A 118,578-nucleotide genomic window follows, 5' to 3' on the forward strand; every position below is an offset into this window, starting at 1 on the left:
ACTATCCCTGTTATAACTTGCGGCTTTTCGTCTGGTTTAAGCTCTAATTCACTGCATAACAAAAGGAGTGATACTCATCACACATCCCAGAAACAATAAAAAGCATGTGTTAAGAATATTCCATGATTTATATTGCCAAATCTGTTCGAGGGAAAACACATTGCAGATTTATGGATAAGAACAAAAGTAGAAATAATACTAATCATAGGGAATTTAATCCAAACCATCCTGATATTAAAAGTGGTTGACAAGTTTTTGAGTCAATGCCCATTTCCATGTCATAAAAATCACGAGAACTTTCCTAATGGCCAAAAGCTCGGTGCATTAGAATCCCCTACCCCGATTACCTTGGAGAATAAGGACTGTGTATGGCCATTTCATCCCTTAAGGATTCCTCCGATCCTTGCTTCCCTCGGATATCATTGGTCTGCCTCCTCCGGCGACCAATGATATTGTTGATGCTCTAGCGAAAATCAATGTAGACAAAACTGAAGATTTGCTTATTGTGTTTAACTGATGGTGCACACATCATTATGGGACTGGATAAACCAACTGTAATCTCAGATTACAGTTCTGGGTTGGGTCAGATTTATTGTTGGATGAATGGCTCTGGAAACCAGTAAAAGCTGGTGCGTAAGGGATTAAGGGAGTTCAAGTACAGTTAACTGAGCTTTCTAAGTTAGAAACCTGGGTACATTGCCCGAGTGATTGAGATAGCTTCAGGAGTGTTGTTTTCAAGCCACAGGGTTGACCATGCATCGCTGCTTCAAGATATGTGGCAGTTTGTTATGGCCAATGGGCTATTGACTACACTGCGTAATGCCCAGACTTGGTGTTTTATGTATTTTTTACCTCGTATCAGTAAAATACATGATACTTTAAAAAAAAAAAACAGAGAGAATTGATTAAAGTTTTGAAAAAATTTTACTTATTTTGTAAATTATTTTTGTTATAAAATAAAACTATACAAAAAAAATAACAACAAGATCATAGTAAAATGATTAAAAAACGTCATTTCAAAATAATAATTTCACACGAATTATACTTTTGGGTGCCTATCGAAATCAAATTTTTGGTTTTTACAAAAATTTATTGTTCTTGTATTAAAATAAACTTATTTAGTTTTTATTTTTAAAATATAAAATAAAAAGAAGCAGAAATAATAATGAAATAAAGTAGACACTAATGAATACTATTTAACATTTTAATGGATAAATTATAGTAATGAAATACATGTTAATGTAGCATTTTTGTTACTCAGTGACTTTTCTAAGTGTTTCAATTGCGTTCATTAGTCAATTTAAAATTCAATCTTCCTTTCCCACAAAATTTCAGCAAATGAACAAAAAGCGTAAGAAAAAATAATGGAAAAACCAGAAAGAAAATTTTGAACATAAAGAATGAATAAGGAGGGAGAGAACCTGATAAAAGGAAACAGCGGGACCATTTGCGGGTCCCATCTCACGCGCACTACATTCCCATTACCTTTTACCGCTTTCCTTCTATTAAAATTTAAAACCCCATACCCCGAGCTATGATTAATCCGATCAGACGCGTACATTCAAATTCAACTGGGCTCATGGCTTCAGACACCAAACTGTATCTAACGGTGATCGCCCTCCTCATCACCACCGTTGCCGCTGCAACCGGATACACTAACCACACTGTCGGCGGTGGCGCCGGCTGGTTCTTCGATTCCAACACTAATAAATCCGCCGTCGATTACTCGTCTTGGGCTGCTAATCGAACTTTCAATCTTGGTGACTATCTCGGTACGCCCATTAACTTTAATATCCTTTTCTTTTTCTGGTACAACGTATTGTAGTAGAACCCTTTTGATTCTTTTTTCTCATTCATCTTTTATCTTCTTTAAATTTTTACATAGTATTTAGGACTAGTACAAATCAGACGGTGATCCAGACCTACAATGAGACGACGTACCAGAGCTGCACGATGGACGATGCTTCAGATACTGATACCTTCCAGTACAACGGAGGCAACACAGACTTCGATCAATTGTTGACCATCACAGTGCCGTTGACCATTGAAGGCACAAACTACTACTTCTCCGACGCCGACGATGGTGTCCAGTGCCAGCGTGGCATGGCATTCGAGATCCTCGTCAATCACGGCATCGGGTTGCCCCCCAGCCTCAACCAGCCGCCCCCTCCGCCATACGTCGAGCCGCCTGGAGCTGACTCGGCCCAGTCTCCACCTGTCACTATTTCTGGTGTATCGCCATCGTTGAATAACGGTGCGGTGGGGGTCGGCGCAGGAATAATGCTGTGTTCGCTTCTCTTTGCAGTTGCAGGAATGTTGATGTTCTAAAGTGTTAATTCGGCACGGTCGTCGGCCGGCCAAGATTTATTCCGACGTGTTTGAGGTTTAGGGAAATATTTATCCATATACTTTGTTGCTTTTGTTGATTGATAATTTTGAAACAGCAATGAATCATATACCTTTGCTAAATATTTGATTTTTCAAATTCCATAATTTTGAATAAAAACAATATTTTTTAGGCACAAAGCACAAAGACAAAATTAGTTGGCATTGAAAGGATTAAATCCCACTACTTATATTTAAGTGGTGGATTAATATGGTTAGTCATATCTTTTCCCTTACTTAACGGTTTAGGCACAGTTTTAATTTTTGTGTGGCTTTGCAGGCACTTTTTGTTCATACCTTTTTTTGAGTGGGGTTGACGAAAACCGTTACGCAATCAATTCATTATATATGTCTTTTATAATTTTAATTTTTTTAACTAATATCATTTTTTTTCTAGATTAACTATTTTTAAATAAGTTTGGTTTTCAAATTACTTTTAAACGTAAACAAATAGTCTAACTTTTGAATAAAAAATATTTTTGATAATTTTATTCAAAAAATAAAGATGTAAATATTTTAGGAATATAAGATATAGATAAAGATTATTGGGACACACCTTATACGATATTAGGAGGACACTACCGTAAATTTTCAAGTGGCTTTCTACGTATCTCGAAAACCCCTTTACATTACTATGGGGAGAGTCTTTTCTATTTAGTGCTAAAGCAGACTTTAAGTTAGTTAATTCTATTTATAACAATATTTATGTATTAAATATAGTAATAGAAATTAATGTGATAAATTTTAATATATTGAGAGAAGATATTATTTTTTTATTTAAAAATTTTAAACTCGTTAGCAAAATATTTTTATTTGTACAAAATGAACATAATTATTTTTCTCACCCAATAATATGCTTAAATCTTATAAGTAATTATTTTGGTAAGAGAAGAAAGGGATGAAAGAACAATATTAGTACTTCACTTTTAATGATTAATTTTGAAGATTAATATTTTATATTACAATTTAAGAATCATTACATAAAAAAATTTACAAGTGCTTGCATCATAAATTTTCACTCTTTTAACACTAGCTAATATAAGAAAAAAAAAACAAATTGCGAAAGACTTACCTCATAATTTCTTATAATCACACTATAAAGTCCAAATTAAACTAAATTTCAAACAAAAACTCATAAAAAAAAAGATCCGATCCTCTAATCGTAACTCTCTCATCCGAGTGTCACATTAAGTGCTTCAAAAATTGTAGTAAAAGAAGTATTTTAATCTCGCACAAGTAGAGAGATTTTAAAAATTTTATAAATACGAGTTTTATATATTTTATTAAATTATCTTTTTAATAAAATAATTATTTTATAATAAAATGACATCAAAACGGAAGCGATCTCATGTCACTGACAGCAAATATCTTTGGAGTGTAGACAAGCAACGACTAGGGGAGCATCGCCGAGCTTAAAAAAAAGGTGGACAAGCTGTTTTAATCTCGGGTCGGGCTTGGACAGGTGGGGGATTTTGGAAAGGTCTTTACCAAATTCAAAAGTAGAGAAAATTACAAGGCAAAAGTACAAAATCTCCTTTTGTGGACCTCACGCCCCCTTAAAAGATTTTCATATTAATTTATTTCTTTATTGAATCGCCGATAGAAACAAAACTGACAGGCGCGTAATTAAAAAAAAAAAAAGGAAAATTGAATGCGGAAGATTTAAAGGCACAGACGAGAAAGAAAGAAAGGAAGAGGCTCGCTCTCTCTCTCTCTCTTCTCTTCCTCCTCCAGGCCTGGCCTACCTCACTTGAATGCTTCTTTTCATTGTTCTTTCGAGGGCCAACGCCCACATCCAACTCTCTTGATAAAGACGTTTTTGTTTCTGGAGCAAACTTAAAACTGATAAGTAGGGCGAGATTGATTCACTGAAATAATTTTGGAGTGAGAAAGTTTATAGAAACCAAAGTGTTTTAAACGTAAATTCCTTTTTCTTATTTTATTTTATTTTATTTTGGTTTTCTCTCTTATCCGATCCCCAATTTCTTCTCTGAGTTTTCAATTGCAACTGTAGCTCTTTTTTTCTGTCTTTCTCCTTTTTCTTGCCTCTACGCCTACTTCTTTATTTGTGTTTCTCGGAACTCGTTTTTGTTTGTTGCTTTATTTGTTTATTTTTTCGAGATATTTCTGTTTGGTTTCCAGGAAAATGGGGCTGATTTCGGGGATTTTGATGGGGATGATCTTCGGTATTTCATTGATGGCTGGCTGGCGTCATATGATGAGGTACCGAAGCACTAAGCGAATCGCGAAGGTACTTTCGTTTCCATAATTTTTTTTTAAAGAAAAATTTCGGTTTATCATGTTCTTAATCTGCTTAGGTTTCTTTGATTAGTTCCGATTCTTATTCCTTCGTTGAATTAATGGTATTTCGTTAAACTTCCAGTTAATTCGGTATTTTGATTGATTGATGAATTTAGTTAAGGAGAATTTTAAATAGTTGTCGAAAACTGGTTGAGTAAATTCATTTTAATTTCTCTTGTATTAGCCGCCTGCAGTACCCATGGTTTCTACTGTTTGCCTTGATTTGTGGTTTGAACTGTCCAATATTTCGAGTTTTAGATAGTGGACTTGAAGTTTCTAGTATAGCAATTTGACAGATAAGAGTCGCCTGAATAGATATGGAAAATTTGTGCAGAACATTAGGTACTTGCTATGTTAGCAATCAAGGCCAGCGAACATCATATTTGATTCACACCTAGATCAATCTTAACATAAAGTTTCGTGTTTTGAGTTGAACTGAAGCAATAGCTTTAAGCTTAGGAAGGAATTAACTCATTAAATAATCTTTTAGTGCACTTGCAATTGTTATTCACTATGTCCAATTAAAATCTGATTAATTTGGTTGGGCAGTAATTATATAAGTGTTTTGAGGTGGTTTTACAGTATTCTCTTTTATGCTTTCTGTATGATGTTCTCATGGATTGTACTTAAATACGCTATATGTTTTGAGTGTTTGATACAATGTGGGAGAAGCATATGTCCATTGCCTTGTCAGTTAGGTAATGTATCTACTTTTTGTTCGTCTTAATGGACACTGAAGTGTTCACTAGGGTTATTTGTTGTGACTCAGTCAACTTATAAGCTTATAGATGCATTCAGCTTTTCAGATGCTCATTAATCATTATATTTGTCTTTTTTGGCAGGCAGCTGATATAAAAGTTCTTGGGTCTCTCAGCAGAGATGATCTGAAGAAAATTTGTGGTGAAAACTTTCCTGAATGGATATCTTTCCCTGTCTATGAACAGGTTGGTTTACTGGTGTCAGATTAATTAGTACTCCTGTTTGGGTACCTAAAATTAGCTTCTGATTTAATTGTTTCTTGATTTTATTGAGGGCAATATCTTCTACCAATTTGTTTGAGACAGTTGGGTTTAATATAAAATCATATTTAACTTGACTTTTAGTGCCTAAAATATACATCTTTGAAGACTAGATACATCTGCATGTTCTAGGTGTAGAAAAGATTTACTTTCACTTTTGCTATTAAGATTTGATGCAGTGTGGTTGCTTACCATCTTATGGTTGGTTGGCTGTTTTAGGTGAAATGGTTGAACAAGCAATTGAGCAAATTATGGCCTTCTGTTGCGGAGGTAAACTACTTGTTTCTTTACCTTCATTTTATTTGCAATAAGTTTCATAACAGTTACTATTTATTTCTTTCAAGAAGACTGAGAGAGATTATGCTAGTAAAGCTAAAGGAACTTAGCAGTTTGGCTTTTGTGTCACTGAGTTGTTCCACTAGATTGGGCAGCTTATTCGGCTCTTTTGATGTTTTATGAACTGGAAAATAATTGCAATTGTGTATACACATTAAGTTGGCTATCTGCTGTATTGTTCATGCCAAGCTCATATATTCTAACAGAACCGAATTTAGTTTTCCTGTTTTTGGTCAAAATGAATTTTTTTTGGTGAAGGAAGAAGGACACACGAGTGAGTGAAGAATTGGTAATAATTTAAATGGCTTCCCATAATATAATAAATATTCTATTTATAAAGTATTGAGCCAAAGGTTTTTTAATATTTATTTTCAGGCAGCATCAGCTGTAATCAAAGAATCTGTTGAACCACTCTTGGAAGAATATCGACCTCCAGGAATTACTTCACTAAAGTTTAGCAAATTGTCTCTTGGCACTGTGGCTCCCAAGATTGAAGGTATAACTCAATGGAGAGTGTGACCTCATTTTGCTTGCTTTTACTTGGTATAGCCACTGTATCTTGTAGCATGTTATATCCTCTGTAAACTATTGCTTAAGCATTTCTACCTGTGTGATTACTTATGAAATGTAGGTATTCGAGTTCAGAGCCTTAAGAAAGGTCAAATCACAATGGATATTGATCTTAGGTGGGGTGGTGATCCAAGTATAATTTTAGGTGTTGAAGCTGCACTTGTTGCTTCAATCCCAATTCAGGTTGGTGCATGAACAACCTTTCAAACCTTTTATTGATATTAAATGTAATTATGTTCAAACATGGTTTTTTTTTTTCATCTTTAGAGTTTGAATCTTATGGGATGAGATTATTGCTATACTATTAGTTTGTTGCTCTATGATGCAGTTGAAGGATCTTCAAGTTTTCACTGTTATTCGTGTCATCTTCCAACTTGCTGAAGAGATACCTTGTATTTCTGCTGTAGTCGTTGCTCTCCTTTCTGAGGTACCATTAGAGTATTATCTGAATTGCTGCAAATGTACAGGGGTTTTAGTTAAAAAAAAATATTGTGTAGGATTTTTTTTGAGAAACTGGTTAATCTGCACCATGTGACACGTGGTTTCCTATGTTGTATGATTGTCTAGAATCTGATGCAAGTTTTCATAAATTTCTGAAAAGAAGTGGTTATTTTAATGGGTATAGATGATTCCTTTTCAGGAAGATGTCATAGATGGCTGGTCACTGTATCAGGTCAATGATGCCCTAATTGAAAATTTTGCCACTCATCTGTGTAAATTTCAAAGAAGTTGGCATTGGAAATTGAGAAATGATAACTGCACAGCTCACACCATTTAGCACTTTGTTTTTTAGTTGTTTATGTTAAGAAGAATATTATTTCCAACTTTTTTAGTGTCCTTTCTGCTTTCTATAAAAAATTTTCTTATTTTTAATTAACCTTTGCTATGAAATGCTATTTGCAAATGGCTTTAATCAAATTCTGAAGAATATTAGGTAGATTATATAGTTCTGTTGCACTGATTTTCATTTTTTTTCTTAATGCAATCAGCCAAAGCCTAGAATTGATTACACTTTGAAGGCTGTTGGTGGAAGCTTAACAGCAATTCCTGGAATTTCAGATATGATTGATGTAAGTTTTCTTGGTTTTGGTTTTTTACTTCTTTAACATGTTCGCATGCTTTATTGATTTGGCATTCTTAGATAAACTCATTAATTTTGTAGATTGTTCCACCTTTGTTATATTCTGTAGGATACTGTGGACACAATCATCACAGACATGCTTCAGTGGCCACACAGAATTGTTGTTCCAATTGGTGGTATACCAGTTGATACAAGGTGATTCTGAAACTTTTGATCCTGTGCTATTCTCTGTTTGGGTGATAAGCTGCATTCCGGTAGTGCATGCAAAACTATTATTTCTTCCAAAACCAAGTTTCAGTATTTGGATTAAATTCACTGTGAGATATTTTTTTTTCAACTTTTTTTATCCATAAAGCAGCACTTATATTCCTTGACATGCTCATGCTCCTAAAGATCCATGTGGTCCAACATGATATAGAAGAAAAGGAAAAGTCATTTATCTAAATATATGGTGTTGTCTTCTCATGGTATTTGAAATTTATATTATGCAAAATTTTAAAAAGCTTAGCATTTATTTTAATTTCAATTTGGATGTCAAAGAATTCTTCGGAATGTTGGATGAATACCACTTCTCCTTTTGTTATGCAGTGAATTAGAGCTTAAACCAGAGGGAAAGCTGACAGTTACAGTAGTCAAAGCAATTGACCTAAAGAACATGGAAATGATTGGAAAATCTGATCCTTATGTGGTTGTGCACATTCGGCCTCTCTTCAAGGTTAAAACAAAAGTTATTGAGAACAACCTGAATCCTGTTTGGAATCAAACATTCGAGTTGATTGCAGAAGACAGAGAGACGCAGGCGCTTACTGTTGAGGTTTTTCTGAACCAATTTGTCTTTTCCTCTTTTTGCTTATGTTATCATACTTGCCTTTTTACTGAATATTGTGCTTCAATGTGTGAAATTTCAAAATTTTAGTTTTGTTGACAGAATGACATTTTTGTTTTTTTATTCATATTTTTTGCTAATGTTATGATATATACACACATACATATAGATACACCAATTACAATTAGTTAATGCAATGTTCATTATGGCTGGAAACAGGTTTTCGACCAGGACATTGGGCAAGACAAGAGGCTAGGAATTGCAAAATTCCGTTTGATTGACTTGGAACCGGAGACACCAAAGGAGGTTAATTTGAGCCTTTTAGCCTCACTTGATACACTTAAAGTAAAAGATAAGAAGGACAGAGGAAGTTGTGTCATTAAGGTAGATATTTGGTTTTGAAATTGCATTTGTTTATGTTTTCGTGTTCAGATGCTGGATTTTTAATAGTATTGTGGTAGCTCTTGATGTCATTAAATTTATTTACATCCTCCATTTGCTTCTAGCTTTATCTATGTGATGTCCTCTCTGATACCATTGGAATGCCAGAGATGGGTTTTTTCTCCTCATAATCACATCTAGTTATTTTCAGCATTTTGATGAATGAAGATTTCCTCCTCTTTTTTTTTCAGTCTAGTATTGGGTGTTTCTGATTAATATATTATTTATTATATACTTTCAGCTTTTGTACCATCAGTTTAGCAAGGAGGAGCAGTTGATTGCTTTAGAAGAAGAGAAGAGGATCCTAGAAGAAAGGAAGAGATTGAAAGAAGCAGGAGTTATTGGAAGCACAATGGATGCACTTGATGGAGCGGTATCACTGGTTGGATCTGGTGTTGGATTGGTGGGTACTGGAATTGGTGCTGGAGTTGGGCTTGTCGGAACTGGTGTAGGTGCTGGAGTTGGGATTGTCGGGAGTGGCCTTGGAGCTGTTGGCAGTGGCCTTAGCAAAGCAGGAAAGTTCATGGGGAGGACCATAACAGGAGGGCATTCCAGCAAAAAGAGTGGTAGCTCAACTCCAGTGAATAGCATCCAAGAAAATGGTGGTGCAAAGCCGCTCTAACTTGGGATGCTGAAGAATGTGAATTCGGCCTTCAGTTTGTAGCATGTAGTGATTAGACACAAAACAGTTCTCTGCTTTTGTTCTTTCTAGTAGTCTGGAATTTGATTGCATAAGTGTTGTTCATTCTGATTCTGTGTGTTTGTATCTAAACGTGTAATAATCGTTTGAATATCATTCAAAGTTCTGCGCATATTGACTCCTAACTAGTCTGTCGACGAGACGATGAGTTGGTTTCCAGAAAAGCAGTACTTTCAGAAATATTCCCGAAATTTTGAGGAGAAGTCAAAATACGGGATTGGATTATGACATAATATAATAATTTAATCAATTAACTTTTCCTGTGAATTCTTTAGGCCTCAGAATTTCGAGTCAAGAGTCCCTAAATTGTAATGTAATTAAATTTATAATTCTTAGCGGGAATGTACGGTGATTTCGTGATATACCAGAATTAGGAAATATCAGGAGGTCTTTTTGTTATATAAAATAAGTTGTTAGCAGTAAATCTTAAAAGAACTCGCAGAAAGAAAAAAAACAAACAAAAAGAGCTACTCTTTTTTTCTACTTCGTAATTTCTCCTATGGCAAAAGAATTTGTAGTCGTTTGGGGTTATATTGTGTGTGATTTTTAGACAAGATTTACTCAATTCAAGATCATGTTTGGATGGACACAGTTTATCAGTCTTGGCAAACTTCACTCAAAGATGAAAAAATCTATCTTTCTATTTGTTTGATGTTTTCAGAAAGTAATGACAAATGTTGTTTTAACGTTAATGCAGAAAAATTATTGATATTTTTGAGCTCAAATTGTTGGAAATCTGAGGAAGGAGGTGTTGGGTGTCACAGTCACATGAATTTTACATCAAGATAATGCTCCAAACGGGTAATGTCACGAAATCCCATATTAAAAAAAAACTCTCAATGGAGAAGTGGATGTCATGGTTTTATAAAGGTAATCGTTAAATTTTACATTAACTATGTACTAAAGTGATATTAAACATTTCAAAATTCACATCACTCTCAACTTGTGAGGTGTCAATACCTCATAAGAGTTAATGTGATCATTTTGGTTGGTTAATTATTTTCGACTTTAATCTATAAATTCAATTGTTTAATCTTTTATCGAGAGCCACTTTGATTTGAAAATTTAGAAATTCAATTGTTTAAACTTTTGTCGAGAACTTTCCCAAATTGTATTATTATGGCAATTTATGGAATGATCAATAAAAATAAGACCACTTTTCCCATATTGTATTATTATGGTCAATTTAATCCCATCTTGATTTGAAAATCTAGAAATTCCATTGTTTAATCTAGACTTTCCCCAAATTGTATTATTATGGCAATTTATGGAATGACCAATAAAAATAAAACCACCTTCCTCGTATTGTATTATTATGACAATATATGGAATGACTAATAAAGATAAGATCTTAGCCTTTGCAAAATCCAGTGATCAAGTATGCACTCAAAATTCTTCCCTTTCTCAATTGGATGATATCAATTGTTTCAATAGTCATTTATTTGCTGTTAGTATGACGGGGTAATTTCTTATATATAAGAACCTAAACGAAAACATCTCTAAAAATCATTGAATTCGTTGTATCACTACTTATAATTAATCTTGATTATAAGAAATATATTTTTAATTTGGATGATGATATTTGTATAATTATTCATGACGTTCATTGATATCAAATCCATTATGATAATGGAAATGTTTTAACAAAAAATTTTGAAATTTTAAAATTTGACATGCACATAAAGAATTGAGAGAAAATATTGTAAGCGGGTAACTACTTCTTGTTTCTTGAGAAATACTAAAAAAAATGAAGACCCTTTATATAGGAAAAGGTTTCTCACATTGGAAGACTCCAGGCATCTTAAACACTTTGTCTAAGTTTGCAATGCATCTCTTAAGAACTTCTGCAAACAATTAACTTAAAATCTAAAATGTTCTAATCCCTTCTAGAATATTGAAGCGCTTTAATTTATACACATAAGTTTTTAATTTTTTAAGGGTAAATTTTAAATTTCAATATTTTCTCCATAAATTCAATTTAACTAATGAAAAGCAAATATATAAAAGAAAACTTTTTGAAAATATCCTTGTTTCTTTTTTGTGAAACTTGAATTTTATTTTTGAAAATTTTAAAAATATTTTGCTTTTATTATATTGTGAGCTTTTTGAAAAAAAAATTAATCGTTAAATGTAGATGGATGTTTAACCTGTCCAAATAAAATGGAAACCGAACAAATGATTTATGATTAGAGTAAGAAAAATTTAATAAAATTTTATTTTTTTATGACTTTAATTTTTATTTATATTTCTGTCTCTATCTTTCAATCTTTTTACAATATTCAAATAAACTTCGATTTTAAATTTTTGAAAAAAAATTAACAAAAACATAATACTAATTAAAGAGCTTGATATTAAAATTTATTTAACATAATAAAATATGCAATATTTATGATTTTATTTAATTGATAATTTTATTATTTTTTGAAAAATTATTATAAAATAAAAATAATATCATAATTGATTAAAAATAGATAAATAACTACAATGCGATACTAGCACTCGAGTATTTATCGTATTAATTGGTACATGATTTGAATTTCTTTTCTCTCAATTATAAAAAAAAACCTATTAATATAACACTGATAATTTGTTATATTTTTTCATCTAAAATACATATCATATGTATAATGTAAAATTCATTTATTTTACTAGCATTCTTTAAATAATTTTTTTTTGTATGTTTGCTACAAAAGAAAACCGAAAAGAAAATAAAAAATAATTTAACCTCTTTCATAATAATTTGTATAGTATATTTCACTTCATAAATGCTGCGTCCTATATTTCAATTTCAGTATTCTTTCCATAATTAATATCTTTCATTTTCTTCACTTAGAAGCAAAGATTAAAATTTTTAAATCATGTAAAAAAGAAAAAACACAAAGATTAAAACTTTTGCTACAAGCAGAATAAATAAAGGAAATAATTTTTTTTAAAGAAAAACTGCTTGGAGATATCATTTAACCACCTATCTTCCTTCCTTTGTTTTTGACTGGGCAACCATATGGGGGCCTATTGCTAATTACTTGCTAAATCCACCTTCTGTCTCGCGCCCATTTCGCAATCTCTCGTCTTCTCCGATTCTCTCTTTCTCATTTCTGTAAAGAACTTTTCCTTTTTGTTCTCTAATTTTCTTTACTTTCTCGATTTATTTATATATTTAACAGGAAACTTCAAAGTTGAACCGAAATGATTAATTTTCGGAGGTAAGTTCATCATCTTCTCCGTTACGAACGTCACATTTTCGTATTTTCATGAATTGTTCAAATCAATGACCGTTAAACTCTGATCTGTGTAGTAATCGCAATTATTTATACTTAAATTAGGTTGGGTCGTTCTGTTCTTGTTTAATTATATCTTTCGTTAATATTAATTTGCTAATTCCAATGCCAATTGATCGATTCTGTTATGTGAGAAGAGATCATTCTTTTTCTCATATAATTAGGGAAAGTTGCATTCGTATTTGTAATTTTGAATGTCTACACGCTTCATGAGCTAGATCCGCGACTTTTCGTTAAATCTTACTCTTTGATTCAAATTTGAATTTTCTTTATCTGCGAGATTTGAGTCAGTTGCACTCAAGAGGGGGAAATAATTTTATATTCTGTATCTAGTTTCCTAACTATTAATGTTGAAAGTCAAGGATAGGGTTCTGTTTGGCTTAGTTCATGAAGGAATGTTTACAAATTTAGACGAGTTTCATGATTCTTCTTTGTTTTATGCTGAAAGAGTAATTTCGCTTGGTTGTCTATATTTTAACTGTGAGATTCATAGTGGTTTAAGAATTGATTGGAGTGGCTGTTTGTTCTCATTCTTTTTGATTTTTCGTTTTTGCAGGTGGATATTAGTGTAAATAAGTCAAATGAATATCTGCTAGGTCTGTAAAGTAATAATACAATGGAAGAAGAAGAAGAAAAGAAGTTTGGTGAAACTTCTGTAAGGGGTTCGGATACTCCTGAAGTAGCTTCTGTTGTGGAGGATAGGATAGGAAGATCTTATCAGCAGAATGTTAATGTTACAGATGGTGAGGAAGCTATTGTACGAAATGATAATGCAGTTTCACAAGGGGCTCATTCTGGATCTCTGATTGGGGATGAGGACCAATTTGAGCCTGTATCTTTAGAAAATCAAGATAAAGCTGCCGGGGAGTCTCATGGTGGTCATGTGGATTCGAATCGATCCTCAAATTCAGACTATGAGAGAGGCTCATCTGGCGGGGTTGAGGAATACTCTGAACATCTAACAAGGACATATGGGAAGGAGTATGATTCTTCCTCAATGCCTGAACCATGGCATGATCGTTCTACTTCAAGCCCTGGACCTGAAAGACAAACAGATTATACCATTAAGCAGTCAAGCTCGGCAACTAGTCTTGATTCTGCCTTTTATGCAGATTCTGTATACTCTCCCCTTGGTTCACCAATAATTCCTAAGGCAAAAGCTGCTATGCCAAATGTGTCTCCTGAGTTATTGCATTTAGTAGATTCTGCCATTATGGGGAAGCCTGAAAGCTTGGACAAGCTGAAGAATATTGTAAGTGGGGCTGAGACTTTTGGAAGCGGGGAGGATATGGAGAGTATTCCTTTCTTGGTTGTTGATTCACTTATTGCCACAATGGGTGGAGTTGAAAGTTTTGAAGAGGATGAGGACAACAATCCTCCTAGTGTGATGCTAAACTCTCGGGCTGCAATCGTGGCAGGCGAGCTTATTCCTTGGCTTCCCTGGGAAGGAGATAGTGACATTCTCATGTCTGCCAGGACACGGATGGTTAGAGGCTTGCTTGCTATATTACGAGCCTGTACGAGAAACAGGGCAATGTGCTCTATGGCTGGTTTACTAGGAGTTCTTTTAAGGTCAGCTGAGAATATTTTTGCTCAGGATGTTGGCTCAACGGAGCAGATGAAATGGGATGGAACTCCCTTATGCTATTGCATCCAACATTTGGCAGGGCATTCACTTAGTGTCATTGATTTACATAAATGGTTTCAGGTCATTACAGGAACACTTACTACTGCTTGGTCGCCACGCTTAATGCTTGCATTTGAGAAGGCAGTGAGTGGGAGAGAGTCGAAGGGACCAGCTTGCACTTTTGAATTTGATGGTGAAAGCTCTGGTTTGCTTGGTCCTGGGGAAAGTCGTTGGCCATTTAGCAATGGATATGCCTTTGCAACGTGGATCTACATTGAATCATTTGCAGATACATTAAATGCAGCAACTGCTGCCGCTGCAATTGCTGTTGCCGCAGCAGCCAAGTCGGGAAAATCATCAGCTATGTCTGCTGCTGCTGCTGCAAGTGCACTTGCTGGTGAAGGCACTGCACACATGCCTCGTTTATTTAGTTTCTTATCTGCTGATAATCAGGGGATAGAGGCTTATTTTCATGCACAGTTTTTAGTGGTTGAAAGTGGGAGTGGAAAAGGAAAGAAGGCTTCTTTACATTTTACTCATGCATTCAAGCCTCAATGCTGGTATTTTATTGGTTTGGAGCATGTATGCAGGCAGGGACTTATTGGGAAAGCAGAGAGTGAATTGAGATTATATATTGATGGATCATTGTATGAAAGTCGTCCTTTTGAGTTTCCTCGCATCTCCAAGCCGCTTGCATTTTGTTGCATTGGGACAAACCCCCCTCCTACAATGGCTGGGTTACAACGCCGTCGTCGTCAGTGCCCTTTATTTGCTGAAATGGGCCCAGTATATATATTTAAGGAACCAATTGGGCCAGAAAGAATGGCACGTATGGCTTCTAGGGGAGGAGATGTGCTGCCTTCTTTCGGTAATGGTGCAGGACTTCCTTGGCTAGCCACTAACGATTATGTGCAAAGAATGGCAGAGGAAAGTTCTCTATTGGATGCAGAAATTGGAGGTTGCATTCACCTACTCTACCACCCCTGCCTGCTTAGTGGGCGATTCTGCCCAGATGCTTCTCCATCTGGTGCTGCAGGTGAATAAATTCATCTTTAATTTCAGTATTTACATAACTTTATAGCAAATGATTTTTGGATAGTAGACTCCAATAAAATGTCTGTGCATGTCAAGAAGATTGTGTGAGCGTACTTGTTTCATATGCTTTTTTTTTTTTTTTTAATTATCCATTTTCCTGAATCAGAGTATGGTTTATGAGATTGAGCAGAGAAGGGAGATGGTCTTAATCTCAATGTCATTTTCCTTTCTCTCCCTCTGTCTGTGTGCTGTTTTAAAGTGGTGTTGCTTGCAGAATGCTTCTGCTTTTATGGGTATGCTTGTTTGTTTTCTATATTTGTTTCCCCCCCTCTCTCTCAGTGCATGCGTGAGTGTTGGAGAAGGGTTGGTGGGTGGATGGCATGTCAGTTTACTTGGCTGTGCATGTAAATTCATCTGCTGCTGTGGGCATACCCCTTTCATTTCTTACATTGGTTTACTTGATGTTCTTTCTTGTTCTTTTTTTTTTGGGTTAGCTCACTTCGAGACATAGCAGTATATTTTCAAGATGAGTGGAGAAAGACCTGTCCATGTTTATATTAGTGTCTTCAATTATGGTTATCATTTTTGTTTTCTTTCATATTTGACTTTTGTGTTATATTTTAAGTTGGAATTGGTTGCCCCCCTTTTGTTTTCTATGTGTAAAGAATTTGTCTGTTCTTGCTTAAATTACCTATCTATGGTGATTTAGGTATGCTGCGCAGACCTGCTGAGGTTCTTGGGCAAGTCCATGTTGCAACACGGATGAGACCTGTGGAGGCTCTCTGGGCTTTAGCTTATGGAGGTCCGATGTCTTTACTTCCTCTGGCAGTCAGCAATGTGCGTAAAGATAGCCTGGAACCTGAACAGGGTAGTCTTCCGTTGTCTTTGGCTACAGCTACTCTTGCTGCGCCAATATTCAGAATTATTTCATTTGCTATCCATCACCCTGGGAACAATGAAGAGCTATGTCGTACGAGGGGACCTGAGATTCTGTCAAGAATCTTAGACTATCTTTTACAAACTTTGTCTTCTTTTGGTCCTGGAAAGCATAATGGCGTGGGAGATGAGGAGCTTGTTGCAGCTGTTGTTTCCTTATGTCAATCTCAGAAGCATGATCATGCACTTAAAGTTCAGCTTTTCAGTACACTGCTTTTGGATCTTAAAATTTGGAGTTTGTGCAGCTATGGGCTCCAAAAGAAACTCCTATCATCTGTTGCAGATATGGTCTTCACAGAGTCATCAGTCATGCGAGATGCCAATGCTATGCAGATGCTTCTTGATGGCTGCAGAAGGTGCTATTGGACAATTCGTGAAAAGGACTCCCTTGATACTTTTTCCCTAAATGATGATATTCGCCCAATGGGTGAAGTGAATGCTTTGGTTGATGAGCTCTTAGTTGTCATTGAACTTCTAATAGGAGCAGCACCACCTTCATTGGCTGCAGATGATGTCTGTCGTTTACTTGGATTCATGGTTGATTGCCCACAACCTAACCAGGTGAGCTCATGTTGTTTCTGATTTCCTTTCACTAGTGCCTTTGAAGATGTGTAGTTCTTTCTTTTTTTAGGTACAAGTTGATCACCATGTTGGTTTAAGAGTGTTCTATTGTATTGAAGCTTGAGTATTCTTTTGATGGTTGGCTATCTTTCTAATTAGATTAACTTGTGAAAGCACCTTAATTCCTTAAGGAATAAATGTTCTGACGATGATGTGCTTAAAATTCTTTTTGTTTCTTTGTTGGAATAAATTTTGGGTTTCTATAATTTTTATACTATTGGAGTTTCCATTGTTGGATCAGGATATGATCAGGCCCAATTGGACCATGTGGTTATATGCGTGCCTCATATTTCTGGCTGATATCAGAGGGCATCTTGTATTGTGCTCTTTTCTTATCGTTTTACTAGAAATAACTCACTAGTTTTTCGTTCAGGTTTGCAGGGTGTTACATTTGATGTACAGGCTAGTGGTTCAACCAAATACGGCCCGAGCTCAAACATTTGCAGAGGCATTCATGGGTTCTGGTGGGATAGAAACACTTCTTGTCCTCCTGCAACAAGAAGCTAAAGCCGGAGATCACCACATTCCTGAAACTAGCTCTAAGCCTGATGAAAGCTTGTCTGTTCGAAGATCTGAACCAGAACTAGATGGTGGTGGTAGGGATTCAGAAGGAATTCGGGATGGAGGATCTCCAAAGGAGAGGGATCAAATTTTGCAAAAGAAAAATTTTGAATCTCAACCTCTTGATAGTAGTAGTGGCCTTGTGGAAATTTCTCCTATAGTGAAAATGGAAAGGATGTCTTCTGTTTCTGAAAATTCTTTTATGAAGAATTTGGGTGGAATAAGTCTTTCCATTAGTGCTGACAATGCAAGGAATAATGTTTATAATGTTGACAAAAGTGATGGAATTGTTGTTGGGATCATTGGGCTTTTAGGTGCTTTAGTAGCATGTGGGCATCTGAAATTTGGTTCGCATGTGTCCTCGGAGATGACAAGCAGCCTTTTTGGTGGTGCACTAAATGATGCAGGTGGCAGTATGTTTGAAGATAAAGTTTCTCTTCTGCTTTTTGCTTTGCAGAAGGCTTTCCGGGCTGCTCCTAATAGGCTTATGACGAGCAATGTCTACACAGCTTTATTGGGGGCCTCGGTATGATAATCTTTTACTTTAATATTGTCTTGTCATTGTTCTACAATGATGTTTCTGCATATATTTCTTATAGTTTTGTCTGTTGAAAAGCTTATTGGTCTACCATAGTATTAATTTTGTAGTACTTTCTTTTATTCTTTTTTAAGTATACATCAATAAATGGTGTTTTTTCTGCTTGGCTACCATGCTTACGATATTTAGCAAAAAATATTATTTCTGCTTTGGAGCTATGCTAGCTTCTAATGTTATCTTGCTCTTGCATATAATATTGAAAGCTAAAGTCCTTTACACTTCTTTCGTCTTTTAACTTCCTCAGATCAATGCTTCTTCAACAGAGGATGGGTTGAATTTTTATGATTCTGGTCATCGTTTTGAACATTTACAACTTTTGTTGGTTTTGTTGCGTTCACTACCATGTGCATCTAGAGCTTTCCAAAGCCGGGCACTACAGGTATGCTTGTCTGAATTTATTGATCTCAAATTTTGTTTTCTCTGGTGTTTGAGTTAATAGAAAATAAGCTTGAATACTAGTATATACTTATCAAAACAAAACATAAGTTACAACCATCGTCTCTGTTTGTGTCGTGAATTCATCAACTTCATCATATCTTGGTTTGTTGCCTTTTGCTTTCACTTTTAGGTTTTCTTATTATGACTTTTTTGATTTTCCATTATAGTTTCTGAGCTACTTCTTTCTATATGATTTCAGGATCTTCTGATTTTGGCTTGCAGTCATCCAGAAAATAGAAGCAGTCTAACAAAAATGGAGGAATGGCCTGAGTGGATATTAGAGGTTCTTATCTCTAACCATGAGGTATCTTTTTCCAACTTCAAAAGGTTTTCTCTTTTCTCTATACTTGTGTGCTTCTTTCCCCTTGTCCTCTTTGATGTCCCATTGCATATAAATCTGGTAGTTGATGTTGGTTAGGATTGGAATTGTAGAGTTTTCTAACCAGTATTTGACCTTAGTGAGTAACTTTGAATATACATGTATTCCTTGTATTAAATGTTACACCTTTTTACTTGACTTTGCAGTTGGATGCAAGAAAACAGTCTAATTCAGCAAGCTTATGGGACCTAGAGGACCTCGTACACAATTTCCTGGTAATTATGTTGGAGCATTCAATGCGCCAAAAGGATGGATGGAAGGTTTGTCTATATCCATCACTTTATTGTATCTTTTCATACACATTTGTTCACCGTTTCAAGCATGTCAGTTCCATTTATTTTTTCTGGTTATTGCTTCCATTTTACAGGATATTGAAGCTACAATTCATTGTGCAGAATGGCTCTCTATCGTTGGTGGATCTAGCACTGGGGATCAGAGAGTTAGGTATTAGAATTCTGTTCCATGATTTTTATTGCTGTAATTGTCTCAAATAATATCTTGTGCCATTTGTATGTGGTTGACCTTGACTAGAACTGCTCTTTTTGTGGGCCTTCTCCCTGGAGTGCTATGTAAAAAAAGTGTATCTCTATGTGGGAACATCTTCAAGATGCACTTTTAGGGAAAATAATCAAGTTAAGGAGAAATCTAGAAGTTTGTATTTATACTGATAAAGAAGTCTTTAGTTGCTATCTTTAGAATCACTGAGTCATGGGATTTTCTGATTTTTCTGTGTTAAGGTAACAAAAGACAATGGTGTTTTGAATTTAATATTAGGTGCCAAAATATGGAAACTTTGTTTGTTTTTTCTTTTTACTTGTTGCTAAGAATTTTGATACATCATGTAAATAACAAACTGAATAATTCACATAGGATATTTAAATGGCCACAGGACTGCAGTGATGTATTTAATATTTACTCATTGATTGTTTTGCATAATATGCTCATTGGAGCCAATAAAAAGTGTTATATCTGTAGAGTTCTTGGATAATTCTATAGTAAAATACTCTTGGCAACAGTTGCTGTTCATCTTGAAAGCTTATCTGTTATATATTGACTCATTGATTGTTTTGCATAATATGCTCTTCTTGAGCCAATAAAAGGTGTTTCTTCTGTACAGTTCTTGAGTAAGTCTTTATTAAAATACTCTCGGCAAGTTGGCAACAGTTGTTCATCCTGAAAACTTATCAGTTAGTATTTTTTTTGGAGAAATAAGTATAGTCATTAATTAATTGTTGACACCTATGGGGTTGTTTTCTGAAGGCGTGAAGAATCTTTGCCAATATTCAAGAGAAGGCTCTTGGGTGGTTTGCTGGACTTTGCTGCCAGAGAACTGCAGGCTCAGGTAACGTTTAGTTGTTATCAGTTGCAGGTTTTTTTTCCTGCTCTTTACTGATTCTAATAGTGATACAATAGCTTCTTCTTTTTACTAATCAACAGAGTTTCCTAGCGAATTCATATAGTAAAAAATTGATCCTCTTGGAATTTTGTTTAACCTTTTCTCTTTTTACTCTTCTTGCTACTAGCTGCTCTCTCTTTGCTTAGTTAGTGTCATCGTTGTTATTCTATTAAGTTTCTCACTACTAGAGGGAAAAAGTTTGCAGTAATCTTTAATTGAGCTTTTCTTCTGTAGCAGACTCAAGTTATTGCTGCTGCTGCCGCTGGGGTTGCAGCAGAAGGTTTGTCCCCAAAGGATGCTAAGGTAGAAGCAGAGAATGCTGCACAGCTTTCCGTGTTTTTGGTAGAGAATGCAATTGTCATTTTAATGCTTGTTGAAGATCATTTACGGTTACAAAGTAAACTTTCTTGTGCATCACACAAAGCTGAAGGCAAAGCATCTCCTCTTTCTCTTGCATCTCCCCTAAATACTCACTCAAATTCAACGGCATCAATTGGTAGAGAATCATTTGAAGCAGTGGATGATAGCGGATCTGGCAATTCTGGCGGACTCGCTCTGGATGTACGTATATTCTCATCAGAATGAAACATGTATATGCATAGTTTAGTGATTTATGTTTTTATGTAGTTCTTCATCTGTTAAACTTCTTTATCATCTATTATTTCCCTCGTTTGCTAGAATGTCTACTTAGGTTTTATAACTTGTAGCATTGGACATGTGACTGTTCTTCTTAGGCCTGATTGTTAGGTTTTTTTTAAACATTAAAGTTGAATATTGCTTTGACTTCCTTTCCACTATGCCTTTTTCTAATATTTGTTATCCACACCCCCCCCCCCCCCCCCCCCCCCTTTTCATGTTCTGTTTTCAAAATAAGGTCCTTGCTTCAATGGCTGATGCAAATGGGCAGATTTCTGCAACAGTTATGGAACGGCTTACTGCTGCTGCTGCTGCTGAGCCTTATGATTCTGTTTCCTCTGCTTTTGTGTCATACGGGAGTTGTGCTATGGATATAGCTGAGGGTTGGAAATACAGGAGCCGGTTATGGTACGGTGTTGGCCTTCCTTCAAAATCAGCTTGCATTGGTGGTGGTGGCAGTGGCTGGGAGTCATGGAATGCTGCTTTGCAAAAAGATGCTAATGGAAACTGGATTGAACTTCCTCTAGTGAAGAAGTCTGTAAGCATGCTCCAAGCTTTATTGTTAGATGATTCTGGACTTGGTGGCGGTCTTGGTATTGGTGGTGGATCAGGTACTGGGATGGGAGGAATGGCAGCACTTTACCAGTTACTGGACAGTGACCAACCATTTTTATGCATGCTTCGCATGGTACTTCTTTCAATGAGGGAAGAAGATAATGGAGAAGACAGTATGCTCATGAGGAATGTAGGCATAGACGATGGAATGTCGGAAGGATTGTATCGCCAAGGAGGCAACATCATATCCTTAGATAACAGTGCTAGAATGGCAGTGAGAAAACCACGGTCAGCTTTGTTGTGGAGGTAAATTGAGCAGTGGACTATCATAACCAATAACCACATGACACATAAATATACATATCTATGCACCAATGCTACTCTTTCTCTCTCCCTCTCTCTACATTTTAACAATTACATAGATTGAGTTTGATTATCTTTCAATGTAGTTCTACATCTCTTTACTTTTCCTATAATGTGCTTCTGTTTATATCTTTCTTGTTCCCTATATGCATAAGCACATTGTAACAGATATGGTTTGGTGCTCTGACTGTGTAGTCCAGTCGGACTGTTTCTGCTTCACTTGCAAGATTCATACACAAGGAGTTTTTGAACTTATTCATTTTAATTATGTGCAGTGTGCTTTCTCCTATTCTGAACATGCCAATTTCTGATTCGAAGAGACAAAGAGTTTTGGTAGCATCTTGTGTTCTCTATTCTGAGGTTAGTTCTAAGTGAATCAGCTTAGTATGCAATAGTAGCAAATTATTTACCTGATTAGTTTTTATGGTTTACTTCTTCTTTATCAACTTTCTGTGGCATGGCAATGTGTTGTCTTCTTTGCTTAGTTCTCATCTATTAACGTATTCATTCTATCATGATATTATAATTGAACGTTTATTTAGTTTCGTTTTGCCCTTCCTACTTTATCTATGATTATCTGGGTTGTTGATTGATGTTTTTGCAGTGACCTAATTGAGGTATATGCTGCAGGTATGGCATGCTGTTGGGAGGGACAGAAAGCCACTTCGTAAACAGTATCTTGAGGCCATTGTACCACCTTTTGTTGCTGTTTTGAGGCGGTGGCGACCACTTTTGGCAGGAATTCATGAACTTGCTACTGCCGATGGTCTGAATCCTCTTACTGTTGATGATCGTGCATTGGCTGCTGATGCATTGCCATTAGAGGTTAATAATCGTTATCATTTTTAACTCCTTTCTTAGAACAATCCATGCTTGTAAGGTGTCAATTTTGTCTTTCCTTGTGCCAGAAGTGCTAATTGCCTTCGTCAATATGTGTATGCTTGCGTTGCATGCTTCTCTGTTTTTGCATGAATCTCTTCAGGGAGTTGACATTTCTTTTCTAGGAAATTTTTGTCGGAGTTGGTTGTTGACGATATTCTACATTTTTAATCTTCTTTTCATCTTTTTGTTATTGGTGCATTATTTAAGTTTCTCCAATTGTCTTATTTTTTTTTTTTCAGGCAGCTCTTGCAATGATCTCTCCAGCTTGGGCTGCTGCTTTTGCATCACCACCAGCTGCAATGGCATTGGCAATGATTGCTGCTGGCGCTAGTGGAGCAGAAACTCCGGCCCCCCCAACAACCACACAACTTAAACGTGACTCCTCAATGCTTGAGCGTAAAACAACTAAGTTTCAAACATTTTCAAGCTTTCAAAAACCTCTGGAGGTGCCTAACAAATCACCATCACTTCCAAAAGACAAGGCAGCTGCAAAAGCTGCTGCCTTAGCAGCTGCACGTGATCTTGAACGCAGTGCAAAGATTGGTTCTGGAAGAGGTCTCAGTGCCGTTGCAATGGCTACTTCTGCACAGCGGAGGAATGCTAGTGATATGGAGCGTGTGAAGAGATGGAATGCTTCTGAAGCCATGGGAGTTGCATGGATGGAATGTCTGCAACCAGTTGATACAAAATCTGTCTATGGGAAAGATTTTAATGCTTTGTCCTATAAATTTATTGCTGTCCTTGTTGCAAGTTTTGCTTTAGCAAGAAACATTCAGCGGTCGGAGGTTTGATTACTGCTGGCTGTCATTATTGTCACTAGTTGTTTAGGCAACAGTAAAAGTTATTGACATAGATTTATCTATTTTTGCTTTTCAGATTGATAGGCGCACACAAGTTGATTTAGTTGCACGACATCGGTTATTTACTGGGATTCGTGCATGGCGCAAACTTATCCATTGCTTAATAGAGATGAAATGTCTCTTTGGGCCATCCGGGGACCAAATTTCTAGTCAGGAACGTGTAAGTTTTGAGACTCTCTTTTCTTTTCTTCTTCTGTAGGGCAAAAGTATATGTTGCTGGATAACTGATTTTGTTTCTTCTCCCCTTGTCTAACCTTTTTTCTTTTTCCTTTTATGGTATGTGTAGATTTTCTGGAAGCTAGACTTTATGGAAAGTTCTTCGAGAATGAGACCATGTTTGAGAAGGAATTACATAGGGACTGATCATTTTGGTGCTGCTGCTAATTTTGAGGATCAAAGTGAGGTGAAAAACAATCAAGAGGATGTCATAAGCTCATCTAATGCTCCTATTCTGGCAGCAGAAGCAATCTCCACGGAATTAATGAATGAAGATGATGAACAGGCAGAAATTGATCATGTAGATAACAGAGCCTATGAAAATGACCAAAGTGGGGAAGATCAGCCAAGGCTGTCTGACATATCTGAGCAACCCTTGCAGAAATCAGTGGAATCCATTGATTCTAAACTTGCCAGTGAGCAAGACTTGGTCCAAAGTTCATCAGCAGTTGCTCCTGGGTATGTTCCTAGTGAACTTGATGAGAGAATTGTGTTTGAACTTCCTTCATCTATGGTTCGGCCACTGAAGGTTATACGAGGAACCTTTCAAGTAAGTTTCTAAAATTGCATTTAAAAAATCCTTGCAGACTATATGCACTGAGCTTGTTGCTTTACACTGGGCTTCATCATTCTTTGATTGTGATTTTCTTAACTTTAGCGCCATCAAATTCTGAAACCTAGATGATAGCTTAAAAACTTTGGATAGGATTTTCTTTAATTAGGGTGACATGTTCTGCATATAATGCATAACAGGACCAAGACAGTTGGCTGATGACAAGGACCATGCAATTTTCTGGAATCTTCACGGAAGAGTGGCTTTTTGTGATGTTAGCACTTTGTGGATTTTGGCAAAACTGCATTAATTTAAAGGAATATAATTTAAAAATTCCTTTGAATGAGGACAGCATGCTATTAGGATTAGACTGTCTCCAAAAAGGGACCTGCATGAGTTGCAAAAGCCAATTGTAAAAGGTGATAAACTATGCAGTGTAGCGGAGAACTTGTTTTATGAGATGATAATATGTATGAAAGTGAGACATAATGGAGAGATTTAACAAGGATATATAGATCCTGCCTTAGAATCTTCAGATAGGAAACTTCCCTTGGGCTATTTGATTTTAGATAGGAAACTTCCTTTGTTTAAGTTACCAATCTAATACATCTTTTTTATAACTCTTTTAGCTTTGCTACACCTCAACCTATGGGGATTCTAAAACTAAGTAGCCATTAACATTTTTCACGCTTCCAAGGCCAGAAGTATGGCCATTGAGAATACTAGCATGCATCCTTATATTATCCTGCAGTCTTTAGATATTGTAAAAGAGGGGGTTTAGGAATGAGTAAGAGAGAATCCTGATTTCACCTTCTGTCCCCTTCTGCCCATTGTAAATGACTGTGGCTGCTAGGTTTTCTATAGATTTAAGATAAAAGAGTAATTCTTTGCATTTGTGTTTTTAAAACATGACTGGAAACCATGCTTTCAAATTTAGTGTGACCTTTCACTTATCATTTAAGTATTTGTTATCTCATCCAAGAAAAAGGGTTATCAAGCGTATGAACTGTTCTCCTTTTTTCAGGTAACCACTAAGAAAATAAATTTTATAGTTGATAACACTGAAAGCAACATAACCATGGATGGTTCGGAAGGCAACTCTGAAGTGAGAAATGACGAAAAGGACCGTAGTTGGTTGATGGCATCTCTTCATCAAATGTATAGCCGAAGGTGAAGCTATAGTGAAAATGTTGTGTTAGTTTTTATTCTCATTTTTGTTCATGCTGGCTTTATAAAATTTGAGCATCCCTATCATGGTCATTGGCTTTGAGCAACAATATTTGACATTCTAAGTAGTTGTATGATCATCATTGTGAGACAAAAACTTGTCTAGATATTACCAACATTTCTTGATTTCATATTAACACGCATGCGAGCACATATTTGTAAACAAGAAGGTTGCCTAGGACATGGAATGAGAAAAAGATGTCTGCTGGCATTTTAGGGTTTTTGTAAATTGGCCTTTATTTCTGTGTCTCATTGTTCCTGTTAACAACCATAGGTTTTACCAGAAATACATCAATGTTCTAAACATGTCAATGTAAATGTCTCTACACTGTACTGCAAAAGATGGAGATGACCTGCACATTGGGATGTTGTTTGACTGTAAAAGCCACTAAAATGTAGGCTGAATTTCAGGTCTTCTCTCTGTATGTGCTTATTGCTTTTAAGTTATAATATTATAAGAAGTTTAGAGAGATGTTTGATGTTACATACTGCATAGTAATCCATAACATAATATTTCTTGTTGCTGCATTGGAAGAGTTTTAAGTCTTCATCACCTAATATTGCTTTTGCTTTAGCATCTGTTGTTGCATCTCATTTTTCTGGTTTGTTTTTGCCATAGATATCTCCTAAGAAGAAGTGCTCTTGAGCTGTTCATGGTTGACCGTTCTACCTTCTTCTTTGATTTCGGGGTATGTTCATATTGGATGCACCTTCAAAATTTATTGCTTTCTGATTAGGAGAAGTATGCTTTAGATCGTTGTTGACCTGACGCACTATATTTATCTCTTGTTTGAATTGTTGGCTCCCTCTTTTTTTACTTCTTTTCTTTTGTTTAAAAAAAATGATTGATCCAGAGTTCTGAGGGCCGAAGAAATGCCTACCGAGCTATCGTTCAAGCAAGACCTCCTCATTTGAACAACATTTATCTTGCAACTCAGGTTTGCACTTTGCCTGAAATTTTTTTACGTAGGGGGGGCTTGCATGCATGCACATACACACAAAGTGAATATCATTTGTTTTAAAAAGGAGAAGAGTAGAAAATTTATGGATATTTTATGTTCATAAAATTGGGTTCATTGCAAGGTACCCAAGGTTGTGTATGTTGACTGCTTCTTACAAGGATTCATTTTCTATTCACATTCACTTGCATATTTTGTTTTCTGCTGTAGAGACCTGAACAACTCCTGAAAAGAACTCAACTAATGGAGCGCTGGGCTAGGTGGGAGGTATGTGTTACAGTTATGTAATATATATATATATATTCACATGTAATAATGAAGCAGCATTTTCACTGACAAAATTGAAATCCTTCTGCAGATCAGCAATTTTGAATATTTAATGCAGCTAAATACATTGGCTGGGCGTAGTTATAATGACATAACTCAGGTGCGATGTTTTTGAGTGTGCATTTTGATGGCTAATCACTCCATTTTTATGGGGCACTGTTGTGCATAATATCCCTAAGCTACATTTCCTGTCTTTGTCTCCCCTTTTCTTTTTTACTTACAGTATCCAGTATTTCCATGGATTCTTTCTGACAACAGTTCAAAGAGTTTGGATCTTTCTGATCCTTCAGCTTACCGGGATCTTTCAAAGGTGGTTAGACTTCAATCTTGCTGGCACTTACTTTATATCTGCACTCTTCTTTTCTGCCATTATAACTTCATGTGTATTTGCAGCCTGTTGGGGCATTGAATCCAGATCGGCTGAAGAAATTCCAAGAGAGATATGCTAGCTTCGATGATCCAGTTATCCCCAAGTTCCATTATGGCTCACATTATTCAAGTGCTGGAACTGTAGGTTTTCTATTCTGTTTAACAGTTGTGGTTGTACTTTCATATTGGTTATTTAAATCGCTTGAGATGGGGGCACCGTTGGATGTATACATGCAATTCATGAATGGGGTCGATTTATTTAGTTTGTTTCTTCATATGTACTTGGACATTTGTATACATGTGCATGTGTGTTGCCTGTTGAGTGATTGTCTTTAAAAATTAAATTCTTGGATGTCCTTTACTATCTTCTGTTTTATTATTCTTCTGTCAGCCGTACTGATTGTGTTTTGCAAGGTAGACTAATCCCCTTTATAGAGCCAACGAGTTCTTTTTGCACCTGAAAGCTGTAGTTTATCTCCTTCAATGTAATTGGTATGAACTTTTACTGTTTTATGGTGCATCTGCCATTTCACCAGGTTGCCTGCTTCATTTCAAAAGTAGTATTTTTACTTAGTTTTCAGCATTAATATACATCTTTCCTTGGAATTATTTGCATAGATTAATTTAAAACAGTGATGGTAGCAGGGCTTTCATTGCGTCTAATTTCTTATGTTCTATTCTTTGGTTGAATTCTTTATATGTTTTCAATCCAAATTTCTAATTTTACGGCAATTAGTCAATTAGTTGAATTTTGCTATCATAGTTGAAGTCTAAATGTGGAATTAGGTGAATTTTTCTATCATAGTTTGAAGTCTAAGTGCTGATTCTTTGTTATAACTTTCTGTTTATCTGGTGTTTTCTTGCAGGTGTTGTATTATCTTGTTAGAGTTGAGCCATTTACAACTCTTTCAATTCAGCTGCAAGGTGGAAAATTTGATCATGCAGACCGGATGTTTTCAGATGTTGCTGCTACTTGGAACGGAGTTCTTGAGGACATGAGTGATGTGAAGGAATTGGTATGTGTTTTTCTTTTTTCTTCTGCATGAGAACATCGAACTTCTCCTATGGAGAAAATGAAGCACATTTTAATCTTGTCTGTGATTGTTGGTTGTCTTGTCTTGCCAGATCAGTTTTGGCTGCAATTATCTGCATTTGTATTTCAAAAGATTATCAGAAGTTTTTTCTTTCATTTGCATTTTTTTATCTATTTTTTCTTAGGTTCCTGAGCTGTTTTACCTTCCTGAGATGTTAACCAATGAAAATTCAATTGATTTCGGAACAACACAATTAGGAGGAAAGCTTGGTATGTAGTATCTGTTTTCATTGTCTAATAAATGCCAGTTGCACTGAGTTCTGATTTTTATTTTTTTCAACATGCAGGTTCTGTCAAACTCCCACCATGGGCTCAAAACCCAGTTGATTTCATTCATAAACATCGGATGGCTCTTGAGAGTGAGCATGTGTCTGCGCATTTGCATGAATGGATTGACCTCATATTTGGGTATTCTTTTTTCTGTTCCCTAAGAAAAATTATTGCTTTCTCTTTTCCTTTGTAATCTTTACCATGACATTCTTTGAATAATAAATTATTCATGGAGATTCTTGTTTAAAGCAATCTTACCCCGAATTTACACGAGTGAATTGGAATGTTCAGGTATAAGCAACGAGGCAAAGAAGCTATATTGGCAAATAATATGTTCTTTTACATTACATATGAAGGGACAGTTGATATTGATAAGATCTCTGATCCAGTAAGTTTGATTTGCTATTTTTTCTAAACGTCTGCCCTATTTGGAAATTCTTCCTCATTTCTTACACATGTATATAAATAAAGGTACAACAGCGTGCTACACAAGACCAGATTGCTTATTTTGGACAAACTCCATCCCAACTTCTTACCGTCCCTCACATGAAGAAGATGCCACTTTCAGAGGTTCTTCATTTGCAGGTAGCAATTCCATTTTCAGTTCATCTTTTATGTTTTTAGCATTGATGCAGTGTTATGTATGACTTGTATCTGCAATTACTTCTCATGTGATAATAAGGTCCTCCTATCCATAAATGACAATCTTTTCTGTGAAAATCAATATGTTAAAACTGATTCTGATTAATATATAATGTCAGACAATCTTTCGGAATCCAAGAGAAATCAAACCATACGCTGTCCCAGGCCCTGAACGCTGCAATTTGCCAGCAGCAGCTATTCATGCGTCTTCAGATGCTATCATAGTAGTTGACACAAATGCGCCAGCAGCTCATATTGCACAGCACAAGTGGCAGCCAAACACTCCCGATGGCCAGGGAACACCATTTTTATTTCAACATGGAAAGTCAATAACAAGCTCTGCTGGTGGAGCACTTATAAGAATGTTCAAAGGGCCAGCTGGCCCTGGTGCTGATGAGTGGCAGTTTCCCCAGGCACTAGCATTTGCTTCTTCTGGGATCAGAAGCTCATCTATTGTTTCCATCACAAGTGATAAAGAAATTATCACAGGTAAACTATTGATTCCTACTATTGTTTTGCTGACTTAAAATTATAGTTAAATCTGATTTCTCTGGTAAACTTCTTACTCTCCCTTGTAAATCTTAAATCGGACAAAGTAATCCATCTTGTGCTTGCTGAGAGTCTGCTGCAAGTTCAGTTTTGCTAATTCTTTATCACAGTAGAATCTTTCCATTGGTCGTTGTAGTTATTATTTGGAAAGGAGGCTTAATATATGCACCACTGTCTGAACTCTGAAGATTGAAGAACACTTTATATGCTTAAATTGAACTTTTCTTGTAAACCCTTTTTCTAGTCAACTCAGTGAACTAGGATTGTAGTTAAAAATGTGCATAGTTGTCTCTAACAAATCTTGGTCCATGCCTGGGTAAATGAGGGAAATTATGGTATTGATGGCTTGGGTAAATGAAAAAGGTTGGACAGCTAGCCTGTCTAAAACTATCTTGTCTTCTCATGAACATTTTGCGCTAGTCTAATTTCTCAATTTCGTGGCAATAGAATGCTGCAGGGATAACTATGTTTTATGATGATGATAACAGTTTCAGTGCCTCATCTTCTGAACCTTTACAAGACCAGCTTATGCTGTTCAATATTTAAATATTTAGGGTGAAGAATTGGTTAAAAAAATATATCAATCACTGAAAAATCTGTTGATTAATCTCTAGTTCGGAGGCATGATCTAATATAGTATGTTAAAAGGGTTTAAGGTTTAGGGTTTAAAAATTTAAAGATTATAGCATTGATTTAAGTACTTTCAATACCCTTCTCTTGAATTTGCTATTATGGCTCCCCCCATGCCCTTATACTTTTCAATTTTGCTTGGCTGCTCGACCATTGTTGATAAAATTTGTAGCACCTGGGGACGTTTAATTTTAAATGTCAATTTTCAGTTTTATAGATAATGGTCATCAGTCATGTGCTTTTGTTGGAAGTGCTGCTTTTTTAGGCTTCCCCAGCCATTGAATCCAACTGCTGGCACTACTATCTGCATTTCTTGTGTTATAAAGTATCTCCTCATAGACTTTCTGGATTTTAACTAGGTGGACATGCGGATAACAGTATCAAGCTACTGTCATCTGATGGAGCAAAGACACTTGAAACGGCTTTTGGACACTGTGCTCCTGTCACTTGCCTTGCTCTATCATCAGATAGCAACTATCTTGTGACAGGATCCCGGGACACTACTGTATTACTATGGAGGATTCATAGGGCATTCACATCCCGCTCAAGCAGCACCTCAGAACCAACTGCTGGCACTGGCACACCAACCTCAACTAGTAGTGGTACTTTAGCTAACATCTTGGCAGACAAAAGCAGGAAGCGACGCATAGAAGGTCCCATACATGTGCTTCGGGGTCACCACAGGGAAATTCTTTGTTGCTGTGTCAGTTCAGATCTAGGTATTGTTGTTTCTTGTGGCCATTCCTCAGATGTTCTCTTGCATTCTACAAGAAGGGGTCGTTTGATGAGACAGTTTGTGGGTGTGGAAGCTGATGCTGTCTGCCTTTCATCTGAGGGAATCGTTTTAACCTGGAACCAATTTCAACATACTCTTAGCACATTCACTCTCAATGGGGTTCTGATTGCAAGAGCAGAACTTCCTTCCTTGGGTGGTGTCAGTTGCATGGAAATTTCTGTGGATGGTGAGAGTGCTTTAATTGGAATGAACTCATCTTTGGGCAGCAATGGAGTGTGCAATAGCAACCAAGACTTGAGTTTTAAAAAACCTGTGATTGATAACTTGGATCTTGAGTCAGAAGAAACCAACGAAAGCAACAGATTGGATATTCCATCACCCTCAATTTGCTTTTTGAATCTGCATACTCTGAAGGTATAAGAACCTTTTCACTGATTTATCTATTATATGCAACAAGCATGTTAGACACACGCATCATGATTCACGAATACTTTTTCATTTTGCTCAAACAGTGACCTGGTGAAAATCTTTCATTTGCAGGTGTTTCATGTGTTGAAACTGGGAGAAAGACAGGATATTACAGCTCTTGCTTTGAACAAGGATAACACGAATCTTCTAGTGTCGACTGCAGATAAGCAGTTGATAATTTTCACGGATCCAGCTGTAAGACTTTCTTTTTTCCATATCTTGGCTCTCCATCAATCATTTAGTCTAAATATTAATTATTTATCTATTAGCAGAAAATTTCTCCTATCTTGGCATTGCTTGATTGATAACATCTTGTTGATTTATTTCTCATATGACCTATTTAATTTGCCATAAATTAATCTTTGGGAAACAAGCATTATATCAAGTGTTTTGTGGACTAAATAAAGAAAAAGAAAACATACTCCAGTGGGATTACAATTTGAGACTAGGCTATTTTTCAAACTAGAATGATAACTTTAAAAAACATTTAAGTTGAAGCATAGAATAGCCTTTTTTTTTTTTTCCTTTTATCATGTGTTAATTAGATGCTACAACTATTCCATTTGTTTGAATTTGATCAATTATAAAATAGTTTTGACTAATTATTTAGATAAATGTTATAACAAGCCAAGCTTGGTCAAAACTTCAGAATCCCTACTCCTTTAGACTTCCTTGTATCAGAAAAAAAAAAAACTTAAAAACAATCCAACTTAAGGATATCTGAAATTTTCCGTGAACAATATGAAAAGCAAGCACTGAAATAACCTGTCTCACAGTTGGCTGGTCCAGATTAAAAATATGAAAATGAGCCTCCTAATGAGCGGCCTTAGAGTTGGCTGGTGGTTCTTCCTACCTGATAGAAATATATTTCCGCTTCATTGGACATTTGCTGCTAAGACTTCTACTTGGTGTGTGCTCCTTATGCTGTGGGGTACCATGAATAAACTGAGTGATACTTGTAGGAAAACTGTCTTAAGTTGAATGATTGTTAAACGGTACAACATTTTAAAGTTATGTTTTGTATTCAAAATTATTGATTATTTGCATTTATGTTGTTTTACTTGGATGTTGAACTTAATCTTATCTTGGCTTTGCTATATCCAGTTGAGCTTGAAAGTGGTGGATCAGATGCTTAAGCTTGGCTGGGAAGGTGAAGGGCTCAGCCCTCTTATAAAGTCATAGTGTTCGGCCATTGAATTTTGATTGGTTTGAGAATGACTATAGAAGATGCACCATAGACTCCACGAGGGTCGATGCTATAAAGAGCCTGGCGTCTGCCTTGAGTAAGAGAAGAATTCAAGTCAATAACATGACTAACGACGCCAGCTGCCTTCGTGTATGTAAAATATGTATGTATTCACAAGTGGGAACAACCCTATATGTGATTGACAGCGGGGTTGTTAGGCAGATTCTTTTATTTGATTAGTGGTAAGTTTCTTACCATTGAGATTGATGAACTATACTCCCGAGGCTTGAGATCTTCATTTTTGCTTTTGGATAAAATAGAGAATGAAAATAGGACAAGCTATTTTGTTTCCTATCTTTTGTGTATGTATAATTGGACTGAGCACATTAGCTCTTTCTTCCTCACTCCGTTGCCTCTCTTCTTTCACCTTTTTGCGTTTTTCCTCTTTTTGAATAACCATCCAGTCCAGTACTCCTCTCTCAAGGAAAGCACTACCATTGGAGATGCCATGTAAGCAAAATCACTTGCACATTGCACTCTCTTATGATAGTATAATTACTTGTTTAGTTACAATATTGTTTTTAAATTTCTTGTTATTTTTAATTAATTAACTTTTTTTAAGAAATCATTGCCTCCCGATTTTAATTCTACTATAAATGATATATTCTTGAATAAGATCATCTCTCACAGGAAAAAGCATAAATTATATTATAAATTTTTGAATTTTTCGAAACGCCAAACTACTTTCCGGAAAAAACTTATACTAAACAAATAATGCTCCGGCCCTAGAAAAAAATGGGTTGGGTTTTTTAGGCGGTTTCGGGTTTAATCATTTTTTAAGGAAGGGGCTTTCCTTTCCTTGGTTGTCCTCAGTCTCTCCCTCGACGTAACCGCTTCGAGAACCAGTCTGCAAGGGAGAGAGAGAGAGAGAGAGAGAGACAGAAGAATCACCAAGCCGCGGCGGCGACAAGTAGGGTACGGGTTGCATCGTTTTTACAGATTTTGGACGAGATAAAAACATGGGAGGCAAAGGAAGGAGGAGGAGAGAGAAGAACTACAGAGCTGCTCATGGTGGTCCCGCCAGACTCCCGCCGCCTCCTGATCCCTCCCAAGTCGAGGCTTTGCCTTCTAAACTCCGCAAAATCATGTCCTTCACCTCCGATTCTCTTCACGGTTCTCTTCTCTCTCCTCTCTTTTTCTTTTCTTTTTTTTTTAAATTAATTCGTTTGCTTTCCACCTATTAACGGCTTTATGTTCCATGTTTTAGGGTCTGCGAAGGTTTCAAAGGACCAAAAAGCAGCGGATGGAGATGCTGTGAAAAAGGTGAGTAATTATCATTAAATGACTGATTATTTTCTTTTTTAAGCTTAAGTCGATTGATTTAAATTCAAGTACTGTAATTCATTATGCAGAAAGACCGAGCAGCGAATCAAATTAAGTTAGAAGCTAATGAAATCAAAGATGGAAGTGATGATAAGCATTTCACCAAATCTCAATATTCAGATAGCGAGGAAGAAACTATGCAGAACAGCAAAGATGGAAAGAAAACCAAGAAAAGAAAGAGGAAGCAAGTAACCGACCTTCGGTTTGAAACAATGGTGGATAAATCAGGGGGCAGTTCCAAAAGAAAAGAGCGCAAGAAAAAGTAACTTTTCCTTCTCTTTTTTCTCTCTTAATTGGCAATTAATTGGTTTGAAGAGTGAGTACCTCTGTTGTTTTTGCACCATGGTAGTGGTAGACAATGTGACTGAACATAACCCTGTAGTGAAGTTTTAGTTTTTATCCCACATTATAGAATTATCTGCTGAATTGGGAATATGAATTCTTCTGCTTTGCAGATGCTGCATTCCTTTTCCTTTTGTGTATAGGTGACCAGGCTTTAATCTATGTAGGTATTTTGAAGCAAAGAAGAAAAAGCATAAGAATGCCAAAACAGAAGAGAACTTGGACTTCCCTGGAAGAGAGAACATAAGATTTGGAGATGTGGTTGAAGCTCCACCCAAGTTGGTTACAGTACCGAAGGTAATCATGATCTTTTGATGTTACATTAATAACGTTGTAGTAGTATTTTTTTCGCTCAAGCAAGGAGTTTCTGCTTTACAGGGTTCAAAGACCTTGCAAGATGCTTCCAAGGAGAGGCTAAGGTTACAGGCTATTGAAGCCTACAGGAGTCGTAAAGGATGGACCTCAAGACCGGGGGCAGCTCAACTACCTCCTGCGACTACATGATATTCGTAGAAGACTATTTGGACTTCAAGCGTATTCATCCATTGACATTGGCAATTAGTTTCTGCTGGCATGAACCGTACGGCGACCACTTTGTATGATTGTGATTTATCATGCTGTTGAGTGCGAGCTCAATTTTGTTGAAGAACATTGGTGTCCTTGGTTTTGTTGAATTCTGACAATAGACATCCCATACCCAATTCATAGCATACATATGGCTTTTATCTTTGTTTAAATTGAATTGAGAACATCAAGATTCATTTCATACTCATAAGATCTCAAGATGATCAAGTTTTGCATGCAAGGACATTTTTCATCTTTCTCACACCGAGAAATAAGAGGCATGGAGCTAAAGACTCTGCGAGAAGGCAGGGGAGAACTGAGTTGTTGTTTGGTAAAGTTTTGCGTTAAGGTCATCAGGACTTTCATTTTATTGGAATATTCTGCTAGAAAGGCAAGCAAGATTCCGAACTTGCAAATATTCTGGTTTGGATTATTTTAATCAACTTGCCAAATGTTGTCTCAAGTCCCAACAACTTTGGTTACACTTAACACACAGAACTGGCCTGAACTCATTTTTCAGACAAAAGTATGGTTCTAGACTCTTTGGTCAGTGAAAGTAACCATCCATCATATCGATTCCTTTCCTCCTTTTTGCTTGGTGACATCATCCTATTTATTCTTGTGCAAGGAAAGATACAAGTATATTAACAGTGTGCATTTGCCTAGTATAAAGAACTGAGCCACCAGATGAAACCCTTGGTCAAATAAGCTAGAAAGACCAAAGTTAAGTCTGACATCTGTGAAATGCGCGGACATGAAGGCCCCCATCTACATGAAGATTGATCATCGTCCTGTAGGTGACACATTTATTCTCATCACTCAGTTTGAACACAAAGCAGTACACCAGGACAGCCGAGAAGATCTTCATCTGCCTATAAGCAAATTCCTTGCCTAAACATATTCGAGGCCCTGCCTGTAAACCATTAGAAAATAAAGTTCAGTATGTTCACACCTTTAGCCGATAAAGTCACACTTGTGAAACAATATGAGAGGTTTGAACTTTCAGAAAAAGACTCAGAACCAGAATCAAATGCTGTTATACTGCCTTTTTACCCTCTTTTTTTCTATTTGAGGTTTTATTTTACACCAAGTGCCAATCAAAATAAAAATGCTTTGCCCGATCTGCAAAAGAAGCATACAACAATTTCTAATTTGCAACATGTTCTGCATACCTGGAATGCTGTAAACTTAAAAGGGCTTTCTGATTGGAACATCCCATCCTCATCAAGCCATCTCTCTGGTTTGAACTCCTCTGCATCATCACCCCAAATGAATTGCATTCTGCCCATTGCATAAGGTTGATAACAAACCATATCCCCTTTCCTCACACTGAACCCATCTGGTAGAGTATCATCAGAGAAGCATACCTTTGCATCCTGCAATCAAAGTGAAGAGATAGTGAGAACCAAAGAACAAGGAAGCTAATTTCTAGCCTTCCAGATACGCATTAAATGGATATCAGTTTATAGATGCATGTTCTTGGATGTACATTAACAAGTTCAGTTGGAGGATTCAAGATTCAAGGCAACTTTGCTTACAACTGGAACAGCGGGGTAGAGCCTTAATGTTTCAGTTATGGCTGCATGGAGATAGTGCATTTTTCCTAAAGCTTCTTCGCTCAAGATAGCAGCAAATTCAGCATAATCTTTAACATCTTTCGTGTCAGTTGCTTCCTTCACTTCTTGTGCAACCTTTTCTTGAACATCAGGATGCTTGCAGAGCATGTAAATAAACCACGACAGAGTAGCTGCCGTTGTGTCTTTCCCAGCAATTATGAAGTTAAGGATTATATCTCGCAAGTATGTTGGATCAGTGTCACTCACTTGTAGAAATCTGGATAAAATGTCTTCCTTTTTCATCTGCATAATCTGTAGAAAATAATAATTTCAATATTCCACTTCAACAGGTAATATAAGTTGTTAACTATAAGTAGCTCTACTGTTCTAGTTCACTCACTGAAGATTCATCCTTTGAGTTGCGCATTTGCTCAATCTTGTTGTGGATCAGCTTATACACAAAATTATCAACCACTTCTATACTTTTCTTCAGTGTGGCCTCTGATCCAATATTTAGAAATCTTTTGATCTTCCAGAAGATATCAACATATCGGAAGAGGATTGCTGCACTTGAATCATCAAAAGCAGCTGTAAACTGTTTGCCTTCTAAATTTGATCCACACATGCTGTCTAGTTCGACTCCAAATGCAACTTTGAATATTGAATCTAAAGTCGATTTCATAAACAAGTCCTGCACAATATATCGTTATAACAGATTCATTTTATATATCACTCTGCCATTGATCTTGCCATTAGGTGAACTTACCTGTATATCCATTATCTCATTGGAATTTGCTGCTTCAGACACTATAGTCGCAAGTTTTGCCGCATTTTCCCGAAAGACTACACTGCTGAAATCTCTCAAGACCTTGGTTGAGAATTCATAGCTTGATACTTTCCTCTGTTGACGCCACTTATCACCATCGACAGTGAAAATCCCATCGCCTAGTAAACCCTTTAGCAAGCTGTAATTGTACTCACCCTGCACAAAAAATTAAACAGATTGGAAAACCAAAACAACTCCACCATTCTGCCTTTTGGGTGGCCATATAATTATCAAAAGCCCTTTCATTCCAACTAATCACTCTGCGGCATATTAGCATCTACAATTGACTTACTTGTGGCGAGATTGAGACCCTTTTTCTTAATCTAATTACGGGTGTTTCTGTCTAAGCTACTTATACTAACCAATCACCGGGAGAGTTCAGAATTTTCTAGACCAACAAATTATTTGTGACTTTGAGGTGTGAAACGAGAGTCGGCACCATACCTTGCCATAATTGTGGAAATTTGTTTTTAGAATATACTCAACATTGTCTGGTTCCGAGGTATAAATCTCATTCCTGAAAGGGCTAAGCAGCCTGTAGGTCCTGTACTTCCCTGCAAGATCAGTCATATAGTGATGCAATCTTCTGAAGTTGAGGAGCTGGTTAAAAACCGTTCCGCCAACAGGATGGTACTTGGCCTTATTTTTCCTCTGCCTTTCTCTTAGTTTTGCTGTGAGGAACTTGACAGTGAAAAGGGCAAGGATTAGACTTAGAACCAAAGCTACCAAGGGAACTGGGTTAGACAGATCCATGGACATGGAGGTACGTTTGGGTAAGCTGGTCTATCAATGTTAGGTGAAGGCTGTATTAAACTAGAGAAGTCGGTTTTGTAATACTAATAATATCAACGGAGAGAAGTCCTTCTGCTAAGTCATTCCTCTCAACCAAACGTGTCATAACCTAATTGGACGACATTCGGACAAGCCCTAAACGTGGTTCTCTCGAATTTCACAAGGTGATCTTTTTGAAAATTGGCAAAAAATTACTAATAAACTTCACCACAACCAAGTAACAAAACAAAGGGCCATACTTGTTATTTCCTTAGTTATGATGATAAAGGACATACAAATCTCTTCTAATTGGTTATTTTATAGTTAAGTAAAGAGAATGATTTTTGAATTTAATTCTTAAATAAGAAAATACGTGTATTTATCATGTTAAATTTAATACTCAAATGAAAAATTAATTAGAATTTTATTTCGGAGCATATGATACAATCAAGTAACTTAAGTACAAAGATGATTAAGCTTGGCAAACAAGGATATGTCATGTTTCTCAATCCGAGAGATAAGAAGCACAGAGCCAAAGGCCCTGCAAAAAGGCAGGGGAGAACTGAATTGTTGTTTCCTAAAACTTTGCATTAAGATCAACATGACTTTCTAGTCATTAAATATTCTGCTAGATTTCGAACTTGCAAATATGGTCTGTTTTAATGAAATTGCAGAATGTTGTCTCACGTCTCAAGAACTTTGATTTCACTTCTTTTTCAAGGAAAAAAAAATGGTTTCACTTAGTTTGCAGAAGTGTCCTGAACTCAATTTTCAGACAAAAGTATGGTTCAAGACTCCTTGGTGAGTGAAAGTAATTCTTCATCATATTTATTCCTTTATTTTTCTTTTTGGATATCATTGTATTTATTCTTGTGCAAGGACAAGTACATGCATACTCAAACCTTGCAATTGCCCAGCATACAGAACTGAGCCAACAGATGAAACCCGTGGTAGGCAAGAAAGACTAAGTCTGACATCTGGGAAATGCGCGGACATGAAGGCCCCCATCTACGTGAAGAGTGATCATCGTCCTGTAGGTGACAGATTTATTCTCATCACTCAGTTTGAACACAAAGTAGTGCACCAGAACAGCCGAGAAGATCTTCATCTGCCTATAAGCAAATTCCTTGCCTAAACAAATTCGAGGCCCTGCCTGTAAACCATTAGAAAATAAAGTTCAGTATGTTCACATCTTTAGCCTGTGAAATCACACTTGTGAAACAATATGAGAAGTTTGAACTTTCGGAAAAAGACCCAGAACCAGAAATCAAATGCCGTTATACTGATTTTTTACCCTTTTTTCCTATTTGAGGTTTTATTTTACACCAAGTGCCAATCAGAATAATAATGCTTTGGCCGATCTGGAAACGAAGCGTACAAGAATTTCTAATTTGTAGTATGTTCTGCACACCTGGAATGCTGTAAACTTAAAAGGGCTTTCTGGTTGGAACATCCCATCCTCATCAAGCCATCTCTCTGGTCTGAACTCCTCTGCATCATCACCCCATATGAATTTCATTCTGCCCATTGCATAAGGTTGATAACAAACCATATCTCCTTTCCTCACACTGAACCCATCTGGAAGAGTATCATCAGAAAAGCATATCTTTGGATCCTGCAATCAAAGTGAAGAGGTAGTGAGAACCAAAGAAAACCCCAGAACATAGAAAGGAAGCTAATTTCTAGCCTTCCCGATACGCCTTGAATGGATATCAGTTTATAGATGCATGTTCTTTGATGTGCATTAACAAGTTCAGTTGGAGGATTCAAGATTCAAGGCAACTTTGCTTACAACTGGAACAGCGGGGTAGAGCCTTAATGTTTCAGTTAAGGCTGCATGGAGATAGTGCATTTTTCCTAGAGCTTCTTCGCTCAAGATAGCAGCAAATTCAGCAAAATCTTTAACCTCCATCGTGTCAGTTGCTTCCTTCACTTCTTGTGCAACCTTTTCTTGAACATCAGGATGCTTGCAGAGCATGTAAATAAACCACGACAGAGTAGTTGCTGTTGTGTCTTTCCCAGCAATTATGAAGTTAAGGATTATATCTCGCATGTATGTTGGGTCAGTGTCATTCAATTGCAGAAATCTGGATAAAATGTCTTCCTTTTTCATCTGCACAATCCGTAGAATACAATTATTTGAAAATTCTACATAGAAAACGTTAATTATAAGTAGCTCTATTCTTCTAGTTCACTCACAGAAGAATCGTTCGAGTTACGCATCTGCTCAATCTTGTTGTGGATCAGCTTATACACAAAATTATCAACCACTTTTGTACTTTTCTTTAGTTTTGCTTCTGATCCAATATTTAAAAATCTCTTGATCTTCCAGAAGATATCAACATATCGGAAGAGGATTGCTGCGCTTGAATCATCAAAAGCAGCTGTAAACTCTTTGCCTTCTAAATTTGATCCACACACGCTGTCTAGTTCAACTCCAAATCCAACTTTGAATATCGAATCTAAAGTCGATTTCATAAACAAGTCCTGCACAACATTTCGCTATAACAGGTTCATATTATATATCACTCCGTCATGGATCTTGCCATTAGGTGAACTTACCTGAATATCCATTATCTTGTTGGACTTCGCTGCGTCAGACACTATATTTGCAAGCTTTGCTGCATTTTTCCGGAAGACTACAGTGCTGAAATCCCTCAACACCTTCGTTGAGAATTCATAGCTTGACACTTTCCTCTGTTGACGCCACTTATCACCATCGACTGCGAAAATCCCATCACCTAGTAAACCCTTTAGCAAGCTGTAATTGTACTCACCCTGCACAGAAAATTAGACAAATTGAAAAACCAAAACGACCCCACCATTCTGCCGTAGCCATATAATTATCAAAAACTCTTTCGTTATAGCAAATAACCCTGCAGCACATTAGCATTTGTAGTTGACTTAATTGTGACTATAGATTGAGACACTCTTTCATATTCTAATTCTGGGTGTTACTGTCTAAGCTACTTCTTCCAACCAATGACAGGGGGAGTTCAAAATTTTCTAGACCAACAAATTACCTTGCCATAATTCTGGATATTTGTTTTGAGAATATATTCAACGTTGTCTGGTTCCGACGTATAAACCTCACTCCTGAAAGGGCTAAGCAGCCTGTAGGTCCTATACTTCCCTGCAAGATCAGTCATATAGTGATGCAATCGTTTGAAGTTGAGGAGCTGGCTAAAAACCGTTCCGCCAACAGGATGGTACTTGGTCTTGTTTTTTTTCTGCTTTTCTCTTAGTTTTGCTGCGAGGAACTTGACAGTGAAAAGGGTCAGGATTAGATTTAGAAACAAAGCTACCAATGTAGCTGGGTTAGACAGATCCATGGAGATGGAGGTCCTTTTTGGGTAAGCTGGTCGATCAATGTTAGCGGGTGAAGACTGAAGAAAACTAGAGGTCTTTTTATAATACTAATAATATCAACGGGGAGAAATCCTTTTGCTAAGTCATTTCTCTTAACCAGACGTGTGACTATATTCGGACAATCCGCAAACGTGTTTCTCTTAAATTTTACGTGCACATTGCTGAGAGTCCAACCATGAGAGAGATATGCACCGACTTTCCTTCGTTGTCTCCTTTTTCGTTTTTAAATTGTTATAAGTTATTAACTAATTTCACCACAACCAATTAACAAAACAAAGGGCAGGACTAGGTTTTTTTTTACTCAGTCAATATAACTATTTAGAGAAAATTGTGAAAAATAACTCATAAGGTGATTTCAAAAATAATTATCCATATAATGTTATCTGTTTTTACCAAAAAACAAACATGAGTAAACCAAAATGCTCTCAGAAACATCCTGGCAAATCAATCTCCTAATATCTCTCTCGCTGTAAAGAAAATAAATACTCAGTTATTTCAGCTCGCTCAACTCTTTCAGCTCTCTAAATTATATCAGCTTTGTCAACTCTCTGTTAAGTACCATCGTCATCAACTCTCTTAGCTATTTGAACTGTATCATCTATATGTACTTATTAAAGATATAAATTAAAGAATATAAAAGAAAACGAAGTAAATGAATAATTGAAAAGACAAGTCGAGCCACTAATTACTACAATGATCACTGTCTGATCACGACAGCTAAAGCCACTGCAATTGCTCGGCCAATAAAGTTGACAAACTTTGTTGAAATAGGACTTGCATTGAAAATCACGTCAGTTCATACTATCTTAGGATCATACGTGACCATTTTGTATAAGCTAGCTTTCTTTCAAATTATGATAACTATGCATTTAATGAATGATTTATATGATGATTAGTATGCATTCTTAGGCCTAGCTACTGTTCAAAACTTAGTTGTTAAGTTTTGTTATGTATATAAACTAAGTCAATGCATATCAGAAATATGAAACCTACTGTTACAACAAAAACTGTCTTTACTTGCTCTGTTTCATACTTATCCTACATCAACTAAAACACAACAAAACTTACTAAATAAAGCAATCTATATACCAACAATGTCTTGGAATTTAGCAAGTTTTAGTTTGTCCTCTTGGAATGACATAGAGGTCGAGGCCATGCTGGAGGGTGAAGCCACAACATGGTCCTATCGTCTGCCAAGTTGAAGCGAAAGTAGTGAATAAGGGAACTTTGTTGAGATTTTCTTCATCTGCTCAGAAGAAATTAAGAAAAAATTATATGGTGTAGATACTTGATTTTGATTTTGATTGTTAACATATTTCTTCAATATAAAGTAAAATTAATTTATAAAACATTGTATTACTATGTAAGAAGTAGTGTAGATAATTTATAATAAGTAGAAAAATCACGTCATTGTATAAACTAGTGAAAATATCTTCGAAATAAATGATGAGATTTTTAAATTAATTTTTTTAAAATGTTTTGAAGAGTTTGATTTGATAACTTAAATACATAAATGAAAATTTTCTAAATACGTATGCATAAAATCCACTATCACCATCAATGACCTAAACATTCATAAGGCGAGAACTGAATTGTTGTTTCCTAAAACTTTCCATTAAGATCAGCATGACTTTCTATTCATTAAATATTCTGCTAGATTTCGAACTTGCAAATATGGTCTGTTTTAATGAAATTGCAGAATGTTGTCTCAGGTCTCAACAACTTTGATTTCACTTCTTTTTCAAAAAAAAAAAAAAAATGGTTTCACTTTGTTTGCAGAAGTGTCCTGAACTCAATTTTCAGACAAAAGTATGGTTCAAGACTCCTTGGTGAGTGAACGTAATTCTTCATCATATTTATTCCTTTATTTTTCTTTTTGGATATCATTGTATTTATTCTTGTGCAAGGACAAGTACATGCATACTCAAACCTTGCAATTGCCCAGCATACAGAACTGAGCCAACAGATGAAACCCGTGGTCAAATAGGCAAGAAAGACTAAGTCTGACATCTGGGAAATGCGCGGACATGAAGGCCCCCATCTACATGAAGAGTGATCATCGTCCTGTAGGTGACAGATTTATTCTCATCACTCAGTTTGAACACAAAGTAGTGCACCAGAACAGCCGAGAAGATCTTCATCTGCCTATAAGCAAATTCCTTGCCTAAGCAAATTCGAGGCCCTGCCTGTCAACCATTAGAAAATAAAGTTCAGTATGTTCACATCTTTAGCCGGTGAAGTCGCACTTGTGAAACAATATGAGAAGTTCGAACTTTCAGAAAAAGACCCAGAACCAGAAATCAACTGTTGTTATACTGTTTTTTTTACCCTTTTTTCTGTTTGAGGTTTTATTTTACACCAAGTGCCAATCAGAATAAAAATGCTTTGCCCGATCTGGAAAAGAAGCATACAACAATTTCTAATTTGCAACATGTTCTGCATACCTGGAACGCTGTAAACTTAAAAGGGCTTTCTGGTTGGAACATCCCATCCTCACCAACCCATCTCTCTGGTCTGAACTCCTCTGCATCATCACCCCATATGAATTTCATTCTGCCCATTGCATAAGGTTGATAACAAACCATATCTCCTTTCCTCACACTGAACCCATCTGGAAGAGTGTCATCAGACAAGCATATCTTTGCATCCTGCAATCAAGGTGAAGAGATAGTGAGAACCAAAGAAAACCCCCAGAACATAGCAAGGAAGCTAATTTCTAGCCTTCCCGATAAGCATTGAATGGATATCAGTTTATAGGTGCATGTTCTTTGATGTGCATTAACAAGTTCAGTTGGAGGATTCAAGATTCGAGGCAACTTTGCTTACCACTGGAACAGAGGGGTAGAGCCTTAATGTTTCAGTTAAGGCTGCATGGAGATAGTGCATTTTTCCCAGAGCTTCTTCGCTCAAGATAGCAGCAAATTCAGAAAAATCTTTAACCTCCTTCGTGTCAGTTGCTTTCTTCACTTCTTGTGCAACCTTTTCTTGAACATCAGGATGCTTGCAGAGCATGTAAATAAACCACGACAGAGTAGTTGCTGTTGTGTCTTTCCCAGCAATTATGAAGTTAAGGATTATATCTCGCACGTATGTTGGGTCAGTGTCATTCAATTGCAGAAATCTGGATAAAATGTCTTCCTTTTTCATCTGCACAATCCGTAGAATACAATTATTTGAAAATTCTACATAGAAAACGTTAATTATAAGTAGCTCTATTCTTCTAGTTCACTCACAGAAGAATCGTTCGAGTTACGCATCTGCTCAATCTTGTTGTGGATCAGCTTATACACAAAATTATCAGCCACTTCTGTACTTTTCTTTAGTTTTGCTTCTGATCCAATATTTAAAAATCTCTTGATCTTCCAGAAGATATCAACATATCGGAAGAGGATTGCTGCGCTTGAATCATCAAAAGCAGCTGTAAACTCTTTGCCTTCTAAATTTGATCCACACACGCTGTCTAGTTCAACTCCAAATCCAACTTTGAATATCGAATCTAAAGTCGATTTCATAAACAAGTCCTGCACAACATTTCGCTATAACAGGTTCATATTATATATCACTCCGTCATGGATCTTGCCATTAGGTGAACTTACCTGAATATCCATTATCTTGTTGGACTTCGCTGCGTCAGACACTATATTTGCAAGCTTTGCTGCATTTTTCCGAAAGACTACAGTGCTGAAATCCCTCAACACCTTCGTTGAGAATTCATAGCTTGACACTTTCCTCTGTTGACGCCACTTATCACCATCGACTGCGAAAATCCCATCACCTAGTAAACCCTTTAGCAAGCTGTAATTGTACTCACCCTGCACAGAAAATTAGACAAATTGAAAAACCAAAACGACCCCACCACTCTGCCGTAGCCATATAATTATCAAAAACTCTTTCGTTATAGCAAATAACCCTGCAGCACATTAGCATTTGTAGTTGACTTAATTGTGACTATAGATTGAGACACTCTTTCATATTCTAATTCTGGGTGTTACTGTCTAAGCTACTTCTTCCAACCAATGACAGGGGGAGTTCAAAATTTTCTAGACCAACAAATTACCTTGCCATAATTCTGGAAATTTGTTTTGGGAATATATTCAACGTTGTCTGGTTCCGACGTATAAACCTCACTCCTGAAAGGGCTAAGCAGCCTGTAGGTCCTATACTTCCCTGCAAGATCAGTCATATAGTGATGCAATCGTTTGAAGTTGAGGAGCTGGTTAAAAACCGTTCCGCCAACAGGATGGTACTTGGTCTTGTTTTTTTTCTGCTTTTCTCTTAGTTTTGCTGCGAAGAACTTGACAGTGAAAAGGGTCAGGATTAGATTTAGAAACAAAGCTACCAATGTAGCTGGGTTAGATAGATCCATGGAGATGGAGGTACTTTTTGGGTAAGCTGGTCGATCAATGTTAGCGGGTGAAGACTGAAGAAAACTAGAGGTCTTTTTATAATACTAATAATATCAACGGGGAGAAATCCTTTTGCTCAGTCATTTCTCTTAACCAGACGTGTGACTATATTCGGACAAACCGCAAACGTGTTTCTCTTAAATTTTACGTGCACATTGCTGAGAGTCCAACCATGAGAGAGATATGCACCGACTTTCCTTCGTTGTCTCCTTTTTCGTTTTTAAATTGTTATAAGTTATTAACTAATTTCACCACAACCAATTAACAAAACAAATGGCAGGACTAGGTTTTTTTTTACTCAGTCAATATAACTATTTAGAGAAAATTGTGAAAAATAACTCATAAGGTGATTTCAAAAATAATTATCTATACAATATTATCTGTTTTTATCAAAAAACAAACATGAGTAAACCAAAATGCTTTCAGAAACATCGCAAATCAATCTCCTAATATCTCTCTCACTGTAAAGAAAATAAATACTTAGTTATTTCAGTTCGTTGAACTCTTTCAGCTCTCTAAATTATATCAGCTTTGTCAACTCTCTGTTAAGCATCATCGTCATCAACTCTCTTAGCTATTTGAACTGTATCATATATATGTACTTATTAAAGATATAAATTAAAGAATATAAAAGAAAACAAAGTAAATGAATAATTGAAAAGACAAGTCGAGCCACTGATTACTACAATGATCACTGTCTGATCATGACAGCTAAAGCCACTACAATTGCTCGGCCAATAAAGTTGACAAACTTTGTTGAAATAGGACTTGCATTGAAAATCACGTCAGTTCATTCTATCTTAGGATCATACGTGACCATTTTGTATTAAGCTACCTTTCTTTCAAATTATGATAACTATGCATTTAGTGAATGATTTATATGATGATTAGTATGTATTCTTAGGCCTAGCTACTGTTCAAAACTTACTTGTTAAGTTTTGTTATGTATATAAACTAAGTCAATGCATATCAGAAATACGAAACCTACTGTTACAACAAAAACTGTCTTTACTTGCTCTGTTTCATACTTATCCTACATCAACCAAAACACAAAAAAACTTACTAAATAAAGCAATCTATATACCAACAATGTCTTCGAATTTAGCAAGTTTTAGTTTGTCCTCTTGGAATGACATAGAGGTCGAGGCCATGCTGGAGGGTGAAGCCACAACATGGTCCAATCGTCTGCCAAGTTGAAGCGAAAGTAGTGAATAAGGGAACTTTGTTGAGATTTTCTTCATCTGCTCAGAAGAAATTAAGAAAAAATTATATGGTGTAGATACTTGATTTTGATTTTGATTGTTAACATATTTCTTCAATATAAAGTAAAATTAACTTATAAAACATTGTATTACTACGTAAGAAGCAGTGTAGATAATTTATAATAAGTAGAAAAATCACGTCATTGTATAAACTAGTGAAAATATCTTCGAAATAAATGATGAGATTTTTAAATTAATTTTTTTAAAATATTTTGAAGAGTTTGATTTGATAACTTAAATACATAAATGAAAATTTTCTAAATACGTATGCATAAAATCCACTATCACCATCAATGACCTAAACATTCATAAGGCTTTAATGCCTCAACAGTTGACATTTTCTCATTGGTTTTTTTATAAGCCATGAATAAATTTCATTAATTACAAGATTACTCAATTCCATAACCCTTCAAGATATTTTCTCATTGATTGTGTTCGATTTGATAAGGATGTTAATTTTTTTTTTTTGAATTACAAATATTTTTCATTTTTTTAAATAATTAAGTGACGCACTTCTAATGCCTCAGTAGCTGACATTAATTATCCATTGGTTGCATTCACTTTGATTCGGAGCTAATTAACAACCGAAAAGTTGGCCGATGTTTGCCGACCTGGATTTAATGGTCATATGAGTTGGTGTAACAATGTGATACCAAAAAGGTAGTAATCAATACAAATTTTGAGTAGGAAGAGTACTGCATGCAAATGAAATCAAGAAGAAGATTGTGGAGAAAACTCTCATTTAATAAAAGAACATGATTGCCAAATACAAGTACCTAAACATGGTTTGGCAATTGCCATCATCCTATGCATCCCTAGGTTACTTAACTGATTGATGTAATTCATTGAATAAAATGATTAGTTGTTATTATCATGTCATGTCATCGTCGTGATATTTCTTCCTCCTTTGTGAGTAATGAGATTTTTGAAGGATGGAGATGACTCTACCTAAATTCTTAGATTTTTTTGTTGCTTATTTTCATTGTGTTTTGAGTTCTTGACTGTGTCTAACTGTTTATCTTTTGCAAAGCCATTTTTTCACCTTAATTTCAACCCAGCATCTGTGTGTTGTCCGATGGGTTAGAAAATGGGCAAGTTTGATTGGTGGTTGATTCCTTTTCTTCAGCATTTTGGTAACTTGGGCCTATAAAATTTATTTATAGTAGACAAAAAAAAAAGAACTTTTATTAAAAAATATTATAGTAAATATTTGTTTCTTTTCGGATAATTGACTTTTATTTAGCTAAGGAATATTTTATTTGAAATATGTCCCATATATAGCACTGAAAATCCAAGGTTTTTTATGGCTATTCATTCTTAATGGCATTTCTACTAAATGCTTTCTAAGAATCAGAACGCATGGTGTATGTCCTACAATACAAATGGTGATAACTTTTGTTTTTGGTGTTACAGCCGTGGAGGAAAAGAGTGATGATATTTTATTTTCTTGTCACTTCATACGGTCCATGGAGGAAATGTGGATAGATCGAAGATAAGTAAATCAAGATTCACAGATTGTGAAAACGTATTAAAAGATGAGAATTTTTTGATTTGGATTTTTTTTAATAAAAGTTCTTTGCTTGGATTTTTTTTTTAGTAAAAATTCTTTGCTTGGATTTAAGAGATGAGATTCAAAGAACTTTTTTAAGAGATGCAGCAAACAACCTCAAAATCCAAGCTCTTTGCTTGTAAGCTTCCTAGCCACCTGTAAACGGAAAATACGGCTTCTATGGAGTCCCAATCTCCGGAAATGGTCAGGGCATATAGACCAGATGACTCGAATTGTACATATATTTTTTTCTTTTTTGGTGAAATAACTCAAATTCCATTCATCAACACACTTACAGAAAAAAGCAAATCAACACTACAGAAAAATGCAAATCGGGGCTCTTATGTACAACCAGCAAGGTTGAAGACTTGAAGTTGAACAAATTGATGACTTTGCACAGGAGGATATTTGGAAATTCATCAACTTGTCCTTGGAACAGCATAAAGATGGAGGCACTCTTTGCACAGGAAGAGAATGAGTGGTGGTAATGATATCAACAAGAAGATGGTAGAGAGAATATCCATTTTTCCTTTTTCTAATGAATACTCTGAAAGGTTATAGGTCATATATGCAGATTCTTCCATTGGGTTGCATTCATTTTTCAACCTACCAACAAAATCAAACCGTTTTCATCACCAATATGTTTCTCAACAACAAAATCATTTGTTTAATAATTATAATGTTTACACGTGTACGATTGCCATTTCATCAATTTGATTTTTCTTGTAAATTAAGTTGCTGCCACCATATCTCATGCTTCAAAAATTTTAGAGGATTGTACGGATAATCATAAATTTACAATATCAACAACTCCACAGATAATCTATTTAACTTCTAAAGTGAATTAACATATATAACTTTAATCAAGTAAGCATGAACAAAGTGTATCATTTAAGTTTGGGTCTTGTTTACGAATACTCTAAGAGCTTTTTTTTATCGTTAATTAAAATATTATAATAATATTTTTCTATTAAATGCCGTAGTTGATTGGTAGTGTGATGATTTTCATTATATCAAAAACTTTAAATAATATCATTAAAACAATAGTTAGTAAAAGGCATAATATTCAAAAAAAGCTTTTAAATTATTCAAAAAATTCAAATAAATCTTACTTTTATTATATTCAATTATGTTCTTATATTTTTATTTTAGGTCATCTAAGTCTTTTTATTTTTTTTTATTTTGAATCAAATAAATCTTTATAAGTAACGATTAATTTAGTTAAAATGTCATTTATCATTCTATACTACGTAATGCTAATGTGGTATATTAACATATCATAATTAATGATGATGTTACATGTTGATATATCATAATTGATAATAATGTGACATACTAATTTAGCCTAATACCATGATGATATTTTTCACCCTCCACATTAATACCATATTAGTGTCATATAGATATAAAATGATAAAATATATTTTGACTAATGAAAATTAGTCAATCATTAGTAATAAGGGCTTATTTGACCTAAAATAAAAATATAAAGACTTGATTAAGCATAATAAAAGAATAAAAATTTATTTAAATTTTCTTAAATAGTTTTAGAGCTTATTTGAGCATTATGTCTTAGTAGAACCATTTATGTTTTACATTTTTTTTTTGTTTTTTGCAAAGTAATTTGTCATAAACGGAATAATGACATGGCTATCGATTAAGTTAGGCTAGAAACTTATTTCAGCCTTAAATGATTAACAATGAATTAGGTGAGTCACCTCGCAAGAAACCCTTATACAATTCTTAGGATACCCCTGTTACATGATCAAGCTCTCTATTCTCTATTTATTATTACAATTGGCGACAACATTCACCTGCCAACTATCTAACTCCACAAAACCACCCTCATCATATGTTAAGTTTAACTTAAGAATAACAAGATTTGGAAGAAGATATTTAAACGGTGATGCTCATTCAATAATGCCAATCACTAATCAATTAAAATGGGAAGCCGAAAATAGATAATCCAAGGTGCAAAAAAAAAATAAGTTTGTCCTTGAAAATATTCGCCATATGAAAGGGTTGTTTGAATTTTGAGGATGCCAATTGCCCAGCATATTAGACAAAAGGTCAAGAGGCATAAATCAGTCCTATTGGCTTCTTCCACATTTCATTTTCTTGATCACTTTTGTCTTACTACTTTGCTTGATTCTTTCTTTCTACACTCTCCATTTTTAATTACATTTTATATAGTTGGGTAATAGACTTTACGCGCCATTAATCAATGAAGTATAATTATTTCAATAATAAGGAGACTTTGAAATCTTTGGATTTATTTTAATTTTATATGATTGATTGAATTATTTGTAGATAAAACAGCTTATATATGAAAATGACAAATCTATGTCATTAAGCCTAACAACATCAGAATTGCAAATTGGAAGTATTAAAAATCAATAACCCCCAAGAATTGGCATCGGTTGTGCGGTACGCAATTAGAAAAGAAAATAGATGATGTTATCGCAATTTTCTTTTTCAATATGGTTCACAGAGAGCTCAACTTGACAAAGCATTGCGATGATTAGCTAGCGAGATCGAGGTACCTCTCTGACCCTGACAACTCACTGCAAGCCAAAGGCAGTCTACAGGAGGATCCTGAATTACTGTAAGAAAAATAATGGCCCAAAACACAAGCAAAAGCGAAAGTTATCTATGGTTGGAGGTCCGCCTCCGCTATGCCACCATCAGTGTTGGCTATGGAGTTACGTTTCGACTGTTGGCCAGAAATAGTAGAAATAACAAATAATTTATCAAAAAGTGGAGTATGGGTTAAGCTTAGAATCAGAAATTTATGCAGTTTATTTATTTACCGATCTCCAATACAAGGTGAACCAAATTTCATGTTCATAATCATTAGAAAAGCAAATCGGAACTCGACATGAGACAATCAAGTTGTTATTCTGCACAAAACTAGAAAAGGAAAGCGGAAGTAATGTTATTGCAACCAGCAAGGGGTTGAGCATTTTTCCAACCGACAATCTACCATGTTTCTGGAAATTGGTTTAAGTTGTCCTAGGAACAGCATAAAGTTGAAGGCCTCCCCGCATCTGAAGAGTGAATGTTACTCTGTAGGTTGCAATTTTTGTATCATCAGCTAATTTGAAGCGGAAGTAGCGAATAAGGGCAATTGAGAATATCTTCTCTGCCAGTACGCGAATTCCTTGCCTAAACAAACTCGATGGCCCGCCTGCAGGAAGTAATGCAAAAGCCAAAAGATAAATTCTTAGTGTTTGACAACCATATATGCATACATATATATATATAATAAAAAGGTAAAAAGAGTTCAAACATGGAATGCCACGAATTTGAAAGGCGATTCGGGTTGGAAAACCCCGTCTTTAAGCCATCGTTCTGGTCGAAAAACCTCAGCGTCCTCTCCCCAAATGGAAGGCATTCTACCCATGGAATAGGCCAGACAGGTAACCTCATCTCCTTTCCTGACTTGTGTCCATCGGGGAGAATGTCATCCGCCAGTGAACACCTTCCATCCTTGATGTACAATAAAGATACCACATTTACCCACGTAAGTATGTAATTATTTATTTATGATTTTTCTTTTCATGAAGAAATGCCTATAATTAAGATATTGTAATTAATATTGTCAATCCATATATTAGAAAAACATAAATCTTAAATCTTAAACTTCAAACCTTACTATTTTCAGCAATTTTAGCATGAAATATAGCAAAAATCAATCTATGAAGATTTTCAGCAAATTTACCGGAGGGACTGTGGGGTACAGTCTTAAGGTCTCTGTTAATGCTGCATGAAGATAATGCATTTTCTCAAGAGTTGCATCGGTTATGGTTGTGATGAAGTCATCAACGCTAGCATCATTTCCTTGGCTGCAAGCGATGTCCATCACCTCTTGTGCAACTTTTTCTTGTATCAAGCGGTGCTTGCAGATCATGTAGACGAACTAGGACAAAGTGTTGGCACTAGCATCTTTGCCAGCAATCAAGAAATTCAAAATTATGTCCCTTAGATATTGATCAGTCATTGTTTCAGGATTCTTCACACTCTCGATCAAAAACCTTGAAAGTATGTCTTCTTTGACATTCTTAAATTCCCAAAAAAGAAAAAATAATCAACTTTTAGCAACAAAAAACAAAGAACTCATCTACTGTTACAAAGACTTGAAAAATACAAGAGAACATAACTATATCGGAGTTACAGCCAAACACTAGTGGACAATTACTAGATTATTAAAATTGTTTGGACAGAAATAAGGTTGATCTTATTGTGAATCCCTCCATAGGAGAGTGATAATTAGATATCGACCATAAGATGAACTCTAAGGAAATTTTATAATAACAAAAATAAAATAAGATTCTGTTAGATTAATGTATTGAGTCGTCCTAAATTGATAATACAAGTTTCATCTGGGCGCTGTATGGTGTGGAAAAGGGTCGGTGCTGTCGGGATGCTGGGCAATTAGCCCTGTGTGGTAGGAGTTTCTGGAAAACAGACTAGTGATTACTGTGTTTCCCAACTCCATCCAATATGTATCATGTTGATGCATTAATAAAGTATTGATTTAACAAAAAATATATATATATAACCACAAATTTAATTAGAGGAAAATATGACTCACACGATCTGGGTAGCAGTTTCTTCTTGGTGCTTATAACATTGTGAATAAAATTATCAATGACTTTGATATTCTTCTTGAGGGAGGCTTCAGAGCCAATATTAAGAGCCCTTTTCAGCTTCCAAAAAGGATCCATATAGCGCATGTACACCAGCTCATTGGCATCATCAAAAGCCTTCACAAAGGTAGTTCCTTCTTCACTTGACCCTTCCATGCAATTTAAATCAATTCCAAACCCAACTTTGAACATCGATTCCACTGTGTATTTCATCAACATGTCCTACACAACAAGATTACTCCATAACTTAAACACTCAAAATTTGACCTTTTGCTCTCTGTTAAAAAAAATGAAAAAGATCGAGTTACTCACTTGGAATTTCATAGCCTGACCCAACCGCGTCAGCTCTGAAACAGCTCTAACCAGTTTGACAGCATTTTTTCTGAAAACAGAGCTGCTAAAATCTCTAAGAACTCTCGTCGAGAACTCGAAGCTCGCAAGCTTACGCTGCTGCCGCCACTTGTCTCCATCCACCGCAAAAATCCCTTGTCCCCAAAGATCTCGAACAAGTTCTTGGTGATATGCACCCTTTGCATATTTGTCAAAATTTGTTTTCAAAATGTGCTCTACGTTTCGCGTATCGACGGTGAAGATTAGACTATATGCAAAATCAAGTAACCTAAAAGTGGGCAGTTTTTTGGCAATTTGGGTTTAGTAGTCGTAGAGATAGTTAAGGTATAAGAGCTGGTTGAAAACACTGCCCTTCACAGGGGCATAGTTAGGATCATTGATGGATTTTCCAGTGAAGATTCTGATCAGGACAAAAGAAAGGATTAGAAAAAGAAAGAGTAGTGGCAATGATATCAACACGAAGATGGTAGATAAAATCTCCATTATGATTTTCTGACGAATACTCTGTAAGAAAGCTGTGATCACAGCCACCTACTTATTACTTGAATCAAGGGATTCCTTCATTATTAAATAACACAGAAAAACCCAATCCTCTACATCACCAATATGTTGCCAATGTTCATGCATACGTCATTAATTGTACCAATCTGATTTTTCTACGATACAATTATTAGCCTCATCGAACCAAAGTTGATGTCACTTACCTCAAAGTTTTAAATAATACTGATACTATATGATTTTGGACAAATAATACCAACTGGATATAATTTTTAACAAAGTACCAGCCACCAACTCCACTTATATCCAATTGTTTTAAAACGAATAAACATTATTTAGACGTCATGAAAGGTTACGAAAAGAAACTTCCACTATAATGAATTTTAGCTTTAATTATATTTGTTTAGATAAGGTATCTTTTTCTATAATGAAATCTTCAATTATAGAGTTGTTTAATCTTTTAATTGTATTTTTTCACAGTTAATAACAATATCAAAAGTACCGTCTCTGTTAGTAGATACAACCTTTATAGTTACATTTTATTTATAACACTGTTAAAAAGTTTTGTAGTGCTGTCAAATTTATAAAATTAATATAAAAATTATAATCTTAAATCGAATTTATTATAGTGTTCTAGAATCAGAAGAGTACAAAAGATGGAAATATATATATATATATATATATATATATATATATATATATATATATATATATAACACGTAAAAACATTGTCCTTATTACAAGTTACAACAACAATATTGAAGGAAGGAGACAAATAAATGCAGGCAGATAAACTCACGGGTTTTGGGCACGGATCAGGTTGCTTCATTTTAGCTTGGTTCTAGATTCAGTGGTTGTATATGATGTCTTATTCAATTCTAGTTTCAGATTTATGTTGGACTAAGTTCAAAAGCCAATCACATATATTGTAGTGGGTATTCTTTGTTAATTAATTTATTATAACATTTTATTATGGAATAAGAGATATTTCTTTATCCATAAATTGCTTCATAATTAGCTACTTTAATTTATAAAGGCAAAGCCCTTGAAACAAATGTACAAGGAATTATAAGTGAGTTATAATTATAAGATCCTTATGCATCAAAGTGCTATTCTGAAATAGTTTATAACCATTGTATTATCAAAATAGGACATTGATAATACTCAAAGGCCAACACATGTTATGCTTCTTACTTGTAAAATGAGCAACTGATCTCATAAGTTGAAATATAGAAATACTTAGATCTAACATCTAGGTGCTTGTATAGAATGTAGGTTTATTGAACATGACTCACCATGAGAAATCTATTTGATAACACACAAATGTTTATGGAACACTTCTTATGAATCAGTCTTATAAGTACTCCCAAGATTTGAGATGCCAAGTTATTTTATGTGTGGAGTACTATACTTTGACTTCATCTCTCTAGGTCCTAAATAAGGATATTTAAAAAGGATGAATATTGTGTATAGTATGAAGCACATAAAAACAAATGAGTGGCCAAGAGTGGAATAATCACTCCAAGTGATTTAAAAAACATATTCTACTTGTTTTTTTATACATACTAGTCATATGAAATCTTTAGCCAAGGCAACTTAGAAATTAGGAAAGGAGTTTCCTAAGTCTTAGACAAAACTAGTGGTGAAGCTTAAAAGAACCAAAAGAAAAGGATATGAGAGTAGACACTGTACCATACTCTCGTTTCTTTTAAGATATATATGATAAGGGAATTAATTATACTGATAAATTGGACATTAAAAGGTTGTCAAAAAACCTTTTACTCTCCTTACAATTGGGTGATCATGATAGGTTCCTAGATCCCATTTATGGTCTATAATCATAAAGTAGTTGATATGATCAACGATAAATTCAAAGTAGTTTGAATTTATCTAATCATAAATTTAATTGTAGATTACATTCTAAGATCATTGTCAACATGTTATGAACCTAATGAATCACACACAATAAGTTGCAATAAGAATTAAATTGAAATTGTGATGATTTAAGTTGAACTTAAATTATACACTAAGTTTTAATTTTCAAAGATTTAATTAAAATTAGTTTAATTAAGTATAGGGTCAATATTATAAGTAGTTATAATATTGAGGCCTTCAATAAAAACCAAAGCTATCTTTTAAACTAGGTATAAAAGCTCACTTTTCATCCATTCTTCACAAGTTGTTGAACATACACAAAACCTAACTACTCTAGCCACTGACCCTTGTGAAAATTCTTAGTGAAGAGATTTTCTTGTGGCATAAGGCAAAAAGTGAGTGAGGAGTGAAAAGGACAATCCATTGTCCACATTGCTAGCACATTGATGTGGTTGAAAAAGATTTTATTGTAATAGTGTGTGCAATTATTGAAGGCCAAACAATTGAGTGGCCCGGGTTTTCTTTTTTTTTTTTGTGGTGTATCGCGAGTTCAGAAAGGAGAAAAAAGATGCCATCGTGATTACCATATCACTTAACTAGGTAATATTATTTTCAAAATATTACTTTTGTTTGATTGTGTTAAAACACCAAAAAAATTCAAGGGATATGACATAAGAAAATTCTGTTTTATTTTATTTTATTTCAATCTATTTATTCCATTGCGTATGTGCAATTCGATCACACTCTCATGCCGTTTTTCTTACAATATATATGACCGACGTGCTAAACTTAAAGGAGGCATCTCTTTGTACTAACACTTTGAAGTATTTTGGCGTAATCCAATATCTTACCTGCATGCACATGTTTCTTAGGTTAGTAACTGAATTCATTATTGGCAAGAATTGGCCTTTGACTGAAGAGAAAATAAAGTGGAAAAATGAAGGAAAATTAAGTAGGTGGTAAGGAAAGCTGAAGGGAATGGAAATACAATTGCTCAAAGAGATCCTGGAGAGAAGAACAGAATCGAAAAAGAAATGAAAGTTTAATGGGTTGCACTTTCTTTTTCCTTTTCATTTCCATTTTTCTGAAAGTTCAACGGAAGTAGACATATGCCTCACGGGCTTAACAGCATTATTTTCGGCTGAGAAAAAAGAACTATGTATATAGGAAAGTAGGCTAGAATCTAGCTCGCCTGACCCTGCCCATGAACTTCAATGTTAGGCTTCGTGTACATCAATGATCCAACCCTAAACTGAAAAGGCCCAACAAACAAGCAAAAACAAAAGTTATTTATGGTCGGAGGTCTGTCTCCGCCATGCCACCATCAGTGTTGGGGCATGGAGTTACGGCTCAACTGTTGGCCAGAAATAGTAGAAATAAATAAATAATTTGTCCTAAATGGGAAAATTAAAGAAAGATTAGAATAGGGAATTAGCCAACTATCAAAAGTGGAGTATGGGTTAAGCTTAGAATCAGAAATTAATGCATTGGATTTGTTTTACCGATCTTCAATACAAGGTGACCCAAAGTTTCATCTTCAACATCATTAGAAAAGCAAATCCGAAGTCGACTTGAAACAATCCAGTTGTTGTGCTGCACAAAACAAGAAAAGGAAAGTGGAAGTAATGTTATTGCAACCAGCAAGGGGTTGAACATTTTTCCAACCGACAAGTTATCATGTTTCTGGGAATTGGTTTAAGTTGTCCTAGGAACAGCACAAAGTTGAAGGCCTCCTCGTATCTGAAGAGTGAATGTTACTCTGTATGTTGCAATTTTTGTATCATCAGCTAATTTGAAGCGGAAGTAGCGAATAAGGGCAATTGAGAATATCTTCATCTGCCGGTACGCGAATTCCTTGCCTAAACAAATTCGAGGACCCCCTGCGGGAAGTAATGCAAAAGCCAAAACAAAAATTGACAATAAAGATACATACGTGTAGATATATTTATTAAGAAGAGAGTTCAAACATGAAATGTCACGAATTTGAAAGGCGATTCTGGTTGGAAAACTCCGTTTTTAAGCCATCTTTCAGTCGAAAGACCTCAGCGTCTTCTCCCCAAATGGAAGGTATTCTACCCATGGAATAGGGCACATAGGCAACCTCATCTCCTTTCTTGACTTTGCGTCCATCCGGGAAAATGTCATCCGCCTGTGAACACCTTGCATCCTTGATGTACAATAAAGATACCATATTACCCACGTTTGTATGTAATTATTGAAATGCTATGAAGAAATGCCTATAGTTAAGATGTTGTAATATGACCCATCCATATATTACAACAACAGAAATCTTAGATCCTAAGCTTCAAACGGTAGTATTTTCAGCACAATAAGCACGAAGCAAAAATCAATCTATGAAAATTTTCAGCAAATTTACCCGAGGGACTGGAGGGTACAGTCTTAAGGTCTCTGTTAATGCTGCATGAAGATAATGCATTTTCTCAAGAGTTGCATCGGGTATGGTTGTGATGAAGTCATCAACGCTAGCATCATTTCCGTGGCTGCAATTGATGTCTATAACTTCTTGTGCAACTTTTTCTTGTATCAAGGGGTGCTTGCAGAGCATGTAGAAGAACCAGGACAAAGCATTGGCAGTAGTGTCTCTGCCAGCAATCAAGAAATTCAAAATTATGTCCCTTAGATATTGATCAGTCATTGTTTCTGGATTCTTCTCACTCTCCATTAAAAACCGTGAAAGTATGTCTTCTTTGACATTCTTAAATCCCCAAAAAATAATCAACTTTTAACAACACAAAACGAGAACTCATCATGTACATTACTGTTGGCATGACTTTAAAAAAATAAATTAAATGTGCTATTCATTTAATTATTTATCTCTTTTTAATCAATTGAAATTTTGCTTTTTCACCTTTTACTTTGTTATATAAAAAATTATAAAAAAAATTAACGAAAGCATTAACTATCCAAGTAATAATAAGTTTAAACAACCACCAAATTTAGAGCAAAATATGACTCACAGGATCTGGGTTCATTGCTAGCAGTTTCTTCTTGGTGCTTAAAACATTGTGAATAAAATTATCAATGACTTTGATATTCTTCTTGAGGGAGGCTTCGGAGCCAATGTTAAGAGCTCTTTTCAGCTTCCAAAAAGTATTGATATAGCGCAAGCACACCGACTCATTGGCATCATCAAAAGCCTTTACGAAGGTAGTTCCTTCTTCAATTGACCCTTCCATCCAATTTAAATCAATTCCAAACCCAACTTTGAACATCGATTCCATTGTGTATTTCATCAACATATCCTACGCAACAAGACTACTCCATAACTTAAACACTCAAAATTTGACCTTTGGCTCTCTGTTTTTTTTTTAAAAAAAAAAAAAAAAGATCGAGTTACTCACTTGGAATTCAATAACCTGTCTCTACGCCGTTAGCTCCGGAACAGCTCTAACCAGTTTGGCAGTATATATTCTGAAAACAGAGCAGCTAAAATCTCTAAGAACTCTCGTCGAGAACTCGAAGCTCGCAAGCTTCCGCTGCTACCGCCACTTGTCTCCATCCACCGCAAAAATCCCTTGTCCCCAAAGATCTCTAACAAGTTCTTGGTGATGTGTACCCTTTTCATATTTGTTAAAATTTATTTTCAAAACGTGCTCTATGTTTCGCGTATCGGCTGTGAAGATTACACTACGTGCAATACCAAGTAACCTGAAAGTGGGCAGTTTTTGGGCAATTTGTGTTTGGTAGTCGTAGATATGGTTAAAGTATAAGAGCTGGTTTAAAACACTGCCCTTCACCGGGGCGTAGTTAGGATCATTGATGGATTTACCGGTGAATATTCTGATAATGAGAAAAGAGAGGATTAGAAAAAGGGACAGTAGTGGCAATGAATTTAATATCCGTCCATGGATGCTGAAGCATAAATTGCAGTACAGTCTACCATGAAGAAAGAAAGATCAATGAACATGAACCAGGAACCAGGGGTCGGTATAACCAGGGGCCAATGTTTCATTGCAAACCAGCAAATGCAGAACGACAAGAACCAGGATCTCGATCATATCTTATTAAATTCTAATTTCATATAGGACCAACATTCTAAGCTGTCGAGGAGGCATCTCGATCTTTGTACTAACACTTTGAAGTATTTTGGCAAGCAATTCTTCATGCGCTGAAATTCATTGAATCATCCTTGGAACAGCACAAATATGAAGGTTTTTGTTCATTTGAAGAGAGAAGGGGGTCCTATAAGTTATATTTTCCATGCCATCCGCTAATTTGAAGCGGAAGTAGCGAATAAGAGTAATCGAGAATATCTTCATCTGCCGGTGCCGGTAGCCTAAACAAATACGAGCACCCGCCCGAAAAAAAAAAACTAGGATATTAATTGTAGAACAATTACATAGATCCATATACATATAAATTGAGAAAAAAAAAAAGAATTCTGACATAAAATATTATGAATTTGAAAGGCGATTTGGGTTGAAATAAATAGATTAAAGGAGTAATAAATAATGGTTTATAAAATAAATAACAATCCTTATCCTTGCATCACATGAATTACAACTATTTAATGAAAAGGGAAAGAATATTACGTAACCACATCACTCTCGTACTTGAGGGGAACCTTTGGGAGGGAAATGCGACCTAATTAATTGATAAAATTATTATTGTCATATGAACGCAATCTTTTTTCCTTTTTTATTTTCTTTTAATTAACAATTTTGTCTTATTATAATCAAAATATTTTGCTTGTACGAAACATTTAATAGTTAATTAATCACTTTACTTTTGAACCCGATTTTGGCAAGTTCTTTACAACAAAAATCTGAATTAAGCTTATCCTAATTAAATCGGTTTAATTCGATTCATGAGCACCTTTACAATTATCCATAACCATCCTGTTCAAAGTCCAATTTGGACTTTATAATTAGAATCTGTTAAAGAGGGCTGATTAATCAGACATAACTCTGAAATAACCAAGTAGGATTTCTCATTAAACCAAGTAAAAATAGAAAAATATATGGTAGAGTGGGCCCAAGTTATCTGGGCTACAATCCAGGCCCATGGAAAGCTCTAGGCTCAAATGACATGGGCGGGTTCTAAAATTCAAATTCCTGATCAGCCCCCATATCGTCTTCCCCTGCTGCTTCTCCCTGATTTCAATCCCCGAATCCTTGTACAATCTCTGGAAAGGAAAAGAAGAAATCAATTTGGGCATCGTTTCGGAATCAGGGAAATGATTTCCCAAAGCGAAGAAGGAGAAGGAAATCCAAAACGAAAATGGTCCTTGGAAGACTTCGAGATCGGAAAACCCCTGGGCAAAGGCAAATTCGGTAGAGTCTATCTCGCCAGGGAAGTCAAGGTACTCCCCTCTCTTCTTCTGTTCTTCTTTTTTTCCGTCGTTAAAACGCCTTCTCTATTCACTCCAAATGTTCTTGAGGGGGATTCTTTATATCGTTTTGTAGAGCAAATACATTGTGGCGTTGAAGGTTATATTCAAGGAACAGATAGAGAAATACAGGATCCACCATCAGTTGAGGAGAGAAATGGAAATTCAAACCAGCCTTCGTCACCCTAATATACTGCGGCTTTACGGTTGGTTTCACGACAGCGAACGAATTTTCTTGATTCTTGAGTATGCTTTTGGGGGTGAGCTTTATAAGGAGCTTAGAAAAAATGGTCATCTCAGTGAGAAGCAAGCTGCCACGGTAATGACCCAATCTCCATTTTTTTCGACTTATATATAGATTTTGGTTTCTAAAATTGTCACGATTTTTGAGTTTTTTTTTTCAGTACATTGCAAGTTTGACAAAAGCGTTGGCATATTGTCATGAGAAACATGTAATTCACAGAGATATCAAGCCGGAAAATTTGCTGCTTGATCATGAGGTAAGCCGCTGTCATTTCATTTCTTTTTTCTTCTTAATTTGGCATGCACTTGTTTTCCATAACTGTGCCCTGTTCAGAAATCCATTCAAGAAGTATAAATTGGTCTGTCTGATATGTGCATTAGGCCAGCATGGGAATTTTTGTCTGAAATCAAATCTTGGGTTTAATGTTCTGTTGATTGTGTCTGAATGTAAGTAATTCCACTATTACTGTACAGGGTCGGTTGAAGATTGCAGACTTTGGATGGTCCGTACAGTCAACAAGCAAGAGACGCACAATGTGTGGAACTCTGGATTATTTAGCGCCAGAAATGGTGGAAAACAAAGCTCATGATTATGCAGTTGATAACTGGACTCTAGGCATCCTTTGCTATGAGTTCCTCTACGGTGCTCCTCCATTTGAGGCCGAGAGTCAAAGTGATACATTCAAAAGGTATGCAGGAACGGGTGGTTTCTTGTATTTTGTCTAATGTAGATTGGAATATGGTGTGGTGATCAAGGTAGTGACCCAAGCTGTACATTACAGGATCAGGGACGTTGACCTGAGCTTCCCAACCACGCCTCATGTCTCAATGGAGGCTAAAAATCTCATCAGCCGGGTAACTCTCCCCACCAGTCCCTCAACTACCTTTAAATAGACATTGGTTATGAAGAATGAATGTAAATAATTTGACATCTGAAATTCCAAGTACTTGAATCTTATTTGCAGCTTCTTGTGAAGGACTCTTCAAAACGGCTCCCTCTTCAGAAGATTATGGAACACCCTTGGATAATCAAGAATGCAGATCCTATGGGTACCTGCAAAAAGTAGGACCTTTTTCAAGTTTCAGATGTAATGCTATAAGGCTGTCAAAAATGACTAGCATAGTGTGCAAATACCTGTGAATGTATTGTTCAAACTTGGAGAAGACCAAAGTGGGTTTCAAAGGTTTTATTGTAACCCTCCATCATTGTATACTCTAAAGGCAAGGGTCTTTTTGCTATATTAAACTGTCTGCATATCTTTAACTTTTGTCAATCCCATTGTTGGAAATAAGTGCGTGCAGAAGTTACAGTTATGTTTCTCTGATTTGCTTATATCTATGCATAGTGTAAATTTATAAGATAGTGAAATGTGACAAAATCAACACAAACCAAATGTATTTCAGATGTAAAAATATTCATGGCGTCGCCCGGACTCGAACCGGAGACCTTCAGTGTGTTAGACTGACGTGATAACCAACTACACCACGACACCACCTGATGAAAAGCAGAGAGAAATAGCATAAATCGTTTGTTATGGGGCTGTTAACGGTCCCGCACGAAATTCAACCTTCCTACACAAGAAGAAAAGGAAGAAGCCTTAATAGTTAATGGGATTTCAGTTTTTTCATGAAAAAATTGATCTTAAACAAAACTTCTAAGGCCATAGCCAGCGTTCACTTCCTCGGACACTTGTTTTGCCAGTTCCATTGCTTTGGGTTTATTCAACAACTTAGCTCTCTTTTGTCCAGAATGGTGAGTCGAAAATAAGTCAAAGCGTGATGAACTCCCCAGCCGCTTCTCATGAACATCAGGTGCCACTTGAGGATCATATCCCGCAGAAGCCATTAACATTAACCTGATGTAATCTGCCTCTGCCTCCCTCCTTCAGTTCAAAAACAAAGAGAGAGAAAAGAAATTAAGATGAATGCAATTGTTACTTCATATTGGAGGAAAACTGAATCAAATTTCCAGCATGTCACTAGGAACTTCTACATAATCTTCTAGAAGAACACGAAAAACCAAGTCCTAGAGGCTAAAATCAGGGTAATCATGTTTAGCAGAAATCAACACACAGCAAATAGTTACTAATTAGTAGATGCATGAACCATTTGGCAACAAGCAGGAACCCAGCATATGTAATGTAATAGATAGCTGAGAGGACATAAATACAAATTTTTTTTTTTGAAAGATAGAATTTTATTAATGATATAAGCTAGAATGCCATGGAGAGAGACTCCTTTGGGCATCGAAATTTTGTACCGTATAGTTAAGCAGCCTTGAACAGGTTTGTGAAGTGATCTTGTACTGATGTTGGAGCACTAATCCTTTATCCATTGCTTGAAGTATCTTTCTAGCAATGGACTGAACCCGAATGGCACGAGGATCAGATGGAGGCAGAAATTTCCCTTTATGTTCCTTCTCAAACCTCTTCCATCGATATTCCCCATCTTCTTCTCCAGTTTATCAGATAGTGCGTGATGAAACCTTTCTGAGTATGGAACTCTTTCTATATTACCCCCAAAAATTATGACCAACAAACAAGAACCCACTAGAGCAGTAGTAATTACCTCACCAAGAGTACACTTTCCTGATGAACCCCTTAAAATGGCTCTAGCCAAGTATTTTGTAGCACTTTCTGAGACCCTGACAAGGGCCCTGGATGTTCTTTGCGTTTGTGAGTTCGGATTGGAATGATGAAACCTCCTTGTTCCTCCAATAAAACCATGTGAAAGTAGTCGTCCGGTACCGTCAGCACCAGCCAAGGACACTGCAGAAACCAGATGGAACCTTGTAAAACTCGCTCCGGAAAGTAAAGGGCTATGGCCTTGGGGCTTGAACCCTTGGAATCGATGGTGAAATCCGGCTTGAACAAAAAGATCGAGAAGCATTCAAAAATATCGGCTTTGTTTTCAGTTTCATGTAGGAAAAAACTTGACTATGGAATCTGAACTTCCACCAATATCAAGTGATTTCTTCTCTGTGATTGTTGACGACTTGAAGGAAGACCAATAAGAGTTAATACAATCCCATTGCCCTTTTTTCTATATTTCTCTTTTTTTTTTAAATAAATTGTTGCTTGTTAAACAAGAAACCTCTCCCCTTTTTTTACCTCGAGGTGAACTCTTTCCATCATCATGATTTTATTAATTTAATTTATGGTTGGAAATTTAAAAAATTACTTAGAAGAATTATGAGTAATAATTAACAATGATCTCATTGTTATCACTAATTAAAAATATAATGAGTATCGTGTATTATTTATATTTGAATTCAGAAAAATTTTAAATAGTAAAATTATTATTCATCACAGGTTTGAGTAGTGATATTAAAGTATTTATTATTTTAATTTATTATAAATAAAAATTTTTAACATTAAATTTTAATTTTATATTTTTTATAAATATTTTATAATTAAGGTAATATTTATTAAAGTTTATTAATTATCCTAAATATGAATTTAAATTTAAATTTTTTTATGAACTTTAATTTATTAATTTACTTTTTATTAATAATATACATAAAAATTATTTTAAATTTATTATAATTGAGTATTTAATGAGTTCGAATATTTAATATATCTAAAATATTCAAGTATAGGTTCAAGTAATAATTTTATAACTTAATTGAAATATTATAAGAGTTCAATATCTTATCAAATAATAAAATTCGGATTAAAATATCTAAAAATTACAAATATCTTAACTGTTAACATCCCTATACTTACAAGTAATTTTATATATTTTTTAGAAAAAAAATTATTCTCAATTAAATTTATTATTTCAAACCGTTAAAAAAAATCTTTTAAAAGAGAAATGGAAACAGAATTCCTTTGGGAGGATGAAAAAATATGAAACTAACTAATACCGGCTGCGCTTGAAACTCCCAAGTAACAACACAAACTGGTACGCACTAAAAAACACTACAAACTCTTATAGGATCTGAGTAAAGTTAAGCAGAGATTCATCACAGATCTTCCAACTAATGGCAATTGCAGTACAAGATTGAATAGAAATACCCAATGGGAAAATTAAAACATTGGAGTATAATCAAGGAGCTTATACAAGGCCATGTATCAAGGAACTCATCTGCTTTTGCCCACCAGAACACACTAAGGAAGGCACCCTTTCTCATCTTAACAAAATTTTCAAATGCATTGGTACATGAAAAAGAGGTCAGAGATCTGATCAAAAAGAAGAAATGTGCCGGGCATGAAGCTTCGCTGATCACCATTAATCTCCGACTTCTTGAGTATAGCTCACTGCAGAATGACACCTAATACTCTCGCTTGTCTTTATGAAGAAACACCTCAATCATCTTGAGTTGGCATAAAATTGGATCTAAACTCAAAAAAGGTTTAACCTTCCACAAATAAGATCACATCAAGAAACATTACCATTCTCGAAGACAGTGATGGTGGTGTCACTGATGGTAGTCTCACTGCTACTGCTCGTACTTTTTTCATCTTGTGTAATCAGATGAGGACTCGGAATTGAAATAGAAAGGCTGGTGCTCAGGACTGCACAAGCTGCTTTGCTGGCTACTGTTAATCTACTAGGTGGGCCAATAGTAGGAACGGCAACAGGCTGAGAAACCTCCACATGCTTTTTTGCACCTCTGTGCATGTGCCGCGCACAATATTTCTGATCAGGAATAACATCTCTGCTGCACCGCCATTTTTTCCCATCTGTTCTCCTACATCTCCCAGGTTCAAGTTCCATTTCGTTTTTGTAACCATGGGAACTGTTGCAGCCTAGAACTGAAATAATAATAACAAGAAAAGTCATTCTAATTAGTGTCAAAAGGGTTCTACAAGGGATTAAACTGTTATGTTCAATGCTGTGCATAACAATACATGGTGATTAGAACTAATTCTATTCAGATAGTACAAGCACTAATAACAATGATTATGGTAATAGACTTCACACTGCCCAGCACTTTTGAGCATGTATATCATAATCATGAACTTCAAAAACTAAAATGTTTCAGAAAAAAAAGGTAGAATAACATAAATATAAAGAACCTTCTAAAAAATCTTTTGGGCAACAAATTACATGCTAACATACAAGAGTGGCAAACAATGGGGACCATCAAATGATTCATACAAGTAAAAACCATGAACCCATGCAGTTTAAGCAAATTTGAAAGACTTATAAATTAAATGATATATAAAATATCATAGCCAAATCAGAAAGGGGATAGGAGGGTCCCGAAAATGGGCTAGCTTTAGGAATGATAACAAGAGCATTATTTCAGTTTTTACAACACTACCTTGAAGAACACTCTTTGGAGAAAAGCCCACACCAGGGGATATACTATTACCAACAGTGGCATTGTTTCCAATCTTGCTGCTTTTATTGATGATAATATTATCACTAACAGAGTGTTTCTCTTCTCTCTTCTTACTAGTATTTGGGAAGTTTTTGTTCCTTTTGCAATCATTTTTCTCATCATTGTTTGTTGCGGTAATGATGGTAGTGCTAGTGGTGGCAATTGTGGAAATGGAGTTCCTATTGCTCCACACATTGTTGCTATCCACAGCAGTGGTAGCAGTTCTCTCATGGCTGGTGCTGGTATTACACGAAGATGGGTTCGTGTATTGAGAACTTACGGTGGCTGAAAGGTTTTTTGAGTTTTCTGATTCTTTATTTGATCTTTTTGATAGAGTTGTATCAGGCAAAGTAAATTGAGAAGATTCCACAGGCTTTCTTGAACGCTGACGACCCCTATGCATGTGCTGCGCACAATACTTCTGATCAGGAATCACATTCTTACTGCACCGCCATTTCTTCCCATCAGTTCTTCTACACCTCCCTGGCTCGGGATTCATCATGCTCCTATAATCAAATCCCTGAGGACTGAATCCTACAACTGGAACAAGAAAAGCGAAATAAGTATTCTAATTCTTCGTCCTAATTCACATCACCGAAACAAATCATTTTATTGAAAGAAAAACTCCCTTTCAATGTCTGTCCGGCTAAATTTAAACTAATGTGGACCGAATTCATCTAATAATTTAACTTACGTTAAAATTGATCGATGAACCTCAAATTCCAAGTACAAGTAGGCAAGACCTTGTCAAGCTTACAACGAGACTCAATTTCCCAGGAATAATTAACATTTAATTTATGCTTAACAATTAACAGAAGACGGTCGCAAATTCCAAGCCTAATTAACATAAAAACATCTTTTCTTTTCTTTCCGATAATTGAACATCAAACACATTCATGAAAAAATAAAAATAAACACAATAAATTAACCTCGACTTTTAAGAGTAACAATCTCCATGAAACTTGCTCTGACAAATTCATGAAAGAAAAAGCAAACAGAAATTTCTAACGAACAAACAGAAAACATAAGAAACTCAATCTAACAAAAAAAAAACAAATTCCATAACAAAAAAAGAAAGAAAAATTCTGACTCTAGGGAAGAGAAAAGTTACAAAGAAGAAAGCTTACAGCTTGGATACTGATCATAGATGCCGCCATGAGCAGAGCCAGAGGAAGCAACGCTTTTCCAAATGGGTATAACAAGGTGAAGAGGAACTGGGATTCCACCCGCTATGTACTTGTAGATAAGCGCTTGTAACTGCAGCTCATGCAACTGTGCTGTCGTGAACACACACTTTCCGTGTTTGACCACGGGTTTCTCCGTCGTATTCCCATCAATCCCGAGGCCCAACCTGATCGACGGCGATCCTTCCTTCCTCTTCTCCTTCTCTTCCATCTTCACCGTCCCTCCCTTCTCCTCTGACCTCTCCCGGGTCCCACTCCCACCACCACCACCACCTGCAATTAAGACAAGCTCAAAATTAATTAACCAACCGTAATCCGTTCCAATCCTTAAATTTAGGATAAAAAAGACAATACCAGAATCTGGAAGAGGTGGGCTTTGAACCGGTTGGGCCAGCATTGACGACATAGCAAAGGAACGACCGAAACCGGTGATATCAATTACAAGATTACTATGCGTTTGTCTTTGAACGTCGCGGAAGAGAGAAGATGGTACAGATATTCGTAAAAACTACTGAAAAGCGGACTTTCAAAAGAGAGTTCCTTGAACCTAAACATGATCACTTGCTCGGGCCAGTTTTATGAGGGAGCGACGAGTGTGAGTGTGTGTGACATAAAGTCAGGATTAAAGCGCGTGTCAGGATTCTGACAACATCAGCCCTTTTTCGCAGTCTCCGCAGGCAAAATTCAGCTTCTTTAACATGCTTACAAAGGTCAAATCCAACTCTCACAATTCGGGTGTGACATGGACGGTCCAATGAAACTTTGAAAGAGCTGGTGCTGTTTGCAGACGGTAACAAAAGTTGGTAGGTTTGTGTCACGCGCACTGTCAGATCGATTCCCTGGCACTAGCAATGAGCAGAGGAGGACACGTCACTGATTTCAGTTATGGTGGGTCCCACACTAAAGCAAGGCTTTGCTAGCTTAGGTGGGGCCCCGGTTCTGCACGGTCATCAGTGACAGGTGGATTGTTGGAAGTGCCACCAAGTGTTTGATGGTTGCTTATTCGTCTTGTCGTTTGTTATTGTTTGGGTTCAGTGACAGTTTGCTTTTAAAGCCCATAAAATTTCAACTGATCTTTAGTCCAAAATTAATTGGATTTGAAGTTCGGCCTAGTAATGATTGAAAAGAGTAAGTTCAATCCAAACAACCCTCCAGGATAGCTTGGCCCAGCACTATATTCCCTTCCTCAAACATACTACTAGATATGATTCATTGCAAATTACAAGTTCTATGTTTTTTATATGAAAGTAGGATAACGATAGGATCCAACTAATCTAAGCATGCAAATATGAGATTATTATTATTAATTTAAATGTAAATATTATCACATGAATCAAAAAATTTTATACAATCTTAACTAAAAATACTCGAAATTAGAAACAATATGATACCCACAAAAATTTGTCTAATCTCATCAATCAAGATAACTACTATCTTTTATACATTTTGAGCTTTAATTCATTGGGTAAGACAAAAAGGGAACTCATGTTGATACAAGTGATGTCAGATGACATTACCGAAGTGTTAAAAATTTCTATTAATTATATTATTTATTTATAGTTTTATGTAGTTAATAATATTAATAAATTTATTAAATTTTTAATTATTGTTATTATTTTAGTTATAATATTTTTCTTGAATACACTCCTGATAAGATATGGTATTTTTGTTTGTGAGCTGTGGGTTCTCTCTTCTTTCCTATCTCCCCTCACAGCGGTCGGTGAAAATAAAAAAATCCCACCTGGAAAATTTTCCTTTAGAAATTGCTCTTTTTTCCTGGCATCTGCACGTGCATAGAAACAGTTGCATCCAACCCCAGTTCAACTTCCATGCGAAAGGTTCTCCAGTTGTCACCACGGGTGGAGGCAGACAACGAGAGGACCCAGCTATGTTTCTTTGAAATCTTTAATGGAGCAACATTGTCATTTGTCACGTAGCATTTTCAACGGGAGAAACAGCCTTTGCACATTCCTCCTTGTTTTATTTTAACAGTGTGATGCTACTTTGTTGCCGACAAATTTAAGTTGCCGAAAATAAGTGAATCACCCTATTATCACATTCTGTGGTACAAACCAAAATATATATATCTCGTGGCTACAAACAGCTAATTGCCTTCCTCCTTATTTTAGGAGTATAATATCTAAAAATTCTCAAATTATAAAAATAAATAAATCAATCTTTAATTTTTTATTACATTTAATTGATCTCTTACATTTTCATTTTATGTTGAACACGCCTTTATTAATTATTTTATTAGTAAAGATGATAATTTTTTTTTTATATTATATAATACTAATGTGACTTATTCACTTATTACAATAAATAATGATGTAATATGATGAAATAGTCATGTAACAATCTCACACTCTACTCTTATCATGATATAACATGACAAATTTCATTTTAAATAATAACATAAAATTTTATTTGTTTAAAAAATATATAATAACTTAATTAAATATATATCTTAATCCATAAATTACCTTTGCAATCACCCGGCCCTTGCGTTGATGCTAAAGGGACATATGTCAGCAGGTGAAAAATGTAAGTTGCCACTTTAGTTTTGTCAAAAGGTTAAATCTTGTGAATGAAGAAATATATATATATTATCATTCACTTTCTCACCGCACGGGAAGGAAAAGAAGAAAAAAGGTGAGAAATTGATATTCTTATTGTGCTCGTTTGTTTACAGCTGAAAGGGATTTGATTGCCTTGCTTCAATTTGAGGCATGCAAAGATGCCCCCATCAGTAACTGCATTATTGCCCCTAAAACAACTTCATGTTACTCTAAAAAAGTCTAACCCCCAAAAGGATAAGAGTAGGAGACATTAAAGTTCACCTGCAGAGTTAAAAGCCTGATTAATTAACGCATTTGAGTTTTTTCTAAATCATATTGTGATTTCTTTTTCCTCAGTCTGTATTTTATGAATAATTTTTGTTCTCATAAAGTTATTCGTTTAATTTCGTCTACTAAAAACGTTAAAATATTTTTAATTTAAAATTAAGTTATTTATTCACATTTTAAGATATATTTATAATTTTACTATATAAAATTCATAGGTTAACCTCTAAAGAAAATGTCAGTAAAATTTACGGAAATAAAAAAGAAAATGGAAATGAGGAGAAGGAATGATTGTTTGTCTGCTACTATTATAGTTTAGTCTATTGACAGAATTGAAATGAAAAAGGATGGTAGCTAGCATTGAAGTTATGCACTATTGGTAAAAGAGAAGGCTGATAGATGTTTTCTTTTTTTTAGTAAAGGGAAGAACATTATGTTTATGAGATGCTGAGGGCCACGCAAACAAGAGACCAAAAGGACAAATTAAGTTGCAGAATATTGATGACTGAGGGAATCTGAAGATTATGGCTGGGGTGTGGGAAGTGGCGTGGGGTACAAGCTTATAAAAGGGGAATCCTCTGGATCAATCGTGATTGCTTTGCTGGCATCAATTTCATTAATAAAAAGGATTTATATTCCATAAACTAAGTGAACACTGTCACTGTCTTTATCATTTAATATCAGAATATCATTTTATATATGTGGAAAAGTAAATATTTAAAAAATTTTCAATATAAAAATTTATTTGTTTTGATTTAAAATATTTTTAAAAAAAATGTTAACTTTTAAATTTATTTATTAATAATAAGATAATATTTGATTTATTACAAATATATAAAATTTATAAATCGATAATGTATTAAATATAAATAAAAAAATTCTTTTGATAAATCACTTTGCTATGATCTATTAATACTATTAGTTGTATTATATTCCATAAATTGTTAATGTGTTTTATGTAAACACTATCACTCAATTACATAGTATCACTTCCCTTTGTAAATATGTAAAGATAAAATTTTAAATTTATGAATATATTTGTTTAAAATTTATAATTTTTAAATTTATTTATTAATAACACGATCACATTTGATTTATTGATAATGTATAAAATTTATAAACAGATAGTGTATTAAATATAAATAAAAAATCATGAAATTTGTTTACCGTAAAATTAAAACAGTCACAAATTATCACTCACATTGAATGAAAATGATTTTATTATCATCAATTAATATTACATTTTAAATTAACTGTTTATTATTATTTTTAAAACTCATGAGAAAAGAATTATTTTCAAAACTTTTAGTCGAGATGTTAGTAAATTAAAATTCAACGATTCATAAAAGTTAACCCGTCAGATCATAATTTCATAGTTATAAAAAATGGATTCCAGAATAAATAAGTAATTAATTTTTTTGGATAGGAAAGTACTTATTAAAAGTAAATAAATAAATAATAATATGATAATGTTTTAGTTGATCATGAATAATAATTTAATACTATAGTAAGGGGTAAGTATTGAGAACTAAGAAGCAGACTCCCGTTATAAATGTTCTCTTCCGTTGCCAATTTAGGTAGGGTTCGAACTTCTTCACAGCAGGCAGGTCCAGATGGATTTCATCTTCAGATGAAGTTTCGAAAGTTCAAACTCAACCACGCATAGACCATTGGTTGAACCAACGTCGACGAGTAACCAGGCAAAGCGACGGCACGTCCTTTGGGTTAATAGCCGTTATATGCCCGTTTTCACCAATCATCAGTCATTACCATCGTAACGGATAGCTTCAATGATGGCATAATCGAAAAGCCGACGTCCATTCTTGTCAATTCACCTCCAGAAAAGGAGAAAAATATGCATACAAGCATTTCACCCGCAAAACCCTTCACATTTCCAGCTGTGACCAAAGCACGCCTGCCCCCCTTCACGTGGCCCCATCCTTTCCAACTAACTGAACCCTGGTTAAAATCCTAACCCTCTCTTCAGCCCTCCTCCAAAATCATTCCTTTTTAGCTCTTCTTTGTTCTTCCACACGGACTCTCACTCTCTGCTTCTTAACTGGCTGAGCTCCGCCGATCTCTTCAACGTTCACGATGGGCGCATTTCACCCACTCAACCTCTTCCTTTTCACACTCTCTTTAGTTGCTATTACAGCCCATGCCCACAATATTACTGCCATTCTCGAAGGCTTCCCGGATTACTCTGTTTACAACAGCTTCCTCTCCCAAACAAAGCTAGCCGATGAGATCAACAGCAGAGAAACAATCACTTGCCTTGTCCTCAGCAATGGGGCCATGTCTGCCCTCACGGCCAAACATCCCCTTTCCGTCATCAAAAACATCCTTAGCCTTCACGTTCTTCTAGACTACTATGACCCGCAAAAGCTCCACCAAATCTCTAAGGGCACTACCCTCACTACCACTCTTTACCAAACCACCGGAAATGCCCCTGGAAACCTGGGTTTTGTCAACATCACCGATCTCCAAGGTGGAAAAGTCGCCTTCGGCTCCGCCATTCCCGGGTCCAAACTCGACTCCTCTTACACCAAGTCCGTTAAGCAGATTCCCTACAACATCTCTATCATTGAGATCAGCGCTCCGATTATTGCTCCGGGGATTTTAACTGCTCCTGCCCCGTCGGCTTCCGACGTCAACATCACCGGTTTGCTCGAAAAAGCAGGCTGCAAGACTTTTGCTAGTTTGCTTATCAGCAGCGGCGTGCTTAAGACTTATGAGTCCGCGCTTGATAAAGGTTTGACCATTTTTGCGCCGTCTGATGAAGCTTTTAAAGCCGAAGGTGTTCCTGATCTGAGCAAGCTCACGAATTCCGATCAAGTCACGCTTCTACAGTACCACGCCTCGCCAGAGTACAAGCCTAAGGGGACATTGAAGACGACGAAAGATCCGCTCAATACATTGGCCACAAGCGGTGCTGGAAAGTTCCATCTGAAAGTTACGACAGCCGGCGACTCTGTCACTCTTCATACTGGAGTTGGCTCATCCAGAGTCGCCGAAGCGGTTTTCGACTCACCACCAGTTGTCATTTTCACCGTCGACAACGTCTTGCTTCCTTCTGAGTTATTCGGCAAGTCTCCATCCCCAGCACCTGCCCCGGAGCCAAATTCTTCTCCTTCACCGACACCATCTGTGTCTCCAAGTCCAGCTCCAGCATCCGAAGCACCATCGCCGCTGGCCGCTTCACCACCAGCTCCACCAACGGAAACTCCCGCCGGATCACCGGCCGAAGGGCCAGCTGGTTCGTCAGAGAACAGCACCTCGGATAATTCTGCTGGTCACGTGAGTGCTCCTCTGTTGCGCACTGTTATTTTCACTGTCTTTGCCACTGTCGTTTTCTCGGCTCTCTTGTCCTGAACCGTAATTATGCCGGTCTGTTAATTTGTTCTTTTCTTATTAGTTTTTTTTTTCTTCGAGTTGTTATTTAGAGAGGGTTTTTTATTTTTAATTTATTTTGGATTTTTAATTAATGGGGTGTTGGGAATTGAGAGGGAAGGTGAGACGCAGCTGCGGACTTTGGCAGCAACTGGGTGTGAAGCGGAATACTGGCACGGTGTTTTCACCTAAACATTTTTTTTCTTTGTATTAATTACATTTTCCTTAGTGTTTGTTTATTTAATCAATTTTTGCTGTGAGGTTTAAGGATTAGATTGGATTATTGCAATTAGCTACTGTGATGGAAGTGAGAATTAGGAATGGGGACTGTTAGCGCACGTGGATGGCTCCACTTTTCAATTCTGTAGGGACCATGGATTTTAAAAAGATTTGGGTTTTTATGTCTGGTCCATGTCCCCCACGCCCATAGAAATAGAGTGGGGTTTTATTTCTGGCAAATATTGTTGTTCCAAATGCTGCAATTTCTGGACGTAAATGGGAGAGTGAGAGCCTTCAATGTTGTGCCAGTAGGAAAGCTGTGAGTGGTCCTGTTCTGGGCCCGAAACGTTTTTTATTCTTGCAAGTGTCGGGGTGTGGAGTGGATACGGGATTGAATGAATTGCACTGCCACGTCCGGAAAGCCAATTCTCTCTCGTGTTTCCTGACCCAATTCTTGCAAGTTTCGGGGTGTAGAGTGGATACGGGATTGAATGAATTGCACTGCCACGTCCGGAAAGCCAATTCTCTCTCGTGTTTCCTGACCCAATTCCGTCAGGCTTTAAACCATGAAAAATCTTCCCCGGCACTGAGAAGCCTAGTGGGTTGTTCTAACGCATTTGACCTTGTCATATCCGAAACTTAGTGAAGAAAAAGAAAAAAGTAACGGGTGGGGTGTCAAAACTGGGGTTTCACCGCACATTCGTCGGGCCGGCTGCATAAAGAGTACGGTGACAAAACACTCAAATGGGCTTCCAACGGTAAGCCTTACTGGTGCCGATGTGATGGCAATACGATGAACACAATAACCTCACCGCAGTTGCACAAAATATGTTCAGTATGATTAATGCCAGTTAAATCGTTGAGTTGAACATTATCTCCAAAGTCAAACGCTTATCAGGAAGTTATTGTCCAGGTGAGAAGGCAAGAATAATTTTTAAAGACACGTGGCATGTGCACTGAAAACTTTGATTGTTTTGGGTGCGAGAGAAAACACACATAAGTTTAGGATGAGCAATGATGGCACCCACTCCTATGATAAAGCTACACAACCTCCATTGCCATTTTGTCGGTGAGCTACTATGAACAACTTCAAAATGTCGTACATAAAAGTGTGTAAGTAAGTTCCGAATTTTGATTAATTCAATTTTTTAGAGTAATTTGAAAAAAAGAAACATAGATATTGATAATTCAATCAGTTTTAATTTTATTATAATTAATAAAATTAACTGATTTAAGATTATAAACACAGATAATTCATGTTTTTTTTAATACTTTTAAATTTTTATATTTTTATTACATTTAATCAAGTTTTTATATTTTTATTTTAAATCAAATAAATTTTTATATTTTTATTATGTTTAATCAAGTTTTTATATTTTTATTTTAAATCAAATAAATTTTTATATTTTTTATTTTAAATCAAATAAATACTTTTAATTAATGATTGACTTAGTAAAAATATTATTTATTATTTTATATTACGTAATGTTGATGTGACATATTAAAATATTATAATTAATTATGATGTGACATGTTAGCATATCATAATTGATGATACATGACATGTTAGAACTTATTTAATCAAAAATAAAAGAATGAGATTTAATCAAATATAATAAAAAACAAAAATTTATTTAAATATTTTTAAATAATTTAAAATTTTATTTAAACATTATGCCAATCTAAAAATATTCGTTAACAAAGGAAAGGCTTTCGTTTCGATGGGCACAGGCCCAACGACATATTCCTTCTATCGGGCCGACCGGTCCAAAATCCGAAAGCACATCAAATCGGCAAACTCAGCCAACCAAGAAACTAAACTGCTTCACCAAAATCCTGAACAGGAGGAAGAAAATCGGCAGCCATGGCGAGTGAGATTCTTCCCGTCACCTCTGCGGCCACGAGCTTACTAGAAAAACGACAGCGTTCAATATTTGACCTCCCACCCTACTTCTTCGATTCTTGTCGCTTACTTTCTCCTTCTTTAACTTCAGACTTTGAGTCACTCTCAATTGGTGGGAACTCTTCTCTAGAAAACCAAAACAACGCTGACGACGGGGAAGAAAAGAGTTCCGTGATCGGCGTCGCTGTGCCTAGATGGACTTGCAACACCTGCAAGGCTGAGTTTGACTCTCTCCAGGATCAGCGCTCCCACTTCAAATCAGACGTTCATCGTTTCAACGTAAATATCTCACCTTTTTGTTTCTTTTCAATTTGCTATATTTTATTTCAAAAGAAAGATTTTCTCTTTAATGTCCGCGAGATGCTATTAATACATAATTGCCGATAGAGAACAATTATTCAGTATTTCGATTTACTCCTTGATTATAGGTAAAATTAAGCATTGCTGGAAAGGATATTGTAAAGGAAGAAGATTTTGATGAGTTGACTACGCAGTCTTTCAAAGACTATGAGGTTTCGAGTATTTCAGGATCTGAGGATGAAGCTGACAGGGTAGCGTATCTGCGCAATTGTGCTCACAGGGGATCAGTTGAAAATATTAGGCAGAAGCTGTTTATCCGACTTCAAACGGGAGAGAGAATTTCAGTTTGGAAGTCATTAATTATGAACGAGTTGGAAAGTATTTCATATGAGAATGATAAAGAAGAATGGAATGAAAATGGTGGGTGTTTGAGAGAAAATGAGGTGATTGAGAGATTGAAAACTTCGATTCAAGAGGCTAGAGATAATACACGTTTAAGGATTGTGTTGCTTTCAAGTGGTGGGCACTTTGCTGGCTGTGTCTTTGACGGTAACTCAGTTGTAGCTCACAAAACATTCCACAGGTCTGTATTATATTTTTTATCAAGAGTCCTCAGTGCTGTTGTTATTGTTAGGATGCTAGTAATAGAAAGCAAAGCAAGCATCACTTTGTTTAATGGAATATAGTGTGTTAATGCGTTAATCCCTTTTGTTATCATGTAGATATGTGGTGAGGGCCAAGGCTGGTAAGAAACAGTCATCAAAAGATGCAACTGGGAAGGCCGCACATTCTGCTGGAGCTGCACTCCGGCGGCATAATGAACTTGCATTGAAGAAGGTATTTACGTATTGCTTTTGTTAATGTGCTGTTACCATTCTGATTTCCAGTTCTATCCGTGTAAAAGATGACCTGACTGTGTCCTACATGATGTTTTAAATACCAAAATGGTTTTAATTTAATAACCTTGTTTATTTCTGTTAGTTTTAGTTCTATAGCTAGAGGAAAGACAGATGTTGCACTAACATCACATTATATATAAATCATTGCACTTATCTAGGTAAATTTTTATGAGTTTGTCAGACCAACACAAATCAGCTAATCCATCTTTGATATATTTTCCATCTCCAAATAATACAACCTTTTGCTATCTTTTATCGCTAATCTACACTTTTAAGTTATTCTTATCTGCACAATTTATGCTTTTCCATTGCTTGAGAGTAGGGCCATTTACTTTTTTATGGTTTTTCTTAATATTCCAAGATTGACTGATTCTTGTTTTGTAAATATTCTAGGAAATTCAAGAGCTGCTTGCTTCTTGGAAGCCTTATTTCGATGCTTCCTCTTGTGTTTTCATTCATGCTCCTTCGAGCAATCATCATGTGCTTTTTAATGGGGATAAACCTTATTTCAGTCACCAGTTCTGTGCTGTTCGAAATGTTCCATTGACTGTTCGTAGGCCCACCTTAAAGGAAGCCAAGCGTATATATAACCAGCTTACGCATATTGCTTATGAAGAGGAGGAGAAGGAAATTCCACCAGGCACCAAAGAAGATGTGTTGTTAAGTGGGAGCACCATCGGTAATGGCAAGCAAGACTCCTGCAAAGAGGGTTTAGGCTGTAGGGATGCTTCTGAAAATCCTTCAATCAATGTAAAATCTGATGTTATATCAAGCGAGAGTGATAGTGAAGTAGTTTATACCTCAACACCTTTGCATGAAGCAGCACAATCTGGAAATGCGCAAAAAGTGTTGGAACTCTTAGAGGAGGGTTTAGATCCTTGTATTAAAGATCAAAGAGGGCGAACCCCATACATGCTGGCCAACGAGAAGGAAGTCAGGAATACTTTTAGACGGTTCATGGCCTCAAACCTCAATAAGTGGGATTGGAATGCTGCTAAAGTACCTAGTGCCCTAACTAAAGAAATGGAGGAATCTCAAGCGTCTAAGCAGGTATTTTTTATTTCTTTTTCTTGATTTTGTGGCTGTTCTAATAGCATAACAGTATCAGACTTGTTGGCACATTAATTTCCTTAACCTCTGATGAGGTATTATGTATTGTAAAACACTACAAATATTCCAGAATATATGAAGACAGAATTGTGTGTAAAATTACATTCTGGATTATGCAGGCTGAGTATTGATCAATGTTTTCTCTCTTTGTATAAAGAATAAACATCTTTAACTATCAACCATGAGATTTTTAAAGTCAATAGACGCACATTTTCGTCGCTTCATGTGTCTTATGCTGCCAGATCTAGCTTCGAATTGTCAAATTGTGCTACGTGTTTTCTCTCTCCTTCACCCATACACCCCACCAAAGAAAGATTTTTGGAAAATTTTTATCCATTTTTCTTATAATTTATTCTTTTGTAATTATTTGTCTTCTCAATTGGGGAGCATCTCATCATTGGATAACTTGGTTGTTGCTCCTTGGATATCTTTAGGTCCTCTATTTGCTGATATCTTTATGTTCGATTTCCACTTCTGATGAACTGTCTTTGTCTCTCCCTATATGGTTGCTCAGGCAGAGAAAGATGCTAAGAGGAAAGCAAGAGCAAAGGAACTAAAGAAATTGCGTAGAGCCAAAGAAAAGAAAGCTCAGGTAATATTCCCTATTAATTAATTCAGATATTGAGGAAAAATATGTATCAAACTCCTGCTCCACATTTCTTCCCCCCTCCCTCTCACCCCCCACCACCCCCAAAAAAAAAAAAAAAAGAAAAAGGAAAATAAAGTAGAAAAAGAAAGAATATAGGATTGTAAGAAGAAAAAAGGCTCCTCTTTTTAAGGCAATGAATTCTTGCATCCAACATTAAGAAAAATAAAACATGCGTTCATCAGATGTCGCTTTTTAATTTGATGTCTGACTTTGTTTACTGTTTAAGCTGCATATTCGGTTGGAAATGATTTTGAATTTGCTGTCTGTGCATGCATAAAGGTGAATGTCTTCCTATCTGTCTGTGTGCATCTGTGCAGGAGAATGGAGGCGGGAAGTGGGACTTACAATTTTTTATTTTCTGGAAGTTATCTTTGAAGATTTCTAAGTGAATTGAATTTGTTGATGTTTATGAGGAAAATTAGTAGTAATATATATGAAAGGAGTTAGTTTTTCATTGCTTCTTCTGAGAATTTTGCATCATTAATTTTAGGATATTTCTCTCTTTTTCTTTGATATGCTTCCTTTTTTCCTCGTTTCTTCTAGTTTCATGTTGTTTGTCACATTTGGTATTCAACATAATTGCTATGTCAATATTCAGGCTGAGGCTGCCCAATCCCAGAATACTGCCGCAATTTCACACAACAGGGCCACCGTACCATCAGTTGTAAAGGGACAATCTCAAACTGTTGGTGGATCATGGATCTCTAAAGAGGTGGGAATAAATTTTTTGTTAATCATGATATGGTACATGATAGTAGAATTTTATCAGTGACATCTTGGTTTGAATTTGTTAATTCGCTCTTCTGACCTTTCAGGTAGCCTCTCTTTTCTGTTATTTTTTCACTATAATCACCTTGTCAAATGAAGCATCATAAGGACTATTCTAAATGTTTTCCTTTGTTATACTCAACCAGGAGGAACTGAAGAGAGCACAGGCTGTTGAGAGGGAAAAGAGAGCTGCTGCTGCTGAGAGGAGGATAGCTGAAGCAGCAGCTGCTGCTGCCCGCGATGCTCAAGGCAGTAGCACAACCGTTGGATCAAGTACTTCACGACCCAAAAGTGGAGAAGCTGGTGATATTAACTGCTCCTGTTGTAATACATCATTGGCTGGAAAAGTTCCCTTTCACAGGTATAATTACAAGTATTGCAGCACATCATGCATGCATGTTCACAGAGAGATTCTTGAAGATGGATAACTTCAGCAGTTGAAGTCATAACTATATAAATTTTTTATTCCAACTTAGACATAGTTGAAATTTTCTTTATTTTTTGATTATTGTGTCATATTTTCCATATTCACTTACAAATGGAGTACGAAGTATAATATATACATTGCTAGACAAAATCTTTTCCTTTTCCCCTCTTTGCTAATAGAAAATATCCTTTTAATAATCAAATTCACATAGTTTGGCTTCTCTCTGCTTTCGATGTTAAGATTAAGGATCGAAAGAGTGCTGTTACTTGTCTTCATGAAGTCCCTTTCTTCCTTCATTTACTTTGCATAGAAGAGATCTCTGATCCCTGTCAAACACAATTTCCATTGCTGTTTGTTCCTCCAACTTCTGCTTCTCCCTCAAACCAATGAAATTTTTGCACGCATACCTCATCTCCAGACCTGTATCATCCTCCAGATGAATGAAGAGCGTCTGTAGTTAGTACAAGATTGTCCTACAAGGAATGGAACTTGAATAAGATACGAAGCTCTGATCTGAATTTGCCCTACAAATTTATCAAGCTTCAACTCACATGAAAATGAAATTAATCTGATATCAGCTCTTCCTCATGTTGCTGATCAAGTCGCCTCTTCGTGTAAATGCCGATGAAAACTGTAGCCATCAGGGATGCACAGAACCCAACAATGTTGAATATTATCTGTCTGGTCGAAAGAGTTCTCTTATCTTGTGTTGCCTCTGCAATGGAGCGTATCAAAATCCCACTGCAAAACAGAATTTCAGTTCCAAGTTACAGGAGGAAAACAGAAGAAAACATGGACCTAGCTAGCTGTAGTTTACAGACATGGAACGGAGGAGGAGCCAACCTGTAGAGTGCAATAAAAACTTCAGGCACCATGCCCACCAATGTCCCCAACAAGTAAGGACTATAGTTGACATTGGTAGCCACAACAGCATAGTTAAATATAATATAAGGCAACGGGGAGATTCTAATCAGGGTGACAGCTTGAAATTGATGAAACCAGTTTCCTTCTCCGGCTAGTCTAAGTATAGAAGCATGCTTTGGATGTCTCTCTAACAACCTCTGAAGTACAAAAAAAGTAGAAACAAAATGAATACCTGCAGTTATATAAATTATCCAGGAAGAAGAGGAGATGGAAAGAATAGTAAAACTCACATGAATTTTCCTGTGAAAGATAGAACCAAGAAAATAAGTTAATGATACACCAACAGATACCCCAGCCATGACTAGCAGGAATCCATTTCCATAGCCAAAGGTCATCCCAGCCACCCACATAGAAGGTGTAGAGGGCAGACATAGGATTGGGAATAGAACTAATGAAGCAAAGATTATAATTACGAGCTCGAAACTGTTAAACATAACTGCCTCCCATTTTATCACAGGGACAACAACCTGCTGTGTAACCAAAAAACAATAACGTATACATATAAACATGAACACGAAACACAGATATGCCTCAAGCAGAAGTAAGATTGATTAGTTAATTACCTTTCTCAATGCAAATGGTCCGATATATTTGATTGCAAGTATTGCCAAAATTGCCAAAGAGATGCAAATCGCGATCAAGGATAGCAGCTGCTTCCATGATTTGCCATTGCCAGGGGTTTGAGGTATGGGTTCTTCCTGCAAGGGCAATCCAAATCCAACCCCAGCATTGCAAGAATCTTCTTCTATTATTTTCACATACTCCATGTTATAAATTTCCATTGAACGTCTGTTTATTCATAGTATTGTAGTACCAACCTTGATCCTTTATCACCTTTCCACCTCCCAAAGAACCAAGAATTATTAAGACACAGTGTTCGGAAGTTTTAAGGAACATAATGCTAAAAACGGTATTATGCGAGATATTCGGCCATGAATTCTCTGAGATCTATTAAGTTTTTGTGGTCAGTTGAAACTGGCTGCCAAATTTAACGTTAGTCGACAGCTTGTTAGTATTAAACTTTATGGTATCCTGTGTTCATGTGTATAGTATTAAATTTTTTTACTTTTAATCTGAGAAGATGATTTTAAATACAATTTTAGAAATTCTTTTTTATTTTAAAAATAAGGTACATCGTTGAAGTTTATGATTAGACAAGAAAATGATGGCAAAATAAAATTAGAAGCCTAAGTATGTCTGGAAAATTTTCTATACCTTGATGTAATATCATAATAATAACCAAAGAATAAAAAAATTGATAGTAACAATTTGATTCGGTTACTATGCTTAATTTATTTTTGTGGGGGTATAATTTAGTATTATGGTAAGATGAATAATGCTAGTATGATGAATCATAAATATGAAATTTCTTCTGTAATTATAATTGATAAAATAAATAGTGCTAAGTTAAAAAAAAAAAGTTGGCCTACTGCCCGCAGCGCATCTGAGTCCAACAGGGGTCCGGGGGAGTAAGCCACTAGGTGCGTGGAACCCACATGGCTCAGACTTATCTAAGGCAGAGTCCGGACCGCAGCCCAGAAATATCTTTAAGAAACCGCCGTAATTCTCAAGCCTATAGGCCCAGAAACCCTGAATCTTTCGAGGCCAGGGCCTGAAGAAGAAGTTTACACTCACCGGGAATCATTGGACATTTAAATACGCTTGCACAACCCAAAGAACTCATCCACTTCCGATTCTGACTTCTGAGCCTATTCTTACCAAAAGAAAATATGGTGAGTTCTGTTTTGTGCGATTTTTATCGAACATAAAGAAAAATGGGTGCTAACAGTTAATCGATTCTTGTTGTTGCAGTCAGTTACTTTGCACACAAATCTTGGTGACATCAAGTGCGAGATCTTCTGCGACGAGGTCGCTAAAACAGCAGAGGTTAGGACCCTCATTTCCTACAAAATTTTCCCATTTTTTCCCCTTTACAGTGGTTGAATTTTATTTATCTCAAAAAACACACACACACACACACAGTAGCTGAAGCTTCTGCTGTTGCAAGCTTTTCAGAAAAGAAACCGAGGAAATGATAAAATATAGATTATGACTAGAAGTTCGCTTTAGGGGATGGAGTTGGTATTAATTGGTGCCCTGAAAGCAAGTTTAGAAGTTTTTTATTTGGCCCTAAATTTATGAAATTGGAGACAAATTTTTTGTAGATTTTGGAGATTATGATTGTGTTATTTTTCCTGTTATTTGTTGAAGAGACTTCTTTAACTTTTTACTGTATCAGCTTTGTATAATTCTGTATAGGTAAAGCTATACCTATGGATATGGTTTTCACTAGCTTTTTTCAATATAACGTTTTGCATAATTTAATTATAAGAGACACCCGTTTCACCCCATATGGTGCATATTTTCCTGTTGCATTTGATTTAATGAACTGTTTTTGTTATGAAGTTTTTCATCACTTCTCGTTTCTTACTATTGTCTATGTTAATAATAGTAATCTTTCATTTGAATGCAGAACTTTTTAGCACTATGTGCCAGTGGCTATTATGATGGGACTATATTTCACAGGAATATTAAAGGTTTTATGATTCAAGGCGGAGACCCAACAGGAACTGGCAAAGGGGGAACAAGCATATGGGGCAAGAAGTTCAATGATGAGATTAGAGAATCCCTCAAGGTATGTTAAGCTAATGCCTAATGCAACAATTAACTTTTAAACTGCAAACTTTAGCTCGTGCAATCTCTCAACGTGTTTTGAGAAAATTTAGTCACCAACTTGTACCCACTTAAGAGTAGGAGGGAGTGGCTGGGGGTGATGAGAAGATATCTCTTCTTTCATGCTAGCTTCTTATGCATGTTAGCCTGCTGTATTAAGAAAACCGGTGAGCTTTTTTTCTTTCCACTGTGGCTTGCTTATGCTCTTCCACGATCCTTGATGTCCAAGTTTGAATCTTACTAAATGGAGTCTAACTTTGCTTGGTTGCGCCTTGTGTGCTACGTTGTTTGTTATGTAGTCACATTATTTGAGTTTGAAATTTTGCTTCTATTACTCCCACCCTTCCTCTAGCTTTCTTCCAACTTTACCTTGAAACCAAGGTAACAACCCCAAGTGTTTTGGTATAATTATGCTTTTCAAACTCTGCAAATTTCTGTCCATTTCAAGCGCTGATAAAGCAAAGTCTCAATATTCCGTTACAAGATATAATATTTTTACTGCTTGCCATACATTGAGTAGCTCATTGGTTGTGAACCTTCTGTGTGTTAGGATATAGATGTGGACATGCTAATTTTGAGAAAGCTTTGTCTTTTCACAGCATAATGCAAGGGGTATATTGTCAATGGCTAATAGTGGTCCTAATACTAATGGGAGCCAATTCTTCATATCTTATGCAAAGCAGCCACATCTCAATGGATTATACACTGTGTTCGGCAAAGTGATCCATGGTTTTGAAGTCCTGGATATCATGGAAAAGGTATGTTGTGCTAGCATACAGTCATATTCCCTGCCTAATTCTCTTTGAATTAGAATGTCTTGGGGACAATTATTGTTATGATTTAATTTTTCATGCAAACTCTTTATCTTTGTCCACATGGCTTTCTGTGTTGACATATCCTGGCTAGCCAGTGTGATTAACCTTGGTCTGACGTTTGGCCTATTATATCCTGTGTGATGCAATTTTATTTGGCTCATATTCAGTTGGCCTTTATCTTGATAAATAGGATTTAAAGACCCCAAAGAGTAGGGAAAATTTGGGTTCTAAAGTGGTGGGATACAACAAAGAAAGACATTCAACCTGACTCCTAAGTTAATAGTTTTGTAGAACCCAATTTCATTTTCTTTTCTATCTCCGTTTCACATATACAATTCCATATCTACTTCAGCTGCAATTGCTTGTTTATTCAGTAGGTTTTCTACCATGTTTAACATTATGGAGCTGCATTCTGTTTATGCAGACTCAAACGGGACCGGGTGATCGACCTCTTGCAGAGATTAGGCTCAATCGTGTGACAATACACGCCAATCCGCTTGCTGGCTAGTCTTACCTCAGCAATTGTGTTGAGTTGCAGTGTAGTGAACACTAATGTGTCAAGACAATGGATGATTTTAGGATTCAACTCACCAGTAGACGTTTTCCTGGTCACGAATATGAATTAACAACAAAATTTTTGAGATAAAGAGGAAAAGTTTGCAGTGGGTACTCTCACCTGCGTAATTATGTATAGTAGCAATCAGTTCATCAGAGTTTGTAACAATGAAAGTTCAAACTTTCAGCAACATTACTCAAAAAAGATAGCTGCCATTTCAGGTTGGGGTGGTCATGGATTTTTCTTTTTCTCAAGTCCATGTAAAAGGAAATTTACACAACTAAATGCATGCACTCAAACTCAAATGTGACCATGATACAGGTGAAGTGACGATGGTTGAGGTATCGGTGGGTCCCACTTCGCTGATATGGCGGAAGTCACTATCACTTGATCTAATCGAACGGCCAGGAAACTCGAAAAAAAAAATAAAAAACAAGTAGTCTTCCTTGACAAGCTTCTCTCTAACTCGGAAACGACTAGCCTGTGTAGCATAAAACGAAGGCATTTAGGGCTTCAAAATCCCCGCCCTTTTTTTTTTTTTTTTCATGTACTCTCACTCACAGTCAGACTCCCATGGCAACGAAGGAAGTCAAAAAACCTGAGACCCCAATTTCTTTAAAACCCAGTCCAATGCCCAAAGACCATGATTCCCAATCGGCGACGTCACGGCCGAAGCAAAACGACGCTTCCTCGCGTTCAAAGGTGCCGTTGAGTGCCAAACAGTTCATTGTCTCAGTCGCAGCCAACATCTCCTCTCAGCCTCTCCCGACCTACGATCCCAACGTTTGGGGCGTTCTTACGGCTATTTCTAAAAATGCCCGCAAACGTCCTCAGGTTCCCTCTCTTTAAACCCGAAACCCTCTCTTTCAATTTTGTTTTTTGGTTGTAAAAATTCCATTTTTGGGTAAATTTTCAATTTTTATTTTCACCACATGCTAATTCATCGTGTATATTGTCTAACTTGATTGAATTGAAACGAAAAAATCTCTTTAAATTGCTTAAGGGTATTCTTTTTAAAAAAAAAAAAAATTAGACAGAAAATTGTAAATTACAATGTAGGTGAAAGACTGATGAGAGGATCATTTTTGTAGGGTATGAATATGCTTTTGACTGCCGATGAGCACAGCATTGGTCGATTAGTGGAAGATGTAAGTTTTCGGATTGAGTCAATTTCCGTTAGTGCTGAACATTGCAAAATATATAGGAAGAGAGTCACCAATGAAGATACAGAGCAGTCGTCCAACAGTTATCCGTCTGTTTTCTTGAAAGATATGAGGTCGGTCTGCTGTTTATGATCTTTTGTTCGGTTGTCAAAGATTTCTATGTTCTGAATTCTGATTGTGTTGTGCGTCTTTGTAGCACAAATGGGACGTATCTTAATTGGGAGAGGTTCAGAAAGAACGGTCCTGAATTGAAAATCCAACATGGAGACATCATTTCATTTTCTGCCCCTCCACAACATGGTAATAGTAATACCTATCATTCATGACCTTTTCTTTTATTTCAGATAACAAGAATGCAATTCTTCTTTGTTTCTAAATGAAGTTTGAGGCTTGGAATGCCTTACAAAGGAAGTAACTACCTTCTTGGTTGCAGAACTTGCATTTGCATTCGTATACCGAGAAGTTCTTAGGTTCGCTCCCTCAGAGAAAGGTGCATGTGCAAAAAGAAAAGCAGGTATATCTACAGCTTGTTCATACCTTTTTCTGTTCAGACTTTTCATTTTTTATCTTAATCAATAATCACCACCTTGCTGTCTATTAAATTTTCCATAAAATTGATATAAATTTCGTTGTGGAATAAATGCCATGACTATTGTTAATTTTCCAAATATTAACAAAACAGTCAAATAGGTTTCATTACCTGAAGATTGGTGTTATTATGCTTAGACATCTGCTAAATAGTCAGATGTGTATGTTGATCAGGTTGATAACAATATTAGTAGCTAGTTGTAAGGCTCATTTTCTTCCTTTTGTATATGGTCCTTTCTTACTGAGGAAAGATTTACCAACTTACTACCATGTGAAACAATTGCGCATCATAAACTTTAAATGATGTACTGTTCACTATTTTGCAGAAGAGCTTGCTTGTGAAAACAAGAGACTGAAAGGTATTGGCATTGGTGCTCCTGAGGGTCCTCTATCTCTTGATGATTTTCGGAGCCTTCAGCGGTCAAACAGGGTATCCTATTTTCAACTCATGAGTCTAGTGAGTGCTCAAACAATTAAGTTCTTTTGCACAGTAAATAATCCCGAAAACTGGTGCGTGCAGGAATTGAGAAGGCAATTGGAAGATCAGGTGCTTACGATAGATACATTGCGTAATGAGAATCGTGCAACTGTTGAGCGTCATGAAAACGTATGCTCTTCTGATGGATCATGACTTTTCTTTTCTCTCTGAATTATGTCTATGTTTGGGTTGATTGAGTTGGTTTAGCAAGTGGCTATGTTACTGAGTACTGGGGGTTTTGTTCATGGCATAATTCAATCGGTGCAGCGTTCCACATTGATTTCATGTGGTTATACCTAATTACAACATGAAAATATCTATTTATATATAATTTTTGTTAACTATCAGTATACTATAACTAAATTCAGCTGGCCATGAACTTTTATACGGAGAGAAAATGAATGTGCAATGGTGTATTGCTTGTTCTTGCTTTTAACCAATTATTTTTATTGCTGTGTGGTCCGTTCTGATTAAGATATCCTATCTGTTTTGGTAGGCAATCAAAGAGATAAAAGAATCAGTTGCAAACTCATACCTTGATCAACTTCAAGAATTGAACAATTTGTTAGATGTTAAACAAAAGGAGCTTGTAGAGGTCAATAGGATATCAGCTGAACAAAAGCATGCTATAGAAGACCTTAATTTAAGACTTACTGCTTCCATACAGTCATGTACTGAAGCAAATGAAATAATGAAGAGGTAAGAAATGAATTCCTGTTGTCTTTATTACTTTTTACCAATTTATGCACAAATAATAAGAAAAGATATAATGGCACAATTTCGTACTTGTTAGTCAGAAGGCATCTATTGCTGAACTCAAGGTTCAGTTCGATGAAGAGCGAGATCAGAGACGAGAAGAACGAGAAAAGGCTGCTGTTGATTTAAAAGCTGCAGTGCAAAGAGCTCAGTCAGAGGCTCAAGAGGAACTGCAAAGACTATCAGATGTTGCTTTGAAACGAGAGAAAGAGCAGCAAGAAGTAATTAATAAGCTTGAGGTCAGAATGATTTTCTTCTTGTGCTTCCTTGGATTTCCTTAATGTGTATTTTATTTTGAAAGAATTGAGTAATGAAATGTTATGCAACTGCTTTCTTAGGAATCACTGAGAAAGAGCTCATCACAAGTGGAAGGTTTGGTGTCCAAACTGGTAACATCGGCATTGCCATCTTATTTTGAAATTTAAACACATGATAGCAGTATTTCATCTAAATTCTGAAGGGGTCATATTTTAATTCCTTTATCTACTGCAGGAAGAGACTAGGCAGAAATTGGTTAACTCTGATAATAAAGTTCGCCAACTAGAAACTCAATTTTGTGAAGCACAACATGCCTCGGCAACTGCAAGAAACGTAAGCATGTCTTTTTGTGCCTGCTTATGTAGACAAGCACATGCAAAACGATTCTGAATCTGACATTTAATGTGCAATTGTGTGTTTGAGCAGAAAGTGGAAGAACTTGAACATGCAATGACAGGATTGAGGAAAGAGATTGAGGCTGAAAAGGTATAAATTTTTATTATTTTCTCTTTAAATAATCACAAGGTTAGATTGTTTGATATGAACTATCTGCACATTCTCTCTGATATACAAGATTTAAACTATTTATTACTGTTGTTGATGCTATCATTTTCATAAACCTGCATGTCAATCTGGGATGTGCCTGCAGCTTTTGAGGGCATAAATGAAAATGTATGTTATGTGTTATGAAAACTATTTATCTGGAGACACTACATTGGATTTGTTTAAATCTATCTAGATTCACCTTTATCAACTAAATAAATAAATCAATCTGGGTACAGAAGACCTCTGAGCTGTCATCTTTACAAAGTTACTTACTCTATTGTTAAGCTGAGGTTTCCTTTGCTGTTGGTAGCAGGCAGCCCGAGAAGAAGCTTGGGCTAAAGTTTCTGCTCTTGAGCTTGAAGTAAATGCTGCAATGCGGGATCTTGATTATGAGAGAAGGAGGCTAAAAGGTGCCAGGGAAAGAATTATGCTTCGGTATGACTTCTGTCACAATAGCTATTGTTTGATCTCTAGTTGCACCTATTGGTGTAAGCATTCACCGATCAAGGTTCTATCCTTTTGTATATTATGGTCTCTGGTGTTAACACGGATGGTTGTTCCTACATCTTTTGGATTTCCTCAATTGCAGCATGGTAACATTTATATGGTTGCTCTGCAGAGAAACACAGCTACGAGCATTTTATTCCACAACCGAGGAAATCTCTGTACTGTTTGCAAAGCAGCAGGAACAACTGAAGGCAATGCAGAGAACTTTGGAAGATGAGGAAAATTATGATAATACATCTGTTGATATTGACATTAATGTACCAAACAGGACTGTTAAGAGAATCGCAGTCAGAGATAAGGCTACTGCTTGCTATCATGGGAACAATACCACAAAAGCAGGCTCCAATACTTCAGCTCAGAGGGTTAATTTTTCTGGCGATGAAGCCAGTGCTACCGAGAAGCATGACTGTGATATGAGAAGTCAAGAAGTTGGTGAAAACACACAGGAGGCTGAATTTACAAGTGCTGAACGTTTTGTTAAAGGTGGCTTTGGTTCTGACATTGATGGTGTTGGTACAGAACCTGTTCCAGAAAGATATCTCATTGGAACTGAGCGTGTTCTTGAAACTGAAAGCCTGGGAATCGAGGTTGAACGAAATATTGATTTGAACAGGTGTGAAACTTTAGGTGGAGATACAATGCAGTGTGATTATGAAACCAATGGCAATGCTCCTGAGAGCAATGAACAGATTCATACAACCTGCCCAGATACTTCTGTACACTCTCAGTCAAATAAACTTTTTGAGACTCAAAATTCTGTGGAAGACACAGAAGCAGGAGGCACAATCAGGACAGCAGACCTTTTAGCTTCCGAAGTTCTTGGGAGTTGGGCTCAAAGTACGGCTCCCTCTGTCCACGGAGAAAATGAATCTCCTAAAATTGGACACAATGAAGAGGATCGTGCCATGGCCCTGCATGATTCTACTGGTCTGGTAGCTGAGAGTCAAAGAATGCCACCTGCTGAGGCTGCTGCTGCCAGACGTAGTGATGAACGTCAAGCATTGACTGAGATGATTGGGATTGTCGCGCCTGATTTAAAGGAGCAGTTTGGGGTTGCTGCCAATGATGATTTTGATCAACAGAGGAAAAACCTGACTGTTAATTCTGACTCGGATACTGAGGACTGTGTCGACAGCGACGATGATAATAACAAAGTAGCTGCTATTAGTGGATCAATATCAGATGCAGAGACAGAGGGTAGTGACCAGGCTGGTGAGGATCAAAAGCATAATGAAGCAATGGTCGAGGGTGATGAAACTAGCGCTGAAGATTCCCTTGGGTAGCAGGCATGCCTATATATTATGAAATTTTGTACATCTTGAACGTCTTTCATCTTATATTTTTGTGGGGGGAACGAAGCTGTACATATTATAGATTAGAATACCATTTCCTTTTGCTCCATATCTGTTTCAGTTTCCAGTTGGTACATATTAACGTTCATTTTAGTGTACATAGGGTACTCCTGCCCTTCCTCACGAATCACTCAGGACAATCTCGACCCCATCTAATGCTATGTGTTGCAAGTAAAGATGCATATCAAGTGCAAATATTGATCAACCCAGTGCCTAATAAGTAAAGATTTAATAGGAATGCAAGGTTGGAGTCAATTTCCAAGTATTACTCACCAAAACGAGCTTCATTTCATATGCCTGATCTCATGCTGAAGTTCTCTCCACGCTTTTGACCTTTTAGGTATTTTTTTCCGTGACTCCCCACAGCCCACGTGGGAGAAAAATGGGAAGAAATGATTACATTTTACAAAGCCATTTAAACTAAGCGGGTCTAATCTGGTTTCTAGAACTGTGATGGGTGGCTCTAGCTAGGAATTGGACTGCCTCCCTTTTTTCTTCAGCCCTTCGTGAGAGAAATCCAAAAGTCAAAGTTGGCTGGATTGAAGCTGATTCCAAATCTCGCTTGTAACTTGAAACTAATTTGGACCTCGAAAGTCTAGAGACAGCAATGAGTTCGCCAACCATCTGCTGTAGGATTTCTTAATTAGAGCATTAATGCTGAATAAAGACATCAAAAGCAGAGGCCAGACAGCAGAGGAAGTGATCCTACGAGCCATGAGGCCCATGGCTCGTTTTGGGTTCACTGCTAAAACTTTTGAGAAAGAACCGAGGCCTGTTCTAATTGCATGAAGAGAAGGCTGTAGAAGAAACCTTTCTTTCTTGTTTGTAATTGGATTACAAAACTGTTAATTTGGTTTGAAAATTCATGATAAAAGAAAAAGCTTAGTTGCCATTGGCTAGCCCCCATGGGTAAAGCTTACTTGCCATATGTTGATTCAACAATTTTCATATTCATACCATACGTGCTATAATTGCCTATTTTTAGGTGTCATGATGGTAATAAACCAAAAAAAGAAAAGGAAATCTAATTAGGAGACGAGCAGCATTGAATAAGGCAGAGTCAGAGATGTTCATAGATTTCTAGTTTGAAATTTTAGAAAGTATGGGGGGGGGGGGGGGTTTGGACCACCATGGTTGAAGGTGTGAGCTGCTCCACCGCTCAATCAGTCGTCATTATCAATGGTGCATGTGAACCCATCATCCCAAACGTTGCTCTCAATAACACATTCATTTTTTTCTCTCCTTAATTATTTCTACTCACTTTGGTCCAAGAGAGCCTATAGCTTCTCCATCACTAGATAGATTTATCATAGCAGAAAAATAAATAAAAAAGAAGAAGTATATATTCAAACGCAACCTCTATGAACATTCATGCTGATATTCCGAATCCAAAAGATACAAGAAAAAAATCCAAAACTAGGGCAATTAGATCATTTTTGAAACGTAAAGGGGAGATTCATTTCGTTGTTGACTACTTCATGTCATTCCATATGGTAGTATGAGTACTTTGTTGTAGTAATACAAGAAATGAGTGAAAGGCTAGTTGTAGTGGCCTTAGTCCCCATCAATTTCCTCGACACCATTTATATTCAAAACAACATGATGAGTGGTTTTATTTCCCATTTCCTAATTCATTTTGGATATCTATTGAGAAAACAGGCAAATCCTTTTATTATTATTATTATTATTATTATTTGTAGAAGGCATGACTTTTTTGACGTTCAAAGAAAGTTATAAACATTGTCCTCTCAATTTATGCCTTGAATTTTGATCCTTGCTTCATGAAATATGAAGTTTTTTTTTTTGCTTAAAAACCCTTAAATTATGATTATTTTTTCAATTAAGCCCTTCACTTTTTGTTGTATCTAAATTAGTCTTTAAATTTTGATTTGTACCCAAATAAAATTTTGATCTTAACGACAAATTAATTGCTATTAGATTCAATGTAAACTGACATTTTTTACTTTGATGACAAATGACTTAACTCACGAAATTGACCACGTGACCAAATAGTAAAAATATATCGAATTATCTAATAATCACGTAAATTAGTCAGGTCATATGACATGTATGTATAAAATGTCAATTGATATTGATTTGATGACAAGTTATTTTTTTGTTAGAATTAAAAGTTTATTTGGATTCAAATTAAAGTTTAAGGATACATTTCATTACAATAAAACGTGAAGGACTTAATTGAAAAATAATCATAATTTGACGGCTTTTTTACTATTTAAACCTTTTTTTTCTTTAAGCTAAAATCCGAAAACTTGATGGAGCTTGACATTTAGTCCCCCACCGAATTGTGGGCTGACAAAGCCCAAGGTGCCCAATTCGGCCAATGGAAGGAGAAGAACCATGTGAGAGTGAAGTGGGTGAGGTGAAAATTGGACCAAATGAAGCACCACCCATTTTCTCTCATGATGGTTTTCCATCCTTTGTTTCTTGCGGATATGAAGTGATTATGATGATGACCAAGAAGAAGAAGAAGAAGAAAGAAGAACGACATACGAAGATGAGTCCAAAACCAAAGCCTTCATTTTCCAAATAAATGAGCATGGCTTGGGTACTCAATTACATGAAAGAAAAGGGACAAAAGGAAGAACCTAACCACATTGACTACTACTACTACTCCCCCTCTCCCCCATCACCCTCTTCCCTTCCAAACTATTATCCCACTCGTTTTTCTTTTGGATTCTTCTCATGGCCCCATTCACTGTTGGTCCACACGTGATTTGCACGTGAATTTCCATGTGATCAGGTCACTTCTCCAGAGTTAAAATTAATTATACAGTATAGACGCGTAAACAAAAACGTCAAAAGCATGGTAACAAGCCATCATCACGACAATAGAATATTGACACAAGTTTTCACATTAATACAAATGATTAAGCATTTTCTCTTTTGGATTTACATTGTTTTTTTTTTCTATAATCTTGGCGAGTCCAAGACGTAAAGGGTTTTCTTGTTAAAAGGCAAACCAAATTGGAAAGATAGTGTTGTGTTCGGTCTGCTTTCCACCAAACTTTTTCTTACAGACAGACATATCCAAAACCTTAAAGTTCTTTGTTTTGACCACACGACCTCTAATTCTCCAGTGAAGTTATGCCCACGTTTAGTGTTTTTGGTTCGCCAGTCAACAGGAATTTCTAACGAACTTAGTGATTAAGAATGCGTGAAAGTTTTAGTTGGTGTGATTAAAATCTATAGCTTCTGTTCATGGAGGCTTGTACTCTAGGGATCCCATTAGGATTTGTTGGCCCCCCCTTGGTTATTATGAGGGGAAGACCCTAACCCTTTCTAAATTTGACTCATTGGTATGGTAGCACTTGTCAAATAAATCTGCCATTTCCATATGAAAAAGATAATAATAAAAAAAATCAGATCATCCAGAGTTATTCAAATCCATCCCCTGCAGGTTACGAGAAGGTACTTACTTGCCCGCACCTCTCTCTCTCTTGAAGGTAACATCTTTCCTTTGAAAGGTGAGCGTAAGGGAAGGGATCAGACGAAGAAACTAATTAAAGTTTTAATAATTACATTTTTTTTTTGGTTGACATGAAAGATCAGTCAAGGAAATCAAATGGTTGAGTATAACACTGAGGTAATAAATACCTATGCTCGGATTTTGGATTTAAGGTTAAATGGTTGAGTAACACAAAAGTAATACTTTTTTTAAGAATTTGAATTTAGGGTTAAAAGTTTTACAGTTAATCGTAACAAGTGCTGTCTCCGTCGATTAAATTTTTTATTGATTTATAGTAAAAAATGTATTAATTATCGCGTAATAAGTTGATCATTTTTACATGTGAAAGTGAGTATTAAAAAAATGATAATCTCATATCAATTGATTTTAATTAAATTAATACTCATCTTAAAAATTTCAACATAACATAAATGTTCAATATAACTTTTCTTGCCGTTATAAATATGAACCCTGCTGGATCAAGTTCATCAATGAAGGCGAGCGTGTCAAGTTTGAAATTCAACCCCAGAGTTAATTTTCTGCAGCAATGATAGCATCAACTACTTGCATCAATTTGATTGATTACAGCACATCACCAAAAAAAAATTCCGAAATTTGGCTCTGTACGGTAACAGGAAGGAAGCCAAACGGTTAAAGAAACTGAAGGGGAAAGTTCTAAAATTCAAAAAGTGAATGAACATGTAGAGGGAATAGTCCTTTTCTGTGTGCCCAAGCCAGCCAAACCCCCTTGGCTCATGTCCTTTGACACTCATCACATAAGAAATAAAAAAGGTGGTACTACTCAAAAAACACCACAGAAAGAGAAGAGAGCAGCCCCTTTTGCTTCTTCCTTCTTCTCTCTGTATTCTTCCATCTATTGCTGCCCCTTAGTAATCATGAGTCCTTGTGCCATCATTACTATGAAAAGCCTCTCTCTCTCTCTCTCTCTCTCTCTCCTCTCCCTCTTTTTCTCTTTCTCATTTTCAGATACAAACACAATATCCCAGCTATATAACACCTGTTTTCTCTCCCTGGTTGGAGCACACAAGATAACTCAACCCCTCTCTTTGATCTCAAAAGGGAAGAAAACCCTCTTTCTTTCTCTCGATCTTAAAACATGTGCATGATCTCTTCAGAGTCGATCCCAAGCCGTTCCCTGTATTTCTTCTACCGGAAGCGTCCTTCCAAGCGTCATAACGTTCTTGTTCGAAGACTCAACAGGTTAAGGTTTCTTCACACTACAGCCATTTCTTTTGTGTTTTTCTCTGTTTCCTCTCTGTGTCTCTAAGAAGAAAATTAATGCAACAGGTGGAGAAGGTTGAGGAAGGGAGCGGGAACAAAGAAGGTGGTCGTCGGCGTTCAAACAGATATGCAAATGAAGAACTTGAAACTGTACATGCAGAACCAAATCATCATAGAAGAGAATGAGAGGCTGAGGAAGAAAGCTATTCTCCTCCACCAGGAGAACCAAACCCTGTTGGCTCAGCTACAGAAGAAGCTCTCCAATCCCCAAAATTCCTCCTAAAAGCAGGAAACAACCCGCTGGCTCGCACTAGTAAATACTGTAATACTAGTAGTATAACACTATGTGCTGATGGAGAGAATATAGGAAGAAGAATGATGGACTACTTAACCGGGGAAAGTGTTAGATATCTCGAATCTCGTTCATTTCTTTTTTGGACTTGGTTTCATTCCTCTAAATTAAGTTTGTTTTTTGATAGATTCGGGTTGGAAATAAGTTACCAATATGAACATAGAAGAAGTTTAATGTAAGAGTTTAGCAGCTGCATGTAGTTTTCTTGCATGTTCTTTCTGTTGGGGTCTTGAATGAATTGTTTTAGCTAAGAAAACTAATATTCTTGGCCGATCTGAAACTTATCAAACAGCCTTTTGATTAAATAAAAAAAGGGTATTTGTTTGATTATTATTAAAGGTAAACCAGAGACAAATACATGATCTGTAGCCCAAAAGTGTAGGCAAATGGACATGCACTTTTTGTTTCGATTTTCCCTTGCTGCGTGCATCCTTAGCTGAAGGGTATACTTTCTTCCTAGAGTACCTTCATTTACTATTATTAAGTATAATCCTGAATTTAAGTCCTAAGTATTAATCATCCAATTATAGGTAATGATCACTAAAATCTAACTTAATTGCGTGATTAATCACTTCTGTTGTATAATTCAGCACCATTTTCAAGTATCGCCTCTAACAGCCAATAATTAAAGCCAAATCATGCAGTCGGGAATCGCAATCATCATCTCAAGGTAACAAAAGTAACCCGACAAGTGACTGTCTGTGAGTATTTTTGGCTCTAATTAAGAAATTAATTTATGAAAGTTTTGTTAACACTAACTGCTAATTTGATTGCCAGCTTTCGAAATGGGATCTTCATGTTTCTTTTTTGGTCAGGACTGCAGGGCATTCAGTAACAAAAGATTGGAATAATGAAGCAATGGTAACTTGTCGGCTCCAAGCCACCGATATGGAACCTCGGCTCACCATGTTTGATTGGGCCGGATGCACCCTCTGACAACGCACTCATAACTAAAATTAAGAACAGGGACCAGGGCTTCAAGCTGACCATCATAATCCTAGAGACATGATTAGCTAGTTGTCCCAATGATAACCTTTCAATTGCGATGTAACTCAAGAACACCCACGGCTACTTCCATGTGGTTTTTCCCATTGTTTCCTCTAATGTTTGGTAACTGCCATTCGAGGAAATAAACGGAAAAGGCTATAAACAGATTCAATCATGAACCCATATGTCAGATACAGTGATAAATTGGTGCTAGCAATTTAGATTGCTTAGGTCCAAAACGATTTAGGATTGAAGATAGTAACAGAAGTTTTACAGGTACAAGAAAGGCATGAATGATCCTTCCCCAAAACAATCCTTGCCTATAAATGGAGATGCAGAGAGGTACAAGGCAAACCAGTCCAAATAGGCAATACTCATTACTCAGCAGGCATCATATAAAAATATAGTACTACTGTTTTCTGTCATAATTTAAACAACCAGGTAGACTTTATTTGTAACTTTATAAACGAAAATTTAAAATTCCAAACTGGAAACTGAGACACCAATGACAACAGACTAATACCGCCCAACCAAGATGAAGTCATCATTATCAAGAACCTGAACATCTTTTTCTCCTACAAAATTCTGCCGCCCAATTTGCCTGACAAGATTAACAAATTCTACCCTCTTTGCCAGAGGAAGAGGTACATATGGTAACCTGAAAACTGGCCTCACAACCCCAAGTTGTGCAAGGGCTGTGTTTAGGCCAATGGGGTTGGGTTCCTCAAAGAGCCACTCAATCAGAGGTAAGAGCTTCACATTAAGCGAAGGGTTTTTCCCTCCAAACATGAGTTCTCGCATCAAACCTGGAATCAGGTTGCTTGTAACAGAAATTACCCCAGTAGCCCCATGGCTCCACCTAGCATCATGGCACTGATCATCATTCCCACTCCACACTACAATTCCATTATCTGTATACTGCTCAATCCGGTCATTTCCAACACATTCCTTAACACCGGCCAAGTTAGGACTCTGTGCTACCGTATTGATGACACGTGGGGGAATATCTTGGCCAGTTCGTGATGGCACATTGTATATGATGGTGGGGCCCATTGGCAGCACACTATCAAAGTGAGAAACCAAGCCCTCCAGAGATGTTTTGCCATAGTAAGGATTGATGTGAAGAGCAGCATGCATTCCAACTGCAAAACCTTGTTCAGTGGCATGAATTGCTTCCCTTGTTGAGTTGCTTCCTGTGTTACCAATTACCTTAATTGATCCACCAAAACAGTTGACTGTATGACCAATAAGCATTATGTGTTCATCCCAGCTCATCAGCTGGCCCTCGCCAGTTGTGCCACCAACAATTACACCTTCAGCACCATTTTCAATTTGCATATTCACCAAGCCATCATAAGCTTCAAGATCAAACCTTCCATCAGGTAAATATGGGGTTTTGATAGCTGTTATCAATCGGAGAGATTTTATATCTTCTGATGATGTTCTGCAAACAGAAAACAGACAAAATCATCAACAGCAGCAATTGTTTCAGAAAGAAAGTTTCATTTCCAATAAGAAACTGCTCTCAACAACAATTTACAGCTGTAGGTAAACAAACTCTCCATCAATTAAGACACCAACAAAGTACATTCACATCACACAATGAAAATAAATTCCACAGACCCATTAGAACTAATATGTCATAGGCATTCTCCAAGTATGGCGCATTACACTCTTAACAACTCCAAACAGAAGATTATAACAAGTGTGACGAGATTCTAATCAAAATTATGCATGGATAAGAACCAGGGTGTTCAAGTATGTTTATCTTGCATAAATCCCTTATGGTACCTCCAAGAGCTCCAAAAGAGTGTAATAAAGGACACCTCTAGATAAAGGTATGAATAACAGAACAATGTCTCAGCATATATAAAGCATATTTGTTATAGCAGGGCAGCAATGACATCTAGCAACAAAGAGACATATGAACAGAACCGAGATTGACATTTCAGGAACTTTTAATGCAAGTAGAAAAAATAGGTAGAGATTCAGTCCTTATCACAAAAATAATTGAGCAACAACAGGCAAGGCAACAAATTATTCTATCCAGTAAAACATCAATCAGATTCAGATAGTACAAAGACTATTATTACCTGTTTTTAACCTCAAAACTACGCATTGGGAGATGGAAATTAGGTATTACTGCTGCTTGTGGAGACCTCCATTTTGCATTTCTCCTGCTACATAGCAAACAAATAAGATGATGATCAAATTATGCAGATATAAATTTCAACTAAGATCAACTTTGCTTCCCATTAACACCCATCAAGGATGATGTAACTTTAACACAAAACAAAAAAAAAAGCAAATTCTTTCAAACAAGTACTAACATATCAACTGTTCTACAAAAAGAGAAACGGGCAAACAGAAAGATGACATAGAAGGAAAATATGCGATTATTCCATATCAAGTTATTGGCACCGACCAAAAGGAAAAATCATATAAGCAAAACGAATTCCCAGTTAATACCAAATAAGCCAACAAATAGTATAATTAATTAACCAAACCAACGACTGCCAATTAGAAAAAATATATATATATCTTATATAGAGAGTGTTAAAAACCTCTTGTAATTATCGCCGCGATTGGGACGCGGAAACTGGTGAGTAGACTCTCCCAAGCGCACGCCATAGCTCTTCAAAGTAGCCATTTCTCAACGAGAAAAAACCAGATACACAGAACCCGAAGTCGTATCCCTGTTAGCCCAGACCCGGCCCAAACAAGAATAATCTACGTAACGCTTTAATTTGGCTTCAGTAACAGTCTATACACTTTGAAGATGAAAATGCGATGGTATCCAAGGGTGAAATGGAGATTTTTTTTTCTTCAGTGAATGGTAATGGTGATGACAGTTGAAATGGTGGTGATAATCGTGGTGGAGATGGTCGGTCGAACAGAGCGGAGGACCACGGCGGAGCTCACGCGACTGTTGTTGTTTTGAGCCATGACGTCAGATTCCGGTGATGAGATGGCAGGTGGTTTGAGAATTGAGTGACAGAGTTAGAAGAGTGGAGAAAGCAGGGGAGGCTGCTTGAATTTATGTGGCTCTTAGGGTTTTTTTGATTGTGGGGTGCTCGTCTGCGTGACGCGTGTGGCTGCTTACTTTTGTAATTTTGTGCCTACTTTCTTCATGCAGATTGGACAACTGCTGCTTTTGACTCGTGTTCTTGTTTTCCTTTTTTATTTTCCAAATAACGACTGCTTGACTAGTTTACCAGGACAATTTCAAATGTCTACTATTAATATTTATTTTTCTTCTAAATTTTAATTTTTTATTTTCAACATATTTAAAACTTATTTCTTGTTCGTTGAATGCTTGTGCTTTTATTTATTTTTAAATAATAAAATAAAATGTTGAAGAGGAAATATATACAACTTGCATTAATATAAAAATAAAGAGTTTTACATCCTTTACTTATTATGGAATCAAAATTGAATGACATAATATATAAAAAAATTTTGTATTATTTAAAAAATTTTAAATAATTCTATATTTTTCTATTTCATTAATAAAATCTTTATATTTTACTTTCAATCAACTAAATTTTTATGATTAATTTTTATATTATGTAATACTGATATAATGTGTTAACATATCAAAATAAATAGTATCATGACAATAACATGACCACATGATATAAAAAATGTATCATTTTAATTAGAGAATTAGTCGATTGTTAATAAACTTATTTGATATAAAATAAAAAACACATGCACTTTATTAAATACAATAAAAAATAAAAGCTATTTAATTTTATTAAATAATTTATGAATTTTTAAAAGCATTTATACCAAATTAAATCTATGACTGATATTAATTTTTTCATTAATTTAGGAGTCCAGTGAAAATAAAAATACTATGGAGTAACCTCATTTTTTAATTTAAAAGTTGGTATTAATCAAATCTTAAAAAAAAAAAAACCTTAAGTGTTTATTACAAATGTATCAAAAAAAGGTCCATTGAAGCCCAGCCCGATAGATGGGAAGCCTATCCAGTCTTGATTTTATCCGGGCTTTCACCAAATGAATTAAATTTATCAAAAGTATAAAGTATTTATATTGAAGTATTTGATTCATTAATCGATAAAGTCGAGCTTAGGTTTAACAAGACTGTGAACCAAAGTCATTTTACCTAGTTTTAAACTCTTTAGTCTTTACGGTTCCCTAATTTCGAAATACTAAATTACGAAGCCATGTGGATCCCTTTGATATTAGCAAAGTTATGTAATTCAAATTAGAAATTCAAATGTAACGTGTTTAAAGAAAAATAATACTATAAAGTTAAATAATGTACATGTATATTTACTAAAGGCGTGGGATGTTCAAAAAAGAAGATACATTCATTTATTATGGTTTAGGCCATATATAGTGATGAAATTAAGACCCCATGGTTCAAAATCACAAAGGTACAACACTCAAATTCACAATTGGTTAATACATGATCCTATACTAATTGTATAACCCTTGGTCTTAAATCTCACTTGCCAATTTCTCAGCAGCTACTTGTGCATAAACCATAAAAACTACGAAATGTTTTTAAAAATTGTATTAATTATATATTTAAATAGATTTTTATGTTAAAAAATTATTCTTTTATTATATCTGCACAAGTACCTAGTTTATAATAGAAAATTAATTTTTTTTGTTTATATTATATATGACATAATCGTATAACTGTTAATTTTTTGTTATAAATTAAGAGTTATGTGAGTATAATAAAAAATATATAATATTTAGTACAAATCAAAATATAAAGATTTCTTTAGTTATAATAAAAATTTGTGATTTCAAATGTATACTTTAATATAATTTAAGAAAATTTTGTTGTTATTGTTGTTGTTTAAGCTTATAAAATACTAAGTTAAAACCCAACATTTTGTCACTATTTTATTTTTTTCCATTTGTTTGACTAAGTGATTACTTGGAAGGAAAACTAAAAGACCTTTTGTTTTAATAATCAAGTCAGTTCCTCCACCAGAATCGGAAAAAGATGTGTCAATTGTCTTATTGACAAAGTTAATTGGCACTGTCGTCCCATTATTTATTTATTTTTTATTTTGATTATGTTTAGGCTGCTAGCTTCCCACAATCCCACTTCACTTCTTGATTTCGATAAGCCCATCCCCCTCTCTCTGATTTTTCATTTCGATTTGAAGGTACCTTTATGGTACTCATAGCCCCATCATTCGTTTAATTCAAGCGTGAAGTCCCCATCCTCCAACTTTAATATTTAAAAGTTATGACTTTTCTTAAGTAGATCATGTTGTTAGGTAAAATGACAACGCACTATATCTTAGCGGTTAGTACAAACTTGTCTCCTCTTCCTTTTTATGCATTTGATATATATATATAAAATCAATAGAGTCATAAAATATATTTTCATAAAAAATTTCGTTAATATTTGATAATATTATCAGTATGTAATATTTAATATATATCATTATTTACTCACAAAATATAATCTCATGAACATATAATAATAAAAATTTTAAAAAGTTGCAATATAAATATTAAAAAAAAATCTTATGTTTGGCCTTTTAACATGGTAAACCAAAAGGTTCAAAGCGACGAATCGAGCTTCAAACACGGACAAAGTCGGTGGTAAGATACTGTACGAAGCGAACAGAAAGAGTTGGCTGCCAGTTTTTAAAGCTTCCAGCTTTATCGATCGTGAGAGATGAAGGGCAATTTTGTCACTTTGAAGGAACCGCCGCGCTGGCCGCTTCACGACCAACTGGCGGAATTTGAGCGGCCCAATAGATCCAGTACCAATAATGGTTCGTTTTCTAACAAAATCACCGCAAAGTGACGAAAAGGGAACAAAAAAACAACGCAGAGAAGAGTATTTTGGTAATTTCGGAAATTTTAACTTTGAGAGGGGTGGGGCCATGAAGCCGTGACCGTCTCTGTTTCTTCCCAACACAGTGGGTCCCTTTCTCCCCTCTCCCTCCATCATCCCTTTGTTTTGAACGAAATCCAATTCCGACACCGAAAATTAGCACTGTAACTGCGCCTGTTTTCTATTTTAATTCATTGCTTTAAAATTTTTTGAAAACAAGCCAAACTCAAAGGAGTAAAAAAATAAAGAAAACAAGTGATGGCTTCCGGTGCTAATAGAAATGGTATGCACAAGGGAACAGTTAAGCCTCCCAGTGCAGCAAATTCATCAAATCTCAAGTCATCTTCGTTCAAATCAAGACTGCCTCCTTCAAATCAGTCTCCAGGATCTGCTCTTCGCCGGACCAACTCCGCTTCTTTCACCGCCGCAGCCAGAGACGACGGAGGTTAGCTTTTCCTTTTATTTGATTCCAGAATGCGATTTTCGAACAAAGCTAAATATTAATAAGTATGTTTTAATTTGCTTGCTTTTTTTTTTTCAGTGCCAGGAAGAGTTCGAGTAGCCGTTAGATTACGGCCGCGAAATGCGGAAGAGTTGGTTGCAGACGCAGATTTTGCCGATTGCGTTGAATTACAACCTGAGGTGAAATTTAAGAACTCTCATTTTCAGTTTAGTTACCCTGGCTCTAGATGGTTATAATTTTTTTTTTTACTTTTTTTGTTATTATTTGTAGCTTAAGAGGCTTAAACTTAGGAAGAACAATTGGGATTCAGAAACATACGAGTTTGATGAAGTGCTTACCGAATTCGCTTCGCAGAAACGTGTCTATGAAGTTGTTGCTAAGCCTGTTGTAGAGGTTTGTTTCATTTTGAAACATTTTCTTAGTTTTATATTATAATGTCATTGAAATTATGCGCGTGTAATATTATGTTGTATCCCTAAATCATCTTTTTCATTTGCCTTAACGAGCAAGAAGTCCTTATATGGATATGACTTGTTTAGTCTTATGAGACTATCTATTGATGCTGCTTTGGCGTTTGCAGAGTGTTCTGGATGGTTACAATGGGACTGTTATGGCTTATGGGCAGACTGGAACTGGGAAAACTTTTACTCTTGGACGATTGGGTGAGGAAGATACCTCTGCTCGTGGAATAATGGTGCGCTCAATGGAGGAGATTTTAGCAAATGTTTCTCTGGAAACAGATTCTGTCACTGTTTCATATTTGCAGGTTGTTAGGCTCATGATTTTTATTTTATTAACGCTCAATTGTGCAATTATTTCAATGCCATTTCTTTGATGGCATTGTGTCTATGCAATGCGTTATTTTGTATTTACTGCTTATTGGATTTTGAATTTTTCTTTTTGTTCCATTACATGTTGTCTGATATCTTTATTAAACTTCTGTATATATTCCTGTTGGGCTTGTGTGTTATCAGTAAGAATTTTTATGAGTTTATTTTCAATGTGTCATTGTAGCTTTACATGGAGGCTATCCAGGATCTCCTTGATCCGGCAAATGATAATATTTCCATAGTGGAAGATCCCAAAACTGGAGATGTTTCTTTACCAGGGGCAACTCATGTAGAAATTAGGGATGAGCATAGTTTTTTGGAGCTGTTGAGATTAGGGGAAGCTCATCGAATCGCGGCAAATACAAAGTTGAATACTGAATCTTCTCGCAGTCATGCTATTTTGATGGTGACTAATTTTTCTCTTCTGCTCTTCCCATTCCCAGTCTCTATGAGCCATTTTTTCATAATCTTACCTGTAGTTGTTTATGCTGTTGTATTATCCTTTTAGTGAAGTATTAAATATTTAACCATCTTAGTGCAGGTACATGTTAAGAGATCAGTTTTGGGAGCGGAAGATGCAATTCCAAGTGAAATAGACAAGTCTTCTCACTTTGTAAAACCTTCAAAGCCTCTTGTCCGGAAAAGCAAGCTGGTTTTGGTAGATTTGGCAGGTTCAGAACGTGTTCACAAGTCAGGTGCATACCATGGCTTTTTTTTTTCCCCTCCCGTTGCAAGTTGATTGCATACTGCATTTTGGAGAGCATTTTTTTTTCCTTCACCATCTAAACTTGTTGAGCATTGCATCTGGCCGGTATTGATGTCCTCTCCTGATAAATTTTACTTGTTTAGCCTATTCCTACCTATATAGCTGTAGACTTCCCCAAGTGCTGGAAATGCAATGAGTTGGATTCCTTAGGTAGATGGTGAATTTGATTCACTCTGCTTTTGGCAGGAAGTGAGGGACACATGTTGGAGGAAGCTAAGTCTATTAACCTTTCACTGAGTGCTTTGGGGAAGTGCATTAACGCTTTAGCAGAGAATAGTGCTCATGTGCCAGTTCGTGATTCAAAACTTACAAGGCTGCTCAGAGATTCATTTGGAGGTGAGTTATCTTCTATGTTCACATAAGTCAATACGTGTCTGGGCTTTTGACCTGACCTAGGCTTTTAAGATGATTTTTACGATATATATTTTTTATACATTTCTTTTGGACATTTTATCTAGTAAGTTGAATGCTTTCTAGAGTTATTATGAGATAGATTCCATGTACTGCAGGCACTGCCAGAACCTCACTAATTGTGACCATTGGCCCCTCCCCACGGCATCGAGGAGAGACTGCTAGTACAATATTGTTTGGCCAAAGGGTGAGTTCTTATATCAAAAAGGGCTCAAACTATAACCGATCATGCATTTACTCTGCGTAATATCTGCTATCAAACAACTGGCCAATTATAAAGTAAAGACACTTTGGTCAAGATGCAACGTATTTATATTTGACCTATCTTTCCATCCTTGTTTGAATAGCTCGATTTCATTTCATGACATTTATTTCATCTGTTCATTTCTTTATGTCTTGTGTAATGTTGTCTCCAATATATGTAGAAATAGGATGGTTTTACTTGACCGTTTGCGTTACTCCATTTCTTACAGGCTATGAAAGTGGAGAACATGCTGAGAATAAAGGAAGAGTTTGATTATAAGAGCTTGGCTAGAAGGCTCGAAATACAGCTGGACAAGCTCATTGCAGAAAATGAAAGGCAACAGAAAGCTTTTGATGATGAAGTTGAAAGAATAAACTTAGAAGCACAAAACCGTGTTTCTGAGGTTGAGAGAGATTTCACAGATGCGTTAGAGGTTAGTTCAGCAATTCATCATTTTCCAGATTTGTGATTCTTTCACCTCATGGTTTTCTTATTTTTAGTTGTTTTGAAACACTTACTTGCTTGAGAGTGTGATATGTTGATGATATGTTGATGCTGAACTTCTAGTGCGTTCCTTTTGCAGAAGGAGCGGCTAAAGTGCCAGATGGAATATATGGAATCAGTTAAGAAGCTTGAGGAAAAGATGATAGAAAATCAAAGAAAGCATGGATGCGATGGCTTCATGAACGATAAATGTAATGGGAAGGTACTCTGCATCAAGGACCATATCTTGTGTCATCTCAAATTTTTTACATTATTTCATGACTAGCCATTTGGGCCCCATTTTCTCTGTCAGGCATGCAATTTATTTTCATTAACATCATCAAGGATTTTTTTGCGTTATTTTTGCAGCTTTACTATTACATATGTTTCATGTGTTTAGAAATGTAGTAGCAATTAATGCCTCATTATTGGAGCTAGTCTTTCTAATTTTTCTGGGGCATGTGTCCATTGATCAGATTTTTGTCCCATATTGTCTCAGCCATTTTTAAAAGCAATTTTAAAAGTTCTTTCTTTTTTCTTTTACATGAGTTTATTGGAAGATATGATGAACCCAAACTTGCTTTGATCTATCTTACTTGTCAATTTTTGAAATGTATATTAATTTCTTGTTGTTAACTCGGATGGCTGATCCAATGTAGTGGTAAACGACTCTGTTTTTGTTGTTGTTGTTGTTGTACGCATATTAGTTGCATGATGATGAAACTACAAAGGCTTTATTTGTAGCAAATGAGTTGGTATTACTATTTGTACATAGGATTGTGGGCCATCTTGTGTTTGTATTGTGTTAACCTTTTTTGTCTTCATCATAATTTTCAGGGGCCTGGTTTTTCCATTGCTGAGGATGTTGCTGAGGTCAAAAAGCTGCTTGAGAAAGAAATTAATATGAGAAAGGAAGCTGAAGAGGAGGTAAACAAACTTAAAAGTCAATTACGGCAGTGCACAGATTCAGGGGTATGCTTGTTATGCGGATACTGAATATATTTATCTCAAATTCTCTGAGCTTTATTGACTTCTAGATGAGGAATTGGTTGTATGAGGATTATTTTGGTATTTTAGGCAGGTGGAGCTGCTGAAATATTAAAGCTCCAAAAAGCTCTGGAGGATGAGGGTCATCAAAAAAAGAAGCTTGAAGAAGAAATAATAATACTAAGAAGTCAGATGTTACAACTGACTTTTGAAGCTGAGCAGGTACTGGAATCGTGGAAGTCAAGCATGCTTTTATGCCATTATTAACTTATCATTAATACAATTGATGCTCGATGTATATGTATTTTGACTTGTTGAGTATTTGAGCTTTCAACTGTTGATACTACTCATCAATGTAATGATCTAGTATCTGGTCACAATATCAACTCCCTGGCTTTTTCCATTTTGCTGCTTGCATTGAACTTCCCTTAGAATTACTGAATCACACTTCTATGTGATAGCTTTTCCCTTCAAAGCGCTTGAGTGACAATTTCATGCATTATTATCTATGTGACTTAGCATTCTTGTCCATCATTGGCATCAAACACAAGCACACATTTATGCTGGTTAACCATTTCATTTTTATTTTACATATGTAGATGAGAAGGTGTCTTGGAAGAGGTGGATCTGGAAATGCTTATACTGGTCTAGATTCTCCCATGTCTCAAGTTAGGGACTCTTTAAATGGTCATAAGACACCAGTTGCTGCACTATTCGAACAAGGTGGTAAAATAGTTTTTATGTCATAATATCCCTTAAACACTTTTGTTGTTTATGTATTTCTTATTGTTCCTTCTATCAATTCACCAGTTGGACTGCAAAAGATCTTGGCTTTGCTTGAGTCAGAAGATCCCAATGTACGCATTCATGCCGTAAAAGTAGTGGCCAACCTAGCAGCTGAAGGTGAGTAAGAGTTTTGATTTCATGTGCTGTTACTTAAGGTGCCCTGGATGGGGAGTTGATGGATTAGTTGTATATCTTTTCGTTGTATAGTCTTTCTGTGGGAAGAATTGGTTGTAGAAGTGCCTTGGGTGCTAATTGCTTATTCTCCTGTTACAGAGTGATTATGGGTGAAAATAATCACAATATGTAAGCTTTAAAAATCAAACATTAGACCCCTGCATATTACCTTGTTTGTTGCTTTAGCAACTGCACCAGTCTGCTTCTGTTGGTTAGCCAAACTAGTATTGCTACCCTTTTTTGTCTGAAGAGGGTTCATCGTTCCTCCTGTTGTAAAAGGAGTAATTGTTCAAAGAAGTTCAGTTCGTGTAATGTTAATTTGCTTTTTGTAAGTGTTATCCACAGGTAAATCTGTGTTTGACAAGCTTTATCGATGATCAATGCATAAACAAAATTGTCTTATGTCTTTTTATGCATAGAGACATGTTTGACTTGTTTTTGTTTTTGTAAGTAATGAGGTGTACTTTCCATGTACTGAACAGAAGCAAACCAGGAAAGGATTGTTGAAGCTGGTGGTCTTACTTCCTTGCTGATGCTTCTCAGAAGCTATGAGGATGAAACTGTTCACAGAGTAGCAGCAGGTGCAATTGCCAATCTTGCGATGAATGGTAATTGTTCTTTAATATTCTTCATATAGTTTTGAGTACAGCAATTTTGCTTTAAATTGGTGTCATTGCTCAAGGGTTTGGCTACCGATTGGTTCTGAGTTCCGACTACATGGGTTTAATATTGTTTCCTTTCTGGCAAAGCAGAAGCCAATCAAGAACTCATAATGGTACAAGGGGGAATCAGTTTGTTGTCTATGACAGCATCTGATGCTGAGGATCCTCAGACTCTACGCATGGTTGCTGGAGCTATAGCTAACCTATGTGGCAATGGTATACGGCATTTTCTTTTGCGTCACTCTTTCTAATAAGTTTTTGGTTCTTACATTATAATGGTTTTAGAACCTTTCCTTTGCTGACTGAAAGAAGGAACTCTTCCATAAATAAATATATAAAAGAAATGAACTGTAATAAGGGTAATCAGGTGATCATTAGCAAATGTGTAAGACAAACATTTCAATAAGGAAATTTTGGCACCATGTTCCAATCATCTGTATGATTATTGATTGCTATTATCATATAACTTGATATGTGCTTAAATAAAGCTACTGCATGAAGAATTTCTTGGTCATTGTGAGGTTGTTCATTGCATGCATTACTTTGCTGCTTCCATTCCATTTATTTATTAAGTGCATCATATATGATATGAACACTGTTGAAGTTAAGAAGAGGCATGATGGTCGGTATCTCACAGGGATTTTTCATGCCTTTGGCTTCGTCATTTAGGCTTCCAGGATAAATTGTAGTTATGCTTATAGTGGTTAAACCACTTAATAGAATTGTTCTTGAATTTAAATCCTGTTTCTTGGGAAGGCTTGAAGTGGGCTGCTTTTCCTGCCTCTCACACATTCTCTCGTGGTTCTTCCAGATAAGCTACAATCGAAGCTGAGGTCTGAAGGTGGAATTAAGGCCCTGCTGGGAATGGTGAGATGCGGACATCTAGATGTTCTTTCCCAAGTTGCACGTGGAATTGCCAATTTTGCAAAATGCGAATCCCGCGCATCTACTAATGGTAAGTCTTCAATCTGTTGCATGCCATTGTGTGATAATTGACTGGTGGAGTTAATTGTTCCTTTTAATTATCTTGTGGAGGGGATGGGAATTGGTTAATTTGTGTTTCGATATGACCATAACTCGCTTTATTCTGAAGTTTGAACCTGATTTAAGCTGTGTAATGTTTTCAAACCATATATTCTTTCATGATCATTTAGCTTAATAGCATCTGGCACAAAATGGTGTCAACATAGGTCTTTTGTCTTGTTTAGCATCATCTTATGTCTACTTGTGCCCTACTCCAGGTATAAAAAGTGGGAGATCACTTCTTATTGATGATGGTGCACTTCCATGGATTGTGCAAAATGCTAATAATGATTCTGCACCCATTAGGCGACACATTGAGCTTGCCCTATGCCATTTGGCGCAGCATGGTAAGTTGAATTTCTTCTCCATTATAAATGATCAATCTCTGTTAGACACATTTCTTGAAGGATTTCATTTTTAAAATTTCAGAAGTTAATGCAAAGGACATGATATGTGGAGGTGCCCTCTGGGAGCTGGTTCGTATATCACAGGACTGTTCTCGAGAGGACATCAGGAGTCTTGCTCGTCGAACTTTGAATTCGAGCCCCGTATTTCGAGCTGAAATGCGACGGCTAAGGATAGAGTTGTGATCTAGTCAAAAGTTCGATGTAGGGATATGCGTAAAATCTCGCCACTGTATAGGCTAAGGTTGAGAGTATTTATACCCTTAGCTGAAAGATCATCAAGGGGGCACTTGGTTCCGCACAATTTTTATTTCGAAGGAAATGTGCAGTGGGTTTGTAATATATGTTTTCTAGTTTCTTCATTGAGCTTTTAGCATATCTGTAGGTAAATGCAGAAAAAACCGAAAAGGGTGGGATCCTTGAAGAAAAATTTTGTAGGTGATTGAGTTGAGTGAGTCAAATTTTCATTTTCTTCATATATTTGCTTTTCTAATAGAAGTGGGATTCACTCCTTACGTATTCACTACTTGTATAATGAAACTGAGTTATATATAGTAGCAATGAAATTCTTCGTTCGTTATTCCTGTCGAGCAAGTCTGATATGGCTTTGGCCTCAGGTTTCGCCAAAAGGTGGTAGAAAGAGTTAGAAAGGTAAGAGAACTGATTGAATGGTAAGCCCAGAACAAGCCATGTAATTTGGAAGGGCATTGATTAATTAAAACAGAAATGAATGCCAAAGTGGTAATGGATAAACAAGATTGCCAATTGCCTTTAAGGGATGATTTATGAGCTTTTGTCAGCATTAGGATACAAAGAAATGTGTACATTTACATTAATTTGATCTCAAACTCCAACCACCACCCTTCAATTGTATATGGCTTTGGTCTCTGCCGCTGTGATTCAATGGGTTTTAGGTTCATTCTCTTCTCTCAACGATAGACATTCCTCAACTTAGAAAGATTTTTAAGGGGGAGAGAGCCTCCATTGTCCATTGTATATGGCTTACTCTACAGTTTGACAATTGTCAGTTTTTATTTCAGGACTAACCTATTATTTCATTCAAACTATGATATAAATTTTGGATCTTTTTTATTTAAGGAAAATATAGATGATAAAATTAATAAATACAGTTATTAGAACTAACTGTTACTAAATGAAAGTAATTTTTAATAAATATAAATTTGAATTTTTTAATTCTATCAATAATAATTTACTAATTTTTCTTAAATGAATAAGATAATAAAATAGCATCCTAATTTAAACGAAATATTAAGTTGAATCCTAATATGAAAATTTTAACCAACATTAAATTCTAAACAGCGTATTTAGTCGTAAAACAAAAAAATTAGCAATATAATATATACATATCTATATATATATTAGATAAACTCCATGTCATGACAAATGAAACACATGTCAAATCGCAGTGATACCCTCCAAAGCCCGACTCACCAAATGTTGCTTTTGAACATCAACTCATTAGTGAATGGTTTGGCAAAAGCAGGGATCCTAGTCCTACCACTAAAAAACCTTTTTGTTATTGGGTTAAGTCCAATCTCTTACCCCTCTCTACCTCTTCTCAACCTCGCAGTAAGGTGGGGTGATGGATGGATGGATGGATGTGTTAATGGCTAGTCTACAAAATGGCCATTATTATGCTTTGCTCTTTGAGTTTCATGAGATATATGGCTACCAAAAAGGGAAAAGCAGAAGGTAAAAAATAACGGAATCTTAATATTTTATGCAGTGATAATCATTGAAGTGTAGTTCAAAGAATCAAAGTGATCGATGTTAATCATGAAGAACCGGAATGGCATTGTCTCAAAGCACATTAGACAGATACATGGTCCACCAAAATTATTACTTCCAACTTGTAACAAACTCTCAAGCTGATATATTCATTTTATATTGGCAGTTCGGATTAAAAACCTTGTACTCTGCAAACTTTGCAAACAAAATCATCCCCTAGGGTGACACCAAAAAATGTCAAATGGTTTTCTATCTCGATTAATTTATGAATTCAAAGAGCTGAAAAGATGAAGATAACTAGCTTTAAGATCCATCCAATGTTCTGGAATAATTTTCATCGGTCTTACAAGATTAAGCAAAACCCAAATTTAAGATTGGTTGGCTAGCTAGGAAAAAAACATACGTGAAAGATCAAATTTAGGGTTTAATGAGAAAACCCAGAAAGCAGGGTTGATACATAATGCGCGTGTGGGAAACAAAAATGCACGCATTGTTAAGAGCTCTAGCAAATATTCAGATTAAGAAAAATTAGAACTGCAAGAGAACTCTCAGAAAATGATTTATAGATAAATATATCGTACATGCAATGCAACTGATGATGATGACCTCTGATAATGAGAAGAAATGGGGAAGTCTAAAAGATATAAAAGAACCCAAGGAGGAACTGGTGAAGTTTCAGGTTGGAGAACTTGCAGAGAGAGCTAGGGTTTAAAAGCTCTAAGAAAGCATAGCTCTAAGAAAGGATATCCATTACAGAATCAAGACAAACTCTTTGCTTTGCATAAGCAAAGAACTTACCTCCTACCCCTTTTGCTTGTATGGTGGCAGTGACAGTTTTTTTCAAGAGAAAGAGAGAGAGAGAGAGAGAGAGAGGGGAGAGAAGGGAAAACTTTAACGCTTGAGATCAGTTTGTCCTGGTTATCCGTATGTAAAATGGTCGCCTCGAAAAGGAGCTTTTTTTTTTTTTTAACAGAGCAGCGCACGTGTAACCCAGTACCCAATGTTCATCTCTGATTCCATAATGAACCCTAGGCAAGTCAGAAAGAGAAAAAAAAAAAAGATACTTACAAAGAAAAAAGACAGCAAAACCCTAAGCCCATAACCTCCCATCACCTTGCTTTCTTCTAGTCATGATTTGCCATCTCCCCCCTGACCAACCTTCAAACAGCCACTAGATTAAATAAACCATATATTTTCATGTCCATATTCATCCAAATATTAGAATTTCTTCCATCATAATGTAAAAATAAAAACCCTTAATTAATTAATACTAATAAATCAGTTCTATAATCAGTAGTAGTAGTAGTAGTTTGTGTTTAGAGTGGAAGAAGGTAACTGCTAAAGCAAGGAAGAAAAAATACATTATGTTATATAGAGTATAGTATTAATGAGAATTGCACCACATAAACTGATAGAATTTTATTCTAGTAGTATTATTTAAGGATTTGGATGGTGTAACAGAATCTGGAACTTAAAAGTATATTATGCACAAGAAAAGGAACCCTAATAAAAAGGTGGTTTTTTTTTTTATTTGTCGGAAGAACAATTCTCATCAGACAAGGTGAAAAGGAATGGAGAGAGAGAGCCCTCAACTGGAGCTTCTTCATCGTTAAGCTACTATAATGAGGACAATTGGAAAAAGGCTATTCTTATAAAAATACTAGGAAAAGAGAAAATCACATCAGAGAGAAATCCATGAAATTTGTACATCCTTCTTCAAATCAAAGCCAGATGAATCCCATGATCAACAAATTTAAGACTTAATTAAAACATGAAACTGCTATCTTATAAAAGAAGAAGAATGAAAGGCGATCAAAAGGTCAAACTAACAAGAGGTGAAAAGGGAATAATTAAGGAGAAATAAAAAAAGAAAAAAGAACCCGAAACTGTCTGTTTTTGTTAATAAGGGGGACGACCTGTGCCCCAGTAGGCCTCAGCTGGCAATTGGACTGAGTTTAGAAGATTTGGTGGCAACCCTTGAACAAACGATCCGTTGGGATCTTGCAATAGTTGCTGCTGCTGTGGTGGCTGCTGCTGCTGTTGTTGTTGCCCGACCATGCTACTAGGTGAGCCTAAGGGTCCACTTCCAGGAATCGGCGCCACCGGCTGCTCCTCTTCCTCCAATGGAAGCCTTTCATACGCCGCATTACCAAAAGAAGCTGCCATGATCACCACCGGACCTGAAGCAACAAGTGGACCCACCACGCTTCCTCCAACGACCTGACCTTGACCACCGGCTAAATATATGGTCAACCCTGATGCAGCCGGTGGTGCTGGAGGAGGTAAAAATGACCCAGAAAGTGATAAAATTTCGAATCTTCCATGTAAAGTCACGACTGCACCAGGAGCTCCAGGTTGCCTTAAGGTTACGTTCGTCACAGTTCCGCTCCCACTCAAAATGCAAACCCCTCTTTGTCTTCGTCTAGCAAAAGTAGAAACACTCTCCATAATATCACAGCCGTTGGCAATCTCCATAACATGGGATCGGAGGGCGTTGGCACTATCACGGGTTATGATGATCGGTGGCTTAGGCTTGTTCTTGGAACCCGAGGGTCTGCCTCGTGGTCTTCTCGTGATTTCACCTTCCGTTCCAGGGATTATGGCTAGTTCTTTGCCTTCACTTGTGTCGGTAGTGGCAGTGGCGGTCGTGGTGGTGGCTGTTTCTTCTCGATCTCGTTTCTGGCCACGGTTCTGTTCCTCTTCAGAGTTTTCTTGTTGGTGGTGATGTTGAAATTGATGGTGTGGATTTAGATGAAGATCTCTTGTGAGGAAAGGAGGAGGAAGAGGGCGTCCATGAGCTGTTACTGGGTCCATTTCTTTTCTTCCCTTCAAAGTTCAAACCTAATTAACAATTAGCTAACACATACAAGAACCAGGTGAATTCAGATGCAGAAAGAGAAAACGAAGGATGATAGTTGTTTCCTTTGTGGCTTTGGGTTTCTTTTTTGGCTGGGTATTTTGAGTTTTGACCGGTTGAATATCAGCAGGTTTCACCAAAAAAGGGCAAGAGAAGGGCTATGAAGCATCTGCCACCAAATTTTCAGCTGAATCAAGCCATCTTTCTTCTCTCCACTCTTCATGTGAGTTGAGACAGTTTGTTTTTCTTAGGTAGCTTTTGGAAGTGACCTCTTTCTTTCTCTTGTATGAAGATAAGTTGTTGGTTAAGGGTTTGGGAGGAAATGAGGAAGAAAAGGGGTAAGAACATAGCCAAAAAAAATTTTGCTAGAGGGGGAGGTGGTTTATGGGTTTGGGTTTGGGGCGTACCGGTGGATCCTTTTGTGCTTTCTGGGGGTGTAGTGTTGTTGGGTTAGGGTTAGGTCAAGGCATCGGATCGATGATGGGTTTGGTTTTGGTAAGACAGCGTGCGCATGGGCGGTGTGTGGGCCCTCCCCCCTTTCTCTCTCTTTTGTCTCTCCCCACCATGGGGCCCCAACACCCCACGTTCTCTCTCTCTCTCTCTCTCTGTCAGCATCTCTCTCTCTTAAATGTCTACAGTACAGGATCATATTGTCCTTCATTTGGAGTTTACTAGCTCAAAGCCTCCGACTCTTTCTTTCTTTCCTCTTCCTGTCTTCTCTTCTATTCTCTTCTTTTCTTCGCCTTCCCCTTTCACTCTCTTAAGCCTTGACTACTATTCGTAGCACTAAAATTCTTTCTTCAGGTCCCCAAAAAGTTGTGTACTTCCACATACTCGAAACAGCTCGATGATGATGATGATGACAAGACTACTCCCCTGTGGCCTTCACAAATCTTGGAAATGAAAGCCAAAAAGTATAGAATGTTTGTCCATCATAGGTCTCTTTCATGGGATTCTTTGTTTCATTGTCCCGACATAACAGTCAAAAAAAAAAACATAACCATGCAGTTCTCCAGGAGAGTCCATTGTCAAGAACAACACTACTACTATATAACAAAACCGGACCTGGAAAGAGTTTAATGTTACATGCAACACTCTTGGCTTGTTACAGGATTGAAAAACTGCAGAGATTCTTCTTCATGAATATATAATTCGGGACAATTCTGAGAGAGAAAAGTGAGAATATGTGGTGTGAAAAGAGGCGTTATCCTGGTTGGAAAATGACAGGAGAGAGAGAGAGAGGGGAAATCCCAAATAGAAACTGAAAGAGGCTAAGCTAGCGTTACAAAAAATATGGTTTGCTGTTGAGAGCAGTGAATGTACTGTCATTAAAACTGAAGGAGAGAATGGCTGCCTAGTGGGGAATGAGGTAATTTTGGTGGAAGGAAAGAGGGCATTGATGGGGAGAGGGGGTGGTGCATGTGGGTCATGGGAAATTGGAGTTGGACCCACCCGAACAAATTGGGTCAGGGAGAGTCAGGGCGTGTCTTAAGGGGGACTCTCGTTTCTAGGAATGAATCAGTCTCTCTCTTCTTCTATCCTCGATCCCTCTCTCTGCCCCTTTGTCTCTACAATTTGATGTTGATGTTTGTATTGGGGCTTTTGCTCTCATCACATAAATTAGACGTCTCACCCTTCCCCTCCCCTCCCCCCCCACCCCTACCCCAAGTTCCCTTTGTTTAACTCTTCTTCCCTCTCTCTTATCACTAAAATGGTGCAAGTCCCACACCTTGTTTTTGTCTTTCAACTTCTGTCTTAAAACAACTTGGAGGGAAATGTTCATATTTTATCTGTATTTTATTAGTGTTTGATTCTTCTATTAAAGTTTAAATCGAGATGTAGCATGTCTTCTTGTCTATAAATTAAGTTAAATCATATAAGAAAAGATCTATTTGATGACATCTTTCCATTGCCATATATATCCTGTTTGTCATATTAAAGCTTTATTAATCCTTGTCTTAGTATCATTTATTCCCTAATTACATATTAAATAAGCACACTTGACTCACATTTAATTAACCTTCTATTAAAGGCCAACAATTGTCAAAAAAACAAAAAATAGAACTATTAAAACCGACAATACCTTTTCCTTGTGTGGTGGAAACTGAGAATTATATCAATGAGATCTTAAATATGCTAGCTATTTAATTAACAAGCATGCTGTCTATTTAATTACTTTCACTCTGAATTTTCTGTCATCCAGAGGGAGGAAACTGATCCGCTTCCTCATCATAGCTAGTTAGATTATAGACAAACCCGAATATAGAGTATATGTATCCGTATCTTATATAATTGGATTGAATACCTATTGTCATTTTTAAGCAATAAAAGCAAATATAATTGACAATTTTCATGCTAAAGTACCTATGAATCACTAGCACTATTAATTGAACTGATTCGGATTTCGGCTAGTCACGGTAATGATATGACTTATGAGAGTATCAGTACAAAAGTATGAACAAGGAAGAGAAAGAAGGGGTCAGCAAATATTTATAACAGGGACGTCAGGAACCGTTGGATTTTGTCCCCAAGTTGCGATGCTTTTTTCACGTAAGCTGCCTACTCATGGCTGCACGTGCATAACCCCAACACGCACTCTCATGCCTTCCCTTCCCTTCCCCTCCTCACGGATGAAAAGGGTTTCACAGTGTGGAATATTCCCTTCCCCCACCCCCCACCTCCCCCGGTGACCATATCTATCTTCTGCCATTCCTCTTCCTTCTCCTTGCCTTTTAATTCAAGCACAGACTTGCACAGTTCCTCTACAATATATACCCCATTGTGCAAGGAAAGCACTGTAGCCTTGCAGCTGAAGCGAAGTGATCCAATGCTTCAACATTCACGTTTCCCTCTCTGCTGTATTCCCACATGCAATCTTGGAAAGTTATTAAACTTTGAATCATTGGATTTCATCTCTTTTTGTTGAAAATTGTACCTCAACAACCCTAAGTAAATAAATGGATTATATTGATTATGTGAGTGAATTTGAGAATTAGTTTGAACAAAAAAAAGAAATTTACTAGTTGATTTGTTTATTAATTGATCGAGTGAATATCGAATTGAATAATTCTCTACTTCATATAAGTAATTGATAAACTTACGTGTCACATGCATGATGATTTTCAATTAAATTGAAATGAATCTAATAATGCAACCAAAATTAATAAAAATAA

The 118,578-nt window shown here is 36.2% G+C and overlaps 17 protein-coding genes, 1 non-coding gene and 2 pseudogenes across 26 annotated transcripts; 11 read left to right on the forward strand and 9 right to left on the reverse strand.

Annotated features, from left to right (window-relative positions):
• Positions 1-1,500: 1,500 nt before the first annotated feature.
• Positions 1,501-2,469, forward strand: LOC18614263 (early nodulin-like protein 18). The gene is made up of 2 exons (XM_018115007.2): positions 1,501-1,772; positions 1,886-2,469. Exons 1-2 carry the CDS (start codon positions 1,535-1,537, stop codon positions 2,326-2,328), a joined length of 681 nt encoding a protein of 226 aa, XP_017970496.2. The 5' UTR covers positions 1,501-1,534; the 3' UTR covers positions 2,329-2,469.
• A 1,610-nt stretch (positions 2,470-4,079) lies between these two features.
• Positions 4,080-9,784, forward strand: NTMC2T4 (Calcium-dependent lipid-binding (CaLB domain) family protein). The gene is made up of 12 exons (XM_007051941.3): positions 4,080-4,304; positions 4,528-4,636; positions 5,529-5,630; positions 5,925-5,975; positions 6,417-6,537; positions 6,673-6,794; positions 6,940-7,038; positions 7,601-7,681; positions 7,802-7,887; positions 8,281-8,506; positions 8,738-8,902; positions 9,201-9,784. Exons 2-12 carry the CDS (start codon positions 4,532-4,534, stop codon positions 9,579-9,581), a joined length of 1,539 nt encoding a protein of 512 aa, XP_007052003.2. The 5' UTR covers positions 4,080-4,304; positions 4,528-4,531; the 3' UTR covers positions 9,582-9,784.
• A 2,848-nt stretch (positions 9,785-12,632) lies between these two features.
• Positions 12,633-33,453, forward strand: LOC18614266 (WD-40 repeat family protein / beige-like protein). 2 transcript variants are annotated; one of them, XM_018125846.2, is made up of 32 exons: positions 12,633-12,862; positions 13,494-15,600; positions 16,309-17,096; positions 17,530-18,243; positions 18,560-18,694; positions 18,953-19,057; positions 19,279-19,392; positions 19,500-19,576; positions 20,393-20,474; positions 20,766-21,089; positions 21,403-22,025; positions 22,358-22,442; positions 22,713-22,907; positions 23,204-23,749; positions 23,841-23,984; positions 24,111-24,590; positions 25,618-25,763; positions 26,440-26,509; positions 26,675-26,758; positions 26,990-27,046; positions 27,138-27,206; positions 27,330-27,416; positions 27,500-27,616; positions 28,342-28,491; positions 28,694-28,778; positions 28,856-28,976; positions 29,130-29,226; positions 29,310-29,423; positions 29,600-29,969; positions 31,019-31,809; positions 31,936-32,058; positions 32,968-33,453. In XM_018125846.2, exons 2-32 carry the CDS (start codon positions 13,554-13,556, stop codon positions 33,043-33,045), a joined length of 9,018 nt encoding a protein of 3,005 aa, XP_017981335.2. In that variant the 5' UTR covers positions 12,633-12,862; positions 13,494-13,553; the 3' UTR covers positions 33,046-33,453. The 2 variants fall into 2 exon arrangements, with proteins under 2 accessions (XP_017981335.2, XP_017981339.2); XM_018125850.2 differs by having other exon boundaries at positions 21,436-22,025.
• Positions 33,454-33,850: 397 nt separating this feature from the next.
• Positions 33,851-35,511, forward strand: LOC18614267 (coiled-coil protein). 2 transcript variants are annotated; one of them, XM_088808378.1, is made up of 5 exons: positions 33,851-34,222; positions 34,317-34,372; positions 34,511-34,620; positions 34,942-35,071; positions 35,153-35,511. In XM_088808378.1, exons 1-5 carry the CDS (start codon positions 34,069-34,071, stop codon positions 35,276-35,278), a joined length of 576 nt encoding a protein of 191 aa, XP_088664504.1. In that variant the 5' UTR covers positions 33,851-34,068; the 3' UTR covers positions 35,279-35,511. The 2 variants fall into 2 exon arrangements, with proteins under 2 accessions (XP_088664504.1, XP_017978042.1); XM_018122553.2 differs by having other exon boundaries at positions 33,871-34,222; positions 34,462-34,694.
• A 236-nt stretch (positions 35,512-35,747) lies between these two features.
• On the reverse strand, positions 35,748-38,554 carry LOC18614268 (cytochrome P450 704C1-like). The gene is made up of 6 exons (XM_007051946.3): positions 38,165-38,554; positions 37,661-37,876; positions 37,295-37,585; positions 36,877-37,206; positions 36,511-36,714; positions 35,748-36,251 (listed from the first exon to the last, which is right to left on the reverse strand). The coding sequence occupies exons 1-6, from the start codon at positions 38,477-38,479 to the stop codon at positions 36,063-36,065; spliced, it is 1,545 nt and encodes a 514-aa protein (XP_007052008.3). The 5' UTR covers positions 38,480-38,554; the 3' UTR covers positions 35,748-36,062.
• A 578-nt stretch (positions 38,555-39,132) lies between these two features.
• On the reverse strand, positions 39,133-42,017 carry LOC18614269 (cytochrome P450 704C1-like). The gene is made up of 6 exons (XM_088808367.1): positions 41,515-42,017; positions 41,054-41,269; positions 40,691-40,978; positions 40,284-40,604; positions 39,903-40,106; positions 39,133-39,644 (listed from the first exon to the last, which is right to left on the reverse strand). The coding sequence occupies exons 1-6, from the start codon at positions 41,821-41,823 to the stop codon at positions 39,456-39,458; spliced, it is 1,527 nt and encodes a 508-aa protein (XP_088664493.1). The 5' UTR covers positions 41,824-42,017; the 3' UTR covers positions 39,133-39,455.
• Positions 42,018-43,688: 1,671 nt separating this feature from the next.
• On the reverse strand, positions 43,689-46,270 carry LOC18614270 (cytochrome P450 704C1-like). Its single transcript, XM_007051950.3, has 6 exons — positions 45,918-46,270; positions 45,457-45,672; positions 45,094-45,381; positions 44,687-45,007; positions 44,305-44,508; positions 43,689-44,046 (listed from the first exon to the last, which is right to left on the reverse strand). Exons 1-6 carry the CDS (start codon positions 46,224-46,226, stop codon positions 43,858-43,860), a joined length of 1,527 nt encoding a protein of 508 aa, XP_007052012.3. The 5' UTR covers positions 46,227-46,270; the 3' UTR covers positions 43,689-43,857.
• Positions 46,271-51,852: 5,582 nt separating this feature from the next.
• Positions 51,853-54,711, reverse strand: LOC18614272 (cytochrome P450 704C1-like; annotated as a pseudogene). The gene is made up of 6 exons (XR_016024148.1): positions 54,707-54,711; positions 54,039-54,324; positions 53,733-53,948; positions 52,799-53,137; positions 52,367-52,566; positions 51,853-52,264 (listed from the first exon to the last, which is right to left on the reverse strand). The product of XR_016024148.1 is annotated as a cytochrome P450 704C1-like (transcript).
• Positions 54,712-58,145: 3,434 nt separating this feature from the next.
• LOC18614273 (cytochrome P450 704C1-like) lies at positions 58,146-60,526 on the reverse strand (annotated as a pseudogene).
• A 1,010-nt stretch (positions 60,527-61,536) lies between these two features.
• On the forward strand, positions 61,537-63,317 carry AUR3 (ataurora3). Its single transcript, XM_007051954.3, has 6 exons — positions 61,537-61,773; positions 61,877-62,119; positions 62,205-62,300; positions 62,518-62,732; positions 62,826-62,898; positions 63,009-63,317. The coding sequence occupies exons 1-6, from the start codon at positions 61,648-61,650 to the stop codon at positions 63,108-63,110; spliced, it is 855 nt and encodes a 284-aa protein (XP_007052016.2). The 5' UTR covers positions 61,537-61,647; the 3' UTR covers positions 63,111-63,317.
• Positions 63,318-63,462: 145 nt separating this feature from the next.
• TRNAV-AAC (transfer RNA valine (anticodon AAC)) lies at positions 63,463-63,536 on the reverse strand. The gene has a single exon. It is a non-coding gene; the product is annotated as a tRNA-Val (tRNA).
• Positions 63,537-65,947: 2,411 nt separating this feature from the next.
• Positions 65,948-69,123, reverse strand: GRF9 (growth-regulating factor 9). Its single transcript, XM_018114207.2, has 4 exons — positions 68,911-69,123; positions 68,500-68,829; positions 67,313-67,912; positions 65,948-66,800 (listed from the first exon to the last, which is right to left on the reverse strand). Exons 1-4 carry the CDS (start codon positions 68,960-68,962, stop codon positions 66,424-66,426), a joined length of 1,359 nt encoding a protein of 452 aa, XP_017969696.2. The 5' UTR covers positions 68,963-69,123; the 3' UTR covers positions 65,948-66,423.
• Positions 69,124-73,093: 3,970 nt separating this feature from the next.
• LOC18614276 (fasciclin-like arabinogalactan protein 8) lies at positions 73,094-75,037 on the forward strand. Its single transcript, XM_007051956.3, has one exon. The coding sequence runs from the start codon at positions 73,494-73,496 to the stop codon at positions 74,769-74,771; it is 1,278 nt and encodes a 425-aa protein (XP_007052018.1). The 5' UTR covers positions 73,094-73,493; the 3' UTR covers positions 74,772-75,037.
• Positions 75,038-76,802: 1,765 nt separating this feature from the next.
• On the forward strand, positions 76,803-81,266 carry LOC18614277 (zinc finger protein-like protein). Its single transcript, XM_018114346.2, has 7 exons — positions 76,803-77,190; positions 77,340-77,794; positions 77,934-78,048; positions 78,504-79,160; positions 79,735-79,812; positions 80,468-80,581; positions 80,784-81,266. Exons 1-7 carry the CDS (start codon positions 76,873-76,875, stop codon positions 81,063-81,065), a joined length of 2,019 nt encoding a protein of 672 aa, XP_017969835.2. The 5' UTR covers positions 76,803-76,872; the 3' UTR covers positions 81,066-81,266.
• Positions 81,267-83,546: 2,280 nt separating this feature from the next.
• On the forward strand, positions 83,547-86,252 carry LOC18614279 (Cyclophilin-like peptidyl-prolyl cis-trans isomerase family protein). 2 transcript variants are annotated; one of them, XM_007051960.3, is made up of 5 exons: positions 83,547-83,721; positions 83,801-83,875; positions 84,462-84,623; positions 85,345-85,419; positions 85,901-86,252. In XM_007051960.3, the coding sequence occupies exons 1-5, from the start codon at positions 83,719-83,721 to the stop codon at positions 85,982-85,984; spliced, it is 399 nt and encodes a 132-aa protein (XP_007052022.1). In that variant the 5' UTR covers positions 83,547-83,718; the 3' UTR covers positions 85,985-86,252. The 2 variants fall into 2 exon arrangements, with proteins under 2 accessions (XP_007052022.1, XP_007052021.1); XM_007051959.3 differs by having other exon boundaries at positions 83,558-83,721; positions 85,261-85,419.
• A 234-nt stretch (positions 86,253-86,486) lies between these two features.
• Positions 86,487-91,729, forward strand: LOC18614280 (SMAD/FHA domain-containing protein). 2 transcript variants are annotated; one of them, XM_007051962.3, is made up of 13 exons: positions 86,487-86,866; positions 87,124-87,308; positions 87,392-87,495; positions 87,629-87,709; positions 88,110-88,213; positions 88,304-88,390; positions 88,758-88,960; positions 89,055-89,256; positions 89,356-89,406; positions 89,510-89,608; positions 89,702-89,761; positions 90,132-90,256; positions 90,441-91,729. In XM_007051962.3, the coding sequence occupies exons 1-13, from the start codon at positions 86,606-86,608 to the stop codon at positions 91,609-91,611; spliced, it is 2,733 nt and encodes a 910-aa protein (XP_007052024.3). In that variant the 5' UTR covers positions 86,487-86,605; the 3' UTR covers positions 91,612-91,729. The 2 variants fall into 2 exon arrangements, with proteins under 2 accessions (XP_007052024.3, XP_007052023.3); XM_007051961.3 differs by having other exon boundaries at positions 90,135-90,256.
• A 4,221-nt stretch (positions 91,730-95,950) lies between these two features.
• On the forward strand, positions 95,951-97,078 carry LOC18614281 (protein LITTLE ZIPPER 1-like). Its single transcript, XM_088802971.1, has 2 exons — positions 95,951-96,367; positions 96,455-97,078. The coding sequence occupies exons 1-2, from the start codon at positions 96,264-96,266 to the stop codon at positions 96,669-96,671; spliced, it is 321 nt and encodes a 106-aa protein (XP_088659097.1). The 5' UTR covers positions 95,951-96,263; the 3' UTR covers positions 96,672-97,078.
• An 872-nt stretch (positions 97,079-97,950) lies between these two features.
• Positions 97,951-100,812, reverse strand: DHDPS2 (dihydrodipicolinate synthase). Of its 2 annotated transcripts, none has more exons than XM_007051965.3 (3): positions 100,292-100,812; positions 99,821-99,907; positions 97,951-99,171 (listed from the first exon to the last, which is right to left on the reverse strand). In XM_007051965.3, exons 1-3 carry the CDS (start codon positions 100,375-100,377, stop codon positions 98,244-98,246), a joined length of 1,101 nt encoding a protein of 366 aa, XP_007052027.3. In that variant the 5' UTR covers positions 100,378-100,812; the 3' UTR covers positions 97,951-98,243. The 2 variants fall into 2 exon arrangements, with proteins under 2 accessions (XP_007052027.3, XP_007052026.3); XM_007051964.3 differs by having other exon boundaries at positions 99,821-99,904; positions 100,292-100,810.
• A 2,556-nt stretch (positions 100,813-103,368) lies between these two features.
• Positions 103,369-111,732, forward strand: ARK2 (armadillo repeat kinesin 2). Of its 3 annotated transcripts, XR_016027937.1 has the most exons (20): positions 103,382-104,011; positions 104,108-104,208; positions 104,300-104,422; positions 104,610-104,795; positions 105,044-105,265; positions 105,401-105,554; positions 105,812-105,961; positions 106,135-106,223; positions 106,510-106,713; positions 106,864-106,986; positions 107,601-107,735; positions 107,841-107,972; positions 108,350-108,473; positions 108,561-108,653; positions 109,193-109,318; positions 109,463-109,588; positions 110,184-110,327; positions 110,614-110,742; positions 110,825-111,250; positions 111,417-111,732. XR_016027937.1 is itself a non-coding variant. In XM_007051969.3 (19 exons), exons 1-19 carry the CDS (start codon positions 103,825-103,827, stop codon positions 110,983-110,985), a joined length of 2,664 nt encoding a protein of 887 aa, XP_007052031.3. In that variant the 5' UTR covers positions 103,369-103,824; the 3' UTR covers positions 110,986-111,379. The 3 variants fall into 3 exon arrangements, 2 of the variants coding, with proteins under 2 accessions (XP_007052031.3, XP_007052030.3); XM_007051969.3 differs by lacking the exon at positions 111,417-111,732 and having other exon boundaries at positions 103,369-104,011; positions 107,601-107,690; positions 110,825-111,379; XM_007051968.3 differs by lacking the exon at positions 111,417-111,732 and having other exon boundaries at positions 110,825-111,379.
• Positions 111,733-114,180: 2,448 nt separating this feature from the next.
• On the reverse strand, positions 114,181-115,860 carry LOC18614284 (AT-hook motif nuclear-localized protein 22). Its single transcript, XM_018120657.2, has one exon. The coding sequence runs from the start codon at positions 115,360-115,362 to the stop codon at positions 114,448-114,450; it is 915 nt and encodes a 304-aa protein (XP_017976146.1). The 5' UTR covers positions 115,363-115,860; the 3' UTR covers positions 114,181-114,447.
• Positions 115,861-118,578: the final 2,718 nt, after the last annotated feature.

The sequence above is a fragment of the Theobroma cacao genome, chromosome 1, assembly GCF_053813885.1.
Source record: "Theobroma cacao isolate CCN51 chromosome 1, ASM5381388v1, whole genome shotgun sequence".
NCBI classification, from domain to species: domain Eukaryota; kingdom Viridiplantae; phylum Streptophyta; class Magnoliopsida; order Malvales; family Malvaceae; genus Theobroma; species Theobroma cacao.

Excerpts from the sequence above, each read along its gene's own strand:
- LOC18614263 (XM_018115007.2), top strand. The coding sequence starts at position 1,535 with ATGATTAATCCGATCAGACGCGTACATTCAAATTCAACTGGGCTCATG. Across the intron at positions 1,773-1,885 it reads CAATCTTGGTGACTATCTCG|TATTTAGGACTAGTACAAAT; the intron begins GTACGCCCATTA and ends ATTTTTACATAG.
- NTMC2T4 (XM_007051941.3), top strand. The coding sequence starts at position 4,532 with ATGGGGCTGATTTCGGGGATTTTGATGGGGATGATCTTCGGTATTTCA. Across the intron at positions 5,631-5,924 it reads CTTTCCCTGTCTATGAACAG|GTGAAATGGTTGAACAAGCA; the intron begins GTTGGTTTACTG and ends TGGCTGTTTTAG. Across the intron at positions 6,795-6,939 it reads TTGCTTCAATCCCAATTCAG|TTGAAGGATCTTCAAGTTTT; the intron begins GTTGGTGCATGA and ends TCTATGATGCAG.
- LOC18614266 (XM_018125846.2), top strand. The coding sequence starts at position 13,554 with ATGGAAGAAGAAGAAGAAAAGAAGTTTGGTGAAACTTCTGTAAGGGGT. Across the intron at positions 26,759-26,989 it reads ACATTTATCTTGCAACTCAG|AGACCTGAACAACTCCTGAA; the intron begins GTTTGCACTTTG and ends TTTCTGCTGTAG. Across the intron at positions 27,617-28,341 it reads ATTATTCAAGTGCTGGAACT|GTGTTGTATTATCTTGTTAG; the intron begins GTAGGTTTTCTA and ends GTTTTCTTGCAG.
- LOC18614267 (XM_018122553.2), top strand. The coding sequence starts at position 34,069 with ATGGGAGGCAAAGGAAGGAGGAGGAGAGAGAAGAACTACAGAGCTGCT. Across the intron at positions 34,373-34,461 it reads ATGGAGATGCTGTGAAAAAG|AAAGACCGAGCAGCGAATCA; the intron begins GTGAGTAATTAT and ends TTCATTATGCAG. Across the intron at positions 34,695-34,941 it reads AGAAAAGAGCGCAAGAAAAA|GTATTTTGAAGCAAAGAAGA; the intron begins GTAACTTTTCCT and ends TAATCTATGTAG.
- LOC18614268 (XM_007051946.3), bottom strand. The coding sequence starts at position 38,479 with ATGTCCATGGATCTGTCTAACCCAGTTCCCTTGGTAGCTTTGGTTCTA. Across the intron at positions 37,877-38,164 it reads ATTTCCACAATTATGGCAAG|GGTGAGTACAATTACAGCTT; the intron begins GTATGGTGCCGA and ends TTTTTTGTGCAG. Across the intron at positions 37,207-37,294 it reads ACTCAAAGGATGAATCTTCA|ATTATGCAGATGAAAAAGGA; the intron begins GTGAGTGAACTA and ends TATTTTCTACAG.
- LOC18614269 (XM_088808367.1), bottom strand. The coding sequence starts at position 41,823 with ATGGATCTGTCTAACCCAGCTACATTGGTAGCTTTGTTTCTAAATCTA. Across the intron at positions 40,107-40,283 it reads TCTACCCCGCTGTTCCAGTT|GATCCAAAGATATGCTTTTC; the intron begins GTAAGCAAAGTT and ends CTTTGATTGCAG. Across the intron at positions 39,645-39,902 it reads TTAAGTTTACAGCATTCCAG|GCAGGGCCTCGAATTTGTTT; the intron begins GTGTGCAGAACA and ends AATGGTTTACAG.
- LOC18614270 (XM_007051950.3), bottom strand. The coding sequence starts at position 46,226 with ATGGATCTATCTAACCCAGCTACATTGGTAGCTTTGTTTCTAAATCTA. Across the intron at positions 45,673-45,917 it reads ATTTCCAGAATTATGGCAAG|GGTGAGTACAATTACAGCTT; the intron begins GTAATTTGTTGG and ends TTTTCTGTGCAG. Across the intron at positions 44,509-44,686 it reads TCTACCCCTCTGTTCCAGTG|GATGCAAAGATATGCTTGTC; the intron begins GTAAGCAAAGTT and ends CCTTGATTGCAG.
- AUR3 (XM_007051954.3), top strand. The coding sequence starts at position 61,648 with ATGATTTCCCAAAGCGAAGAAGGAGAAGGAAATCCAAAACGAAAATGG. Across the intron at positions 62,301-62,517 it reads ATTTGCTGCTTGATCATGAG|GGTCGGTTGAAGATTGCAGA; the intron begins GTAAGCCGCTGT and ends ATTACTGTACAG. Across the intron at positions 62,899-63,008 it reads CTAAAAATCTCATCAGCCGG|CTTCTTGTGAAGGACTCTTC; the intron begins GTAACTCTCCCC and ends TCTTATTTGCAG.
- GRF9 (XM_018114207.2), bottom strand. The coding sequence starts at position 68,962 with ATGTCGTCAATGCTGGCCCAACCGGTTCAAAGCCCACCTCTTCCAGAT. Across the intron at positions 68,830-68,910 it reads CCCACCTCTTCCAGATTCTG|GTGGTGGTGGTGGTGGGAGT; the intron begins GTATTGTCTTTT and ends TCTTAATTGCAG. Across the intron at positions 66,801-67,312 it reads TCCAAAGAGTGTTCTTCAAG|TTCTAGGCTGCAACAGTTCC; the intron begins GTAGTGTTGTAA and ends TTATTATTTCAG.
- LOC18614276 (XM_007051956.3), top strand. The coding sequence starts at position 73,494 with ATGGGCGCATTTCACCCACTCAACCTCTTCCTTTTCACACTCTCTTTA.
- LOC18614277 (XM_018114346.2), top strand. The coding sequence starts at position 76,873 with ATGGCGAGTGAGATTCTTCCCGTCACCTCTGCGGCCACGAGCTTACTA. Across the intron at positions 79,161-79,734 it reads AATCTCAAGCGTCTAAGCAG|GCAGAGAAAGATGCTAAGAG; the intron begins GTATTTTTTATT and ends ATGGTTGCTCAG. Across the intron at positions 79,813-80,467 it reads CCAAAGAAAAGAAAGCTCAG|GCTGAGGCTGCCCAATCCCA; the intron begins GTAATATTCCCT and ends GTCAATATTCAG.
- LOC18614279 (XM_007051959.3), top strand. Across the intron at positions 83,876-84,461 it reads AGGTCGCTAAAACAGCAGAG|AACTTTTTAGCACTATGTGC; the intron begins GTTAGGACCCTC and ends ATTTGAATGCAG. Across the intron at positions 85,420-85,900 it reads TCCTGGATATCATGGAAAAG|ACTCAAACGGGACCGGGTGA; the intron begins GTATGTTGTGCT and ends CTGTTTATGCAG.
- LOC18614280 (XM_007051962.3), top strand. The coding sequence starts at position 86,606 with ATGGCAACGAAGGAAGTCAAAAAACCTGAGACCCCAATTTCTTTAAAA. Across the intron at positions 88,214-88,303 it reads GCCTTCAGCGGTCAAACAGG|GAATTGAGAAGGCAATTGGA; the intron begins GTATCCTATTTT and ends TGGTGCGTGCAG. Across the intron at positions 89,762-90,131 it reads AAGAGATTGAGGCTGAAAAG|CAGGCAGCCCGAGAAGAAGC; the intron begins GTATAAATTTTT and ends TGCTGTTGGTAG.
- LOC18614281 (XM_088802971.1), top strand. The coding sequence starts at position 96,264 with ATGTGCATGATCTCTTCAGAGTCGATCCCAAGCCGTTCCCTGTATTTC. Across the intron at positions 96,368-96,454 it reads CTTGTTCGAAGACTCAACAG|GTGGAGAAGGTTGAGGAAGG; the intron begins GTTAAGGTTTCT and ends TTAATGCAACAG.
- DHDPS2 (XM_007051965.3), bottom strand. The coding sequence starts at position 100,377 with ATGGCTACTTTGAAGAGCTATGGCGTGCGCTTGGGAGAGTCTACTCAC. Across the intron at positions 99,908-100,291 it reads CGCGGCGATAATTACAAGAG|CAGGAGAAATGCAAAATGGA; the intron begins GTTTTTAACACT and ends TTTGCTATGTAG. Across the intron at positions 99,172-99,820 it reads AGTTTTGAGGTTAAAAACAG|AACATCATCAGAAGATATAA; the intron begins GTAATAATAGTC and ends TTCTGTTTGCAG.
- ARK2 (XM_007051968.3), top strand. The coding sequence starts at position 103,825 with ATGGCTTCCGGTGCTAATAGAAATGGTATGCACAAGGGAACAGTTAAG. Across the intron at positions 109,589-110,183 it reads AGCTAACCTATGTGGCAATG|ATAAGCTACAATCGAAGCTG; the intron begins GTATACGGCATT and ends TGGTTCTTCCAG. Across the intron at positions 110,328-110,613 it reads ATCCCGCGCATCTACTAATG|GTATAAAAAGTGGGAGATCA; the intron begins GTAAGTCTTCAA and ends GCCCTACTCCAG.
- LOC18614284 (XM_018120657.2), bottom strand. The coding sequence starts at position 115,362 with ATGGACCCAGTAACAGCTCATGGACGCCCTCTTCCTCCTCCTTTCCTC.